Genomic DNA, 121,896 nt, shown 5'->3' with positions numbered 1-121,896 from the left:
AAAGCTTTCTTATTAATATCTGGAATTTCAAAGGATATCCTGATATAATGTCCAAGGCTTCATGTTGAGAAAATGGCAAAGTTGTTTGTTTTTTTTTTTTCCTAAAACCAGTATCGGTTGATTCTGTAAGTAAACATGTGTTCCTTTTGCTGCAGTGATATAATTCTCTGTATCTACTTTGCTTTTAAGGAAAAGAGTTTTTAACCCCATCATGATAATAATGATACACAATGCCTGATCAGGACAAAAAGTTGAAGAGCACAGAAAAAGCACTAAAAACAAAAGCCTTCTGGGATCTCTATGAGGTGTAGTATCTGATGTTTTACTTTGAACTTCAGTGGGACTCGTGTGGAATTTACACTGGCTGCCAAAGCAGAATGCTTCAATTTGAAGTGCAGTATAAACATGACAACTGTTACTCTGGTCACAAAGTTTATTTACACCTATGTTGACTTAAGGCATTCTGGAGAAGCTGTGAATTCTTCTGTACGCAAAAGTGGACACCAGGCAACGCTAGAAAACTTTATTTTCTGTCAGTAGCATTGTTGCTTGTTGACCTTTTTTACACTTATGGAAATACTTTTATGTAACTATTAACACACACTGTTGTGGTTTTTTCCTAGGGATTATTCTGATCTAAAAAGGATTCAGTCTCTCTTAAGTGTTCAGTCAAGGAACTAACAGGTATTTTTCAATAACTGTTATTAAATGTGCTTTAGAATTATAATTAATGGTGATTATGGTTTCTGGCATATGCCTAGAACATTAAGTACTATAGTGAATAAAACATGTTAGCAAAATCTTGAATAGAAGATGTCTTTCATCTTGTCTCTTTTTTCTTGGCAATATTAGACCTTCCATGTGGCACAAATCACATTTAGAATGGGTAAAAGAACAAAACTGATCCATTTCCCATTCTACTATACCATATTTTTTATTTTAACAGGAAAAAATTAAAATTGCTTTATTTTGTATCTTGAGCAGGTTTTATCCAGCTATTGTTGCATATATTAAAGTAGCATAGCAGATTTTTTTTCCTCTGTGCACTTTCACAATGTCACACGAAGGTACGCTTAAAGATGTGTGAGTAACAGCATGGGGGAGAGTGGTACAGAATATAAAATAAGATCGGCATTTTAACCTTAAACAATTTGTCTTTGAAGAATAACACCTCAGCTAAAAATATCCAGGGCTTAAATACCAACTTACAGGAGAAAGTCAAATCTCCTTCACCTCAGCTCACTTAGTAAAGCTTGTATTTGCCATTTGAAGCAAAGAAAACCAACACATGATTTTGGGTGTGAGTCTTTGGAATCACAGAACATTTTCTCCCTTTCAATTCTGTAAAAAGATATGACAGAATGACTAAAGGATTCATCCATGTGAGGTAGGAGTTATGCACTTTCTACCTGGTTAGAGGCCTGGAATTGCTTCTGAGCAGAAAGCTGAAACATGTGAGTTGTACAACCTAAAAAGAATGTGAAGGCTGTGCAGTTGTGGAGTTGGGACAGGTAAGAAACACAGATAACGAGCATGTGTTGCAGATTTTGTCAAGCTTTGATATCATAAATTTAAAAAGATGTCCTTCTTCACCTTTTACTTACCTCTCAGTACTTGTTTTTCAGTCTTGCTTTGCATCCGTTTTCCTCCACGTCAGTGTTGTTTTCCAGAGGAGGTGTGTGTATTCTAGAATGGCAAGTTGTAGGTCCAAAGTTCAAGTCAGAACTTGAGAAAATGTACTTTGGCATGATAATATTCTCAGAAAACTTAAATTGCAGCATTTGGCTCATGACTACTATCCCTTCCCTCTTTAGCTTCCAGCTATGTATATTGAAAGTGGTCAAACCACTGTGACAAGAACTTGGCAAAATGTCAAAGGCGATGAACAGCAGTCCAATGGTCAATGCCAAGAATCAACAGAAGCTGTTGAGCTTGAGAAATTTAGGTAAAAATAATTTAAAGCTGATGATGACACTCTCATATCCCTGAACGAGAGATACCTTTATGTATCTAAGGGTATTGAAGGCATTTGTATTTTTACAAATGTACTATTTACTTGTACTTTTCATGTTAATCCAGAATTTGAGATGAGAATTACGTACTTCTAATTTTTAAACCTGTTTATGTTCCTGCTTTTGTAAGTTTCAACCTTTCCCACTCAGCAGAGTATACTAGTGAGAGTTAATAAACTCATTTAAAATGTGATCTTTTCTTTATTTGGAAAAGTTATACCATTCTGATAGTCCCAAATTATGCATGAGACAGACTGTTAATGTCTGGCAATCTGAAATAGTTTTATTCTGTGGTAACTGCTGGTATGACATTTCTTAGTTTTTGTTGCTAATGTTAAGTTGTAGCAGAGCAAAACTGTCTTGTGGCAAGTTAATTTGTAATTCACCATTTTTCTTTTTTTCTTTCTTTTAAGTGTGACCTACAAGAATGAGAGAAATTTTAGCAAGCATCCCAAGCATCAGCTGTTTCAAGATATCTTTACAACTTTAGTTAAGGACAGACTTACCTGCAGATCAGTATATGAAACACATTCATAACCAAGAAGGCAGGCTACTTTCTTGCCTTCCATGAAGAAGCAAGATGCATGGATAATATCCCATATTGCTACAACACACCTTTCTGTGGGAATTACCAGCAGCACTTGTGGTTGTTTTAATTAACCACTTGTGTATTGGCTTTGAGGAGCCATGCCCAGGTTAGTGGGACAGAAGAACACAGGACTGGGTATATGACAAAACTTGACCAAAATTCTAACTGCTATGTTTTCTTGATCATTCATCTGTATATGATGTCTGTAATCTGTGATTTGCTTCTCTAATTTATTGTAATGATTCTGTTTGTATTTTATGGTCTGCTCCCTTTATGGTGAAAGGCCTGTGGTTTCCATAAAATTCAGATGAGTTGATGCCACTTGTTTGTGTTTATTTGTATTTCTGTGTATGACAGGTTTGGAAAGGGTAATACCTTTTCTTATGCTGCTCTCATTTATGTGAGGAATAAGTACAGGAGCTTACAAAAATAGAGGGGGCAGAGAAAGATATTTTCAGGGGAAAAAAAGTATTTTCCAGGATTTTTTTACTATACTCCTTTGCAGTTTATTGTATTTTCCTTTTTAAAGCCCAAATACATTTTCTAAAAAATGTACCACCTTAAGTGGTACAGAAGTTTAAAGATGGAATGCTAGAGCATTTAAAGGTATTAATATATTACTACTACAGGAATCTAAAAACACCACATGGTCTGCTTAGACCTTTATTCACAACCAGCTGGGGAACTAGGGGTGTCTTCTTTGATTATCTAAATGACAGTGAGTTTAAAACAGATTATTTAAGTGATTTTTAAATCTCGTACCTCTTTTTCACATGTGAACTCAGTATTCACCAGTGGGAAGTCAGTGGCTCAGCTTCATTTGCCAGAAATCCAAGAACAGCTTACACTGTGATTTCCCAAGTTCTGTTTATACATTGTGACATACTTGGCCTATATTTTGGTTTTCTTTGGGGTTCTTTGTGATAGTGATATGGCAAAACAAGCCTCTTGTATTAAGAATGAAAGCACCCAGGCAAGGTTGGTGAAACCAGCATAAATTAGTAGATATGTAGATAAGCTGGATATACCCTGGTGTGTCTAGTAATGTGTGTTGTAAATGTAACTGTAGTCGAAGGGGCTCTCAAATGTTAATCAGGCTCAGGGAGTGACTATCGACCATGGTTATATCTTCAGGCCACTTTAAAATCTGACCTACAAATTTTGCACGCAGGTATATGGTTGCTGTTTTCTTTCCATGAAAGTTTTGTGCTGTTCTGAAGCAGCCAATTATGGACTCATAATGATAAATGGTATTACTAGGGCAGAATATTGGCATAAAAGGGCTGAGAGTTTGTTAGCATCTATTTGTAAAACATTTATTTTTATGGAATTATTTTTAGCTGTTGGCGTCATTCCCAACTGCAAATGATGAAATGGGAAGAGAACTGCTATGACCCATACACTTTTTCTGTTTCCAAGAAACCTATCCAAACAAATTTTTCCTCTCAGTTAAAACAGCAACAAAAAATGCATGGCAAAGATGTCTAATTTTAGGTTTATTTTAAATAGGGAAATGGGGATATATACTTTCAACAGGCAATGGAAATAGTGATTCCATTACTGGTGTTTTATGCGGGATTACTGCCCCTGGACACTTTCTGCAAATCTGATTTGTATTTTCTGCCATGTCTTATGCTGGTGAATCATGTGGAGAAATATAAAGGAGGAAGTTCTATATCAAAATACAATCCTATTTCAAGAACATTTGAACTAAATAACAATTTATTTCTAGCATAATACAATTTGAGTTTTTAAAAGCCAGGATAGATTATGATAATTCAAAAGAATATTTTAAATATAGCTATTTTTACTTCTGTAGCACCCATATTTTTGCATAAGTGTATTTTGTGCACTGAAGTTTGCTCTGTGGTTTCTCATTTACTTTGCTCTTTTGGGCCTCAATTCAACAACTAAAAGTTTATATCAAAGCACAGTTAGTTTGTTCTTATAGATGAGCTTGTACTTTCCCTCATCCAATGATAATAAAAAGTCCAATGATAATATGTGATGGCTGGTAATGCTCATATAATGTAATAAATTTATTTATAGCTGCCACTGTGTTTCAGTATAAATGGTATTAAAAGTTCTATGGTATAGTATGTCGAACAGTTGTTGTAGCTCACTAATCATCTAGTCAATTGATCCTGAATCAAACTGTTTTATTTAAGTATTTAAACACTTTTAAAATTGCATTTGGTTTATGTTTTGAATATTTAATTTACAGGCAATGGGTTATTCAAGCTCCGTGCATGCATTTTCTTAGATCTTATTAATCTGCCTGAGATTATTAATAAGACATCCATGATACCAGGTCAGTATGTCAAAATGTTTCTTGCTTGGATAAGGGGATGCTTGTAAGTGTCACGTGTACGGTTGTGTTGGTGCTTGTGTATAAAAACATTTGTTCTTATGAATGCACACATACATGTGTGTATCTATATTTCTGTATGTGAGGATGGGAATTGCAAACAAACTGATTTCAAGGGTGGTTTTAAACCATTACTGTATTACTTGCTCAATTTCTGTTGTTCCTTATGTCGTGTCTGTTGTTGCTGACCCTAACAAGGAAACTGTAAATCTCCATAACAGATGGCTCGGTCATTGCTCTGAGCCCTAGACTTGGTATTTGACTTTATCATAAAGATATGTAAAATTCCCATAATGTATTTACTAAAGGAAACTGAAAGCTCCAGTTTAAGAACCTTTAACATTCCACCTCTGTGCTTTTATTTATCTACTTATTATAAGTAATTCTGACCTTTTTTTTTTTTTTTTTTTAATTTTCCTGTAGAAAATGCTCCACAGCCTGGGCGGAATTGAAAATCTAGGTCAGGTAGAATTCCTCATAGTACCTTTGTCCATTATGTTGCCTGTCAGTTTATTATGATTAAAATGCTATATACTGTAAAAAGCAGTGTACAGATATTCTTTGTTTATGGAAAGAAGTGAGTCTGTTTCTCTGCTTTCACATGAGAAGTTGGTGTGTGTTTTTTCACTAGTTTTCAAAACAACTGTCCTATAATCTAGGTGCATTCATCTAGAATTTCTAGTTAGGAGACTTAAGAAATGCCTCATGAAGTGGGAGAAGAATTAGAAAAGTCAACGCAATTGGTTCAGTCAAAAGAAATTGTAGACTTTTGAAGGGAGATGAGCAAAATCACCCTGCACTGTAGCAAATGACTTTTCAAAGGGAGAAGCATACTGATAATTTCTTTTTAAAATGTTGAAACAGGTTTAAACCTTGTGGCTGCACTACTATTGCATTACAGAATTTTTTTTCATGAAACAGATGCACCACCTACAGGCTCTCCCTGTGAAGAGCAGTCTAGGTTTATGAAGTCTGCAAACTTTTTTGCCTTAATGGTATCCTTTATTTTTCCTCCCCTTCTTGTAGTGTATGGAAACAGTAGCAAATGGTTATCTTAATTACAGAGAAGAGCAGCACAATGTAGACAAGTTGGTCAACATGACATGTAGGTGCAGTAGCTGATAACAGAAATCATAAGGCTACCCACAACTTTTTGTGTGAGGCTTAAAATGTTTAAAGTACTTCAGGTTGTCATTAAGTAAGACAGTAGTATATTTACTGTAGGCATCATCACATGAGTAAAAGCTAAAATTCCTGTAGAAGGGAGCAGCTTGTTTTTCTACATAAGTAATATTTCTTTAAGAAATTAGTATCTTTTTATGCATTGAAATAAAAGAGTAAATCGTGCTAGTTATGGTTCAAAGAAGTTATACAAAGAAGTTATCTGACTAAAAATAAAAATAAAAATATTAGTGAGAAGAGTCATTTTGTGTGTCTTCCTTTGTTCCATAGATATTTTCCAAAAGCTTGCTGCTGTTAGAAATCAAAGAGAATAAGTTATAACAAGTGGAGCACATAAAGCAAGTGCTTTATAAAATTGTTAATTTTATTTAATTAGCTACTTAATAAAATAGCGCATGCTTTACAGATTTGACCTAGGTGGGAAAAAATTCCTTACCTTGTCAGTCTTGTAAGGTAAGATAATCTCTGTGTTTTACAGATGTATTAATAGTATCATAAAAAGAAGTTCTTCTCTGTAAGTTAATTGGTCTGATGTATGATTATTGGCTGTTTGAGATAAACAGATTGTAAACATTTGGACTAAACATTTGTTCTATAAAAAGTAGTGCTCCTGTATACACTGTCCTGAGCTACACCTTACTGTGATTCAAATAGTTTTATATATTTTTAAAATGTAAATATATTTTAAAATTTTCTTGCACAAATTTCTGCTGTGGTTTTTCACTTGTAAAGTGTTCTGTGTCTAAATATTCTGTGTCAACCCAGACATCCCTTGCTATATATTACCATCAGTCTAAGAATCTGTACTTGACTATTGCTGGTTTGTGGCTAAACTCAGATACAGTTGAGATCAAAATCAGTATAACTAGGGTTTCATGATTCTATCATGCTGCAGAAAAACAAAGGCAATTGTGATCATATAGTAGCAGACAACCTATTTTTAGAGAATCTAGACAAATACAGAGTTTACTTAGATGTTAATCATGAACAGAAATACAGACAGGGCCTTAAATTACTGTGCTGTTTAAATATAAGCTGAATATTAACTTTTACTTCAGGAGGCCTGAGTTAGTGTTCTGAAGTGTTACACAAAACCAAATTTTTACACTGGTGTAATAGAGACATTTTAGCAGTCAAAGAGATACTAATTGTAGTTTGAGAAGAAACATCCTTGCTTGTCCTACTGGGTGTATTCTAAGATTTTAGGTGTATATTTAAGTGTACTTTAAATGTACCTAAGACTTTTAACATATTGTGTAAGGACTTGGTACCTGAATTTTTACTTTTCATTAAATATTTCTATATGTTTCTGAGTTGTAAAATAAAGTAATATACTTTATATTTACACACAATCACACATTTACTTACCTTTTTTCATTTTTTTTTCCAGACCTTAGTAAATTTATTATCTGCCAGAGACAGTTATGTGTTTTTTGGTGCCCTCCTTGCTCTGACTAGCTTAGTAGAATGGTAGGTTCAACTTAATGTGCCATAAATAACAAAAGCTTTTTAATGTTTTCTCTTGACAGAATATTAAAACTGCTCTTTATGAGGAAAACTTAAATGTTCTTAATTTTATATTGAAGCAATAGAAACTAAATAGAAACTTTGGTCCTTGCAGCAGACTTCTTGTTCATGTGGGTGGGTCTGCAATACTGGAATCACAGAATCTGTTTTTTTAATCCTCATGCAGGATTCTTGAATTCCTATTGACTTCCTGCATATAAAAATCTTCTGTCCTCAGCTTAATATAACAGTGCCTCACAATAATCAGGTAGAATATTGTTCAGTGTAGTAAATAATAAAGTCATACAGTCAAATCCATGTAAATGTGCCCTCTTCTCATTAATTAGTGGTAAATAAAGATTAAAAGAGAAAAGAGGAGCAAAAAGGGGAGACAGAGCAACTTTCATCTATAATGGTATTATAGAAGAAAAACTGCTGTTATTGATTTGCTGTCTCCCAGACTTCCCAAAACTCTGATTCAGTTTAATTTGTTTTTAATATCTATGTTAATTTAAATGATGTTATGCATACATTTTCAACTTCCATTTAACTTTCTTCACTGAATGGAATGTAGGATTTTGTGTTACATTTGGACTGGGCAAGAAAGAGTTTGAGCTATATTACAAATCTTCATAGAAATTGTGGTTGTTTTTAAAAATGCACTCCATTTGCTTAATTATCAGTAAGACACAAAATATAGTTGTCTTTACTTTTATGCATTCAAATTTACTTTTTTTTGTACTGGGAGAACTGGAAAATTGTTGCACTGTTACTATTGATCCAGCATATATTTGTGGCTTTAAGTGCTTGTGTGCACAAGTTGATCTTATTACTTAAGACTTGGGGGAAAAATAATTCATCCAATGCACAAAGAAGGAGTCTAAAGAGCAATATGTGTTTTTCATATAATTTCATCTGATTTAAATGTCAGGAATAATCAATTTGTAGTCCAGAATGTAGGGAGGAGATAAGTGTGATTGTTGAGAACTTGCTGGTGATATTACTTGAATATGATTTTCTAACAGGTGAGACTTTTTGTGTGGATTAATTGTGTTAAAATAAATTTTGACCTTTTTTATTTAAGGATGCATGTATTTAGAGGAATTAGAAAATGTGGCACTTGAATATACCCAAGGTCAAATTCTGAAACCTGAGTTTTTTCAGTCACATCCTGATATAGCAAAATCTTTTCCAGCAGTTTCATTGTAATCCATCTTCTCTCTCTCCACTGTTGGCCTCCAGTTGCAAATGAGTTACAATGTTATCATAAAATGATTGCAATCACTTTTCTTGATCCATCTCTTCCTTGCTCCTGGCAGACCTGAGTGGTTAGATGGGAAAGCATGCTGGGCCCTGACAGTTCCTGGGATGCTCAATATGAATGAGTGAAATTGCAGGACCTAGAGCTGCTGTAGTCTATGCCAGAGGCTGAGTCAGATCCCACATCCTCTTCATCAGAAAATCATCAATGTTCCTTCAATTGTTTAATCATCTCAGCTAAGACTGCTAGCAAAGCATTACTGAATTTCAGTGAGAAACAGAAAGACTTTCAAATTTGATAATACATCACTTATCACCTTTAAAATTCTGAAGAGGTTTTTAAAATTTCATGCTTAACTATTTCACACATATAAGTGACCTTATATGTGACTAAGAATAGACAAAATTAATATATGAAAAGGTTTTCTTTAGTTTCTGTATTTGAAAATTCTGGGTTATATGTAAATCAGAAGTTAGATGTAAAAGTTAGAATTTGAATGTAGACAAGAAGATGATGAAGTTCAATGCCAGTTAAGGATAATTTTAAATTCAGATGTGAATCTAAATTCCCATGTTTCATTAAACACAAATGGAGCTTTTTTGCTTAAAGTGGAAATGGATATCCTTAACCATATTTTCTATGTGAAGTCCACCTTCATTGCATTTAATGAAAGTCTTAAATAAACCTTTTAAGTTATATCTCCAATCACTTTCTAAATATAATATTCAAATTATACTAGAGAAGAATGATGCATTTTTGTGTTATCTGTGGAACTAGGCTATTTGAGTTCCACAGATGGACTTTACAAATTCATGCAGTCAGTGCTACTTGTACTACTAATGTCATTAATAAGAAGATGGTAGCACAGATGGCTGCAGCCCACTTGGCCACCTCCCATCCTAGCTGGGGATGCCTGGTTGACTTTAACTGGGTTGCAGTGACTTTAAGTTGTTTTCTTTAACTGTTTTTTTTTTTTTTTAATAGGAAATCTCTGCTCGTTTTTAAACTTCCTGTGGCTTTTCCCCCTTTTCTACCTGACATCACAAAGTAATGATGGAGTTATTGAAATTTCTTACTGATTTTTTTTTTTTGGTTCACAACAGAGTTGCTATGACTCCTTTGTGCAGAGTCATGAGTCAAAAAGTAAATAAAAATGAATGAAGGAGTTCCAGTCTTGCTCAGTTTGCTCCATTCTGATCACATCAGACTTCTATGGAGTATAGTTTGGATTCTGGTACAGGTTTGTGAAGATCCTGAGACTAGTGTGGAAATTTGGATCTGGGGTAGAATCAAGCAGCTCCTTCATATGTTACAGGAGCAGGTTTTCAGTCCTCAGCATTGTGGCAATTGTACAAGACTGTTTGTTCTTTTGAGATATATTTGACCAAGCCCTGTTTTATCAAAGAGCATCTTTGGCTTTTTCAGCTGTATGTGATGCCAGCAAAATTTAAAAGACTATTTAGAACATAATGAATAAGCAATATTTCTCCAGCCTTTTGTATTTCATTGTTATCCTAAGGTGTTTTTCATATTTTTAATGTATAAACTAAATAATGAATAAGTGATAAATATGGCATTACTGTCTGTTTAGTTTTCCAATTAATCAGACACCTATTTAGTGAGCTAGAATTGTGGATATAATTGATGAACATGGTAAAGGAATTTTCTGTTTAATGGCTTGTTTGCTTTTTCGAAGTGTATTAGCTAATTTAGTGAAAACATACAAATTTTCAGAACTTTGGGAATGGTTAACAAAGACATATTAAGCCATTTTTAACACTGCAACTTGATTTTTTTTTATTTTTTTTTTTTTTTTTTTGTTTTGTTTTGCTTTTTCTTTCAGGGAAAGAAATCTTGTATCTGATTCTTGTATCAAGCTCTTCAGTTGGAAGTTTATCTAGTGCAAATGCAGCAGGGAGAATCCAGTATCTTCATTTGTCAGATGGGCTGAGTCCTGATGAGATACAAGAAAATACTTTCTCACTTCAAGCAGGTAGGTTTATAAGGTCTAATACTCTGTTATGTCTTTACATACACTTGTGCAAAAGGATTTAAATACTACAAATTTGTAAATAATTATACCTGCTTTAGGGAGTAGGAGCATCAAATGGATTTGTTTATTTCCAAATGAGTGATACCAGGACTTATTTTCAAAAAGTATACTTTTGTTAGAAGGAAGCAAAGCATAAAGTATTAAGAATCTGGGAATCATATGTATTTCTTCACCTGTAAAAAGAGTGACAAAAAAGTTATTTATTTATTTAGTTAGTTAGTTAGTTTTGTGTTTAGCATGAAATTATTTGATCATATTTTTCTTCACTATTTAAATTTTCTATGAAATATCAATATGAATCAAATTATTTCAAAGTGGTATGTTAATGACTTGTATTCAGGTGAGGATTCATTTGTAGTTATGGAGCAAATTCCTTTCGGAGGAGATTTCTCAATAAAGTCAAATGGCCCTAAATGTTACTTCTGGATTTTTATTCTAGCTAATTGTGCTGCAATTACTGAACTAGTGGTCAATGAGACTAAGGCTTACCAGGTTATACAGGTAGGAAGATTTTATTCAGTAAAGTAAGGCATTATAGTTTATAATTTCACTTAATTGTTGTTCTTTGTTGTCATAATTTAAGAGATTGGAAATATGCCTGTCTATAACTTTAGTACTTTTGTTTCTTTATCATTTTACACACAGAGACACAGACACAAAGGTTATCAACATAGGTGTCTGGAAGAATAAACAGCTTTATTCAGACAAGGTTCATTTTGGCATCTCTTACCATGCTTTTGTCATATTCAAAATAGGATAGTAAATAAAAGTAATCACAGTATAAACTGGGAAATGCAAATTCTGAATTTATTGATGTTTATTACAAAAAAACTATGCAGCTGAAAATTGACATGTTGCTGTTTCACAAACTTTTTCTCTTTTTGTAAGAGTGTGGAGAGAACTTCCTGGCATTCTGTCTCCAGGGATAAACCATTCTTAAAATCCCTGGCTGTATTTCAGACCTGGTCAAAGATATAAATATTAAGGGCATTAATATCAGCTAAAAGCTGTAGCCAGCTGTTAAACTATAAATGTTAAATCAAAACCTTCAAGTTAGCTTAAAACCCAACTAGAAGTATTCCTGGAGGAACCAAGAGAACAAGAACCTTAAATATGAACAGGAAAGAAGTGTGTGAATATTTCAAAACCATTGGTTAAGAGAAAATAAAGGAAAGTAAGTCTAGAAAAAAAATATTATTTTTCCCCACTAGAATTGACAATAAACTGTACTGATTTAGACAACTTTTGTCTAAACAATATAATGATTTGTTTTATGCTGAGACTGATTTCAGTAAAATAAAATATCACTTGTTTAAATTAAATGGTTTTAACAGAGAGGTTTTCTGCATTGCCCCAGCAGTGCATGGTGACTGTTGTGTCAGTAAATCACTTAAAAATTGATGGTACAATGTGCAGAGCTGGAAAAGGTGTTTCAAACTTAACTTCTTCTGCTCATTATGTTAAAAGACACAGACCTCTCCATTTGTTTAAATGCCAGCCAACATCCCCCTCTCAAATCAGGACATAGCCTCAAGCATGTTCATTTTAACTGGAGTCCCAGCCTCCAATACCACTAGAGTAATTTTAAATCCTACTTCTTTCTTTTTGCTAATATAACTTTGAGAGTTGCATAGTGAGCAAGGTGAAGCAACTCACTTGGGTTAAAAACAGAGGAAAAAGGTGTGCAGCTTTTTCAGTTATGTGCCAAGGAGGTCAATCTGAGTAACCTGTAAAGGTTTATATCATTGCTGTCAAAGGACTCTTGGGAACTTTTGCTTCTGCTGTAGCTGCTCTCTACCTGTCTGTCTGTCCTTGTCACAGCCTTGGCAACAGTCTGCAGTAATTCTGGTAGCAGACAGAATGTGTTTGACTCAATGGTTCTACTGCACAGCCCAAAACCTAAGCTTAACCATGGTCTAAGCTTAATTCTGTCTTCCTGATCAGAAGAAGAAAACATCAGGAACTGCAGAAGGGCCTCTGCAGAGCTGATACATATTCCCTTCAAGTCTGGTAAAGAGGAGAGTAGCGTCCATCAGGGACCTTGTCAAGTAACTGGGAGCAGTACTCCAACTAAATCTGCCAGTGCCCACCTATCAGACATACCAAGTGGATAGAATAGTGGAGGATACATGGTTGCATGAAAATGGAAGCTGAATTCAGTATGGTTTTCACAAAATTCTGCAGGTGTGGACAGACATCTCAAGCTATTGCTTTTGGTGTTTCTCCAATTTATTTTCATTAAGACTTGAATTTTGTTCCTGACAATTCAAAATATGGTGCCACATGATGACAGGAGATCTATTGCTGCAATTTCCTTCACCTATAGAGATAGAAGCATTTCTTCTTTATCTGTTCACAGGCTCTCTTTGTGGTATCAGTTTAAATGTAACAATGATTTAATTCTTATACATGTTTAAGCTTATATTTTAGGTGTGCAATAGGATGTTGAGAACATGTCCATTGCTATTAGCTTCTGATTTATCTGAACATTGATTTTTATTTGTGGTTTGCATGCAAAGGGGCATTATTAATGCTGACCTCTTTCTGTTTCCAGGCAAATGCAATATATACAATAGCAAAGCTAATTTTATCAAAGAAATGAATGCTGAAAAAGCCAGTTTATTACAGGTAACTCCCTTTATTATCATTGTACAATGAAAGCCCCAACAGTCCCTGAGAATTTTTTTATGGATTAAAGTTTATTTTGAAGTACAGTAGAAAAAAATCATATTTAAAGGGGAACCCTTACACCAAAACAATAGCCCAGGAACTGAAAGTTAAATAGAGACTCAATTTCTGTTCTGATTTACTTTGTTTCTGGCACCTCATATAGTGTAAAGGAAAGTCAATATTTTTCTTGTGATAATCTTTCTTCTACTTTTTCAGGCTGTCTAGCATCAGACCTTTATAGAGCCTTGATCTTCATTGAAACTTGCCCTAGACTTGACACTCTACTAATATCTGTTTATTTCTGGAGCATTTTTCTGTGGATGTTAAATAATATACATGAAGGCAGTGTATAAAATAGAGAAAAATTTAAGTGTAGAATAAATATAGGCCAAATAAGCATAGAATGCCTCTTGGTTTTGCATGTCATTATCCCTGTAAATGTACTGGTTAGAGTCAGCTTAGGCTAAAGGTCATCAGTAGTAATTAATTACCTGGTAGCTTTTCTCAGGCTCTGTGCAGTGGTGAGTGTTTCTCTAAGATATGGGAATGTAGTGCTCAGGGGTTCAGGGATTGTGGATTCTCTGTATTTTCCACCTCTGTCAAGGTCAGGATTGAAGGCACTTGAGACAGTATTTCATGTTCAGACTCAGGTATTTATTATTTTTTATCACTGTAACAGCCTCACAACCATGAGTCCTGCAGCCTTTCATTAGAAGGCACAAAATGGCTAACTATCTCTTGTTCCAATGTCTTTTAAGACTAAACTATCCAATTAAGAAATGACATCTAGATTATTTTCCTTTTTAACCCAATAACTGATCCCTCAAAGCCCTCAATGTGGACTTTTCTGTCCAATTACAAAATACCACCCAAACCCATGAAGAAGAAGGTGAAGAAGAACAACCTGCCTCCACCCTAAAATCTCCATCTTGCTTCATATTTATTACCATATTTTAAAACCTCAAACTTTAAGTTTTCCACCCTGTGATATTGCACACTTCTAACCAACTACACACCTGTAATCTAGTGCTGTTAATCAAATTTGGAAGTCTTCTCCACAGCCTCAGGTCAAATGCAGTGCTCTCTAGCAAGTCTGTGCCTTTAAGCACAGAAAGTTTAAAATTCTCTGCATCCAGGATTCCAACAAGGGATGAGCACAGCTGCTGCTGCTCTAGTTGGCAAAGTCCTTAGCACAGCTGAATGCATTCATGATCCTGCCTCTCACGTGGTCTTTGTTCTGACAGAGCCCCTAAAATGTGTATATAGCTACTCCACTAGCTAATCAGGTAGATGTGCTTGGATAGCAAAGAAAGGCATTTCCACCAAAAAAAAAAAAAAAAAAAAAAAAAAAAAAAAAAAAAAAAAAAAAAAAAATCATTTTAGTGTCATCTTTCTCAGCACAGTTCTTCTAGATTAGAATTGGAGGGCAGATTCAGTACAGTGGGTGCCTTTCTACTGCAAGGAGATTTTATAGTACCCTTCATCTTAAGGATGAGATAAATACAAACCTTCCTGGTGGGTAAGTATATGGAACTAACATGTAGTCTAACAAACTGGAGCATATGCTCAGCATAGTTGCCTCACACAACTGTAAGGAGCTTAATTTATGCCCACTAAGGTTTTTAGATTCCAGCAGAATATGTTGGAAATAACTTACAAGAGCTACCAAGCAGCTGTAGTTGGGTTGAACATGAAGCTGTATGAATTAATAATGGACTTAATGATCACATATGAAAACTAAGTCTGTTTTGGACAAGAAGTTTATGAAACCTTGTTCAGCTTCTCATACTGCTACCTGCATTGCCTTTGAAAAATGTTACTGGTATGAAATAGAGTTGCAGGTATGAGAACATCCTTTTTGAGTTTCACAGATATTTTTCTTAGAATATTTGCAGTGCTTGTGCGGTTTCTCTACTGCCCCATTGTGTGTGTTTTCAATGATGAAATTTTCATCTTCCTTCTGCCATGCTACCTTAGTGATCATAATTCATGACTGTCTTTGTTTGCTCAGCTATAAATCTGCTATATCATTGAGTCTTGACAAATACAGCTAAAGATGAGTTGCATCAAAGCATACATATTAGCCACCTGTCAGTAGCTGTTTTAAAGGTAAGTAAAAACCTTAAACCTTCATAGTTTTAACAAGTTGTATTCTTAGCACAAGAAAGGCATGAAATATTTTAAATTCATTTATTTGTCATGTAATTTATGACTAGGAGGATGTATTGAAGCAAATTGCTGAAAGTACTGAGAACATGAATCAGAATAAGGAACCCACAAATCATGTAGGCAATGATGCAATTTTAGAGTACCTTGGCAGTGGAGCTTTTGGAAGTGTATATAAGGCCAACCTTTCTTTTGCTATTATTTTACAGACTTGAGGAGAAGCTTCATGGAGAGGGTCTAATACCTGTTCTAGGCACAACTGTCTTTTGAATTTTAGTTGGAAAATGTAGGTGCAAAAAGACCTTTGTGGATCTGAGCTTGTTGTTAGTGTTTGCTGTGATTTTGTTTGTTCTATGTTGTACTTTTATGATTGACCAGAGTATCTCTTAGGTTTCCTACCTTATTTTCTCTTAATTCCTTTCCACTAGCAGCATTTGTCTATTGCAAAGGCTAATCAATCTATGTAAAAACACAAAAATTCAAGCATTTTTCATCTGAAAGGCAACACTGGGCACAGATAATATTGCTTCAAATACTGTGCAAGTTCAGAAGTGTACTGCTAACCTGTACTGTTGGATTGTAGTTCTTCTACTAATCACATCATACACAAAAAAAAGCAATGATTACATATTCTGTGAGAAAATTTTGGACTCTGATAACTATTCTGGTAGCCATAATACCATTCTTCCTGTTCCCATCCTATATTTATTGTGCAAAGCTTTACCTTGGTTATAGGTCAGAAAGCATAATGGACAACATCTCCTGGCAATGAAAGAAGTCAATTTACACAATCCAGCATTTGGAAAGGACAAAAATGACAGAGATAGCAGTGTAAAAATATTGTCTCTGATTTAACCATCATCAAAGGGCAGGTGTTTCTCATGAACTCTAGTTTGATATGCTGGCATTCTGAATTACTGACTGTGAGTTCTCATGTGGGAAGCTGTCTGGTGGAAAAGGAGACCTGGGGATGCTGGTTGGCAGCTGCCTGAACATGAGCCAGCAGTGTGCCCAAGAAGGCCAAAGACATCCTGGCCTGTATCAGCACAGTGTGGCCAGCAGGACCAGGGCAGCGATTGTCCCCCTGTGCTCGGCACTGCTGAGGTAGCACCTAAAATCTTGTCTTTAGTTCTGAGCCTCTCTCTACAAGAGGGGCATTGAGGTTTTTGAGCTGGTCCAGAGAAGGGGAGTGGGGCTGGTGGAGGGTCTGGAGCACAAGTCCTATGAGCAGTGGTTGAGGGAGCTGGGGGTGTTTAGCCAGGAATAGTACCCTAGTTTCCTGCTGATTACTCTAGTAATGTGCAACATTTCTCTGCATTTGGGGTAACAGTGAAGGAAGGTGCACTGGAGCTCCTAGACAAGTTTGTGGAATCTTTGTTATATCCTTCCTTCCTACGTGTAGCTAAATATTTTAAGTACTGTGCCGTCAGTTAATTTATTCTTAGCATCTGCATTTCTTTCCTCATTGTAGCTTTATCATCCAAATGTTGTATGGTATTACAGAACCTTCTTGGAAAGTGAGTATAAATGCACAGAATTATCACATTGTACATAATGAAGAAATAGAAATATATAATAAAATGATTTACAGGTTGGCAGGAGCATGTCAAATTTGAGCAATAATCTTTCTTCCAGAGCTGCTACAAGTTCAAACAGGCCTATATTCCTTTAAAATTGAAAAAAAAAAAAAAAGAGAAATAGTTTTTGTATTTGTTTATCTATTAGTAAAACTAGATGCTATGTAAACATGTAGCAAGCATCATTATTCTCCTCTAAAGATCCAAAGTGTACAATTGAAATGCTAAATAGGGAGAAAACTATGGTGAGTAGTAGAGTGAATGATACAGATTTCCAGCCATATTGTTTTAATTTTCTTTTCGATAAAGAATTACCTACATACACCTGCCTGCTGAGTGATTATCAGGCAGGGGTTTCCTTATAGTTCCTGACATAAATTGAGGAAAAACAAAACCAAAAAAGAGTGGAATGAGATGAAGGTGTATCTATCTGTACAAATACAATTTTTAAAGACTAAAAAATAACAGCTTTTAAAATACATTTTAACCTCAAATACTCTATTTAAAAATTATTTCTTTATAAATACAGTATTCTATTAATTTCTTTTGAGATGGCAGGTTGTATATAGTGATGGATCTCATGGAGGGGGTGCCATTGGGAGACCAGTTTCACTATTTCAAGGAAAAGCAACAACAGTTTACAGAAGACAGAATATGGCATTTATTTATCTGAGTAAGGGCGTCCATTCTTTTTGCCAGGATTTTCCTACCTGTAATTAGTAGCACCATGTTTTTAGGCTAAAAAATGATGAAGTAATGCTTATTACATCAATCACTAATACATAGCTGTGAATTTAATATGTCTTTATTTAGGTTGTAGTTAAGAATCTTTGTGAGGCTCTTTCTGTTTGTTTTTAAGCTTTGTCTAGCTCTTCGTTATTTGCATAAAGAGAAAAGGATTGTTCATTGAGATCTCACTGTGAACAATATCATGTTGGAGGATAAAGACAAACCTACAATTATTAAGTAGAACTGCTTTGCTTGGAGACAATTTCTCAAGATGTACCTGAGAAGCATTTCTTTACTGAAACTCTGAGAAGGTTTCAGATTCCTGCGTGTTGGTTATCATTCTTAGAAGCTAGGAAATTATTGCATTATTATACTGTTGTGTGAAATCATTGAATCACAGAATGTACTGGATTGAAAAGGATCTTAAATATAATCTATTTTCAACACCCCCCCCCCCGCAGGGGGGCCTTTCTCTAGACCAGATTGCTCACAGTCTCATCCATCTTGACCTTAAACACTCCCAGGGATGAATGACCTGTTCCAGTACCTCACCACCCTCACAGTAAAGATTTTTTTCCTAATATCTTATCTAAACCTACCCTTTTCCACTTTGAAACCATTGCCCCTTTTCCAGTCACTATGTGTTGTTATTAAAAGTCCTTCTCCATCTTTTTCAGGGGCTCCCTTCAGGTACTGGAAAGCCACTATTAGTTCACCCTAGAGCCTTCTCTTCTCCAGGCTGAATAAACCAAATTCTCTCAGGCTCCCCCTAACAGGAGAGGTGCTCCATCCCTCTGATCATCTTGTTGGTAATTCTCTGGACTCACTCCATGAGGTTGATGACCTTCCTGTGCTGGGACCCCAGAGCTGGATGTGGCACTCCAGGTGGAGTCTCACCAGAGGGAAGCAGAGGGGCAGAATCCCCTTCCTCACCCTGCTGCCCATGCTGCTTTGGACACAGCCCAGGAGCCATTTGGCTTTCTGTGCTGTGAGTGCCCATGGCTGGGTCATGTCCTCTCATCCACCAGCACCCCTGAGTCCTTCTCTTCAGGGCTGCTCTCCATCTGTTCATTCCCAGCCTCTGTTGGTACCAGGGGCTGCCCTGACCCAGGTGCAGCACCTTGCTCTTGGTCTTGTTAAACTGAGTGAGATTCCCATGGGCCATTTCTTGAGCTTATCCAGGTCTCTCTGGATGGCATCCCATCCTCCAGGTGTGCCAACTGCACCCCTCAGCTTGGTGTCATCTGCAATTTATTTAGACTGATCCCTCCATTTATGTCATTAATGTATATATTTAATAACACTGGTCCCAGTATGGATCCCTGAGGGACGCTATTTGTCACTGGTGTCCATTGGGACTTTGAGCCATTGATCACTACCCTCTGGATGAAAGCATCCAATCAATTTCTTATCCATTTAGCAGTCCACTCATTAATTACTGTTTTGGGAAACCATGCCAAAGGCTTTTCAGAACTCTTGATGAATGACATTTGTTGTCCTTCCATTGTCTACTGATGTAGTCAGTCGCTCATAGAAGGTCACTATGGTCAGGAAGGACTTGTCCTTGTTGAAGCCATGCTGACCATCTCAAATCACCTCCCTCTCCTACATGAGCCTTAGCATAGGTTCTAGGAGGACCTGTTCCATGACCTTCCCAAGCATAGAAGTAAAATAATTGCTGATGCAAATATTGTGTCATCAGCCATGGCTATATTTTTTGCAGCTATGGATGGTAAATATGATAGAGATGATTTAGCCTTGAAATATTTAAACTATAGTTATGCTTCAAGGCCTGTTTTTATCTAAATTAGCAAGAATATTGAAATAACTAGATTAGAGAACAAGTGCTAATGAACACATAAAGTGTAACAGCTGTCTGTTCCATTCCAATTCTGCCATGAAATTGCAGTGAGGTGCTTTTTGTATAAGTCTGTAGTAGTGAATATTCTTGAGTAATGCTTCTGTAATCACCACAGGGTGGAGGAAGGAACCTAGACAGATTCCAAGACAGACTTTGAAACCAATATGTGTGTCAGCAGTACAAAGCATGGCATAGTTTTAGTCTTTGAGCAAATTAACACAACCTGGTACACAGAGCAAGCCTTCCAGGAAATTCAGATCCTGTAGTTTTTAAAGTTCTCAAAGAACTACTGCATGTTTTCTTGCTGCTCATGACACTGAAGAAAACAATTTGAATGCTGCAGAATTGTTGTGAGAAGTCTTTATGCAAAATTCCATCTCTCTTCTTTAAATATAACAGTAAATTGAAGACACACACGCACACCCATCCACAAAACACTCAGCTATAAATAGTTAGCAACTGTTGTTTCATAGTAAATATTTTTACCTCATGATCTACATATTTAAATTTATTCATTATGAAATTGTATGCGCTAAACCCCCTCGGATTTTTAGTAATGATGCAGTTTTGAAAGAATGTGATTTAATGGTGCAATTGTCCTTGAGTGATGAAAATAAATATTCAAAATATTATTTTAAAGTATCATGTAATTGTATTTTATATCAACTACTGCCACTGAGGGGCACTCTTGTCTCAACAACCTTTCCTTATCCTTAGTCCATTCTAAATATGGAGAAGTCTAAATGTACTTTCAAGTATAAACTCATAATTGCCCTTGAAAAGCATTTATATTTCTGTCAAAGATTTACAGGAGTTCAGGAAAATTGGAAGAACAGAAACTTATTTGGATCATTTCTACAGCAATTAGTTCAAAACTATTTCAGTATTTAAACAAACACTCACTTTATTTAGTCCTACAGCTACTACATGTGTAGTACCCAGTGAATTTTTGGGGAGAGCTGAAGAACTTTTATCTATTGTTTCTGAATTTCATTAAGCCTTGCTTTTTTACGACCTTAATGAAATTAAGATGAATTTACTTTCTCTCTGATGATGGTTAATATGTACTGTATAGATGCATGCTGCGGTATTGTTGTAACTCAGTCTGTGTATGCCAAAGACTGGAGCATTTGTGATCTTAATGATTATGTCTCACCATAGCTGAGGATAAATGTACTGTCCATTTAGTACATTTCAAGTGCTCTTGGTGAAAGTTTGCCCTGCTTTTGTTTGGGATAGAGTTAATTCTCGTTCTTGTAGCTGGTACAGTGCTGTGTTTTGAATTTAGGATGACAGTAATGTTGATAACGCGGAGGTTTTAGTTGTTGCTGAGGCCTGTATACTCTAAATCAAGGACTTTTCAGTTTTCCATGCTCTGCCAGCGAGGAGCTGCACAATGAGCTGGGGCCGGGGAGTACATCCAGAATGGCTGCCTGGAACTAGCCCCAGGAATATTCCATACCATTGGGGTAATTTGGCCAGGAGGTGCCAATGGCCACTCATGGACTGGCTGGGCATCTTTCAGCAGGTGATAAGCAACTGCAGTGACCATCATTTTTTTTTCTTGAGTTTTATTCTGCCCCACATTCTTTTAATTACAATTGCTACTAATAATAGCAATTATATGTATATAATTTTATATTATATAAATTATAATACTATAATACTGAAATATTATAATATTTTATTTTGTTTCAGTCATCAAACTGTTTTTACATTGACCCATGAGTTTTATTTCCTTTTTTTGTGATTCTCGTTCTCAGTGGGGAAGGTGAGAAATTGAATGTGTGGTACTTGGTTGTTGGCTGGGGCTAAACCATGACAAAGTTACAACAAAATGTCAGATGAATGTGAAGCATATGCTAAAATGCTGAGAAATCTCTGAATTTAATTTTTCCTGTCAGCTTTTTCAAAAGAGAAGGTCTGCTCTAAGGTCTACTAAAAACGTTGCTTCTGTGTTTACAAGCTCCATGCTCATCCAAAATAGAGAGAATTCAATTTTCTTTCAAATCTGAAAACTGACCCAAACTTGCCTTGATCTTACTAGAGTAGTAAACTGCCTGTGAAGCAGTGTTGTGTGACTGTAAGTGGGATATGGCTGAAATTATTTTGCTTTATAAAAGAATCTTATAATACTGCTCTATTTTCTTTTCCTCAATCAGTCCTTCTGGAAATAGTAACTCTTGTTAATCTCTTGCTATAAGAATCTGCAGGCTGACAGTATAATAGAGGCAAATCATTTGTCTGTAACTAATGTTCTTAAAAATATTGTCTTTAGAGATGTGCCTTTGTTTCAGACTCTTATGGTGTATTTTGATTAAAAAAAACTAGTGAAGTGATCAATATAATGGAGAAAGACCTTTTAGAGATTCAGACTTTAATTCTGCAACAGCCACACCAATGAACTGCTTTAAGAAAATTCTTGGACTCACAGATAGGCATTTTGTACCTTCTATATGAGAATGGGAACACTCATATTCCAAATCCCTTGAAGATCTCTTACACAGTTTCTTCTTTTATGTTGGTTGAAAAGGATAGGAGTGCATAGAGTGGGAGACACTCCCACCTTGCTGTCAGAGTGGAAAACAATAAACCTGCTAAATAATTATGCTTATTTGTCCTGAATTCATGGAGAAATGTTCTACAGGTGGCACTTGTAGAACAATTCCAGCAGAACTTGGTAGGCAGGGACTTATGGTGAAAGAAAACAAGAATTCATACAAAGAAATCTGCAGCTGGCCTGGCACAATGCAAGATTAAATTTGAGGGACCTCTTCTAGGGATGGACTCTGAATATCATGTGTATAGGTCTTATTGAAAAAGAAACACCTGAGATAATACCTCACTCTCTGATAAGACCTTACCTGAAGCACTGTGTCCAGCTCTTGGGTCCTCAGCACAAGAAGGTCATGGACCTGTTGGAGTCAATCCAGAGGAAGGTTATGAAGAGGATTGTGATGGTTTTGCGTGGGAGATCTGAAACTGACGAACCAAAACCACTGCACTGATTGGAGGAGTGGAGCACCTCCCCTATGAGGAAAGGTTGGAAGCGTTGAGATTGTTCAGCCTGGAGAAAAAAAAGCTCTGGGGAGACCTTAGTGCACCTTTCTGAACATAAAGGGGACTGTAAGAGAGCCGGAGAAGGACTTTTTACAAGGGCCTGTAGTTGCAGGACAAGGGGGTATGGCTTCAAACTGAAGAGAGTAGACTTAGATTAAATATGAGGAAGAAATTATTTATGGGGGCAGGGGGGTGGTGGGGCTCTGGAATCAGAGAAGTTCTGGATGCCTTGTCCCTAGAAGTATTCAAGGTAAAGTTAGATGGGTCTCTGAGCAGCCTGGTGTAGTGAAAGATGTCCTAGCCCATGGCAGGGAGCTTGGAACTAGATAATCGTAACATCCCTTCCTACCCAAGCCATTCTACAATAATATTCTGAAGAATTTTTGAATATTTATAGTCACACTGTGTTTTCTTTTTCTTAAGTAATGTGTGTGGTTAGATACTTTCTTTATTCAGATCTTTCTTTATTGTTTTGTTTTTGAACTTATGCAAGACAGAAATGAAAGTTCTAAGCCCAGGAGGTGCTTCATTCTAATGTGAAAATGGTATAACTTTTTTGTATTTCCCAGGACATCTTTTACACATGTCAATTAAACTTGAATTATCCTAATCTTTTTCAGGCTCTATAAAGTTATGTTTTGTTGCAAATGTAAACAGACGTTTACAATCTGATCCCAGCTGGCTGTTTCTGACTGTAGAGAACTTTAAGCATGTTGTTGTTTTGTAGTCTCTAGAAGTGCCCACCTTACTCATTTTCTGTTTTATTTTTGACATAAATTTCATAGGAAGGGGTCCATAACTGCCATCTCTTATTCTGGTACAGCATTTAATCATAATTGATTGAACTACCAATGCTATGAAAATATAAATATTAAATCATGCCAACCTGCAATTTTGTAAGACATCTCAGTCTAAATTGATAGAAAAATACAACCAAAACTGTACATCTCTGGTCAGACTGAAAGTCTCATGTATTGTGTCAGACCCACACAAAAAAAGGTGGAATTTTAGGTGCAGCCTGGTTGAAAGTTGTTTTGTTATAGGGTTTTTGAGATTGATTGAGCCAATATTATCAGTGGCTTTCCTTTTAATCTGCCCAGCCTTTTTATATAAGACATTGAGAAGTTACAGTTCTAAATTGAAAATGTGTATCTGCTTTTATTGCAGCTATATTTTACTGCAGCTGTATTTTGGTTCTAGCACAGTGTATTTCTGTCTATACTCCATAGCTGCATCTGTTTGTAGGACAAAACAGAAGACTCTGTAGATCATCACTTTTCCTCAGTGTCATTTAGCTGCAGAAAGGTTTGCACCTTGATGGTCAGAGGGCTGTGTGGAATCACTTTCAGACACCTTTCAGAGCTGATATCAAGGAGAATTGTGAAGGGTACCCTACTCTGTTTTAGGAAGCATGTTCTGTTTAATGTTTAGTTCACATGATAAAATAGCAGTTGGAAAGATCTGTATGGGTCTGAACCTAGGATTATATAGCAGCAGAATGCTTGTTTTGAGACAACTCACCTGTTGGATAAACTTCTAATCATAACAGGCAGCCATGGAGTGTTAGAATGGTTAAATGAATGTGACTTGGAAAGTTCAGAGAGTTGCTGGGTGCTGGAAGAAAGCTCCCTGTTAGTTGTATAATTCAGAATATTTGCTTGAGTGCCTTGTATAAAACACTTACTGGCTCTGGATTGTGTTCCATGCCCAGAGAAGCAGTGGCCATGAGATAAAGTGGACATAATCAGTGTCTGTTGTATGTTAGTCACTGCTCAGATTCTCTTGAATCAGTCAGTGCTATTTTTTTAGCAGATTACACGGCTCATTTAACTAATATTCATAATCAGAATTGCTACCCTTCACACTGAGGTTCAAGGAAGTCCTTGTAGTACTTTATTTTTAAAGTTATTTTCATAATAGGCTAAGTGGAATCTTCTACTTTTTTATATTCACGTTGTAAATCAAACATTCTGGAAATCATTGGTGGATTAATACCATGATCACATCTCTCCACAAATCTCAGTTCTAGATGTGGATCAGTGCTTAGGTTCCTAGTGCAGGAGTTACAAGCTTCACAAATCTAGCAGTAGATTGTTTACAAAGCATTAATAAAAGCACACAGAAAGAAGAATGATAGAATAGCTAAAAGATTTATTTGGGAATGAGAAGTTAATTCTGTTCACATTCTACTAATGGGTAAAAGTAGAATAAGTATGTACTGTTGTTGATTAAATTGCAAATTATCTTGATTTTAGCATCTGTTTTTATAGAAAATGAAGTTATAAATTTATACTCCAAATCGCTGTACCTCAGTAAGTTGCTTACAAATCTGCTTGATAAAAATACCAAACTTGCTGAAGAGAAGCAAAGGGTTTTTCTCTCATCCTGAACCCTTCTGGGTAGAAGAAGAAAACTGTTCAGTGGATACACAGCAAAAATCTGATGTGAGCAGGTCTGAAGTCCACAGATGGGGTGGATTTGATGTTCTTTTTTGCTCTGCTTTTGGAGAGCAAAAAAGAACATCAAATCTATTTTGTATTTGATTTTAGGAGAAATTAATGGCATTTTCAAATGGGGTTCAGATATAAATTAAGGCAAGAAACTTGCAGATATTAAATCAGAGTTGTTAAGTTGTATCTGGATAATTTTTGTCTTGTTTATATTGCAGAAGATAAATTTAGGTGAGAATTTTGGGAAATAAAACAGCAAATGAAAATCCAGATTCTCTTAATAAAAAGAGTAATAAAAAACACATTGCAGGTATCGAAAATGCTCATTGGAAGAGACTGCTAAGATTTGGAAAGTTTTTGTAATTTGGCCATCATGAAAACTGCAGAGACCATTAAGTAGGAGATTAAGATACTAGCTAAGTAAACCTAGTCCTATTTTCATAGTTCTGTCTTTCCTTCATGCCCTCTTCCACAGATTTTTAATCTTTTTTGAAACCACCTTGCTTCATTATGACTTATTCTGCAACTCTAAACATAGTGTAAACAAGTGAAAAAAGTAAAGAGTGTGATCAGAATCCAAAGGATTATGACTACATCATATTATTTTAACTTTTCTTCCTGTTTGAGGATTGTCTTGTATAGTTGTTTGACTATTTTTAAACAAATTTTAAAAAATTAAAATAAAACTAATTAATAGGGGTCACCTTCCTATTTTGTCATACCTTCATTTAATGATACATGAGACAGGCCTGTCACAGTTCTTAGAAGTTATTTTATTTGTTTGTTAGTCATTGTAGGAACTTTTGGCATCACATACCAAATAATCATGGAATATTAAAAGTTTTAGACCAATTTATTTATTAAGACAAATGCTTATATTAAAAGAAGCAATGTCACTAGTTTGATGTAGTTCAACAGTTGGCAGTTCTTTTTCATTTGAATCTCTATTATAGGCTTGAAAAAGCTAAGAAAAAAAAATTTATGCTTAATGTAAAGCAGATTGTCCTGGGCTTTACATTCCTTAGCTCTGGCAGCACCAGTTTTATGTAGGAGTTTCTTGCTGGTATCAACAAAGTTTAGCTGATTTTGGAAAAAGTAATTGCCACTGAAAGGGTTTTATCCCTCCATTTCTGAGGACTTGAGCTTAAAATGAAGAGAATATACATACTCCATCTGGCTGATTTTCCCCTTGCTTTCTTTCTTTTCTCCATAATCACTCATGTTGTATTAAAATAAACTACTTTTTTTTCAGAACTGAGATGTTCAGCTGCCTTCTTTCTTTTACTAAATCTCTCAACGGGATCTGAATTTATGAATTGTTGTAGTGTCTCAATACTCTTCCTTCATCAAATATTATTTGAGGAATTCTGAAGGAAGGAATTTAGAAGTATTAAGCCCAATTAATACAGGGAAGTATCAATACTGCAAAAAACCCTGGTCCTGTGGGGATTGATATTTCTTGTAGTGAGCTGCCTGAGGACTGCCTTAACTCAAGGGAAAAGGGAGGCTTCTTGGTTATCCTGTTAATTTAGCATTCTTTCTACTTACATTTTCCAAGCACTGCAGAGCTAGTCCTTCTTTGGACATTTTGTTCAAAGAAAAATGATCTGTGGCTTGAGCATCTAGATTTGGCTTTCTTATCAAGGGCCCTTTCTGAATTCAAGAACTGCTCCTTTTCAGACCCTGAAGGCTTGCACTGAGCAAGAACCAAGAGAAACTAATTTTTCTTACCTGTATTTCTTCTCATCTCCAGCTTCTTTTGATGGGTAGTAACACTTTGAAATAAAATTTTTATGAATTGTGTCAGAGTGAAAGCAATTGGAATAGGCATGCTATGGGCTGTGTCCAAGTAGAACAGAAGTTCTTAGAATATTTTAAACATTGTGATTTGTTACTTACAACAAAAATCTTCTGAAGTAGCATTGCAATACAAAAATTATTAACAGGATTTATGAAGTACAATAATGTTTTCTGCTCTTTGTGCTTGGACTTAATGAAGTGTGATGTATCTTAACTGCATTGTTGTGTGGAGGCAGCAGTAGAATATTGAATTGGAAAAAACAAACTTGAACTGTTTGCATGGAACTTTGATTAAAAATATAATCTCTAAAGAGTGTGTGTGCCATTTTGTCAAAGACTACCTGATAATTACACAAGGCACTTTATTAACATAATTACATGATCATCTAAATCTACAGCTTTTTTCACAAGCTAAGGTTAAGATTCACTATTATTTCTTTCCAAATTTCATTTTTGAACATGAACTACCAAGCTATTAGACCCCCCGTCCCCATGCTCCTTTGAAATTAAATTTCTTGGAAAGTCCACCCTTCCCAATCGTCGTAATTTCAAGGAAAGAAAACTAATTACCATAGATTTAGATTATTAGAGATTAATATGAGATCACTGCTTATTAGATACATAGCATTGTCATACAGTTTATTGAAATATATTAATAGAAACCTGAAACTGGTCATATAGTTTACACTGAAACCATCAGAAGTGTGCTTATGCTATTTTTAAAGCAGATAGGCCTAATTCAAATGTAAGTTTCTGGTGAATGTGGAGATAAAAAGATATTATAGTCCAGTTCTGTGAAAAGTAAAAGATCCCAAACCTCCCTTCTACCTTCCCCCAGCTTTTCAGCTGTTGTGACTGAGCACTGATTGTCATCAATCAGTGGAGGTGGTGGCTATTGAGATGTGAATCTTTTTCTTCCTTTGTTTTTATTATTGTAGCTGACTTTGGTCTTTCAAAGTGAAGGCAAGAAATCTGCAAACTTGCATAAGTAGTGGTATCCTATAATATAGGTAATCCTATAGGTATTTATATAGATATATATAAATAGGTATATCTATCTATCTATCTAGGTGTTTATATATTACCTATAGGTAATCCTATTATCCTATAATAATAGGTATAATAATCCTATATTTGTGGTAAGTACTCCTGCATGTAACTTTTAGTCCAGTGACGTCCTTCTTCATGGTTACTCTTGGAGCAGACAGGGAAGTTGCAAAGGAATTAGGAGCAAGGTGCAAGTCACTAGCTGCTCTGCAATAGTTGGTTGCCTCCCTATTTTGATGTTGCCTGTTCTTAACACTTGGTGGTTACTGTGGGTTAAGTTGGTGCAAAAATGAATGAGCTGTAGTAATGTAGTAACTTATCTATAAGGGTATTCTATATATAAATGAATAAGGAAATGTGTGTTTAAATTATAAAAAGGTGTATGTAAACAGTATCAATTACCACCACCACATGTGAAGGCCTTACACCTGTGAGAATGTTTGGCCTGCAGGCTGTGATAACTGATTAAAAGGTCCACGCCATGAGGGGAGCTGCTGGTTGTTCCTCTGAATTAAGAGTCAAGAACTCAGGCATTTGGCAATTGAACATAATTCATTTTGCCATTTTTGAAATTGTTGCTTGTGAATTCCTAGTGCCAGAATGATAATGATTGACACTTATTCCCTAGAAATCCCTAAATCCTAAAATGGCTTCAAGAGTGAGACCTTGTAATATGTTAAATATTCAAGTCACATACCTTGGAAGACATGCTTATAGATCTTAGTGAGCAAAGGTAAGGGGATTGCAAGGCTGCCTTAATTGCTTTTCCAAATATTCCTGAAGCATTGCACAATCTCTGAGTGACATTGGATCTGTGAGTGATAGTTGGGGTATATAAAGTGTAGTAAGAGTTTGGTGTAACTAGTTATGTGCCATCTTTTTTTCAGCTTCTCTGAAATAATTAATTTGTTTTGTTCACTTACAGCTGGGAAGAGAAACTGTTGATGAGAATTTATTCTGCTCTTTTAAACATCAGTTTAAAAATAGAGGTGTCAGAGGTGTCAAAACCATGCTGCCATGGCCCTCAGGCATACTGAATTGTAATTTTTCTTATCCCATCTACATTTATTTCTTCTTTTTCCTCTGTTAGATGCCTAATTTGTTTTCACTGATATCTTTTGGGTTTTTAATATTTTGCAGGAATTTTTTGTTTGAGAGTAGTGTTCTGTATATTTAAATACTTTTTAAAATATAATTTTTGCTTATACTATGTTTATTATTATTCTTATACCCTGTCTTTGTACATGGAAGTTCATATCAGAGCTAGAACTTTGGCATATCTTTTTCTACCTCTTTGTCCAGTTATTTGGATGCAGGATTGAGGATAAAATGTCCCTTACAGGTTGCAGTCTCTCAAGTGGTCTTTTGGGACATTACTTGTCAGTTCTACTCCACAGGCAAATCATGGAAGCAGTGATCCTTGTCTGTCTGCAGTCAGGAAAGAGAACAAGGATAGAGTACAGATGTCTTCGTATTTAAAATATATGCTTGAGTAATATTTAAAATGACAGGCTAAGATATTAGTCCTTCCAATGTCATAATAATTTAAGAGTGCTAAAGAGGCTTTGCAAACAGCACCATGCACTGGAGGCCACCTTCAAGGTGCTTGGTTAGTTCTGGGTGTGACAGTGGGCTTTTTGAAATGGAAGCCTGTTCACAAGGAATAAGATGAACTGACAGAGTATTTTAGCACAAGTCTTGAAGGAGAAATCAGACCCTATAGATTTAAGCAGTGCTTGGACTAGACTTTTTAATGGTGCTTTTTCGTATGATTTAAGTAGATGTTAAAGGCTATTAAGAAAATAAAAAAGTGCCTACCTATCAATGCACAAAAAAACCCGCCAAACCAAAAAGAGAAAGAGAAATGTGAGGTTGTTTTCATCTTAGAATGGCAGAAATAGCTTTCTTCTGAATTGACAGGTAATAGTTTTGAGTAGTTTGAGATGCAACCCACCCTTCTTTGAGCAGACAATACAGTGCAAAAACAAGACAATAAATATCAAAAGTAGCATTTGATGCTTATTGTTTAAATTTGACTAAGCAATATTATGCAAAATGGTTCAGATAAAAACACATCACTGTATGTACCAAACATGTTTGTATTTGGGCTTGGCTGAATCTATTTGGTAATGCAATTTTTTGAACCTTGTGTCATCATAAAATAACTGCAGACACTGTTTTTTGTTTAGAGAGGGGCTTATATAATTATGCTTTGTAATTGTGATGGTTTTTAATTTTACTTCATACTAGGTTGCATTCTGCTATCACACTAATTAAATTCCTTTTAATTGGTTATCTCCCTGAACTAAAAAATCCAGCAATGTGTGTGTTTAGAATACCAAATGTATTAAACGGATGTGTTTACACTTAATACATTAAAAGTTGAGGAAAAGACTGCTTTAGGGAATTGGTAATGAATCCTGAAGTCTTTTCCCAGCTCATAAGTCACTAGAAACAATCTGCTCCAAGTTAGTGGTGACAGTCTTTATTATTGTGCTGTCTTAAAGGCCTTCCCAGAAGAGACACAGCAATTGTCCATGGTTATAGAGAATGATGTTTCCTTTCAATTATACCTTCCATTTGTTTGTTTCAAAAAAAGGATTGTGATTTAGGAAGAGAGGATATATTGCCAGCAGATCAAGAGATGTATGTAATTGTATATGTATAGAGACAATTTAGATGAACTCTGGGAAATTAACTTAATTTTGAGATTGGATGGAATCGAGAGTCCCATTATAATTGCTTGAGAACTTGACTGATCTTTAAAAGCTGTTGAGAAACTATGGAGCAGATCCCTTAGGTGTCATTAAGAAGCAGGCAAGAAAGTTCTACCTTAGTTGGGGAGCTAACTTGATCTTTCTGAAACAAAATTGTTTTCAAATGTTAGAAAACTGATGCACAGAACAATGTTGTTTATTTAGCTTTTTGTGCCAGTGTTGGGGAGTTTTCTTGCTCTGGTATTTTGAGGAAACTCCCATTTCAGTGGTAATTGGAGATATTATTTTTACTCCCTCATCTTCTCTGCTGTGGAGGAGAAAATATTCCTTGATCTTCATTTATGTTTATGGACTACACACTGGGTCTGTGTACTGTATTATGTTAACCAGATTTCTTTTCTAGTACTGGTCACTGCTTCTCTTTATAACCATATCTTGTGAGAGCATTGCATAAATCAATAGTCTGGTATGATTTCTCATGAAGAGACCTGCAGTAGCTGCATTGCTTATTATGGTGGCATAATATTTTCACTTAAAGCATTTTTGTTTTGGGAAAGGTAATTTAAGATGAGGGAGTGTGTTGTATTTTCAGAAATACTTTATTTTTAGCCTTTATGATGCTATATGGTCAAACTGATTATGAGATTTCCCAGCAGTACTTTATTCCTCCAAAAACAGAATCTGAAATATTTCACTAATTTCAAGCATGTTTGAGTGTTTAGCTTCTTTCAATGTTTGTGAAAATTTGGTGATGGATATCAAATAGTGAAACAATTCAGTATATGCTGTTGTGTGACAGCAGTTTGGTATGTTTAGACAATCCAGAGAATAGGAAACTGAAGGTATTGTGTAATGGTGAGAGGAAACAGAAAACTAGTGGAAAATTGGTCTTGTGCTAGTTTTACCATTCATGGAACAGATGGCTCCTGGAGGGGATTTGTTGATTTGAATAGAAAGGTAACAAAAGTTAAATAATCCTTTCAGTACATCAATACTGATTTTTTTACCAGAGGATCTTCTGAAAGTTGTTTAATACAAGTGTTCACTCTGAGAATGAAAGATAGCAATGAAATACAATTGTGAAAATTTGGTTGTAGTGTAGACATAAGTTTATAATACTGTGTATCAGCAAAAAGTCCAGCCCAATTAGAGATGGAATCCACAGGGAGAATATAGGTTGGACAGACAGGCAGCGCTGTCCCTGTGTGTAACCCACGGGACAGCTCTGTTTAGAACATTATGTTTCATTGTGAGCACCTGGTGACTAAAAAGACACCTGGATAATCCCCAAGGAAGAACATTATAAGTACTTGACAGAGACTGCCTTACAAAAAGATGTTCAAATGATTTAATTTTATATAGTTTTTATTAAATAAGAAGTTTGTCTAGTTTACTGTCACCTGACATTTGAAATATACTTAATACCATGTTGTGTGTGAGATAGCATTATACTTGGGAGTAAAACTGAAATTATGTGAAACAAAGTAAGAAAGCATGAAGATATCTGTATTTATCTCCAGAAAAATGTTCCAGTGGCAATTATACAATTCTCACCATAAGAGATAACTTAAAACTAGACAGGAGAGTTGGAGGAAAAAAAAAATCTTGGACTAAAAGACAACCAGCCACACTATAAGTAACATGGACTAGTCCATATTATGTATTTTTCCTATCCTGAGTAGAGTTGTACTCACAAGGGCTTCTAAGTAGCTTAAAGTCACAGCACAAGTTGTTTACATGAAAGGGAATGTGAAAACAGTTTTCTGTACTTCTTTTCTATCAAGTGAATGGTGCTGATCCAGCTTCTAAAGAGTTACTTTAATGCTGAGGGGTGGGATGTAGCATCCATAATACATTATAAATCAACTATGTACTGCTCAGAAATAGTTATTTCTGTAAAACTTATACAAGTTGTACAGCAATTATTTTCATCTATAATAATCATTATATTATTATCTCTTTGGAAGAGATAATAATGATAATGAACGAATACTTTCAATAGAATAAGATTAGTCATTTAATCAGACTAATTTATCATCTTCTAAATGTCTTTTAGTCCAATGTTACTGGCATTTGTTTGCTGAAATTCTTCTTTCATTTTTATTTTAAGTAATGTTAAATGAGCTACATTAAGATAAACTATGTTCTTATGGCATCTGAACTGTAGGACTTAGAATAGTTTTGGTGAGTTTATTTCTAAATAAACTTTTCCATTCTATTCTATATGCAAGTTTTTAGCTGTATTAGTACCTTAGCAAATCCTTACTATTTCTAAATCTTACTATTTCTTGTTCTTCTTTACGTTGCTGCTCAGTATATAGTGTGCTGTTTGAATTTCTTGTGCCACTATGTGTCATCTTGCTGTCTTGGATGTTTCCTAAAGAGCCTCTTTGCTATTTTACCATTTCTTTGATGGTCAGTTAAAGCTGTTTGCTCTTTTCATTTGGGTCTTGGGGTTGAGTTTCTTGTGTGGCCTTGGTTCAGTTGCTTGCTTTTTCATAGAAGCCAGATTTCAAAGCTCTATCAAGGATTGTTCAAACTTAGTCTTTCCTTGGTTTGTTCTATGTATTCCAACTGAAAGAGTTTGAATTTAAATACCGCATGGTTTCAGACAGACTCATATGTCTGCATTTGCTATTTATTCTGCTGAAGAAAGCTGTTTTCCTGGGTTACTGCCCAGTATCTCTCTAGGTTCTCCACAATTTAATCTACACAAGCAGGGGTAAATGATTTTATGACTAGAGAGATAGTACAGTGTTACTAACTATGTGATCCCACTTGCAGACAACTAGTCTGTGTATTTTTATGGAGAGCAATGTGCCAAGTTATTAAATTGGGAGAAGAGGATATGTAAATGTAATTTGTGGGTAGGTTTTGTTGATTATTATTTACAAATTAATGTGTATGTTGATTCTCTTTCTACTTCCTATCTCAAGGAGAATTTATAAAAGCTTTAGTTTATCCTGAAAAGGATTTTTAGAGAGAATTTGGAGAAGAAAGCTGTGGAATTAAATGTTTTTCTCATTGGAGGATCATGTGACAGTTCCATTTGGATGTCTTGTCTTATTTTGCTTCTGATCTATTACTCAAGGATGCCCATTGCTGGGGTTTGGTAGTGAGCTGAACAGAATGAAGTGATGTCTCAAATCTCTTCCTTCTCTTTACTCTTTGCTCACTTTCCCATGTAACCTTACTTTTTCAGTAAGTGAGGTAGGAAACAATACATTTTAATAAAAAATACAATAAAATATTTATAGATTATTGTGTTATAAGCCTGTGTGTTTATTTAATCTATTGACTTTTGTCATGGTTGTTGGGGGCATCTGGATCAACAGATCCAGTTTTTATTTAGATTGGAGAATTTTAAATTCTATGCAAAAGAAAACAATGAAGTCCCCATCTTGTTAGGTAAAATTTTCATCTGTCTGCTTTTTTTCCTGGTTGTTTTTATTTTTCCATTTCAACCATACTGAATGTGATTGCTAGACAGAAGAGTTGTTATTAGTTAATTATATTGTGTATTAGTTTCCAGCAAATCCAAATACTTGCAAAGTCATCTAATTCATACCTTACTGTGAGACACAAGTTACTGTCAGAAACAAGTCTCTATGTGGCTGGGATTCATCTTGCTTATATGCAGCAATTTAAAAGCTGGGCATCTTACTCAAGTCAAGCAGCTAGATTACTGAAAGTAATGGAAAAAAAATGGGCATTCTGATAATGAATTTCATCCCATCCACCTTAAACAGTTATGTTTAGTTGATGAGATGAATCAACCAACTGATGTGTCTATCTCTCTTCATTTGCTACAGAGGGATCTTAGCATAAATCTCTTAGAGGAGTTTAAAGTTAGGTGAAATTGACACCTTCTTTGAAATCAGTTATCAAAGATCTTGGTTTATTTTAGAGTTGTTGTAGAATAGGATTTGCTACTGCTTGTGTTGTCTTTTTGCAGATACTTACTTTTCCATGTCTCCCTCAAAAATGTAAATATTCATGCAATTTCTTGATAAGCTTTGTTATCCAGCTTTTAATCATGATAAAAGCACTGAATGAAGTTTATTCCAAAAGGCATGTATCTCAAAAAGCAAAATCCTTTACAATTTTTTAACTGTTCAGATTTCTGTTCCATAGATAAAAGGGAAAAAAAAAATTTTCTTGCACTGCTATACAGTTACAGACTTATGGCAATTCCTGAAATATTTTACAGGAAATTGGGATATTAATTCACTAAAAAACATCTCTAGTTGGAAGGAAACTCTTCTTAGAAGAATCTGCAGATGCATGTTAGGAGTACCTTTATAGAATATGAGTGGTTCAGGTTTTTATATGTATGGATAGCATTTGCCACAGCTTACAGTTTGTCTATAGCATTTCTTTTAAAACTGACAGCTTGACAATTTGATAGGTATTTTTGTAAAAAATGGTATAACATCCCATGGGTGGACCATGCAGTGATGCTTAGTTTTGATAATATAAATAACAAATCATATCAAAAGGAAATTTTGGTTTTTTTAAGTTTCAGAATGCAGCTTATAGTTCCTTGTGTTGTTTTATACTTCATCTTGTTCCATGATGTGTCTGAAGGAATAACAGATATAAATTACAACTTTAATGTGTTTTTCTGTTTTAAGCCTCCCAGCAGTTCTGTATGTAATACTGGAACAATAAATTACAAATTAATGGTACTGTGATTTCTTCTTGTAACTTAGTCAAAGATGCATATAATACTCTTGAAAATTCAGAAGCAAAAAAATGTTGAAACAGCTGTGCACATTTTGAGTTTAATTAGATAAGTGTATTTTTATCCCAGTGTGAAAGGTGGTACTTTGTGACATTCTTTAGTAACAGTAATACAACTGAAGAAAGAATTGGCTTGATGTAAACATGAACTTTTCAAATAGAGGCTGCAAGGCTTTTAAAATTGTCCTTGACACAATTTTTTTTTTTAAATGAAGGCCTAGAGAGAATAGTATTTTTCCACACTGACTCCCAGCAAGTTTTTTCTCCATATCAACAGATACAGTATATAGAGGAGAAGGCCAAATTCAAACAGAATTGTATCTTTATGGGACATTTTCCCAATATGCCTATGCACCCTATCCTGATGAAGGGTAAAACACATTGCCAATAGATTTGTGTCATGATTTAACCCCTGGCCATCAAGCAAGCCCATGCAGCCACCAGTTGGACTGGGGAGAGAATCAGGAGCGTGAAAGCTGAAAAACTCATGGGTTGAAATAAAGGCAGTTTAATAGGGAAAGCAAAAGCTGTGCATGCAAGCAAAGCGAAGCAAGGATTTCACTGCTTCCCATGGGCAGGCAGGTGTTCAGCCATCCCCAGGAGAGCAGGGCCCCATCACATGTAACAGTTATTTGGGCAGACAACTGTTGTCATTCCAAATGTCCCCCGTTCCTCCTCCTGTATATACAAAGAATGATGTCATATAGTCTGGAATATCCCTTTGGTCACTTTGGGTCACCTGTCCCATTCTGTCTCTTTCCAGCCTCCCATGCACTCCCAATTTCCTTTCCAGCATGGCAGTACAAAAAGCAGAAGGGGCCTTGGCTGTGTGTAAGCCCTGCTCAGCAGTAACAAACACATTTCCCTATTTACCATGACTGTGTTCAGCACAAACCCAAAACACAGCCCCATTCCAGCCACTGTGAAGAAAGTTAAATCTACATCAGCCCAAACCAGCACATTGTGTAACTTTTTAATAAGTGTATAGAAGTGCTTAAGTTGAGGGTAAATGCACATCACAGCCCATGAAACTCTGATATTTGTGATCTACTTGTAATAGATACCTAAATGTTGAGACATGGGCCTTTGGATTATGTTAAGAGTTCTCCCAATTTTTATAGCCAATTTAGCTCAATAGTACTGTACTCTTTAAGTGCTCCCAAGCCTCTTCGTTTCTGAAATGAAACATTCTGTCTGGAAAATTGTAGAGATCCAAAATACATCTTTGAGCAGTAGTACTGTGTATATATGCATACACACATATGTGCATGTACATATATATGCATATATATACTGAGACACACAAGGACATGCACATACACATATATGTAAAAATCAGTGAGAATGTTCACAGTTGTAGAGACTTTAGTTTACAGAGTGTAAAGCAGATTCTATCATGTTTGGTTTTGTGTTTGTTTTTTTTTTTGGCGGGGGGGGGAGGGTTGTGTTTTATTTTCTTTGTTTTGTCTTTGTGGGTTTTTTGTTGAATTTGTTGTTCCACAATGCCAAATTAAACATAGATTGGATTAGCAACACTGTTTCTGGCATAGCCACATATTCAGAAAGTTGCCATATTGATGTCTCTCATGCTTTCAACCTATGACATTTTACATAATGAGAATTCTTTTCTTGTTCTACCTGCTATTGATACTTAAGCCAATGTGTCCTAGCAAGTGGTGTCCTAGCAAGTAAGCAATTGCCATACCTGGGAGTTGTTGGAGGGTGTTGTTTTCTGTGTATTCAGACATGGGAACATTTAGAAATGGATGTCCCTTGGAAACATAATCAGGAAATATATGTGAAATATATCCTTTGGTTTTAAAGATAGTTTTAAGAAGACACTTGTGTAATGAGCTGCATTGCTCTATGAAATTCAGAAAGGTCTGATATTTAGCATTTGTTTTCTCTAGCACTAGAAGTTCAGATGTGTAAAAACAGTGAAAGTGTAAAGTTGCCACAAAAAACCAGGTCTGTCTGCCAGAGATGTACACTCTTGCAGAAAAGGTACAGAGTTCAAAGATGGGAGAATGTGTAGTAGTTGAATATAACTTGCTAGTCTTCTGAGTATGAAAACAAGTCCTGACAATAATATTCTTCTGTTCCTTTCACCAGCTTTTTATCTAGGCTTTATGCCCAGAAAGAGGAACTGGTAATAGATATGCTGAAGTTTTTTATCCATTTTCTTGTACGTTTATATTTTGATTGACTTAATTTTTCTTAGTAAAGGTAAAAGAGAGTTTCAGTTCAGCATTATGAGCTAAGGGTAAAACTGAAAGCTGTGTTTCAGTGAAAGCTGATTTTATATTTCTAAAGCTGACTCTTTGGCAGTTCTACTTAGTATCTCTCTTCTGCAGGAAAAAACCTCCCAAACTTCTGCCAGTACCAGTTGTTTCTGAGGCTGTGATATAAACGGTGTCAATGAAACGATTCAAGGCAAAAAAAATCCAATTGTGACAACAACCACCCAACCTAAACCAGCCATACTCCAGGGCAAACACAAGCATTTAGGTAAACATATAATGTTCAACTAGATTAGAGAACTGAGCTGGCTTAAAAATATTTTAGGTCTTTGATGTGTAAAGCAGCTGTAGAAGTACTTGTGCTGGCACAGGAGAGCAGACCCTGGTGGAAGAGAGTAACTGGAAACAGCAGAAGCAAAACACCATCTTGGCTTTCAGTATCTTTTGAATATACAGCCTAAACAACTTACCCCACATGAGGCTGTTGTGATCTTCACAGTTTCATATGTGGTATAAATTTTTGATGGAGGAAAAAAGTAGTTACAAGTGCCTCTTTGCACTTAGGAATTGGGAAGAGGGCCTTGTGCTCTGAACATGCTTTTGCCTTGGGTATTTCATGATTTAGGTATGAAGAAGGTGTTTGTTTGTTTGGTTTTGTTTAACGATGCAATATGATTAAACAACAATAGAATAAACCTTTAAAAATGTCATTTGATTTATATTCATATGTGGCAAGGGTGAATTAGAAGTGAGTTGGTGGCAGTTTTTCATGTATTCTGGAACAATGTCTTATTACAGTGCTAGGGACCATAAGTTATTTTTCAAATTTAGTATGTTTGGCATTGCTAAACAATGTTGTAAAAAGTTGGCATGCACAAAAGCTTGAAGGTTTGTAAATTCAAAGATATGAATCTGTTGCTGAATGTTAACTGGATGTCCATATCTTTATTTTCAAAAATATAGAATAAGCAACCCAAGAAAGTAAATTGTGAAACTTCTTGATTATTTCAAACAGAGAGGTAGTGAATTGTGTTGAAAGGAAGCAGTAAGTTAGTGAGTTTTCTAAATTGTTGATCGACAGCAGTGTAACTGAAATTTACACTGGTTTATTACTAGGATCTTGTTTTTACATATTTCTCAATGTTCATTAACATTTGAGATTGAGACAGACTACACAAATTTACACCTATTTGCATTGAAAAGCGTCCTTCCACATCAAACCAGGTGGTTTTTTTGAAGATATTAGTGAAAATAGAAGGCAGGCATTATGCAGTTATTAGTGGCCTGTCACTGACTGTGGATTGCTTTTGCCTCTCTATAGAAGAAATTATATGAATATAGCAGGGTTTTCTGGGCAGAGGCAGGCAATGGTTGGACTAGGAAATGAAACTGTTGAGATTACACTGATGAGAGAGCAATTATACACATGAAAGTGGTCTCTCTTTGCTGACTTCACCCATTTTAAAATTACATTCCCCACCTGGTGGCGCGAGGATTTATCACAATGTATAATTGCCATCTGAAGATAGCAAATTTCTTCCCTACCCCTGTACATTTTAAAACTTGGTGGAACTGATGAATAAGTGATGAATTTTTCTCTAAGTGTCAGTAGAAGTTTAGGATGTCTGCAAAAATGTCTTTTGTGAATAAGAAATTATATGTATTTTTTTTTCCCAAAAAATATTTAACATAATTTGTATGGAGAAAAATGGTAGCAAGTTAGACAACAACATAATAAATTATTATAGACTTCCTTGACCATACTTTTTCCATTTCAAAATAGAAAACTGTGAAGGTAAAATTTTAACTAGTGATTGAAAATCCTGTTCCTGCTTCATCACTCAAGGGATAGACAGACTATCCCCAAAAGGCTTGTGTTGAATTCTTTATGTGGGTGAGAAATGCAAATAGCTTTCAGCATTATTCACAGGACCTCTTTATTCAAACTGTCAGTTTTGTGGCTCCTGTTTCTTCTTCCATTGGTTTTAGTGGTAATTATGAAGCTATCGTAATGAATGTGTATCTGTAGCTTGCAGCAAACTATCCAGAGAAAAATTGTGATATGCAGCAACTGCTTTTCTATTTTTCATTTTGGGATTGTGCTGGTGGTGTTTCTTTGTTGTTTTTTTTCCTTTTTCTTGCATTATTCCTCTCTCTTTCTGTGACTCAGAGAACTGATTCTAGAGTAAATGTAGGGTTTTTTTTGCAGTGGTCTCTGAATACTCACATATTATCCTGCAGTAGTTTGGTAAAATGGGTTAGTAAAAACCTAGAAATGCTGTCCAAATACAAGCATTTTCTCATTTGTTGCACTGCACAATTCGTGGTCTTGGATCTTTTCTGAGAAAATAGACATAAATTGAAAGAGATTCTAACTTGATATATGCAAATTTTTTTTCTTACTTGTAACAGTCAAATATGGAAATGAGAGGTTGTGTAGTCTTTACCTCTGAAGATTTTCAAGGCACTACTGGATAAATCCCTGTTTATCTGGGCCAGGGAGCAGCAGGTTTCATTTTTATGATATTCATTTTAATTGTGGCAGTCATAGGTACAAAGATTGTGAAAATCCTTTTCTCTGCTTTGCTTTGGTGAGTCCTGCCAGCAAGTAGTAAGGCTATCCATTGCAAGTGAGTATTATTATATTGCTATTTTAACAAGGATATCGACTTACCTGAAGTAAATAGAAGCTGCAGAGATCTTTTAGCATTTGGGACTAAAGGAAACAAAACCCCCCCATTGATCAGTGTATGGCAAGCTTGTCTACTGTCTCTCCTACTGTCCTGTCTCCAACAGTGGGAAAAAACCCAATATTCTTAGGTAAGGAAGAATGGGATAAGCATATTGGATTCTTTGCTACTTTCCAGTTATTTTCAGGTTGGATTGTTTCCTGAAATAGTTATGGTTTCTAGGCATGAGTGTTTGTATAGCTAATACCTACTACTGGAATCCTCCATCAAAGTTTAAGTAATGAATTGGAGTTATGTTAAAGACTAAAGGCAATAACTGTCATTGTTGAAATCCTCAGCACTGGCAGATGATTCTTTGTTTTCCTTTCACTATATCCACCACCTTCTCTGTGAGTCAGTCTTGAAGGATCACTGCTGTTTTCATGAATTCCTAACTGTCCAGTTGAAACCAAGTCTCATTTAAAAGTGCCCCTCCTACTTCAGAATGCCACATACCAGTGTGTTCCCACACCTGTTGGAAGCACCAGTGAACACTGCACCAAGATAAGTCATGAGTGGCTCTTTGAAGTTCTGTGCAGCTTGGGAAATCTTCACTGGCAGTGTCCCATGTAAAGTCAGCCTGAAAGTATTGATAATGTTCTTTAGAAGCTTTAGAGGTTCTAGAAAATTAATGCTGTTTTGAAAACATCATTCCCTCATCTCCTCTTTTCCTTCCTCTCCAAATTTAGGACTTCTTTTTTAATTTTGGCACTTCTGTCCACTAATAACTAATGTGGACAGAAGCTAATCTAATGAAGATAGTAATCTTTCAAATGTAGCAGACTGGGATACAGTCTGTTTAAATCTCTGTTAAAAGAGCTCTTAAAGAAAAGCAATGGTAAAATAACATCACTAAGCAAAATTATACATGAAAGCTTGATGGCAAAACTATCTCCAAGGCCACGTAGATGTTATTTGATTAAATGTGTTAATGTGTTTGATGTTTTGCAAGTAGCGCTATACTGACAAGATTTGGTTATTATTGTTTCTTTTTTAAAAAAACCTCCTAATTATAAGTGTGCTGTAGTATGGGAAACATGTATTTAAAATAGCTGCTTAATTTTGTGAAAAGGAGTTCAGAAGGAAAACCAGCTATTTGGATTAAGCAGTGGCTCATTTTGAGGCCATGGTCACAGATGATTCTATTATTAAGAATAAAAGCAGTGCTAGTATGTTGACCTTTCTAAGAAACAATTATAAAATTGTCTGTTAAAGGATGCTGAGAATTTGGATGGTTATTCTGTGGATATAATTCTGTCTTTCATTTAAAAGAATTTAGTCTTTTATTTGCTATGGACATTTGTTTAGTGAAGGACTCTCTTATACTTAATGTAATGATGCTGGAGTAAGCTTTTTCAGCTTGAATATGTAAGTTGGAAATCACCAGTGATTTGCAAACTTAGATGAAAATTATCTTGAGCTATTAGATGAAAAATATCTTAGAGCTATTATCTTGAATATGTTAGCTGCAAGAATTACATGCTGCCACTTCTAGTAGCTATGGCTAATAGCATCAGCACTGCTGCTTAGTGGCAGTAAGCTCAGCCCTTGGAGCAATGGAAATTAAAATCTTCATAATCTCTTAGGGGCTCCCCCTTTCTGTATTCTGTTTTAAATGCATTTTATGATGTAGACATCTGTTTGCTAAAAATTTAATTAGTACTGCTATCTGATTTCAGTCAATTGAGTTATCTTCAGCTAAAAGTTAAAGGATGAGTACTGCCTTTACAAATAATAATAAAAAAGTCATACTAATGCTTATATTCTCAGTGTTTGTGAGTAAGACTGGTTCCACATATTCTTTCTGGTCTTGACCAAGCAGAGACAGTTTATAGACATTTGTCATCTGAATTAGGCAAACCAAATGTACTCCCACCACGCTCCTGTTGGTGGGTGGCAGTGTACAGGAACAAGAACTGGGTACTTTCTCTGCTTGGCATCCCTGCCACTGGGGATCCAAAACGTGCAAATTGACTGCAGAACTGTTTTGCTAATCAGCTACTGTACCCCACCCACATTTCTAACTAGCAGATGGTGAGGCAAGCCTGTAGAACATGGTGATGGATTTTACTACATCCCTTGAAAAGTAAATAAATAATATTTGAAAATCCTAGATAAAAATCTAAATTACAGAACAAATTAGCTACAAAAGCATAGCATCATATAAGTAGGGGATTTATATTTTCTGTAAAAGTTTCATGGACACATTAAATAAACATTGCTTCAGTAATTTAAAGTACTTCTTAAGCAGGAGACAGTATTTTTTAAGGTGTTGGTCATCCTAATGTTCTCAATATCTGAGATTTCTGACTAAGACATTTGTTCTGGAAGAAAAGATCAAACACTATTCTGCTACAAGTCATTTTGATTAAAAAAAAAGAGGGATTAGATAAGCATTTAGAACAAGAAATCTTTCAGCATGAATAAACAGAACAAATGACTTAATTAACTTTCAGCTACTGTGCTTTTGTGTGAAACCATGCTAAAACTATAACCCTGTCAGCACTGTATTCTTTCTATGATTTCCAAATCATAGTATGATTTTTCCATGTCACCAGCTGATGGGCTGCTGTTTGCTCTGGACATCAGGCAAGATTTTTCTCTGGAAAAATCTTCAGGAATCAAGATGCTGTAGGCCAGGACATGGTTGCCTCTGTTTCTCTCTCAATTGTATTCAGCTTATTCTTTCTGTGGCTGCTACACAGCTTTTTCCATAGTTACTTAAATTTGGCTTGAATAATCTCAGTTTGGTATTTTAATTAAATTAATAATGTAAAATAATCATTTTTAAGTTGATCTTTCTGTGGATGAAAATTATCCATAGAACAAAGACTAAAATTGAATTCAGATTTTTTTTCTGATTAGGAGCATGCTTAGAACTTAACTAAGATAGGGGCTTTGCCTTATTGAGCTCACCATCTCTATGATAAGTCGCAGTATTAATGTTTGCTAGTAGACACTTTTAATACACAAAAAGGAAATTTTCACAAAGACATCTAATGAATTAGTGGCCCAGACAGTGTGATTACAGAAATACTGTTATGTCCTAAAACAACATTCAATACCCACTCTGTAATTATGTAACAGCAGCAGCAAGATTCAAAGAAAATTGCTTATTAGATTTGACCCAAGAATCTGTATCTTGCTTGATAATTTCATCAGGAGAGTGTGACCTGTCAGTCCCTCTCACTTCCCTGCACTGTGACCTCTCTTCTGACTTTCTATGGTAAAGTTCACGTAATTAATCTTATCTTTTGTCTAGGGACCTCATCCCATATATTTTCAAAATCTGCATTTTGTATATAACAGCAGGATATCCTCCAGCATCATTAATTGAATTTACACAGTACCTCTGAGCACCAAAATAAGGCATTTTACCAAAGATATCAGTACTATAATTATGAAGAAAAAGTGGCTCCAAATTCTAAGCTGAAGGAAAAAGGTAAACAAGTTGGATTTCAAATTAATTTTACAGATGAAAGAAGTCAAGTATTTTTCTATATCTCTGAATGAAAAAAGAATCAAACACATTCTGTGATATGATCTTTACTTACTGCTAAGACTTGAACTCCAACACAGAACACACCTATTAGTGTAAATTGTTATCATCCAGGTTCATGAGAAGCACTGCACTGAGGAAGTTAAACAAAGGAAATAAATTCTGTTTTGTACTGCATCAAAATAAAATTACTGCCTTCTTCCATTTTCTTTAAAAGTAACTTTACAATGTTTTATTGTATTATCATTTGGCTGCCTGCTGAGTGTGCATGTTACATCCTCACAAGGAATGCATTACAGTAGTTTTAAGAGGATGAAAATGATACAATGAGTCAAGTTCATTTACTTACATTAATAGCAAAACTATACCAATTATCATTCGAAATAGCGTAGTTGTAGTCAATCTTTCTGATATCTGAATTATGAGATGAGATGCCATATTATCTGTTCTCTAGTCTGTTTTATTGAAATGTCATCATTGTAGACTTGTTCTAAATGCTGTAGTTCATGTCCAGTAAGTCCAAAGACAATATGAGTGGAAAGGAGAAGTGAACAAAATGTAAACCCCTGGTCTTGTGAGAAAAAGTGCAGCAGAAGTTGAAAATCTATTAATTGTACTTCCCCTTAAAGAATTTGGCTGGTGAATGACACATATGCAACATTTTGAATGTAATTGTGTGTGTAATCATGTTGTAGTGAGTAACTAAATATTGGGTGAGTTGGGGGTTTTTGTTTGTTTGTTTGTTTTTTGTTTGGTTGTTTTTTTTTTAAGAAAATAAGCCTACTTCTAGGGGAATTAATAAAACACTTGTGGCTTGCATTGCTTTCTCCCTAGTCCTGAACTTGTAAAGGGTGAGCTGTATGGAGGGAAGGCTGATGTCTGGGCTGCAGGATGCATCCTTGAACAGATGGCCACTCTGAGCCCACCAGTTTACAGCACCAATATGCCCTCCTTGGCAACTGAGGTATCCACATTTTCCAGATCAACCTCCCAGTTATTTCTGCATGTGTTGTCATGATCCAAGAGAATTTATATTTAAGTTTATTGACACATAAACTGCTCTCAGCTCTAATGTGTGTGGCTTGTGAACAAGCACAAGTGTTTATCATTGCATGAATTGCTGTCTTACCATTCTAATTGCAAAAATTGCTTGTAAATGTTCAATATTGTAGCACTTTAACCTACAGTAAGTACACTGATGTGGATACCTGACTGAAAGAGACAGTCTGCATCTAAGTTGTTCTGCAAGTTAGAGCTGGTGATGTAATGCTCGTCAGATAGTTTCAAGGGACAACACTTACCATACTGGATGCTGAAATAAATACTGGAGTATTTTTCTTCAACAAACTGTAGATTTTTTTTTTATTTTGCAGATAGTAGGGGCTGTGTATGAACCTGTGCCAGAAGGACTGTACTCTAAAAATGTCTCATTTACCATTAAGAGGTAATTACTCATTTTATTTCAACATCCTGCTCTAAAGATGTTTTTGTTTTGTATGCTTCCAGCAGAGATAATGTGACAGTTTGCAGACTTAAGCAACTGCCAATATTTGTCTCTGAATAGGAAATATCTTTGGATTTAAAGAAAAACAGAGCTATCTCCTTACACCAATAATAACATGTAAAATATAGCTGCACACATGCAACTGGAAAACTCATACCAGTATAATCAGGGCATTCATTTAGCCAGTATAGCCTTTATATTCAGTACTGAAATTTACATTTAAAGGTATCAGTGCTGTACTTAATTTCCTGCACATCATTTTTTTCCCAATAAAAATCCATAATTTGAGTAATTTTCAAATGCAGACTGTGGTCAAGGAAATAACCCCATCAGAATATGTTATTTATAGATCACTGTATGATCATGTTCATAGTTTTTTCTGTTTATTTGACTGATAGAAATATATTTTTCATTACCTTATAATTCTGTTTGCACAGCAGCAGAGGTAACAAAGCAATAGAGGAAAAGATGAGCCTGTACTTGCTACACTTGCTCATCACAAATTTCTTAGCTATGTTTATATCTTCCTGGAGATAATGTAATGTGTAAGGCAAAGTATAGAGTGAATTAGAGATTTAGTTAGCTCCCTTGATTTTTCCATTTTAGAAAAAAAACCAAAACACTTAGTACAAAAATGCTTATACTTTTTCATTCAGATATTAAATTCTGTCTCTAAAAAGTATGTTACAAAAAGGGTTTATGTAAGGTTATAAACTAAGGTTTTTATAGTATGTTTTAGCGTACAGAAAGGTTTCTGTTACTTAAAGACCTTGTGGATAAAGGACAACAATGGAGAGTACAGAAGCTAATAGAACTAAATTTAAGCTTAAGTGTTTCTGAAATGAATTTTAATGAAAATATTAAAATCTTAACATTACGCAAGAATTTTTCTACATATTTTACTAACAATGTGAGGCATAAAGTTTTTCTGTTATGGTTAATTTTTGGGGGGTTATTGTTTTTAATAGTATCTCTTACTATGGGTTAAATCTTAAATGATTTGTTATGTTTAGGTTTTTTCTTATGCTTTGTGAGCTATTTAGAAAAAATAAGAATATTAAAGAAAAGCAGTAATAATGAGATTTTAGTCATATAGATGAGGAAACATTAACAGATAAGATGTTATTTTCAAATGACTAAAACAGAACACGTTTCAAAGATGAATATTGGAAGTAAAAAAATAATTTCTTGATAATGATTTGAAGAAATATCGAAAGCTTCTTGTTGCAGCTCTAAATTTTCATTTAGTGTTATCATTACTATTCTTTAGTATTGTTATTAAAATAGGCAATTAAAATAGTTTTATCGCTTTAAGCTTCTAAAGAAAGTATGGCTATGGATTCTGTTCTGGAATCATAGCCATAAAATTCCTTCAGAGTTGAACATCAACCTACTTGGTGTTTAGTCATAAATAATTTTTAGATGCATGGGAAATGGATATAGGACTTATTAAAAATCTCTTCCAGCTCCCATTGGTCTTGGAACTTTTGCCAGTTTCAGTGAATTAAAATAAAAAATCAAAAGAAAACCCTAAGCCAAAGTATTTTTTAAGGGTGAAAACTTGCACCTCTTTAAAATAAATACAAAATTTAAAGTAAAAAATATTTTTAAAGTTATGAAAATTAGTGAAATTAATCAACACATTTAAGCAAATTCAAACAAAAATATTAAAATCAAGAAGTTCAAGCATTGTAAAGCATTTTCAAAAGTGCTACTATGCGTGTCAGTTGTGTTTTACTTAGAAAGAACTGCTGTACAAATCAAAAGTTGTATGACATTTTCTTTGAAGAAGAGTATTGGGTTATATGTTTGTGTTAGCAGGTCAATGGTGCTGTGCAAGTAAATCGTAGTAAATTACAAGATTCATTGGAGTTAACAGATTTAAGACACTTTTTAGTACATGCATGACTGTCCCTAGCAGCTTTCCTGTCCTACATTGCATACACTGCAGAAAATATTTTGGGGATTTAAAAATAGACCTAATAATACATTATTACCATTACTAAACAGCTACCTAGGGTGCCTTTAACATAGGCCTGTTAAAGTATTTTAGGTTGGAAGGGACCCCTGGAAGAGTCCAGTCCATCCTGCTCAATGCAGATACAATTAGATCTGGTTGCTCACTGCTCAGGGTTTTGTCTGTGTCAGTTTTGTATTGAAGGATGGAGATTCCACAACTTCTCTGGGCCCTCTGTAGTGTTTGTCTGCCTTTGTGATTAAAAGTAATAGTAATAATAATAATAAATTTTGCATCTATCCAGACTTCCCTGTGGTTTAACTTATGTCTCTTGGCTCTTGCTCTAACACGGTGCACCCCTGAGAAGGATCTGGCCATGCCTTCCCATTATGCAGGTAGCAATCAGATCTGAGAATAGGTGATCCAGGTCCCTCTGACAACTGCCCTGCCCATGTATCCCTGCAATTAATTCATTGTTCACAAACCTTTGGAAAATGCACTCTCTCCCATGATCTAGGTCATTAATAAAGACATTAAATAGTGCCAACCCAATCCCCCAAGGCTGACTCCATCTCTCCCATCCCAGGAGAAGGCCCCAGGCACTCCTGAGTGTGTCTGGGAGTGCACAGCCACAGTTCCCAGTAGCAGTTCAGTTTGGGTCAGTGTTAAGGATAATTGTTCCAGCTGATGCTGGAGGCTGTGCTGTGGTGTGGCAGCACCAAAGCTGCCCAGCATCAAACTGTCCCAGGCAGGATGAGGGAGCAGTGCTGGCTGGCATAACTCCATAAATGCCAGGGCAGAAATTCAGTGGTGGAAAAGAAACAAGTAAATAGAGAATGTTTTTCCTGTAGCTGCTTGACTCCTGATGGAGAGGCACGTCCAGACATGGTAGAAGTCAGCTCACTTCTGCCTCATGTGATGATGAAATATCTGGAGTTTTTATCCACCTCTCATCTCATGCTGGAAAAGAAACTGGATTGGGAGAGGAGACAAACCCAGTGGTACTTCATGGAGGCTAATTGAAATGCAGTAACTTATCACCATCAACTTCCCATTTTATCACAAGTAAGTACATGTATTAGCTTTACTTTTTGTTATTGTTATTTGCCATATCTGAGAAAATAAGGTGCAGCAAAGCAGAAAATGAATCAAAATTAAAAGACACATCCTTCTGTAACATTTTTTCCATGCAGGCTCTTTAATTTATTTTTAACAAGGTATTCATTAATTTTTTTTTGGACATTCTTATGCAGGAAAAATGACAGTATCTTAAAACCCAATGTCATTCTGTGTTGGAAAATGTCCTTGTTATGGAGGTTCTTACCTCCAAGTTTTTGATAATACCTGATAACATTTAATTATTATGTGAGTGGTTTGTGACTAGGAGAATATACACTTGATTACGGTGGAACAAGTTGATAATCTTGTGTATGATTCATAAACAATGACACCTAGAAAATGGAACCTACAAGAATAAAATTTTTAATTACAGATGGCAAAATACAGACCAGTGGTGCTGATAAGGTACTTGTTCATGTTTTCTAACTCTCTGATACAGTTCTGCAGAAATACTTACAGTTCTTCCATTTGCTTCAGGCTGTGTTTTAAGCATCCTTCATGAAAAACATTGGTAGTTTATCTACCATATATAATCTCAGAGAATTCATTTAAAAAATACAAGGACAATGCTTTTGTGTAGCAAAATTGCCCTTTGAAAATTGTTATAATAATTCCAGTATAAAGTTATAGTTTACACAGACACTCTTGTCTGTTCAGATATTGCATCTCTCAGATTCCTTTTGTCAGGGCTCAGTAGCTTATATAAAGAACCTCTGTGTAGGAAAATGGTTTTTTAGAACACTTGGTACCAAACACTCTAGTCTTCACCTTCCAAAAATAAGTAACTTGTATCAATAGTTAATATTTTTTCAGGAGTTTTTTTACCTATCAGTCTAAGATAATTATTTATATTGCACCATTTTTTTCAATAAAAAAGAATGCCAAAACCTGCCAGCAAACTGTAACAAACCAGTTTAAATGTAAGAAGTATTGCCTTTTAAATGTAAGAAGTATTGGTTTGAAAGAAAGATACAGAGTGGGATTTGTAACTTAAAATACTATAAGCAACTTTTCCCATGTGTTTTTCATTTAAATTTTCTTAACCTACAGATTTGGAAGCTTGTTGTATGCCAGTATCTTTTGTATCTTGATATAGTCATTCTCTTGCATAACTGCGATGAAATTTGCAAAAAAATGTGCTACAGATGTAAAGATGCTAGATTTAGGATTTTGATGCCGTTATTGTGTCTTTGAGAAAAGAATGCCCTACCCAGATATTTGTGAGATATGATAGAATGGATAGTTTTACACAGAAGTTAGAATAGTTTTGTTTTGTATCAATACTTGGAAAATACACCTATCTACAAAACTGCCTGTGTATTTTAGGCAATAATGGCTAGTTTTCTCAAGGAGGAAACACTGAAGTTCTAGTTCCAATTGATATTTTTTTATGCATATTAAAAGAACAAGAGATTCTGACAAAGATCCAGAACACTGAAGAAATGGAGGGGAATATGGCTTAGTAATGAGTCCTAATGTTGCAAATTGTTGTAAATAAGAATAAATCAGGCTAGGATCTTTCAAATTTCAGAGGCATGTTACACGGCTTAGAGACAGAAAGAGCCATGTTGTTTCTTTCTTCCTGGTATTTAGGAAAACTTTATAAAGTTGAAGGGTTTCTAATAAGGAGAATAATTATTCCTGAAAAGTGTGCCTGTTGAAAAAAAAAAGGCAATGTTCTGACTAAAAGCGCTTGGAAGAATTTCAAGCAGCTGCTCCTGAAATAAAAGCTCTGTGAGATGTAGATGGCCTAATTTATCTTAGTCAAGTCCCCAGCAAGTCCACACCCAAGTAATTTGTCATTTTTCCATGGTGTCAGAGAATTTGGTGTTTCTGCCATGTAGTTCAATGTTTTGTTGGAGCCAGCTAGCTTATATGCTTTCTCTACTGAAATGTACTTATGGCCTCCTTTTTCATCCCAGTTGTGTTACATTGTGAATGTTTCTGAAATTAGGACTGTACTCTCTGTCCTTGCATATGGAACTGAAGAACAGAGATATTTTGGAGCCAGAGTGGAATTTGTTTTATGAGTAGTTTAAAACTACAGTTCGGTAGCTGGTAAACAGGCAGCTGAAAGGCAGGTCAGTCAGTTAGTTACCTTGTGTGGTAAATATACCATAAAATCCATTCTTGAAAATAATCCCACTAAAAAGAATCGTCATCAGCTCCTCACACAAATTCTTATATTTCCTAGTTTTCCCCAGAAACTATTTATGTTAGAGCAGAAACAGATACAGGAGTGGCAGGTGTTTGATAGAGTTTGTGTGTTCAGTTCTGAAAGGTTAAGGTTGCTGACAACATGTGCTACAGAAGATCCAAACAATTAAGTATAATGGCAATAATTCTTTCTTATTAACATTAATAATTCATGTTGCACCTTTCATTTCAAGGTGATCAATACTATATTTTCATGCTCTGGGTAGGAAGAGGTGGAAAGGAAAAAGGTAGTTTGTATAAGGTCCAAACAGACCAGTAGCAAATTTGAATTTTCTGTGTTCCAAGGCAAGTATAAGTCTCAAAACAGTAGTTGATCTAGCTAATGAATTGTCTTTCTAATATTTTCCTTTGAAGAGATGAATGTATAGCCAAACAATGATTTGATTGCCTTTTGAAGTATATAGGTTTGAAAAATGGATTTTGTCTGTTTAGAAAACAGTGAAAATAAGTCACTTTTATTACTTTGGAAACATGTGTTTCATTACATGGGCATCATCCATTATTGTTTCATTTACTGTATATATCCTAAAAGGTTTTCAACTTTTCTCTCATTGCCACATTTTTTTAATGTAAAATATGTAAAATATACATATACCTAAAACAATATAGAATGATGAATATTCTGTTCAGTCCTGTCTTTTGAATGTGGTAGAGGAAAGTATAAGTTTTATAATTGGAGTCCATCAGCTAGAAATATATGACAAAATATGAGCCATTTGTACCTTCTACTGCTCTGAGAATATATTAAAAATGGGCAGATATGGTAGACATTCCACAACAACTTCCTTTTCTCAGTTTCTGTAGTTCTGATCTATGCATAAAGCACATATATTCTGTCACTTTCTTTCTCCGTGCCTCTCTGTGTTCTTTGGGAGTTTATACTTATTTTCATTTTTGTATCAATGATGTCACTAGAATACACATTTCATTTTAAAATTCACATATGCAAATCTGTGTATTCAGATCGAGTTCCCAATTACTCAGAGTAATGGGGATGATGCTTAGATAGTGGGAAAAGTAGGTTCAGCATTTTTTTCTGATCTATGGAGTGTCTCCCCATTCCATGTTAGTTGGGGCTAATAGGGAGTCAGAATTCATTAACTGTGCTTGGTTTGAGCAGGTTCATTTAGGTTGCCCTTAGCTGAGTGCTTTGTCCTAGTGTTCAAATCTTGAGAATGCCCATTAGCAAGGCTGCTCTCTGCATTTTCCTGTTTTCACACTTGGACTGGTCTTTGCCTAACCCAGCATTGTGGCATATAGACCACAGTGACGCATCTTCTATCTAGACAGGATTTTTAGCTGCAGGTCAGCACTGCCCTCCCAGGCTAGGTCTGTAGGTATCGAGGTGCTGTGCTACTGGACTAGGTTGGTGCAGACAGAAAACATACTCTGATTATTCCTCTTGCAGGCAGCTTGGCTACAGCCCATGCTAGGCAGTCTGCCTATCTCTCCTGCAGAGGCTCTTCAACTATTTGTTGGCTGAAAATAGTAAATGAAGCAGTGTAGCTGTTTTCAAACTATATGTAAATGACTAAATTTAAACTAAAGAACCTGACCAAACCTGAAATAGCTGATGCAGTTTCCTGACCTTTATCTCTGACATAAACCTTCATACTCCACATCGAGATGAGTATGAGTTGATTGTATTTTGTATTTTTGAGGATCATAGCTATATGAAGGACCAAGAAACACAACATAATTTAACTGGTTTTTCACCCAGTCATTTTTCTCCATGTCCAAATTCAGTTCTGCTCTGCTGGCAATTGTTGTGCTAATAATCGTGTCAGTTTCTAAGCATCACCACATGCATTGCAAAGTAGTACTTAATTAGCAATTCGATTTGAATTAATCAAGTTTTTTTGTTAACTCAGAAAAAGACATAAAGATTGGATTAATGTTCATTTTAATTTCCTTTGTGTTTAGAAATAGATTTTGTGCCATTCAGTGCATAAAAGATTTTCTTTCTTAAAACTGTGTCTGTGTGCAGCAGTTGTTTTGGTGTTGGTTAAAGCAATGAGTATGCTTGGGTTTAAAACACTTGGCATGCAACAGGTTATTAATATTTCAGAAATAGAGTCAATATAGAACATTAAAATATTTTTGTTAAAATTATCACTAAAACTTGTTAAATTTTTATAAAATAAAAATGTGGATGATCATGACCATGCACTGCTGCATACATATCCTTTGGAAATGAGCGAGGACTCAGGAATGTCATGAAGACTTCCACAAATTGTTTTCTAATTCTTCCACCTTTCAATCCATTGTAACACCATTCTGTTCTGCTAATTAAGTAGCAGGTACTAGAACTTATGCCTAAATTTTAAAAATGTTGGTGTGATTAAAAGAAAGGAACCTGTTAAAATTTATACTATTTAACTTTGGAGAATAAAGTGACAGTACAAGAACTGTTTTGAATGTATAATTTTTTAAGAGTTGCTGAATGTTTGTTAGTGCATCAAAGCTTTTTAATAGAATTGCAGAATGTAAGGGAGGAAGAGTTGTCAAAGATTATCTTGTCCACTTCCAAGCCTTAGAATTCACTCCTGACAGGTCTTTGACCAGTCAGTCTTAAAAATGTCATGTTATAGAAACAGTTTGGAAACAGCAGAGATGCAAATACTGTCTTTACAGTAAACAGTCATATGTGTGATTAAGTATTTTTTTTTTCATATGAAGATAACATCTGCATTTAGTCTGATGCTTGCAGAAAATCTTGGTCTTTGCTTGAAAGGGTTTATACTTCATGTATGTCTGGTTTCCAGGAGACATTAGATTGACCTATGCCTGTGCACCTATGGGATGTATATGGCACTTGGAATTTTCAGACCCAATCTGAAGTGTCATATAAGGGCTCTGATAGCACTGAGTCCAGAATATCCCCAAAAGCTGTTTGCTGTGTGCATTCAAACCTGTTACACAGTGAAATATGAACACATATTTCTCTCTACAGGATCCCAGATAGATGCAATAGTTAAACACTTAATTACTGAAAATTTCCTCCCCACAGTGGAAATATGTAAAAGTTATATATGGTTTTTCTCTTATGTTGTATCCCCCAGGTTTTTTTTTCTTTTTTTTTTTTAATTTTATTTGAGCTGAATAATAAAAAAAGTGGAGACAGAGAAGGAAAGAAATGAGAATAATCAGAAGTCTACAGAACATGACTTAAGAAGTAAGATTGACATGATTTTAAGTATAGTGATCAAAATTGGACCTAATTACTCCAACTGAGAATCTTCTTGATACAAAGTAGAAAGAATACAAAATTTTCAGAATCAAACTCTTTTTATATATCCCAGTATGATGTCTACCTTTCCAGAACAGCGTGGTATTGTAGTATAATCAGTTTCTGATCCAGTGAACTCCCGATGTCTTTTACTGCAGAGCTTCTGTCACCAGTCCTTCTCTAGTCTGTGCAGTTGTATGTCTTCTTGCTCACAGAACTTTGCATTTTCCCTACTTAAACTTCATCAGTTCTTTTAGTTTGTCCAGTTTCTCAAACTTCCTTTGACACCCACTGTCACTTTGAGTGGCGCAGCTCTGTGTATGATGTATGTGCTGCAGTGTGATATACGATGTGAATGGATCACAGTCCGGCACTGCTAATAGGCACTCTGTCTATCCATTATGCAGATTGTCACTGTAATTCAGTGACAACATTCACTGCTTTTGGAACAAGGTCAAAAAGGAGCCTGATAAATTGTGCTCACTACCCATTTTCAGTTTAGCAAACACTCAAAGTAGTTACCAGGTTGAGTACAGTTTTTATGGTCAATTATTCAGCCAACTGGTCATGATTTTGTCTAGCTCACACTTCCTAGCTTTCTTCTAGGACCTTATGAAAAACATTGTCAAAAACCTTGCTAAAACCCACATATGTAACATCTACTTCTTATTCCTAATGCACAGGAGCTGTTACTGTCTTACTGAAAAAGATATATTAGTTTAGCCTGGTTTTTCCCCTGCCAATTTCATGTTATATATTACTTTTTTATTGGTAGTTTGCCAGTGGAAATAGGTTGTAGTTTGTTCTTGGTTTTGTTTTTATTTTTTTTAAATAGAAATTCAATTGACTAGCATAATGCTGTAATTGTAAATGTCTCTAATAAAGAAGATTAATTAAATGTTGTTTGCAAATGCCACTAGAGAGCTCTATATTTCATGAAGACAGAAAAGTTAATTATTCTGCACAGCAGTATAACAAAACAGAGCTAAATAAAAGATCAGTATCTTTATTTTATTTCAACCTACTTTTTTTTCCCCTAATAGCTTTTAGATTCCTGTTGGAAGTCAAAAGCAGCAATTCAGGTTTCACTTTTCCAAAAACAAAGTATATCTCAATTTTAGTATTGATAGTTACCAATGAAGAGATAGGGCAAGTATACAGGATCTGAATGAATACATAAGTTTTCTTCACAGCTGGGACACAAATTTCCAGAGATGATTTTGCTCAGTAATAATAGTAGATGAATGCTGGAAAAAAATATTAGTTGGTTCATAATTTGAACACTTTTTTTGTGGGAGACTTTCTTCCTAGCTTTCCTTTTCAGCTGTGTTCTTTATACAAGAAGGCAGAATTGGTTTCAACAATAATCTGATGAATGGGGAAACTGAGGCACTAGTTTATAAGGAAAATGTGAAAATACACTGTATCAGCTGATGGAGCCTCCAGAGAGAGTTGTAAAATACTGGACTCTAGAATCAAGTGTAGGTATGAGCACAGTTCAAATGAATAAATATCAACTTAATTCCTTTTTCAATGTTTGGGATATTTTGAATATTCCAGTTTCATAGACAGATAAGCATCTGTCTTTCTCCTTATCTGAAAGAAGCTTCTCTGAGACTTCACGGCATATGAAAATGATTGTTTCAATGTGTTGGCATACACTTTTCTCCATGAACTTACAAAAAAATTGTTATTTATAACCTTATATCCTTATGTAGGTCATTTTGGTCCCTCTGCTATGGTGAGCAAAAGTGACACTGAACTTGCCTTCCATCCTCTTCTAGTCAGGGTACTTTTGTTCTTCTAAATCAGCTAGTGTCTTACTAAAAAGAGAAAAAGCAGTACATAATATCACTTTTAAATTTATTACCAATTTTCTAAGTGGAGCAAAATATATCACAGCAAATTTATTTATTATTCTCAGATTAGTAATTAAATACTATGGTTTTCTATATTCAAGTGCTATGTAAATGGACCAGATTTTTTTTCTAGACAGGTTATAGCTTTACAGTTTGTATAACTGCTTTAACACTGTAGGATATGTTCCACTGATATTTTAAGAGTTTCTATAGTAGGTTTGTCCATTATTTTCAGGTTGAGGTCTATGGAATTCCATTCAGACATTTTGAACAGGTTTCCTTTCTTAAGGGACAGTGAGATCTGGCACCAGTTGATATCAGATGTCTTTTTGATCTTTTTCCCCCCCTCAGTTCCACCTGATTTACAAGTTATTGTTAACAATTAGTCTTTTGAGTATGAGGTTCAATACTGAAAATGTTGAAAGGAGATTTGAGTTTGAAATGTCCATGCAGTTTGACCCTTCTCTGTCTTTGCTTTGATTCCTTTGATGTGGAGCAGGTGAACTGTTTCTCTTCAGTAACTATGCACTGGCTGTTCAGGGCACAAGAAGTGTGTTCATGTGTGCCAGGACTGGAGTCCTCTCTTAAAGTCAGCTTGAGAGTCATCGTTAGTGGTTTTCATGCCGTGCTACACTGCAGTCACTGCTATTGTGGCATCTTGGACATAACTGCAGCCCAGTACTGAAGTATAAAATTACCTTTTTCCACCTGAATTTAAAGAGAAAACCTTAACAAGCCATCTCTTGGCTTGTTATAGATATGGGACTAGAACAAAGGATGGGAAGGTAGTTGAAGCAGATCATTATGTAGACAGTGGTATGTATAGTGAATGCTCCGAGATACAGTGAAGTTTCTGAGGAGAAAGTTTCTAGTGCATTCACTCTGCTGTGTCCTAATAAAGTCAAAATACTTAATGGGAAAACCTTTGAATGACAGTTGTCTTAGATACAAGACAAATTGCCTTATGCAAAGTCGGTAAGAATATAGGTATTTAGGAATGTATTATCTTCTGAAATGACTTTAATATTAAATAAACTAATTTCTTTAATCTGCTATAAATATATAATTTATCTTCTGTCCACCTTTATCATGCTTTACTTTGACAGGATGGAGTAAAAAGAAATATGAATTTTTTTACACACAAGAGAAATAACAGAAATAATATGCGAAGATTTGGAAAAATAGGAGATCATAAAAAGTCTTCCTTCAAAATATGTTGCATTAAAATAGAAGCAATAGCAGGGACTGGAGAATTCTATTCATTCTGTAAAAGTGATAAACTTTTACATCGACAAATCGACAGCTGCAGGAGCAGAATTTTATATACATCAAATAACAAACAAGATGCGGCACTTAAATGTTACAAGGAAATAATTTGTATTCAGTGTTTTGATTTTTGTAGCTCTGCTTGATAATGCCAGCAGCGTTTGGTCATTTCAGCCTTTGTGTCTCTCTGGCATCACATCTGTATTGGTTTGGCACAGCCTGGCTTTAGGTAGCAGGGAGTCACAAAGATGGATCCTGTGGGAAGCTGCTGGAAGCTTCCAGCATGTCCAGCAGAGCCAATGGCTGATGGCTGTGAAAATGGACATGATGCTGGCAAAAGCTGAGCCAATGAGAGAGGCTGGTAACTCCTCTGTGATGACATTTTTAAAAAGAAAATCAAAATAAAGTTACAGGTTTTGTTTCTAGTCAGAGAAGAGGAGGAGGTGAGAATACGTGAGGGAAACAACATAGAGACACCAAAGTCAGTGGAGAAGGAGGGGAGGGCAGGAGGTGCTCCAGGTGCCAGAGCTGCGATTCCTCTGCAGGCCCTGGTGATGACCATGGTGAAGCAGCTGTGCCTCTGCAGCCCATGGGGATCCAGAGGGGATGCAGAGATTCACCTGCAGCCCATGGGGGAGTGGGTGGATGCCTGGAGGAGGCTGTGATCTAGTGAAGACCTGGTGGAGAGGGAGGGCCCTGGCTTCCAGGCTGGAGCAGCCTGTCCTTGGAGAACTGCACCCCGTGAAGAGAGACTCACACTGCAGCAGTTTTGGGAGGACTGTGTGCCCGTGGGAAGGACTCATGTTTGCAGCAGGTGCAGAAGGCTGCTGCTCATGAGAGTGGCCCCACGATGGAGAAGTTCATGGAGAGCTGTCTCCAGTGGGAGGGACCCCATGACCTCACAGGGGAAGGACTCCTCTCACAGAGCAGCAGAAGAAAATCCCAGTGATTAACTGACCAAAACCCCCATGCCCTGTCTCCCTGCACTGTTGGTGGGAAGGAGGGAGGGGCTGGGGGGGGAACAGTGTTTTAAAGGCTTATTTTACCTCTCATTATCCTCCTCTGATCCTGTTAGTAATAAACTTCATTTTGCTACTGAAGTTGGGCCTGATTTGCCCTTGAAATATTTCTCCTGGTCCTTATTTCACTCACAACATAATTTCAAGTTCACTTCATATTTTACTACTCTCTTGACTGTTATGCAGGTTTTGCATTATCCAGAACTGGACTGCTCTTCGTTATCTAAGATGGAAGAGACCAAATCTCCCAGTGCTTGTCCTTGGGAACCTACTACCTTTGTCCAGTCTGTTCTTTTTCCTTTGGTCAGTATTTGCTTCTGCTCTGGCATTTGTTTCATTTTTCTCACTTTCAGTGGTTGTTGTGAAAAGACTGTCACCAAGAAGAAATAAATTGTTTAGTTTAAGAGTTTGAAAGTCTTGCTCTAAATTTAGAATCAGTAACTGAACCAGATACTGTGCAGTCCTGGACTAACAGCTAAGTCTAGTTCTGTTTGTGCATGTACAAGTGACACTTCAATTTTTGGTTTTTCTAGTAAGTGTTGAAAAAGGACAATATCTAACATTGCCTTTTTGTTCTTTCTTGTCAGAAAAAAAGATGAGAAGTTGAGTCTACGTCATAGCAGCAGTGGAGCAGCCAGTTGCAAAAGTGAATTTTCAAAAAATACTGACCTTCCAGTTGACAGTTGTCAGTCTGCACATGGAAAAGATGAGGAAAGAACATATGAAGCAGTCCTGGTAGAGGATGACTGGACTATGGAGAAAGGTAGATGTCAGCAAAAGAAGCATCAGGTGCTATCATGCTGGTCAGAGGTGGGTTAAAAATCTCTTTGTTTTCATTTGTATGTGCAGGTATTTTCTCTGAATGACAATGAGATAGACATAGTGGACAATTCAAGCAGCTCCAGTTCAAGTAATTTGGAAGAGTCTGCTGTTGGTAAGATTCTTCAAGAATGAAATGTACAAAACTTTCTAACAGTGAAGCAGTTGTTTAGTCCAATATATGAGGCTATTTCATGATTTGTCACAAGTTCACAATCTGTTGTTACCTAAGTGAAGAAAATCACTGTGCCTCTGTGACAGCCATGTCCAGTTTCATACATTTGGTACCACCAGGACTTTGTGTAGCTTGTCCCCATATTTTGCAGTAGCAACTATAAAAACTGGAATATTATTGAGCTTCTTGAGAAGGAAGGTGGTTTTTAATTTAAACATAAGATGACTAATATTGATATGAAACAGATGGAAGAGTGTGAAGAAGAAAGTTGAAAGAGGCAAGCTTTAGCTGTCTGGAAGAATCGACTGAATGGAACTGAAGGAATGTGCAGATTTAATTAGGACAGAATTATGTGGCAAAACACAGCATTAATTCTGCTTATAGTTATTTATGGTAATCAAATTGGAAAACACCAGCTGTGTTGTGTGCAGTAACAGTTTTTTGGGATTATATTTCCAATTTGAAAATTAAAAAAAAAAATCAACTCGAAATATACTAGCACTAACCACTATGAGTTTACTTGCTAGATCGTGAGCTACCATGACCTACCTATTAAATGCAGTGGGATTCTGATTAGTGAAATGAAAGGGCATTTTATACCAGAGAAAAAAGAGGTGGGTGTTAGAGTTAAGCAAAATTTAAGGTTTCCATTAATAAAATATGGGGATGATTTAGATGTACTTTTAAAAGGTGAAGGGAATGTAGTTGTCTGAAGATTAGAAAATATTATTGCTGCAAATGTCCCAGGCTTCAAAAAACCTAGAATAACATTATTTGCTTGTAATCCTATTTGGTAGCTGGATTTTATTTCGTATTTTGGCCCAGATACTGAAGAGCTCGGATGAGCTCTTTTTACAGAAGCCATTAGTGCAGGGCAAATAATGATGTGGTAATTCTACTTAAAATCCATTAAAATGATTTGCTAATTGTAACTGGATAGCCTGCCATTCTGAAAGCTGGAGGACCTGTGGCTAGCCAGCCCTGAGATTATTGTCAAAATTTTCTTTAAAAATAATAATTTTAGAGAACACTTTTTTTGTGGCCCCATTCTTGTGCTAAGGGAGTAACGGGAGAAGGTTGCAGGATAGAGGGAAGCTGTGAATAACTGTGGGAAGGGGCTGCATAAAATGAAGCCCTTGAGAAAAAGCAGCTTCCAGGGACAAAGTTCTGTTCTGTGTTCATACTGAAGAATAACACATTGTGTATCTCACAGGAATGTAATTCTTTGTGGGCTAGTTCAGCACTGTGCACAGAAATTTGAAGCCTTTCTGTAGTTTGTAACTCACCACACCCAAAGCATTAGTGGTAATGATTTCCTTGTAATTTTTCTTTGTTAAGATTTTGACTTTAACAAAATACAGCTTTTCCTAATATTTGAATGTTCCATGCCATATTGCCATAGTTTTAATTAAATATTTTAAGTGGAAAGATCCCCACAGTTCTTATCAGTCCCAGTAGCTTTAATCAGCATTTCTAGAAGTCATCCATTTTTCTCCTGGCATAGAGTCTAATTATTATATAGATGCTTCAGGATTGCTTTTTCAGGAAAATAACGGCAGTCTTACATTCTTAGATCAGCTGTAGTTTCTACTTCATGTTGAAGTCAGTGTTATAGATCAGTTGTAATTAATGCTGGAAAATGTCTCTCCTTTTCAGGGGTAAAGAAAAGATAACTTAAAAAAATATATAAATTCAGGATAATTGGGTATTGCTTGAGAAATGTTCCATTCATTAATAGTAAGTGGGTAACAGAGTTTGAATTATCAGCCATGGTATGTCAAGCATGTCAGCATTACAGGGGAAAATGTGGCCAACTTTGATCTAGCTAAATTGGAAATTTCTAAAATGAAGATGAGAGTTTTAATTTCAGGTATATTGATGAGGATCGTGAAAGGATTTGTCTAATTGTGCTGTCATCACATCATTCTCAGAGAAAACGTGATCATTCTAATTTGAAACTAGGGTGGTATTTTGCAAAAAGGTGTGATATGCTGAGCTGTTCAGTAGCACAGACACTGGTATGGATTTGTCAGTAATAGGGGGAAGCTTTTTTATAGTCCCATATTGTCATAATATTTTTAATGACTTTGCATACTCAGTGTTTTTCAATTATGCTTTAAAAAAAGAATTATTCTTCTTAGTACAGAATGTATAGACAATGTATTTCTACAAGACCAGCTCCTTTAACAAGATTGCCAAGTGCAGGGTGTGTAGATTCTGGAATAGTTGCTCCTGGTACTTGAAATGATTAATCCTACAGGAACAAGATTCTGCACATTTCAGAAGCATAGAGGCAGCAGTGACAGATGCATTTTTCTTTTCCTGAAGTAATTATAATTTCAAATTATGAAGATTGACAGAGGATAGGGACATACTGAGTCAAAAAGCTGTGAAGAATGATGGGATGGTAACAGTTTATTAGTTGCACTTTCTTTCTTAGTTGAAAATTACAAGGTTCCCAACTTTACCTTAGCTTAGTCATATTAAACGTTTTTTTGCATTTGGTTTACAGTGTAAACATACCTTTGCTTCTGTTGGTAAAACCAAATAGCAGGAAAATATGTGATATGTATTAATGCATAGTAGTCCAGTAGAGCCAGCGTGTCAGTTGGGTGAGAGTTGAAAAATTTACTTTTTGTCTGGGAATGCTCTTTTGGACAATATTTTTTGTTTCTCTTAATTGTGTTCATTTTCATCACAACCAGGACATTGTCCTATATACATTAAACAACAATTCTGTGTAAAACCTGCTATTAGAAAACCCTGGTCTAAGGCTTTATGTACTCCTAACCTTCCTCACAATATAGAGGCAGCATGCAATAGATTCTTTTCAGAATTGCTCAGCCTTTTCAAGAGATTAGGAAGTCTCAAAACACAGTCCTGTTGTACAGCTGTATCTTGTTTAAAAGTTTTTCTCTTACCTCATAATTTCATTTATGCTTCCACTATTTGGAGGAATCCCTGCACTTTTATATCTTGTGACCAATAAGCAAAGACACTGATATTCAGGATTCCTTTCCTGTAATAGGATTAAAAGTTACCATGTAATGAAGATATCACAGATCTACCTGAACAATATTCTAGTGATGTAACTCTAAAAGGGTCTCCTATATCCTTCTTTGAGAAATGCAACTGGTTTACACATTGACAGGACTCGAGTATTGTATCCAGTATCCAGTTGAATAATTGAGGATTTCTAGAACTAGGATACTCTCAAATAGGAACTCTGTGTGTTTTATGTAGCAAGTGATTTGGCTCATCACTTAGGTCATGAGTTTAGGTCATCACTCCAAATTTAACTACTTTTGAGGATAACAACAAACACATTATGAGAGAAATCCCCATTCACTAATATAATTTGTTTTCTGGAGCCTGTGATTTGGGCTACATTGCAGGCAGTTACCTTATATCTTAAAAATTCTGTGCTCACAAAGATGAGCCTTTTTTTTTTTAAATTCAGACCAGTTGTATTTAATGGATTTGGTGACTTGACAAGACATTTCTTCTTTAAATAAGATGACTAGATAGTAAGTTTTGGAATAAGATTGTCTGACATCTGCTATATATGGTTTTCTGGTTTGTGAGGATAAAGTTTAGGGATTTTCTTGAAAATTATTATTGCACCAAGAAATCTATCATTTGAGCAATGGGTGTCTGTGAAGAACTTGGGAGACCTTAGTGTTTTGTAGGCTTGTTTTTCATTATTTGTCTAAGATTTAGATTTCTCTTGAGAACTGAGACTAATGGGATTTTGTTGAAGACATCAGCCAAGACCTGGTTTTCCTATATGATGCTTGAGTTAAGTTTGAAGTATGTTTATGTCAACTTCTGTTGCTGTTCATGGAATCACTGCTAGCAAGAAAAAAACTTAGTTATTTGCTCTGCAACACAGCTTAATTAACCTGGTTGGGATTGCCCATTCCTGTGTATAGTGATTTGAAGGGCAGTTTACTAAGAGTATTTTGAACGAATAAAGGTAATTTCACCTTACTCCTGAAAAGATCATTGAGCTGCCATTCAAAAACCACTCCCTTTGCTGCCACTTCTTTCAAGGAGATGTACTGAAGGTCTCTGCTAATACAAAATTTTAATCCAATTTTCCTGCCAGTCTGATCAAACTTGGAAAGGTTTTCAGAGGTTTTGTTTTTTAGATACCATTGAAGTGGAAGTTAAAAGCAAAGCAAAAGTTACCATCTTCTCAGGTTTTTCTGATCTCATATCATGTTACCAGCTCTTCCCTTGCAACTACCTGTTTAGGTGCCTGCAAGAGCAGAACACGAAACTTCATATTAAAATGTATTTGTATGATTTTTACTGATGTTGATACATGTTAAGAAGTTAAAGTCTTAGAAGTTGCTCTAATTACATCAGCTGCTAAAGACCAAAGTAGCAGTCAGAGAAATTATTTATGCCTCATTTAATACCTTTTTTAATGTCCTCAAGGAATCTGCATAGAGCTATTCAGAACAGGGAGGCTGATGGGTATTAAAAGCTTTGGCTTTTGTGTGTCTTTCACATTCTAAGAAGAATGGGGACAAAACAGGAAAGAGATGGAGGGTTTGTATTTCATTTTCCTTGAGATTGTCTTGAATGAAAAATGCCCTCTTGCAAGGTGTTTGAACAGAACATATTGCCTTGCTCTTCCTGTCCATGTCAAAGGAGTAGCCATGGTAAAAGGAAATATGGCCCAGGAAACCCTGAGCTGAACAGCAGGATACACTATGTGCTCCATGACTTACATGAGTCACCTTGCTGCACATCTGTGCTGTTCCTTACTCCCTGACTGGCTTTGTACGATTAGCATAACTCATACACAGAAGACCAGGGATTATGAATAAAGTCATTTGTGTACCTTGAATGTGTGGGTACACATGTGAGTGTGTTTATTACAATGATTTTTACATGTTTGAGTCTCATTGTGTTTAGTTATTAAGTAAATTATTTTCCTGTGTTTTCATACTTAGTAACATAATGAGATTCCTCTCTCAGGTCTAGCTGCTCAGTGGGTCTCTAGCACAATAATAAGCAATAAATATAGGCCTGAAGGGTGTTTGCTATTGTTTAGTGATGTTCATCATCTTTGGGGTTTTGTTTTTTAGCATTAATAAGTATTTTCCTAACTTTAGCATATGAATCAGAAAATATTGCACCTCTGCTGTGTACAGTCAGTGGTGATACAGACTCTTTGGTGTGAAATATCATGCACTTGTAAATACACTCATATGATGGCAGATTAGCAAGTCAGATGTGGTGAGTCATCAAACTGATCAAACAAATTTGGATATGAACTCTCTACTGATAAGAGACCCATTATTTGAAACAGCCAAAGGGTGAAATATTTCAAACCCAATTTTGTATATGAATACTTGAAAAGGGGGTTGTTTTTTATAAAATTCTAGCAAACATCTGTGTTCACTCTTAGCTTTCAAGACAAGTGGTTTTAGTTACAGATTTTCTTGCACGTATTCACACAATGTATTATGGTATTTGCTGTGACAGAGAGAGTCTGAGGTTGCAACTCAAAATCCTTACCCCAAGCAACATGACTCACATTCACTCAGAGTTTCTACTTTTGTATTTGTGTTATTTTGTCTGTGTCCTAAGCAGGTAAAATATCTGTTCCTTGAATAGGCACAATAATATTTTTCATTTCCTTCACTTTGTAGGCTGTGGGCATTCTCTTTTTCTATTTTTCTGTCTCATTAACAAAGTTAATTGAAGAACTTCTGCTTCTATGAGGGCCTAGTTTGTTTGCTCTTATGTAATTTAGCTGCTCTTATCAAATAGTCTTTTGTGCTAACTAACACAGAATTTTGGTGTCTGTTTTGCTAAGCAAAGTATCAGCAAAGATTAAAATGTTGTTTCTTTCTTGTTTCTTTCTCATTCATTCTCTCTGTCTCTGTGTCTCCTTTTTAGGGAGACAGATTTGGCCTAAAGATGTATAATTTCTTTTGGTTTTAAAGTGAATTCAGTTTGACAGATGAAAGCCTCCTTCAGAATTTTTTTAAATTTAGAGGATCTCAGAAAAGTAGGAAAATATTTCAGAGTCCAACACAAAAGTACGTTTGAACATGAAAAGATCTAAGATTCTCAAAAATATGTTTGCTCTACAGTTGCTCAAGAACTAATATAACTGCTATAACAAGACCAACAATGGGAAAACTAGTTTAAGTTTGACATAAAATCTTTTTTTTTCTTATCTGCTGTTTGAGTGATTAGATGCCTCTGTTCTTGTTTAGAGATAATGTTTATGATGTTACTAGTGTGGGAAAAAAATCTCATGTAGACAAAGATGCAGGCCTTGTATTAAAATACATTAATTGTATGTGAAAATTGTAAGAATGTCCTAATCTTGCTACTCACACACTCATTTAGCAGAATTATCTTTTCAGTAAATGTACACTCAATCAAAATGAGGTACCAGGGTGGTCTCAAATTACCATCCAAATTACCATCAAAAGAATGGTTTTACAGGAATGATTTAAGATAAATGATTAAGACTAATATTTGCTTTAAGACAATGCTTTCCAAGTGCATGAATAATAGATGTCATCAAACATTAGCTTTCCTTCTACACATTTTTTGGCAGTATGCAATAAATGATTTAAATGTTTACATTCAGTTTCATTGCTGATTAGATGTTGGCCCAATAACTGGTCATGCTGCTGTCTTCAAGCCCTTGACTTCAGTAGGATTATTTTAAAAGCAAGGTATTGCCTGTGTTATTGCATATAGATAGCCACCAAATGGAATGGTGGCAGTAAATATCTGGTGAACCTCTAAGAACATGGGCAAATATTCTATCTCCATATCCAGAGTAGAGACAATGTTGTGACTATAGTGGTAGCAGTACCTGTAACAATTTAATGCAAATCCTCATGCATATTCTGTGGACATCTAGTCAGCCTGTGTTGTTACTTTCTGTAACAATTTTCTGACATAATTTATTAAAATATTGTCAGGCTGAGATTTTTTTTATGATGCAAGCAAATTTTTGATACATCAAACAGCAACTTAATAGTCAAGTGGGGGTTTGGAGTTTGTTTCATGCTGTTTTTTAGAAGTTATTTTGACACCATGTCTGGGAATAGAAGATATTAACATGTATGTTATACATTTCTTTTAAACAGAAAATAATATTTATGTGTTTGTTTCAGGTAAATTAAACAAAGTTTTAGTGTTTCTGAAAGACAGGCTCAGATAAGGTATGTGTAATTTATTATTTAAATATAATTGATCATTTTTGCTATCAGTTCCAGTTGGTTGTTTCACAGTGGAACAGTTCCTCAAGTTCCTTGTGAAACATGTCCTTGGTTCCTTTACAACTTCATTTTCCCTCAGCCTAGGACACCAATTCTGCTTGACAATATGTTAGACGGTGTTTGCACACAAAAACTTTTCATAATAGATAGTTTTAACTATGGACCTTGCTATTGAAACTTAAACTGACATCAGGTGATCAGCCAAATTCCGGTTTTATATTTTTAAGCAGATGCTTTTCCATAGAAAATGGTGCTTGTGTATTTGATAGTTTAGATTATGTAGTAGAGTTTAGAGATAGTTTAGAGTATGTAGCTGTAGTAGTCTAGAGTAGTATCTTGTCCCTTTGAAATCATCTGGACTTTCTGTATAAGCATAAAAACCCATTTCTTGCATTTTGGAGGCCTCATTTGTTCAAAAAGGAAACAAACAGAAGCAGAATACGTCATGTCATCCCTCTTCTAAAGATCTTCCTTTTTCTTCTGTTTCTTCAGTAATACATCAAACACATTCTTGACCATTATTTTTCTGATCACTTTGGCACCACCCTTATTCAGAAATGCTGTCAATTGTTTCTTCATTTCTGCTTTTCTTCTATATCTGGAAAAAACCTCTCAAAATCACTCCTGGCAGCATCTGTCTCCCAAACATTTTTTTCATTTTACCTTTGACTTAGCTAGGTAAGTATTTATAATGATCGCATTGATTCTTTTGCTGTGTTTCTCCACAGACCCTGTTTGAGTCAAGTGCAATATTTTATTTTTGCTTTCAGAATGGTTCTTAGCATAACACCCATCCAGTCTGCTATTTATCCCTTCCTAACCTTACATCTTCTGCAGTCCTGTTACAGCGTCCCCATGCTTGAGCGTTGAAGAAAGCACATTTTCTTTCTCTTTGTAGAAACTCATTACTATACAAATCTCTGCCCCTCACATAATAATCAGCAAAACTATTTCCTTGTCTTGATTTGTAACTACTCCTTGAAACAGTGGTTTTCCCTACTGCCACAAATATAGATAAAAATTCGGGCTATCACGGCTGCCATCCATCAGGACGTCATGTTTGTTCTTTCGGTTCCCTGGTGTCTGTGCCCATTTGTTATTGCTTATCTCAGCTAGTGAGATCTGCAGGCTGGGAAAGTATTTGTCTAGAGTTTAGAGAAGGATCTAGCATTCATACATGTAGACCTGTATTTCTGACTTTGAGATATTGCTTTCCTGGTGATGTAATACCAATTTTTTCCCCATTTTACTAGTACTGACCAAGGCAAGAAATTTTTATTTAGTAGAAGTCATTCTATTTTGGGCATGCAGAGTAAACCAGTTTTTAAAAATGGACAGTTGTAAGCTAGTGAATTTGGACAGATTTCCTTTAGGTGAAACATGAGAAGGAGTCAAGGAATACTGCTGTTTTCTGTACAATCATTGATGCCAAACACAATTAAAATTTTTTTCTTTTTTTAAAAAAATGATAGATTATGTTGACAGTTCTGGATCAAGACTGCAATCAGGTAATCTTGTGCTCACAAAAAATTCAAACTTTAACTTACATTAAACCTAATGATTTTCAAGTTTTTGAACATTATTACATTATTCTCCCATTGCATATAGAATGTTTCCTCTTTTATTTCTTCCTCTTTATTTCCTATTGATTTGCTTTTAAGAGTACCTTCACTCACCCACAGGCCCCACACTAAGAAAGTCAAGTGTTTGTTCATGATGAGATGGCAATTTCATAGTCTACCAGTTGTAGCTCTTTACAATGTGAAACATCATGGTTTTATTTATAATTGTATTTTTAAATGTTAGAAAAAGAGATAATTACATTTTACATACAAATATGTTATCTGAAATATCATTAAGGTACTTCTTAAGAGTATGAATTCCAATAGTGAATCAGTAAGATCTCATATTAATTGTCATTATCTCAGCTAAACTTCTGCAGGATGAAATGGGAAATTCTCCTGTAAAATGAATATTTCATACAGCCCTTGCAAATTATCATGTATTTATGCATCATGATTGATGAAACAAATTTTCCATTTGAAGTACTTTTACTGAGAAACTTCACACCCTGTAAGTGGCTAAGCTGTGATTTCAGAATGCATATTGTCTGAGTTAAATAATTTTTAAAATAAAATTATTTTGATCAGTTAGGATATTGATCTTCACAAAAAAGTGCTTGTTGTCTGTACTAAGTTCTATTTTACAGCTTTTAATGTAAAAACTGTATTAAGAATTTTAATTATGCAGTACAAATCCAAATTTGATGTCAACCTTCTGTAGTTTCAGTGCTGTTTTCTAAAGGGTGCTATGTAATAACAATTCAGTTTAAACATAATGTCTGTGTGCTATAATGACCTACAGAAAAATACTTTAGCCTTTGTTGATATTTTCAGTTCTGTGAGTAAATTGAGTAAATCCGTTATCTTTTGTCAGTGATGTTTTCCTTTTGGATAAAAGTCTTAAAAGCTTTGGTCAAGTCTTCAGCAGCCTATTCACACATGTACCCTCATCTTCCAAATAATGCTTCTTAATTTAAAAAAAAACCAACAAAATCAAACAAACAAGGAACTTGGAGTGGTCCAGTGTGTGGACTTCATGGGAACTCCTAAAGTCTTTGAAGCACACAGATACTACAAATAGACATTAAATCTGGTCCTCATAGACTTTTAAGTCAAATTGTTGCTGTCATCCTAGAAAAGAGAAAGAGCTGAATAACAGAGAAATCCAATATCCATAAGCTGAATAACAGAGAAATCCAAATTATGTCCTTCTTGGCCTTTGCTGTTTGCTGTTATCATTCCAAATATATTTCTATTCAGAAAAAAAAAAAATTAAGACCTACAAAAGAAAAGTCCCTGATTTATTTACTTTTGGTTTATAATACAAACCATTGACAGGAAAAGAGGAGACAAATACCACAGAAGAGGGAGCAGTGAAAAAGGGAACATGTCAAAGAGGTAAGGGTTTTGTGAGCGTCCTTAACATAACTGAAGATTTTAAGGCTATAATGGCAAGACCACACTGGATTCTTTTGGGCCTTGATTATAACAGTATTGAAACAGTTGGTAGAGAGGTGAAAATGAAGCAGAAAAACTGAATCAAAATTGTTCTTCACGCGGCATGTATTTTTAGATTATTATAGCATGGCTTCCACTGTCACCTTGATCAGAACCAATGTAAGTAAATTCTTCTTTAAGTGACTCAGAGGAAATGCAAAGCTTCTTTTTGTCTTACTGACTATTAAGAGAAGACCTAGGGAAAATATGTCAAACTGAATTTCACTTGGCTTTCTCAAGACATTTGCCAAGTCAGTGCAACAAAAAAAACCATAAATATCAATGATGTTGTCTTCCTGAGCCTACTAGAAATGTGTATCCCTGTGGTAGAGAAGGATGTTTATCTGTATTGCTTTATTTCTGTGAGAGCATAGTTCAGATCTGGATGGTCTTTAGACACTAATATTTGTGAATATCTTTCTTCTTATTGAAGTAGCCAGCACAGAAATTCTTCAGCAAAAAAGTGGTAGTAGTTCTGTTGTGGACTAGTTAATGTTGGTATTTGGATTTCATCACCCTCTCAGTAGAATTTTTAATCTTGACATAAGATCACATTGGGAAATAAAAAGAAAACTTTCTGTGGTTGTAAATTTATACATCAGACTTGATGATCCTCAGGGTGTTTCTGTGAGAGTAAATGTTAGAATATCTAAATTAGTCTCTGAAGTGTGGTTTAGAGAAAATTGTTTTTAGGAGAGGTCCAGTGCTGCTGGCTGAAGTTCAATACTTTGGCCAAAGCTCTTTGCTTAGCTCCCTGGTCTAATGGTCAACTTGGAAAGATTATTTTGTGAACTAATGTTCTTCTGTGATCCACTATGTGTTTTATAGTGGAAGCCTGCTGATAAACTTTTATTGAATGTCTGGGCCTGACAATGTGCATGACTTCAATACACAAGATTAAAAATCCTAAACAATAGATTTACCTCATTGAAATAATCCACGTCAGACATATTATTATAATGCTTAGGGTAGAATGAAAAGAAATTCAATAACATCAAAATATATGAAAAAATATATTTTGTTAGTCTATGTAAAAAATCAGTTAAGAAAATTATGTTTGTCATATATTTATCCTTTTGAATAAACGTGACAAAATTTTAACAGTTGTTGAGGTACTTTAATACTGCTTCTGTCATGGAGTAATTTGGTGATTCAGAGAAAGGGATTTTCTTTTGAAACACATTGTCACTTATATTGTCTAAATTTTTAACATTTTAGATTATCCTTTTTTTGTTCCCAGAATTATTGGAAAAGCAAGTCAAACATTTCAACTTGGTATTTACAGCTGTGAGTTTTAAACATTGTATGCTATTCATGTGCAAAGGCAACAAAATGAGCTGCCCTCCTGATTTTTCTCTTGCCATCTACAGCATTGGCAGGAATTGATGTATCACAAGGAAAGGTGCATCAGATCAGTGACCCTGTTCAGCAGATTCTTTTTCAGCTGCACAAAATTATCTTCAGCACTAAAGTATGCATTACTGTTGCTTCTGACATTCTGTACTTTTTAGTCATTTGCTGTTGCCAAAATGATGTTACTGCAAAGTGCTGCTAATTTAGTTACTGTTCTTTAAAAACAACAGAACTTGACATTTTTGCAGATGGCAGGATGCTTTAAAAATATATCATTAAAATAAAGACTAACTTTGAATATTAGTATGTGGAGAATGGCAATAATTGAGTCATATAAAAAAAAAGCTGTAGCTCACCTCAGAAAAATGGATTGTACAGTAAAGTATTTTTACAACATTCTGTCATACCAGCAGTATGACTGCTTAAGGTGACAATATCATATACTGACACGGAGAGTTAATAAAATGCTTTCTTCTGTAGTAATAGTTTTGATTATTTTAAGTTGTATTTTAATCATCAGTACATAGTAATGCTCTCTTGGGAGTTTTAGTGCAATAGATTAAATCCTGAACATGTTAACTTTTTGAAATGTCAGATATTTTTCAAATTTAAGACTTATTTTAAAATTAAGTTCAACTGTTTCACAGTGAGAGGGAGTTGAAATTATTTCATTTTGATTCCAAAACCAAAATGTAGCAGAGCTGATACAAAATCTGCCTTGAGTTCTCACATAAAAAATGTGATTGGAACCTCTTTATTCTGCAGAAAGATGGCTACCATGCAGCTATTTGAAACATTTGCTATTATTAGAGAAACAGCTTTTTATTTTCCAAAATGAAGTTTACATTTGGGACGTGGTGTTTATCACCTCAGGGCTTTTGAGATTTATCAGCCAAATTTGTTTGGTTTTGTTTAGAACAGAATAACATAACAGAACTTGAGTGTGCTTTACATGTCTATCTTCTGTTTTCTTTTTTTTTCTTTTTATTGTCAAGCTTATCAAAACATGTAATACAAGAATTAAATTATCAGAGACAAAAGAAACAAACATTATTTAAAACAATTGGAAATTATATCTTTCTATCAAGAGAAATGAGGCAGTTCAGTTTTTACATCATATTTTAGGAGCATGTCCAAGGTATTCATTAGTTCTATCCTATCCTTTCTGTAGAAGGAGGTTTTCTCAAGTGGCTTACTACTTAATATGAGTTATTGTAATGTGGATGCTCAAGAACTGAGAACTAACAGCAGCTCAAAAACTGGCTCAGAATTGACCACTGAAGCAGTAGCAACAGCTTTTCTCTGATTTCAGAGATACCAGAAGCCAGACCTGTACTTGTTTACTATGTTCCACTGCCTCCCTTGCACTTGTTTATATTTTTACAAATCTGAGGTCGAGTATTTTTTATAATACACAGCTGTTTTCTCAAACTGTTACATATTCCAGTTGACAGTTCTAAACTGAAGTTTGCAAGGAAGAGTTCTTGCCTGTTAGTTCTTGGCTGCCAGCAGCCTTCCCTGTTTCCATGGGAACAAGAATCAGAGTGATCTCTGGAAAACAATGTAAGAGAAAGCTTTTTAAAAAGCATTATGTAAATCCTTGGCTTTTTTTTTTTTTAACTGATCTGACAACTGATTTGATTAAAACAAAAGCTAAAATTGAACACTAGTGCCTGAGGCAACTCCAAGGTTCTCAAGCACTGGACTTGTTCTTTACCATTTCTGCTTCAGAATATCCCAGTATCCCCATGGTACATTAACTACACACTGCAGTGGTATGTAATCCATAGAATAGGTTGTCAGCCTTTCCTAGGGCATCATTTTTTTACTCTCTCATACGCTAAGGAACATTCAACTTCTGACTTAAAGCATATGTATAAGGCATTATCTGCATGAGAAAAGAGTAGTGTCTGTCTGTGAGAAAAAAAAAAAAATCTCTGCATGCCAGCAGCTGTCTGGAGAAGTCTTTTGTGCTTAGCATGTGACATTGATCCCTGGTTTGTTAGAGAAAATCAGGACTCCTGTGAGGCCAATAAAACCATTCTGGATTTATAGCTGTCTAAGAGCAGTAATTTGTTCCAGTGGGATAAATGTCTCTATAATGTCTGCTATGGCAGTGTTTGAATGTGAATCATTAGGGGTCAACCCCTCCCTAAGTAGTCAAAAAGCTTCCTCAATTCAGTTGAGTGGTACTTCATGAATTTACATCAATGAAATTATTATAAAGTGTGTACGAAATGGGAGAAAATCATAGTTTTTCAAACAGTGTCTGCAGGTATAAACAACTATGCAGAAGCAACAGAGAAGATTAACTCAAAAGGGTAGTAACAGACCAAAGAATTGTTGTCATACTGGGTTGATGTCATTGCAGTTACCAACAGCTGAAACTGTACATTTGCTGTTGGAACATAAAAATTATTTTAAAGGAAAAAATATTTTAAAGTCTTTATTGAAGACTTTAAGTACATTATTTGTGGGGGTTTTGTTTGGGTCTTTGTTGTTTTTCTAAATATAGGTGAAAGACATGTTCTTTTTCAACCAAAAGGATACGGGAAAAAAAATATATATAAAAGCAGTTATGCTTCATAAACAAGTGAAAGGTAAATTACCCCCCTCAGGAAGCTTAGAGCAAAAGGGGTGCTCTGAATTGTATTAAGACCCTTGAGGACATTAAAAGAGGCCATTGAAGTCATTCTATGCACATTCAAGGAAGGTCTAAGCTTCTTCATTAATTTCAGATGGAGAGATTCATTATAGCCAACATGAAATCTAAGGCAATGTTCTATGTGCTTCATCTGTAGAAAAATGTCCCAAATACTGACACTTGTATCAGGGAGGCAAATCTGGTATTACCAGTGTTAGGCTAATAATGATGGTTACCTTCAAGACTATAGGAACTGAGTTATGTGGTAAACTAAGCCTAACAGAATGGACAAACAAAGGAGCCTTATTATAATATGTCACTAAATCAAGTCTTATGCTGTTGTTTATCATCATGTCATTAGATATTGATGTTTCTTTTTGCCAGGTAGCTACATTTCTCAGTAATGGCACTTCTGAATGGGTCCTTTTCATGGCAGGTGTAACTGAATGGTGAAAGTGCATTTCTTTGTCTCATGTAGCTTCCTCCAGCTTTGCAGTGCAACTTGGAAAGGAGAATCGTTGAGAGAGTCAAGAAATCCCTCTTCAGTCAGAAGAGCAATCCTTGTAAACTGGAAACAAAAATCAAAAAGGTGTGGTACACCATTTACTACTTGTGGTCAAGTTTGTCTCTCTTTCCATTCAATCATGCTATTGAAATTAGTATCACAAAAATGTAAGTGTAAGAGTCCATTTTCAAAAGGAAATATTTTAAATACTCTCCAGCTATCCTATATTTGGAAAATATGGAGTCTCCTTAAGTAAGAAGTTTTTGCAGGATGGTTTCAGGTTTGTATCTTGTCATTAGAACTCTTTTCTGCTAGCTCCTAAGACACAAAACCAGATTTCATCTCATCAGAGCTCAAAAATGCAAGAGGAAGGGTAACATACCTAGAGATTATATAAGCTCTTAATTTATGCAAGCTCCGCTTGATTTGTTAATAGTTCCCTAATATTTTTCATATTTTGGACTGTATTCCTACTTAAACCATTAATCTTAAGAGAGCAGTTTCCCAGAGTACCTTAAATATAACATACCTTGTCTTGCTGTTGCACAGTGTGTCAGCAGCATTTTAGTGTCATCAGTTTAAAAGTACTGCAGATTTGTAAGAATAGCCTGACTGGAAAAGCATTCTTGCTTTTTTTCCAGTGATATGCTGGATGCTTTCCAACAGAGAAAGATCTAATGACTAATATCAGAATTTCTAAATGTTCCTTCAGAATCTCCTGAGAGGACTGAAATCAGCAAAGGATTTGAACTTTCTTCCTTGGCATCTGTGTACTGTGGGATACTGAAGCTAAGATATTTCATTTATGAATTGATGATAAAGTAGTTATTAGATTCATTATTGTACCTAAAATTTGATTACTAAGGTGACTTATTATCATTCACATAGTTCTCCCTCTGCAACTTAATTTGATTATCACCTACTTCCACTGAATTATGGAATCTTCTGTGTAATTGTTTGCTGTGAAACAGACTGATCCCAAATTCTGGATCCTTCCTTTGCTTTTGTAATAATTAATCTGAGGTGCTAAAACTTCCTGGAGGGTGGCACATTGGTAGTACATTAGATGCTTCTAAGGATGCTTCTAAAGATGCATAAGGATGCTTCTTTCTGAGCTATTAGTTTCATGCTGTCCTGTTAAGTTGGAATTTGTGTTAAACACTCCTGTATTTCAGCCATAATATTAAATCTAAGAAATACCTGCTCATTGTGTATTGAGTTGATGTTTTCAGAAACAAATCCCCAAAAATATGGTAAGAAAAAGGAAGTGTTTATTATAAAATTAACTTAATTTTCAGGTGTTCAGAAAGGAAGGAAATTATTTGTAAATGTAAAATTGTGTTAGCTTCAAAACTATTTGACTTAAACCTGTAGAAAAGGAAATAAATACTTTATTTAAAAAGTAAATGGTAGTAAATTGAAAATGCTTGAAACATTGAATAAAATTCTGGGCATTCTACCTTGAAGGAAATAACATTTGGATATCATTTGGAGGTAATGGGAGGAACCTAAATAGAGAAAAGAATGATGTTGAATTCTTACAGCAAATGTTGTTATGAGGTTTTACAATTTCTGGAAATAAAATTTTAAAATAATGGGGTTTTAATTGCATCAAGTTAGAAAACCTAATAAGAATTACAGACAAAAAGATTCCTCCACTAATCAGTGGTGGGGTAAAGGTCTTCCAACAACAGAGATTCTTCTGTTTCTATAACTGTAAAAGTTATCATGCTGCAGAAATGCGTAACTGAGATTTCTCTCCCATACACAAAGGTGGTCCTGTTAGAGTTGTTACCTTGTTACCTGTAGATATTTTCAAAACTAGATGCTTTTAAGTTTAATGTCAGTATCATTGCTCATATAATCAAGTAGCTGAACTGACTTTCAGATTTCAAAAGTGCTGTAATTCCTCTAATGGGAATTAAACCACTTGAATATCAGCTAACAATTTCACTTGAAGCCACAGTTTTAAAAACCAGAGTCATAAGCTGCTTCCCTCATAGGTTCAAGAGAACACACTTTCCTTTTATCTTCACACAAATGTGTAGTTTGTGACATTTTTTCAGATAATCTGAAAAATTCAGTGTTTTATACTAAGTGCAGCTTGCAATGTTCAGTGTTTCTGGAGAGAAAAAGGTAGAATGTTCATAATCACGTTCACCACTTTTCATTAATCTCAAAAGTGCTGAAATTTCTTTTGACTTCTGATTGCACTGGGAAACATAAGTGTAAACTGCCTCCCAGAAGTCTGAAGTTTTGGCAAATGAGAAGGACGTACTTTTCAGGTGTCTTTACTTTTTTGGTCTCTTTTCTTTTTCCCTAGATGCTGCTGAATTGATTGAAACCAATATCTTCACAACAGATTGGCATGGGGTACATCTTTCTTCAGGTGGAAATATGTTGCTTCCAGATGGTAGAAAAGGTAAACAAAGCATCATAATCTTCTGTAGTGGCATGTATTTTTCTAATAAAATGTATGGTATCAAAGCAGAAGGAATTGCTACTCTAAGATCAGTCTTTAAAGACAATAAAGTTATGTTGACCATACTGATTTTCTAGTGGGGGTTGTTTGTTTTTAGTTTGGGGTTCTTGGTTGGTTGGGTTTTGTTTTGTTCAATTCCTGGTAAGATATACAGTTCAGCACTGCTGGAACTTTCTAATGATTGAAGAGAGTACACTTTGAAATTATAAAGAAATATCACCGATAAAAATAGGTCATGATTCATCCATGAAAATTAATAGAAACGTTTGTAACTGAAAATGTCATACTAAGGACTTACCTGCCCTTGTGTATGATTTTTAAATCAACTATGTTTAAGCCCTTATGTTGTTCTTTTGTCATGTTTGAAACAGTTGTAATTGGTTGATTTAATTACATAGCTAGATCAAACCATACGAACTTGAGGAGGGAAAAATACACACATACATACATACATATATATACATATACATACTTTAGAAAATATATCTGTATGTGTTTAAATTCTGCTTTGGACTAGTGATTCTCAGCTAGACAAATCATAAACACCATGGAAAATCAAACCTGCCAGCTGTGGTGTCACCCAGGGTGGGGAACTACAATTCCTGGTTCAGAGACGTTTTTCATCATGTGTTTTTTTGTGCAATGGACATAAGGGAAATGTGCTGCCTGTATTTTGGTAATTGTGCCGTTTGCATTCTTCTAACTACAGAAAAAACTGTGTTGCAATCCATGGACTAGAGGATACAGTAACATTAAAATCTGTGGTGCCAGAAGGAAGAGTGAGAAACTCTAGTTTTGATGGTCTTTGTGTTGAAAATAGCCTGTCTGTTCCACAGCTTACTGCGAAAACCAGAATTAATACTAGATGTCAAGGGTGACATTGGAGTAGGAAATGAGTCCCTAACAATCACTTTAAATATGAGCATTATTTTGTTCCTGGAGACAATAATGCAATTTTTTGAGGTGCTCATTATCTGTAATTTTTGAATCTCTTAACCTGCAGACAATACTTTTGTCCTCACAAATTACTGCTGGCTGTGTGCCCTTTCCACCATAAATTTCCACTGTACATGGAAAAAAATAAGAAAATTGCATTTCTGAGTTCTGTTACATTAAGTAAGTCTTTAAATTATTTTTCATTGGTTAGAATATTTCCATAACGTGTGTGCGCCAAATGTTCCTATCATGCCATAAAATGACCTCACTTTTTCAGGGGTCATTGTGCTCAGTGGGAGTTACTGATCATGAAGCATCTGGCTTGTCATTGTGTTTGAAGTGGAATTGCTAAGAAACTGATAAGGGAGCACAGATTCCAAATTCAGTAGTATGACATTACTTGCCTTTTACTTGAAGGCATTCTTGGCACTTCTGGCATGGCAGAAGGGATGACATATGAGCAGTTGCAGGTAAGCTGTATATTTACCTATATGTATTCATTTATTACTCTTAATGAACATAATTCACTGAAATTAAGTTCTTTTGTGTTGTACACTCTAATTGAAGAGGTTCTAGAGGAAAGTGGTTATTACAGTTTCCCTTCTTACAGGTCAGTCTAGTCAATTTAAAAAGAAAAGGTTAATTATGAAGTGCTAAACCCAAATGTATCATCTTCCTGTTTATGTGACTGCAATTCACTTTAAACTTGGTGCAGTATGTGGTTTATTATAATACATGAATGCATGGACTGGAAGAAATGTATGTGGGATATATTAGTTAATCTAAGCAGCTTTTTTTGGCCACATCTGTTTTCTTCATTCAGATGAAAGAGTTGTACAAGTCTGGCAGCAATTTCCTCACATTTTTTCCCACATAAACTCACATCTGAACAAAAGGTTAATTACATAGAAGAATATTTTATTTTAACACTCTGCCATTACAGGGTTTAAAGGACAAAGCTGATATCTTTAGCAAAATATTGGAGTACAGCGCAAAAGCCAGTATAAGTGTTTACTAGCACAAAAGTGCAGGGGATAAAAACAAATGTGGTGGTCTTTGAAACTAGGCAAATGCTTTGTCCTCAAGATGGTATATCTTTTCCTGCAGGAAAATTTTGACACAAGAAATAAAATATATTAACTATATAATTTTTCATGTTTTTCACCTGATATCCTATTATTTGTCATCTCAAATATTCTTTAATGCAAAAGAAACATTAACTACTTCAATTAAGTAAGTCTGTTCTTGTCTTTACATTAATCACCATTTTAAAGTCTGGGAGACTGCAGTTAGGTTTTCTAAAATAAACAACTAAACAAACATAAACCCTCCCAGCCCCTTGCCCTCCCTAGTATAAGTATTAAGAGATTTTAAGAATGGTTCCTGGTGCCTCAGCAGTATTTTTCAGTTATTTTTTATTTTTGCAAGGTTTTTGGTATGATTCAAACTCAAAAAAATTTCTGATGGTAGTCTATAGGCTACTCATTAAACTGGTATTTCAGCTGCCAGCTCAAAGTATTGAAAATCATGATTCAACATTCCCAAAATAAAATAACAGTTTAATCTTTAAACCTTCAGGGTGTGCTTGAATTATGTTTACAGATTATTTTTTACCCATGAGGTCTAACAAACTTCTTCACGAATGTTTTCAAGTATTTTAAAATTTTGTCCTCATGAAAATCTCCCAGAATTTGATGCTTAGAAAAAGCATTGCACAACTTATGGAAAAAAAAAAAAAAAGAAAAGGAAAAGACATCAAGGTCTGCCAAGTCCTGTTATAAATATACAAATGTGTTGTGGTTTTATAGGCATTTATCTCAAAGAATAGTAAAAAGTGTGTAATTAACTGTAACAAAGGAGGTGAATATGCTGAATATGGACTTCAGTATTTTTTTTACAAGAACTACTAGAGAGATAAGGTATCTATTAAAGGAAATCAGAATGATAGAGTATCTCATTTTGGAAGGACATGTAAGGATTGAGTCCAACTCCCTGCTCCTCACAGGACTTTCTAACACTAAGCCATATGACCAAGAGCTTCATCCAGATACTCCTTGAGCTCGGACTCCTTGAACTCAGACAGGCTTGGTGCTGTGATCGCTTGCCTGGGGAGACAGTTCCAGTGAGGAACCTTTTCCTCATGGCCAGTCTGAACTTCCCTTAGCACAACTTCATTTCATTCCCTTGTGTCCTATTACTGTAAATGTAACTGCTGAAATGTAGAGCATACTTCAAGGTTGCAGGCAGAAATGCTGATACTTTCAACATATGAGTGCCACAAAAATGCACATGGGATTAACAGTGGTGAAATAATTAACTGTCTTTTTTTTCTGATTTATTCAGAACTTTTTTTCTCCTCTGCTGGAATTCCTTAGAGAGTAGCTGTTCTGCAGAAAACTAACTTAAGATTCTAAATCTTTAAAAATGTTATTTTAAGGGAGGCATAAAGAGTTGTCCTTCATAGCTACATGGGATGACAGCATAGTATAAGGAATTCTTCTTGATCCTGCAGAAGGAAATGGGTGAAAGAGTAAGCAGTACATTTCAACACATATGTAAGCTCTGGAGAAGGCCAGGGATATTCATCCTTAATCCCACTGGTTGATGTGCTATGTCTTTGATTTTCACAGGAGCACAGCAAGATTGGAAAGCACATTTTGTTTTCCCTGAGTCACACAATTTCTTTAGCAGCACTTCGAGTATGTTATCCACAGTCAGTGCTGATCTGTGTTTTCTTCGTGGGATTTGTAGCAAAGAAAAAATTGATTTTGGAGTGAATTTTGGAGGAATGGAGTGAAATCTCCTCACAGGTGTGAATCTCCTTAGAAGCTAAGATGCATGTTGTCTAGATTTTGTTGGGGTTTTTTAATTGCTTAGATTTGTTAATGGCATGCACAAAATTGCTATTGCAGATTTTGCCTGACTCCATTGCATGTGTGTCACTACAGCATGTCCTGGCTTTAGCTGGCAGGTACAAGACAGGTGTACTGCAACCCTATTGTTGGTCTGTCACCAGCAACTTGTTTGTTCAATATGTTTTTTGTGGTGGATTGACTGTGGCTGAATGCCAGGTACCCACTACAGCTGCTCTGTCACTCCTCTCCACAACTGGGTGGGGGAGAGAAAATATAACAGAAGGTTCATGCATTGAGATAAGGACAGGGAGAGACATCACTCACCAATTCCTGTCACAGGCAGAACAGACTCGACTTGGGGATATTAGCTGAATTTATTACCCATCAGAATCAGAGCAGGATAATGAGAAGCAAAACAAATCTTTAAAATCTCCCCACTCCTCTCTCTCCTTCCTGGCTTTATCTGCTCCCCAAAAGGGTGCAGAGAGACAGGGAATGGGGTCTGTTCATTACAGAATACAGTCTGTTCATCACAGGTTGTTCCTGCCACTGTTCAGGGAGAGGAGTCCTTCCCCTGCTCACTGTGGGGCTGCTCCCACAGGAGACAGTTCTCCACAAACTCCTCCAGCCTGAGTGCTTCCCATGGGAGATACAGTTCTTCACAAACTGCTCCAACATGGATCACTTTTCCAGGGGGCACAGTCCTTCAAGAACAGCCTGCTCCAGTGTGGGTCCCCCACAGCATCACCAGTCCTTCCAGGAAACCTGCTTCAGTGTGGGCTCCTCTCTCCATGGGTCTGCAGATCCCTGCCAGGAGCCTGTTACAGCATAGGCCTGCCATGGGCTCACAGCCTTCTCTCAGGCATCCACCTCTCCAGTCTGGGTCTCCTCCATGGGCTGCAGGGGGATCTCTGCACTCCCATGGACCTCCATGGGCTGCTCCATGGACCTCCCATGGACCTCCACAGCTGTCTCACCATGGTCTGCAGGGGAATCTCAGCCCTGGCATAAAGCAGCTCCTGCCCCTCCTTCTCCACTGACCTTGGTGTCTGCAGAATTGTTGTTCTCACATTCCTCTCACCCTTCTCTGAGCACAACTAAATCTGAACAATAGCTTTTTTTTTATTTGAATCTGTTATCACAGGGGAATTATCACCATCTCTGATTGGCTCAGCCTTGGCCAGCAGCAGTTCTGGGGCCAGCGGGCATTGGCTCTGTCAGACCTGGGGGAAGCTTCTGGCAGCTTCTCACAGAAGCCACTCCTGTAGCTCTCCACTACCAAAACCTGTCCATGCAAACCCAATTTGAATACTATCATTTGCTGTGATGCATAATTATGTTTGGTTCCCCTGTCACTATTATGCTAATTGTTTCCCAGACAAGGTTCTGCTCCCAAATAACTTTTATTCTTTCCTCCAGAAAACTGACAGACCAGGCTTTAGCCTTGGCTGTCAAAAACATGTCTATATTTCCAGAGAACTTGCTATATTTTCTGAAGTGTGTTCTGCTCAGTGCTATTCAGAGCCTTCAGAACTTAAGAACTTAATTTTTATTTTTTGCTGCTCACACTCTGTCCAAAAAGCCAGAGTCCAGTTTTGATAGCTGTCCAGTATTAAATGATTCATTTGGTTAGCAGACAGAATCATTAGGTTTCACCTCAAACTCTCCAAACAACATGAGCAAGCTAGAAGAACAAATCAGTTTCCTGAGCTGCACTGCAAGTCACTTATCAGTGTCCACCATTACCTGGTTTTATTCCATCACACAGTAATTGGTTTGCAGCCCTCACAGCAACATCCCGTCAGCCGTTCTTGCCTAAAGCTGATTTGAGCCTGGCTCTACTTCCTCTCTTATACATACACTGAGACATTTCAGAAGTAACTGCAAATTTTCCAGCAGAACCTCAAGCCATCTTGTAGCTTTCCTGCCATCCCCTTCTTAGAAAAATGTTCACAGAGGAGCTTTAGAAAAAAGTACTTACAGTAATGAATATCTGTATGTTACTTGCTTTAGCAACATATAGGGCAATGCTATTTTTAAATTTACTTATGTTACATTAAAAGCTTTTAGTTTAGACTGGGTTTTAAATTTTCTAAGTTGTAATGATGCAGCATGTGCGGGTCTTTCCCAGTGGAAACAGAATGACAGTGCTTCTAGCAGGAAACAAATTGCCTTCCCTTCAGCTCATAATATGGTTCTAGCTTGTCCAGTAGAAATGAGAAAGGAAAGGAATTTCAAGGGCTCAAAAGTCCTTAGAAGGCACATCATAATTCCACAAACTTGATTTGAGAAATTTCAAATGTTTAAAAATGTTTTTCGTTTTAGGGCCAAATTTCCTCACGTTTTCTGACCAAGTTGACATTGACATTATCCATTACGTATATTGTAAGGCTACAAGGTGAATCTTGGTTTAGAACAAAGAACTGGGATGTGTGCTATGGCTAAAAGCGTGGTTAAATGCAGAATATTTAGCTAGATAACATAATAATTTAATCTTCTACCTCCACGTGTGTGGAACATGCTTTATAGAGAAAATTCTGAAAATATGTTGTATTTATTTTCTGGTTTAGGGAGAATTTATATGCATTGTCTTTCTCTCCCATCACTGTTGCCCCTTGCTGTGGCCTTCTAAAATTCCAAGATGAGAAAATGGGAAACCAAACCTTAAGTGAGGTGATGACATGAAAATTGTAGTAGGACAAATGAACTGTATAAAGAGTTAAAAATAATTCAAGCAACTTGATTGGGTGACAAGAAACATGAATTCTTTAGAAACTGACAGCTTCATAAGAATAATGTCATGCTGCTTTTTTTACCCTATTTTCATTATAGTAGTAATTACTATCTCAATACCAGTCATTTCATGGGGATTAATGACCAGCTGAGGATAATGACCCTCAGCTTTATGTTGAATAATCAACTTGTGCCCATTTATCACTAATCTCCTGAAATTACTCAGCACTCCAATTGTATTACTTATTTGTAAAGAAATTTGGTAAACATGCATAAAAGGACCCTGTAATGTTTCCAAATTATTCTGCTCACATCCATTGTGCCACTCTCTCTTTTCCACCTTCTGATTTAAAATTATTCTGCACAAGAGGCAAGCTCCTTGTTTATGAGGCTATTTATGAATAAGGTAGTGAATACCAGTTTCAAAATTTCATGCTGCTTTTTTATATTAAAGTACACATGTAATACCCAAATTCATGCAGAAATCTATTTTTTAATAAATTGCTTGAAGAGACCTAATCCAAGCAGAAACTCAGTTATAAGAAAAAATGCAGTGGTCAGAGACAGGAGATGTGTTCAGCTGAGTGCTGTAGCTCTGTTGTGGTTTCACTCCCATGGGCAGCCTCAGCACCACACAACCACTCGTGCACTCCCCTGCAGTAGGACAGCTGAGAGAATTGGAAGAATAAAAGTGAAAAAGCTCTTGCCTTGAGATAAAGATAGTTTACTAGGTAAAGCAGAATCTGCACCTGGAAGCAATACAAAAGAAAGAATTCATTCTCTGCTTCCCAACAGCAGGCAGGTTTAGCCATTTCCAGGAAAGCAAGGCTCCATCACGTCTCACAATTACTTGGGAAGACAAGTGCCATAAATCCAAATATACCACCCTGCCCTTCCTTCCTCTTTCCTCCAGCTTTTAGTGCAGAACATGATGCCACATGATGTGGGGAACATCCCTTTGGTCAGTTAGGGTTAAAGGGAACATCCCTTTGGTCACTTAGGGTCAGCTGTCCTGGCTGTGTCCCTTCCCAGCTTCTTGTGCACTCCCAGCCTAAGCAGGTGGGGTGGTGAGAGATGCAAAAGTGGCCCTGGTGCTGTGTAAGTGTTGTTCAGCAATAACTAACACACTGGTATGTTGTCAAGGCCATTTTCAGCACAAATCCGAAACATAGCAGCATGCAAATTACTGTGAAGAAATTTAACTCTAACCCAGCCAAAAGCATTCAAGCTCAAATGACCATGTCTGTTTGTGAGGAATGCTTCAACATTTGTTTTGCAGGAAGAAAAATGGTTGCAGTGCAAGTAAGACTAGAAGGAAACAGGCTTGTCACAAAATTTCTTAATTTTCTTCAGTGAAATTTATTCCATTGTTATTAAAATTTTAGAAATGGAGAAGCAACTAATTTTGTCGTTAGAGCTATTTCATGAAGAGCATGTCAAGTCTGGCTCTAATGATAGCTATACATTTTTAACTACTCAAAGAATATCTCAAGGTATTATCCCCAGAAGGATTATATAGCTCAGGAATGACAGCAAATTTCGAACTGTGACTGTTTGAGGCAGCTCTCATTTGTATTTGGTTTCTGGTCCATAATTTGAAAATAGAAATGCATTAGTGGAGCTTTTGCTGCCTTCAAATTTTTACTGTGTTAATTAAGTATTCTTCAACATAACGTACCACTTTAATTCTGTTAGATGGCCAACGGATTCCATTTGTACTTCGTTTAGTTAATGTTTTGTTAATGTTCTAGAACATACCGAGCTAGGGAATAGATGACAGTACACAGCTCCAACACTCCTGGAATCTAAAGCAGATTTTTGACTTGGTGATACCTAGGTGATTTAAGACATTCTGCTCCTTTTTATTCTCGCCTGGAACCATTTTCACTAATGCTGCCAGGTATCTGTTAATTGTTTTCTTCTTCCAAATGGTTCTGCGTGTAGGTTCCTAGCTCTCACACATACAACAGATTGTTTTGGCCAGCAAGTCATACCAGCATTCTGCTGAATTGTCCTTCTCTCCAAGGAGGTAAAAAAGTTTGCCAAAGCACAGAAGTACTTTTATACTACTACTACTATTATTATTATTATTATTATTATTATTATTATTATTATTATTATTATTATTATTATTATTATTATTATTATTATTATTATATTACTATCATCATCATCATCATCACTACTAAGCATTCGTGGCTGCAAGAGTTTCATTTAGCCCCCTGCAGTTCTGATGGCTGCCAGCTGAGGGTCGGTGTGGCGCTGGAAGTTTCCAGTCCTATTTCCACAGACCAGCATTCACTTCACCTTTTGAGTCAGTTGTCCTTCCACTAAGAGGCAGTATTGGCCTATCTTTCCTAAGTCACACATCCTACAGAAATTAAAAGCAACATGAAAACCAGGTGTAGCAATTGATCCTAGCTTTAATTTCATCCAACTCCTGGGGTTAGACAGCAACTAATATCTGTCACACTGAAGAATACAGAGAGTTCAAATGGCAAAAATTTGGCCATGAGATGGATTAAAAGACACTTGCTGGACAGGGTTCACTGCTGCACATGGTGATTGTCACAGTATGCCTTTTCACACTTGCTGGAGAGATAATTTTAACCAAATTGTTCCAGCTGCACAGATATAGGCTGCATTCAGAAGATATATGTCCAGGCTTCATGGTAATGGTAGAAATTTACAGAAATGATGACTTATAAACTAGGAAAAATGTATGCTTTGGATTCTAGGGTATTACAGCTCTTCATGTCAAAATCAAATGATCAGGTGTGAAAAATGTATTGCTAACTCTATTTTTAGAGAATTGCAGAAATGTTCTGGTTATTTCATGGGTAACCAGTAAGCTAATAACAAAGAGTATTTGAATTTTTTTTTCCTGGTATTACAGTGCCGTAACAAGACATTTTTCTCACATTGGTTAGTAAGTCAGTCTTTTAATTTTTTTTTAAATTTATTTGAGGCTTGTTTTTACTGTGAGTCAGAATGATAAGGATTGTGGAAGAAACTGTTTATTGCTTTTTAGCAACTAGTCAGCATCAAGACTGCTAGACTTGGCTCATCTTCACAGTGCTAGGTATAAAAGATGGATAACCTGGCTGTTATTCATGACATTGTGTGGTGTAGAACAGAGAAGTGATCCATCTGGTGCAAGTACCAGAATAATCTGATCACGTGGTAGGACTGTCATTGATGCAAAACCTCTTCCCTCACTCAAGCTGAGGATTATCTTTAGCAATAAGGTCTGTGGAAAGGTGCATTTCACCTCTTGTTGGAAAAAATGAAAGAGCATCTGGCTTGAATTTAGGCTGACTGGTAGGTACCAAGTCATTGATACTGTTAGTGATGGATAGACAAAATTAAGTGGTCTCCTGGCACTAGGAATGCCTGAAGTCCACAGTGCCTGTAGAAAAAGTGCATGTTTATGAAGCTGTCTGTCAGCATTTGGACTGTGGGAATGACTGTTTTCAACAGCAGGCAGATGGCTCTGGTCCCTTGAAGAGATCACATGCCCTGAGTGCTCAGACATTCTTCTATGAGCTCTCCACCTTTGAGTGGAAGCATCTGTCATCACAGACTCGTTTGGCCGAGATAAAATGGGCTTGCTCTTGCAGTTCTGAAGCAGGTCTTTCTGCCAGTTTGATGAAAAGATTTAAGAACAACTACTGTGCATCAGAGATGTCTGCATGGTGGAAATTGTGCATAGAGCACAGATAAACTCTGTCAAAGAACATCAAATAAGAAGGCACCTTCCTACTTAAGCTGGTTCAGAAAGCTCAGTATAGTCTAAAATCATTCTTGTGCAAGCATTCTTATACAGCTACTGTGAACTGAACACTTCAGTTGAAGTAAAGAGGAAGGTTTTTGGGTTTGCTCTTTTTTTGGTTGCTTTGTGTTTTTTGGCGAGGGGGGGGTGTGTAGGGGTTTCTTTTGTTGTTGGTTTGGCTTGGTTGGTTTTATAGGCTTTAATGGTTTGGTCCAGCTGGTCAGTTTAGCTGCTAAGAATGTAATATCCTTCCATGTCATAGCAAGATGATGTTTAAAGGCATTTTGGGAACTCTTAGACTAAATAAAAGACAATCTGAAAATTTGGGAAGAAATGGAAGTTGAAATTGACCTCAGTGTTCAGAAATCAGGGCCATACAAAGATAAATTATTTTTTACCTGTTTCAAGATCTCCTTAATAACTATGGCTAGAGGAGGAATTGCAGAGTTACATAGGTGGGTGTTTTGATATAAGGGTGCAAGACAGAACAAAAGCTATTCCAGGATGTCAGCATAGCACTAACAGACACAATGTTCCTCCAAGTACTGTAGTTGTGTCTTTTGTTTTTGGGTACTCCCTTTTTACTAGCAGAACATCCATTTACTGGTAAGGGAAAGTCAAATATTCATGTTTCTGACATGGTATTCCATAAACATAATTTTTAGGTCTCATCATAGTATCAACTCCAGTTTTGAAAGTTAATTTGACAGCTTTTACTAAGACAAATCATGGGAAAATTATATAAAAAGAAGGAATAACTGTTTTTCTTACTGTGACATTGTATCTGTAAACCCTCTCAATCTTCTGAGCTTTCCATGTTTTCGTGGAGTCTTACAGTTCTAGAAATCTGTTCTGTGGAAGGATCTGAAAAATTTTAGCCTTTACAGCACTAAATGAAGGCATTTGGCCTACCTTGCTTGCCCATGTTAAAAACATTCTAGTGTTGTTTTCTTGATTAACTTGTGTGCTACAGCAAGGATTAGCCAGAAAAGTACTTTTTTATTTGGTTTTGTTTTTGTTTTTGCTCACAGGTATGAATTTCGTCCTTCACTTAACAAATCTGTCCCAGTGTCATAATTTCAAAAAAACCCACAGTAGTAGGTGTATGCTTAACATTAGGCTTTGTAGAGTACTGAAATATCTGAAATAGTGTCAGGTCAAGTCTAGACATCAGAACAGAAAGTGAGGCTGTCTCATCATCTTAAGGTAATGCCTGGGCAAAGAACTGATAAGGAAAAACTGATGAGATAGAAGGTAGGAAATGAGAATACATCTAGTGCAGAGCCAAGAACAACAGGGGATGGAATGCAGGAACTTTGAGAAGGAGATTGGTATGGGCAGAAGGAAGAACTGCCTATAGCTGGGACTGACCCAGGGAAGAGAGAAGGGTTTGCAGCTGGGGCAGATGGTAGACACATAGAACAGCAGTCAGGCTCAAAAGCTCAAACAAAAGGGAATCCAGGGAGAAAGTATTACAGCCTTTAAATAATTAAAAGGGCCTTAGAAGAGATTTTTTTTTACCAGGCTTGTAGCAATCAAAAAGGGGCAACAGTTTTAAACTTAAAGCAGTAGATTTAGATTGGACATAAGGAAGAAGTTATCTGTGGTGACAATGGTGAGACACTGGAACAGGTTGCCCAGAGAAGTTGTGAATGCCCTATCTCTGGAAGTGTTCAAGTTCAGGTTGGATGGAGTTTTGAGAATCTAACAATAGTCTTTCCTGCCCATGGCAAGAGCATTGGCCTACATGAACTTTAAAGGCCTTTTTGAGTCACAACTATTCTGTGACTCTAATTTTTGCACAGATATGGTGCCCCATAAAGGATTATGTTATCCACATAGTAGGCTAAGTGGAAGTTTGCTGTCAGCCTTTACTCCACATGTTTTGTTTTTCCTTAAGTGCACTTGACTTTACAACTTTAATAACAATCTTTCAGCTTAGGGATTTCTATCTACCTTTGTTGAAGTGTGCAAGCAAAGCTATAAACTATTTTTCATATTTTTCCTTTCCTCATTCCTGCAATACTTTGATATCCTTCAGTACTTCAGTAATCAAAATAACACTGCTTCCCGAGGGACCACATGAGCAGAGGAATGTTTGCACTTTATGTATCTGAGTTATATAAATTGTAAACAAGTAGTCTGGGAAAATTTCAGAAGAGGTCTTACACTTGTGTTGGAGACTGATAGAGTTTTGAGACAAAACCAAAACAACCAGTTTTACTTTTTCACAGCATTGATTATGAGAAATCTTTACATCATATTTTCATAGAATAATTGTAACAATATAATGCCTCTTGATTATGAGACAAGTTTCACCAATATAAAGCTGACAGATGCAGCTCCATCATTTTCTGTGCTAATTTTCCATGTAGCAAGCTAAAGTGAAATTAGAAAAGGAGAAATAAGTGATGTTATAGACTTGCTTTCAACTAGTTCTCCATAGTGCTGAAGTTTCTGGATATGTTACATCAGCAACATAAGTTAAAGCTGTCCCACAAATACATTATGTTGCATTCAGGCTTCATTGATTATCTGTGGGAGACCTTTGCACCATGCTGTTCTAATTCTATTTGTGTGCTGTGGAGACTAGTCCATAAATTTTGAGTCAGAGGATCATTAGACAAAGTAATTCCCTGTGTGTAGCCTAAATGATAGAGTTTTATCCAGAGATTTCTGCATCAAACTGTTGTAAACTATGAACTAAAACCATTTCATTTGATAGACTTTTGAGGTTCCTTGGCTTCTACATCATGCTCATACATCAGCTTTCTGCTGGTAGCACAAAGATTGATCTCATGCCTGGTGAGTGTGAATAGTGGGAAATTCTTACTTCCAACTACCTATCAATTTTTTTCCCCCCAGGTATCTCTACTATCCTGAAGGGAACAAAGAACTATTCAGCAAAAGAAGAGAATGTGTGGTTCTAAACAGAGGGTTTGGAATTGTTCCTAATGAAATCAACCTGCTTGTACTTCAGCAGAGGCTGATTACCAAAGGGTCAAGCTTTGCTCATTGAATTGCATACCAATGTGGAACAGCTTCAAGCTTTGTTTACAGCATAAGCACTTTACAAGAAGCATTGTGAAAAATGCTTCTAGGTTTATACATTAGGAAAAAAGCACAATTCTCAATAGTACATATTTTCTATTTTTAGAAATTTTTTTTTGAAGCTGTTGCATAGTCAGGTTTTCTGGAATGATGGTTTGGTAGCCTTATTTATATTCATGTATGCCTTCTGTGTAAAGAAGAAAAGCTTTGTAATATGACCAGACAGAAAATACATGTAGATTCACTGTGTCAGAATTAGAAACAGATTAAATAGCATCACTATGATTTTAATATTTAGAAGGAGCTTCACTTCTTGCATTTGGATAGTAGCAAATTCTAATGCTGATGTGACGTGTTAATAGTCACTATTTGCAACTGACACAGCTTCTGAAATCATTGTTACTTTAAAACCAGCTGGTTTTATTGCTATTTCTGTCTTCATATTATATGTCTGTAGCCACACATTATATAGATCTATGTACATAAAATGCATCATGTATATCTCTATACATTTTATATACACAGTCATTTTACTCTGTAACAGGCTTAAGTAAATTAAATACATTTTTTGCTGCTAATGAAAAGTACTTAAGGACACTTCCAGAATTTCAATTTTTATTCACTGTGTTGAATGTAGATTAAAATGTCTCACTCCAGTAGCAGAGAAGCTATGGTTTTGTCCACAGTTTAGTAAGGAATTCTTGCTAAGTGCAAAGGCTTTTCCCTGCAGTTGCTACTGTGGTAACCATAACTGTTTCAAATAACCAGGATGCAGCACTTGGTGATTATTGTTGTTGAAAATTGTTAGCTTTATAGCAATCACACGATTACTCGTAAGTAATTTGATACAGATGTATGTTGTGTACATTTTTCTTTATTTTTCCCCCAGTGGTTCATTTGTAACTTTAAATAGCTAATTGGCATTCATTTTGTAACAATTTAAATGTATAATTTTATCTTTGTAACTTCAATGCCCTGAATTTTGAAGCAGTGAAAAGGGGCCCAGTAGATAATGTAAAAAACCCCAGAACAATAGTAATTAAACTGATCCTTTTTTCACATACATATTATGTTGAAAATCATCAGGCATTGCCTTTGCATCTATACAATGGTGCAATATTGATGGTAAAGGTCTGCTAAGGGTCAAGGCATATCATTGCTAAGGTGTCACCAGCAGGTAGCTGTGGATTCCACAGGTAGCTACAGTTTGCACCATGAATCAGCATAGATGATGCATTTCCTGCAATGGTGCCACTCAAAATCAATTTCTATTCTAGTTCAGAGTGTTAGTTTTGCTTTGCTAGAATGAAGAAAGGGAGTGCAGTATGGTTAAATCTGATGGATTATAAAGCAAATCCACATTGTGTATGACTGCCAGTGGAATGGATTGCATGGTTATTTTATCCAAAATTCTTCATTTAAAATCAACCTTGGTATGTTCTACTCAAATTGTGTATGAATTCTAATAATAATTTTCCACTGAAATAGCATGTAACACTCTACACTTAAAGTAACCTATTCTAAGATAATTTTTTCAGAAATTTTTATAATTCTAAACTGCCAATGTGCACTGAACACCCTAGAAATATTTTGACTTTATTTCATGTGTGTTTTGAAGTATCATTGTTTATATTTTGTCTGGATTTGTATGATGTTAATTTATAATTTATAGTGTTATTTTTATTGTTTTAATAGTATATAATTAATTAGTGTTACTGCTTTTTTTGTTAAAATGTATTTTTAGTGCTTTTAACTTTGAAGCAAATTTTGTGCCTGTTTTTGTGGCAGTGAGAAGTGGAATACTAGGTTGTGGCCAGCAGAGGGTCAGACTTCTCTCCAGTAACTCCAAGAAAACTCCAAGTGGATTGGTGGCATGTGCAACCACCAAGGCTTTGATATAAAGCAGGAAATCAGTGATCTTTTCTGTTTCTTTCCCAGTTTTCCATGGGATTATTTTTCCCTCCCTGGTTGCAACAGAACAGACATACTGACTGTGATAGGAAAGAGCTGATTGATGCATTTTGCATGTAGGGCAGCCAGTGGCTACAGAAGATCCATTATCTAAGCTGTTAAATGGTTTATGGCATGAGTACATAGATGGCCTCCACTGATACCAGCTTCCACTGTGTTTCCCACTGTATGAAAGGTAGCAAGAGCCAGTTCTGACATGAACGATTTCTGTATGGCTAAATTCTGTGTAGATAACATGGGTAAAGCATATTTAGGGAAACACAGAAACCAAAACTAAGTTGCTCAATATCATTCAGCAAATCATTAGCAAAGTTGAGAATGGAACTGATATCTCCTGGGTTCCAGTCCAGTTCATAACTGTATCCTTCATGGTGCAGAGCTCTTTTTTTTCTCATGTTTGACATCTTTAATGTAACCTGTGCAAAAATCTGCGAAACAGTTACAGCTGTACCTACTATTTAGCTAATTGAGAAAGATTCTGCAAAGTGTGGTACTAACCATGTTGAAAAACTGTACTGAACTACAGGTAACTTTAGGTAATTTGTGAGTTAATCATAACTCTGACTTATGCAAGCTTTTCTTTAAGTTTGCTTGGCTGCAGTGGAGTACCTGAGATTATGTAGTGTTCTGTTTTCTATTATTCATGCACTCACTTTCTACAGTCATCTGGTTACAAATACTTTCTCAGGAGAATGTACTGTGTCTGTATTCTGTAGCCTGATTTACATATGTTGTGCTCTGTCTGAATCATTTCCCAGTCTCCTTTCATATCCATCTGAATAATCAGATGTTGACATTGGACCAAAACATGAGTTATATTCCTATTTACAGGCACAAAATAATGTGTTTAAAGACTCTTTCTTACTGTCATTGTAACTTTGTGGGATTAGTGCCTGGTTATTGGTATTTCACATCAAGAAATTTGACTAGTTAAGGAATTTTTTGATTTATATTCATTAAAGAAGAAAGGCCAACAAATTTCCATGCTGTAAACAGGAAAGCTTCTAACAGTGACTTCTCCAAACTGAATAATAGACACAATTTTAGCATGTATGAATTCTGCCCTACTTTTGGGAAGAACCAAGCAATTCTGAATGACTGCATTTCAGGAGATGTGAAAAGAGGAAGCCACTTGAGAATATTTGGGTTTGACTGTATGAATTCACCATGCACTTGAATTAAAAAACTTCTCAGCTGAAGGTTCCATCATTCAATTTGTCTAGACAGATAACAGCAATTGGAAACAAAGGTCTTCTAATTAATTTTGTTTCGTGACTTGAAGGAAGCTAAATTGTATGAATACTCTGTATTCAACTGTTCTCAACAGGAGACAGTGAGAACCGTGATGAGAAAACTAGTAATTTAAAAATATTTAACATATGAGTCCTCAAATTTCCTACCAAACTAAAACTTATTTCTATGAAAGCTTTATGTCCATAATTGAACCCATTGTCTACTGCTGTATTTTGACCTATGTTTCTAATTTCCATCAGTCAGGACATGTTCCCTTAAACTGTAATTGGATTAACTCAGTTATACTGACTTAAACTGTAATTGGATTTACTCAGTTTTGCTCCAAATTTAGGCTTGGTGTAGCTTCATTACTGTCTTTTGTCTGCCTCCATCTCCATTGGTGCAATGTAAGCAAATACAGATTATTTTTAGTGGAGAGTTTGCTTAGCAATAGAATCTGTAGTCAGTTACAGTCCAAATCTTTATAGACAATGAAGACACACATCTCTTTATATACATATGTGTATATATAAATTATAGAAATATAGATGTAATTTTTTAAAGTTAATGTAGTTGAAGTCTTAGCAATCTAATTAAAGAATCATTATTAGTCTAGATCTCCTGCAGAAGAAAGAAAGAATTATAATGCAGTTGAATTGCTTTACAAACACTTTTTAGCTTCTCCCCATTTGGGGCAGTTATGCTCACCCTTACAGTGCTCCTTAGTGTCCCAGGGTCAGTGGTTTGGTTCTGGTGGGGTTGTCAGCAGTTGTAGTCCTGTCCTAGGAAGAACAGGATGTTCATATTGATGGCTCCATCTTCCTCACCCTTGGATCCACCCTTCAGGATCATTTTTCTACATTTGCTAACACACTTTTACTCCTTTGCCTTTTCTTTGTTGGTTTGCAGCTCCATGAGACGTCTGGATTTATAATGTGTGGTGCATTTTACATGTACTGGATACTGTTTCTCTGTTCTCTTAGATACCTCTAACCCCAGTTTTGTCCAGGCCTGCATTTTGTTGCTGATCATGGCTGATTTATAGTTACCAGTGCCAAGTCTGTGCCTCATCCTTACCATCCCATAGCTGAATTCCTCTACACCACATCCTGTGTTTTAAGGCACAGCCCCCTTAAGGACTCTGCTGTCTCACCTGGCCCTTGTCTCTTCATGCTACATCCTTATGTTAGTCTTGTAAGTATCTCAGTATACATTGAGTAACCACTTTTTACAGCTCTCTGCATAAAACTATCCTTGTTCAAAGAGAAATCAAAGTAAAACAATTAGAGGTATTGAACTGGTCAGTTGAAGGAATCACAAACACAGCTGTTCCAATTGAAACAAAGATATATTCAGACAAAGCACAGCTGACAAGCCTCAGGACTTGTGAAGCCTTGCAAATTAAGTGTTTATGGCCTGTTGGTGGTAGTGGTACTGCTGTATTACAGACCTCTAAGATTGCAGCTTCCAAAGCTTTTAAAAATGCACTGACTCTTGTTCCTGTACCCCGTGTACTGCTCTTAATGCCTTCAAAAGGTACAAGTCATTAACACCATGGCAATATTCCCATGTGTCAGAAAAGAAGGAAGATCTTGTTGCTGAAGTCTGCTGTCTGTGATCTGTCTGTTGTGTGATCAGCAATACTCATTTAAAGAGGACTAATGTTTCCACGCTTGCCAAAATGGCGAATTGCAGTTGCCAAGCGTGTGACCGTGTGGCTAAGAGTGGCCAAACAGCCACCCTTTGGAGCAGAAAGCAGTGCTGCTGCAGGGTAAAAAGGAATGGATGAAAACAGGAGGTGCACCTCACCAGACAGAAAATGAGTCTCTTTGCCAAAGACATGGTTTGAATACAGAGGACTCACTGCCTGTGCATCTGGTGCAGCCTATGCTGCAGTGCTGGTGGATGGAATAGACCACTGACTTTGTGAACTGAGCAGAACATGCTCTGTGGTGTTCCAGCAGTCTGTGGGGATCTTGGATCCTTGATGGCAGGGCTCCATGAGGAATAGTTTGATTATTACTGATTGTAGCCACTGGAAAGATCATGACTATGAGGGTATGCTATTGGAGGGTGGCATGTCAGACAATTTGCTCTTTGAGCTTGCTTATAACTTTCTTATTTCTGCTACCTGGTCCTCAGACAGCATAGGGATGGAGTTGTTCCACAAAATACTTTCTTGAGTTTCTGCCACAGTGTAATACATATAGATTCTACAAATACATGCATGAAAGAATTGAAACAGTAGCCATTGAAACAATGTTTATTGACATTATTTAGAAAGATTTTTTTAAAATTGTTTTAATTAGCAGTATTTGGAATCAAAGTTTTGCCTTTCTTTAGCATGATCATGGTGATTAATTCTTTACCTTTTCTTAGGTAGGTCATGATGCACTGGAATTATACAAGATGATTTATGTTAGCAGAACATGTTAGTTTGATGTAGTGGGTCTGACACTCTGGCCCACAGCTGATGACACAGCATACACCTGAAGGGATGTGGATCCACTGTCAATTGCGATCCTTTGTAATCCAGTTGGAGCCAAGGAAAATAGACTGTGAAAATAGACACAGACCAATGTTTCACCTGTTGGCAGTGTTGGTAGGAATGATCCTCTCCTGGAGACCTGTAGGAACCAGTGGGAGCACAGTAAACCCCAGAGACTTCTGTCAACCTCTACAATGCAATCGGTTAGTCCTAAATTATGTTGTGCTGTATGGATCATTTCTGCAATTAGTTTTATATTGCAGAGAGTAGGCATTATTAAATGAATGAGTGAGGTGTAGCACTCTGTAACTACAGACAGCTATTTTTAAAGATGTCTTCAATGGGGCCTAAATTAAGGTTGACCTATTTGTCATCCTCACTTCTTTGAGACAGACATTTACCATGCTCCTTTGCATACAGTTTGAATACCCTCTCTGAATAAGAAAGCCTGGCAGTCAATTAGAGCTTTGCCTTGAGTGACCTGCCCACTGACTTTCAGAAAGATTAAATGATGATGCAATACAGTGATATTTTATTGAAAAATAATTATAGAATGGATGGAAATAGATGTTCCTGACATGAAGGAGTAATGGACAAGGAAAAATATCATGTTCCAGTTAATCAACAGTGAACTAACGTCTCCTACTCCTGTTCTCAGTAAGAAGTTACTGCTGCGAGACATTCTAGTGAAAATCAGCGATAAATCCATTTTTTTACCAATAGGAAACTCACTTTGTGTTCAGATTTTACTAGGTGAAACTGAGTGTACTTGATAGAGCAAAAGTTTGGAACAACTGTTTAAAAGGTTGAGTAAATTCAAAAAAAGGTATTAATTGAGCACTATTCTGCTGAAATCACTATACATTGTGGAGTATTTGAATATCTGATCAGGCTACTTCTCTGCAATTTCCTTTATTGAGACATGAGATTTTCCATACTGACAAAATAAGTATTATAAGTATTCCTAAGAATGAGTCTCCTCGTTCATGCATTTTCTGAACCGTGTGACCTTTGCATTGGTGCACCTAGCACTGAGGTCACACAGAGAATCAGGATATATTGCTATAGAACCTGGGGATCAGCTAATCCCCAGGAGGTATTATAAGGGAGATATTCTTGCAGATTTTTCTTACCAATGTAACATAGAAAAACAGGTAATATTGCTGAAATATAGAGCTATAACAGCAGACAAACACCCACCACACTGATACTATCCTAATGAGTGCTCAGGGAAGACTTTGTTGAAGCTGCCACTGTAGAGGCTTTTGGGAAGCTGACTGTGCCCTAATTGCAGGAAGCCTGAAAAGTATGTATAGCATCTAATCAAATTGAATTTTCTTAGAATGAGTAGCAGGAAAAAGATAATCCCCACATAATCAAAGCTATGCTCATATTTTTAACCTAACTTTTTATCACCTTCTGTTTCAATTGCTTCTTGCATTCCTGCTTGTTTTTGTGAGCCTGTGAAGAGAAGATAGGATACTTATATGTGGGAGAGAGATTAATTTCCTCAGGCTATTTTTCAAGATTTGTTATTTGATTTTGTGTATTCCTCTGTAGCTGCACTGTTCTTTTGTATACCTCAGAAAGATCTAGAAGATATTCTTAGTTCTTCAGCCAAGCATTTTTGGCAACAAGCTTCATCTTTTTGTTTAAAAATGAAGAGGGTTACCCATCTTTTTTGAAGTGTGATTGTTACCCCTCTCTTGTCTCATTTCTATTTTTCAAGACTGCACATTGCAAATGTTCACTGTTTACTGTTTCAAAGAGACAAGCTGAATGCACTGCATTCAAATAAACTTAAAAATAAAATATTGAAGGGTATCCTAAAACATGTTTCAACATAATCTGTAAAAGAAAGCCCAGTGAAATTTTGTACTGTAATTCTGTAATCATCACTGCAGCACATACTGCTGTTTTTTTCCTAAAGCAAATTATATCCATCCTCTTCACTAAAATGTGTTAAGTGCTTGACAGTAATTATTCTACATGTTTCCTTCATTAGCAAGTAAAATATTAAGTCTTAAATACCCTTAATGGTAGGGATTGACGTCCTGTAGCTTTGACTCATTTGTATATTTTTAAAAAGCCTTCAGATTTCTTGGTGTTTCAGTATTAGTCTTTCATATCTGAGTAGGTTTTTATCAATTTTTTCCCATTCAGTTTTAGAGGAAGGTGAAAAGTTATTACTGTGTGTCACTGGGGCAAAGTAGATGGAGGAGGAGGAAAGAATTGTGGGAAATATTTTGAAATTTCATTATTACAGTGGAGAGCTTTGTTTAGATGAGAAAAGGCTGCTGTATTTTTTGTAATGTATCAGAGAATATAGTGATAATTTGCATTCCTGTACAGCTTTCCATTTAAGGCTCTGAAGTGCTTTATAGACATCAATTAACTAAATCTTTTAGCACCCAAACTAGGTAAAGATTAAGATCCTCATCTTACAGATGCAAAAGTTATGCAGGGACAGATGAGCTAGCAATAGCTTTATTCTTTTACCCATAAATCAGCTCTAGTGGAAGGTTTTGTTGAGTGAAACAACACATGTCACAATTGAGAACAGCAAGTTCTTGAGAATTGTTGAAGACCTATTTCACTTCAGGATGTAAGATCAAAGTTTCCTGAAATTTTGACTTGTAATTTAGCAATTACATCCTCTTTGTTTTCTTAAAAAGAAGATCTTAATCTTCTTATTATGTTACATCTAAGAATATTATTATTATTGTTCAGAAAAATAAGCTTTTCTATGTGCTCCTGGAGAGATCAAACCCAATTTCTGTGAGCTTGGCTCACTGTCTGGTCCTGCTACTTAGGCCGCAGTTAATAATTTATTTAAAAAATAAAATCTGGAAGCAGAAATGTAGTGATATAAAGATGCCTTTTCACCTCATTCCTAGTTGCTGTTGATGCAACTGATTGCATGGATGTCCTAGTACTGCCACTAGCAAACTGGGAAAAAGCCAAACACCAAAGGGCAGAAACTAGAGTGGTGGAGGAGGATGTGCAGATTCATTTTTGCAAAGGACTCAAGTTGAACATGAGCCAGCAATGTGCCTTGTGGCACAGAAGGTGAATGGGATACTGAGCTGCATTCTGGGCAGTTTTGACAGCAGGTCAAGGAAGGTGATCCTTCCCCTCTGCTCAGCACTATGGAGGCCATACCTGGAGTGCTGTGTCCAGTGCAGACACTGTGCTTGGGAGACATGGACACTCTGGAGAGAGGCAGACAAAGATGATGAAAGGACAGGAGCATCTCACATAGGACAAAAGGCCGAGGGAGCTCTACACATGTAGAAGAGGAGGCTGAGGAGGGTCTTATCAAAGTGCATAAACATCTGAAGGGAAGGTGCCAAGAGGACAGAGCCAGGCTCTTTTCAGTGGTGCCCAGTGTCAGGACCAACGGCAGTGGGCACAGAGATGAAAACCAGGAGTCTCTGCCTGACCACATTTTCACTGTGAGGGTGACCGAACACTGACACAGATTTTCCAGGGAAGTTGTGGATTCTCCATTCTTGGAGCTATTCAGAAATCTTCTGGACATGGTCTTGAGTACTGAGCTCTCTAGGTGGCCCTTCCTGAGCAAGGTGTTGGGCCACATGACCTGCAGACATCCCATTCACCCTCAACCATTCTGTATTTCTGCAAATACCCATTATTTTATCGGTTTCTCTGTATTCTTGGGATCTGCAGAACCCAGAAGTTTAGAACTGGTCTGCAAAAGTCAGTTTTTAATCACTGCTGTGGATGTCAGATTTTCTAGTTCTAATCACAGATTGTTCTATACACAATAGTCATGAAAGATTAAGAGAAAACTGCAGGCTGGCATTGGGATAGTTTTTTTGAATGTGGAAATTCTAAGTGCTCCTATGTGATAGTCTTACTTGATGGTACTGAACACACATGGAATTACTTCCTTTTTGAGTTTTTCAGTGGTAAAAGGGAAATGGTACAGTACACTATTGAATAAAATAGATAAAAGATATATAAATGATGAAATGTGCTATTTAAGAGGATTGTCTAACAACAGTCATTAAATCAGTCTTTTTTTCCTTAGCTTGTTATAGTCTAAAAAATGGCCTGTAAAGGATATTAGGAATGTTGAAAAAAACCTACAAAATGTAAAATCAAGAATTATGGCATAATTTGGTTTTATTTTGCTCATAATATATTGCATGAAACTGAAAATAAACTGACAAATAAAGGAGCATGGAATTGATAACATATCAGGGGACTGAGAAAAATTGCTCACAACCTTCTAAAGCAATGACCCCAAAATGAACATTTTCTCATAATTAATTTTATTTATTAGATAAGAGAATTTATTTATTAGATCGGGGGAAAATAGTAAAGCAAGGTGTATCTCTGTATCAAGGATTTTCAATGTATTAGTAACATATTTTTTATTAATACCGCTTCCTTTTGTATTGCTTTCATGACTTGTTTTTCTTTTTTTTTGTGTGTGTGTGTGTGTGTGTATTTCTCAGAATCTCAGAGATGGCATTAGGGCCACTTGGAAACGTTCAGCTTTAGTGATCCTGTAGAAATGTGCTCTCTGCAGGGAGTGTGGGATTGCCACACAAGTATGTGGACTTCCTGTCTTCCAGCTGAGCTTCTTGGAAAATGACACCCATTGAAACACAGCACTGCCTAGCTTTTTTCAATAGATGAATTTTATGTTATTTGATCAGTTTCTCTGTATCCTTGGGATTAGTAAACTCATGTGAGGATTGTTTTTTTCTTACTATGCAGTAAAACCATATATTTTGCATGATGCCTGGAACAGGCTAGTAAAATTTGATCTTTGTGTAGCTTCAATCTCTTACCTTGGAAATTCCCAACTACTGGAGTATAGTGCCCTCCTTCACAGACACACATCTCCTTCCTTATTTAGGTGCACTTTGTTTACTCAAACTTTTTATACCATCATTTCAGAGCTGTGTAGTCAAAACCTTTCTGTGTAATTCTTCTTTCTAAATATTTGGGATGCTTATTTGTTCACTTCTTTCTTATAGAAAATATGTTGCTGTTTCAAAAAATGCTTATTTTGTTCTCTGTTACTTGGAAAGTTGTAGATGCTCCAAGGTGCCATCAGATGTTCTCCAAAAGCTACTGACAGTCATACTTACTAAAATATTAAAATTCTTATTCACAAAACTTAAGGGTGTAACTAAGGTTTTTTTAGAACACAATGAGGCATGAAATGTTATTTATGCCTTCTAAAAAAGTATATTAGGTATACAAATGCTAACTCTCCAGTTGCTTTGTATATAATTTTGCTTGCTAATACTGACAGAAATGTCTTGGCTTTCTATAAGTTTCCATTTGCTTGTTAGCGTGCTCCTCAGGTCCAAATGTAATAATTTCTTATAAACATATTTAGACTTCTGTTTTTCCTTTTTGATTATAGACAGTGTCATTTGCTTCCTGACTGTTTGACTTTTTATTTAATATGCATTAGCTTGAAACATTCCATGAAAAATGTGTTGAATGTGAATTTTAATATATTTCAGTGGCTTAATAGATATTAATAGAGCAATAATACAGTTGCAGACACAGACCAGATTACAGCTTGTAAATTACAGCCAGTGTACTGAGGGCAAACACTATTAGGAAAACATAATTTGAACATTAAAGAGATTGTGTTTGTAATCAGGACATCTGCCAAAACCATACCCAAAATGTAGAGGTCCTCTAGCACACTTCTTTTGTGGCTTGCATCTGTACAACCTGATGTCTTCATCTGCCCAATTGAATTAAGTATTCTAAAGTACAGCCAGAAGGATAATTGCTACAGGAATACCAGATACAGATACAGCAACTTAAGTGGTGGTAATGTTTGCAAAATGTGGTCTGCGGACAGGCTTGGATGTGGAACTCTTTATCCACATTAGCCGATGGAGTGATTCCTGTCCCATGTGGGGCCTCTTGATTTTCTAATCAAGAGAACTGGGTCGTTGCTTTGCTATTTTCAGTCTCTTCCTGAAACTACATTGGCGTGTATCAATCACCTGGATAAGAACAGATTTGAGCTTAGTGTTGCTTGAAGAGGAAAGTGATCTTCCTAGCTGGAGACTGACTGTGGCTGAAAATCAGAAGGAGAATCATTTGCATTTTATATTTTTCCAAGGTTTCTGACAGTTTGCCTGCTTTGAGATTTCTGTTAAGCAAAGCAATCAGATCTTCCCAGGTGTTTCACTGGTCCCTGTATGAAAAGTTGTCATTTTCCCAACCCTGTCAACATCTCCAAACACTTAAGAAAAACCCCAGACCTGGGAGCTAATTCCATGTTGCTGAAGAATTTTGAAAAATTATTCTGGAAAGAAGGGGTGAAACTTGAAATGCAAGATTATTTTGCATTGGACAAGGTGCCTGAAAAGTGATGAAAAACAAGGTATTTTGCATCTGTTCCACCCTTGGTTTGTGTAATGCAACAGATTGGCATCAGTTCTGTTGGTAGATTTTGACATGATATCTATCAGTGGGGAACAATTTCTTTGAACTCCAAAGAAATTGCTTCATAGGAGCTGGAATTTCAGATTATTAACAGGTCATAGACGGTAAATGACAAGCACCACTTCTATAAAGATCCATTTTCAAAGAAGTGACTGAGAACAGAAAGGCTAATTAGAAAGCTATGGATCAGTCATCTAGCTAGAACATCATCACAAGCTCAACAGCTGTTTCATGTCTAGCTCTGCAAGTCATCAGGGACTTAGCCACTGATTTTCTTGGCAAACTGCTGAAATTCTTGAGTTTGCTCTCTACGTGAGTCAAACTCTAATAATGTATTGGTTTATTTGTGTGAATCTTGCCTCTGTCCATGTAACATCTTTCTACAGTGGCTCTTAGGCACCTCCTGCTGTGTTTCCCCCATCTATTTTATATTTTGTTGCTGTTGCTCTCTAACACTGGCTGTTGTAGCAAGCTTGCAATCATTTTCACCAAAAGTGGACTGGCTGCTCAGCTCTCTTACAAGGGCCCCACAGGCTTACCACAAACCAGGTCTTCCCCACCTTGAGGAGTAAAGGGCAAGACCATTTTCAAGTTGTGTGATACTGATGGACTTCAGCATTTCCAAAGAACCTTCCCCTTTTTTGGCAATGACCCTTTTAAAACTAGTTTTACAAATTTATGTTGTGCCGAAGAGCCGTCCAGGACCTTTCGGCCCAAAGTATTCATAACTCCACATTTTACTTGATTGACAACATGAAGGCATTTAAATAACCAGTTGCCAAATATTCTTGCCTGACAGTAGTCTTGATCACAGGTAGAAGGGGACAGGAGAGGAAGTGCCACAGTGTTATTTCAGTGTCAGGGTGTTTTCTGTAGATGTTCTGCTGTATTTTACCTTTGGGCTTTGTTTCAGGCTCCCACCCTAGTTTCATGCTATTCAACCTATTCATGAACCCAGTTTTTAAAGCTTATATAGAGATCATGGCAGCTTACCAGAGTGTGAAGCTGTCACTCCATCCATGCTCTGGCTCTGTTATAGAGACAGCTCTTCATTGTGCTGTACACACACCGTGACCAGAGCAGAAATGCTAGTGATGCATTGAAGCTGAATGTTTGATTTGGAAGTGACAAAAGAAGGGTTCTCTGTTGTTCAGGCACTGCAAAAAAGGGGAAGATTTTGTATCCTCTGGGGTGCTGGACAAAGAGCATCATATTTGCTTTTACCCTACCTCACCAGGTGCTACCCAGGAGACTCAGAGGCCAGAACAGCAGACCTGAACAAGATCTTCTTCTGATGCCTGGAGCCTCCAGGTTGTCAGGCTCCATTCCCAGGCCTTAGTTACCATGCATTAGTTATCACCCATACACTTTCCTATATGCTGGAAGGACCAGTATCCCTACAGAAAATAATATGCCTTGAATCACTTTAAGGCTTTGCAGCCCTTTCAGGCTCCCCTACATTATTATTTGTGTGTGAAGCTAACTCATGCAGTAAATTAGGCAACTGTTGATTAAATTAGAGTGACCTAAAGGAAAAAAAAAAAAACAAAACCAGAAGCTAAGGAAACATTCTTAAAGGAAGTGTTTTTAATGGCTCAAAATCTTCAAACTGCTGCAGAGCATAGCTGAAAAATCAATTTGGAGTTTCATTTGTTTCTGTTCTCAGAAATTACACAGATTTGGCAGTTGTGCTCCAACATTAATGATTTAAGGGACTTAACCTTGCTTTATGAATAGAATTCAATCCAGCCCTAAGGCAATTACTGCAATAGGCATCTGCATGACATGCCTTAAAACTCTATATACATTGCAAAAATGTGGTGAGGGGTGGGGTTTGTAGGGGTACAACAAAGTCAGACGGAATTCCTAATGGCACAACTGCATGCTAATCTTTATCTAAACATAAAGATCATATAGTGCAGGACAAGATGTTGGTAATATTTGTCTCACACTAAGAAGGCACCATGTCAGGTAATGCAGGAGAAATAAGTATTCTTGAAGCAATCAGACTGAGAGTGTTGGTGCCCCATAAAGTGCTGCCTAAAAGTAAGTGAATTTTCTGTAAACAGTGGTGGAAATTGACGACTGCTATTATTCAGGTAAGTTTTTGATGTAGTAAGAATAAACAAACTCTGGAAGACCTGGACCAAAATCAAGGGGTTTAAACATAAAATACTGACAGATCCATTCCTCATCTTATCAGCTATTGTTCTCCCAAAATTTTAGAAAAGTGATGTTCTTGATTAATATAAAATGATAAAATGGTACAAAACTACCCCAGATTTGGTAATCTTGTTTGTATGGGTAAAGAACAGAAGAAATATGCCAACTTTTTGTTCTCGCTGCCATCTAACAGATTCTGCAGGAATTTTTCCTGTCTGTTCGTGCAAATCTGCTCTGGATCCTTCTCATTTCCTTCCCATTTATTCTTATAGGAAGTGTTAGATATTGTCTTTTGTAACAGAAGTGTTGGACTGAGATGGTGCTATCTTTCTAACATTCCCCTGAAATATTTATCTGCTGGCTGTCTGAATTGTAGCTTGTCTTCACATTTGATTAGTGAATGCTTGTCACTTAAAAAGGCAGAGTAAGATGGAAAGAAGCGAAAAGTTTCAACAGGAATGGTAAAATAGAAGCATCTGTAGACTGTTTTCTGATCTTTAACTCATGGGACCATTTCTCAAACTTTTTCACAAATTTTTTAATCAGTGTTTCACATATTCATACTGCTCATTTTAAAGAAGGCCTTCTATCTGCATATAGTTACATTGGAAGAAAACTCTGGATTACTTGCATGTGTTGACTCTCATTAATGCAGAATAGGAGTCCCTGATCTCTTGTAGATCAAAGTATCTGGAAAATAATAGCTTTAAGAATATCCATTTTCATAAAAGCAATGAAATATATAATTATATCCTGCAGCTCATTTACTACTGCAATTGGTGCAAGACATATTTTCCTCTCTTTCTTTCTCTTAGCTAATAGGATCATTAGAATAACTGAAAATAAGGCAGGAAAGGATTTTGGGATTGGTTCTTTTGCCCCAGGGTAGGATCAGTTAGACTTGTTAAACTTCTCACAGATGATTGTGTGTAACTAATTATTATTTTTACTTTTTTTTTTTTGCAAGTTTCAAAGGTCATTTCAGCCATTTACCAGTCTCTAAATGAGCAAAACCTCAGTAGTTCTGAGACAGAGAAAGAACCAATAGACCTGCTACCTTTATAATTTGTATTTGCTGTCTAGCCTGAGTTGAACTGGTGTTGGTAATTAATGGACTAATGGTTTTGGTAATTCACTTGACAGCCAGCAGTTTTGCTCTGTGCTTAGGTAGACTCAGGCTGCTGTGTTGGGGGGTTACTGAATTGCTGCTGACTGTTGCTACTTAATATTTGCAATTACACTGGATTTTGACAAAATCTGTGAGGTGACATATGACCAAGAAAGACACATTGAAAAAAAATCTCACAAAATTTAAAATCTGTCCAGGTGCCCCAGGCCACTCTTTCACAATTGTTAACATTAAGAGTTTTTTTTGTGGTCTAAGTTCAGCTTTTTCATTTTAAAGTCCAGTTTCGATTCCTTATTTGTTATCCTTTTCTTTTTAATGAATACTGTTTTCTCTTTGAAAAGCCTTTTATACTCTCTTTCTGTGTTCTTCTGGGTCATCTTTGGGCTGAAAAGTTTATTTTTTTCTTAGAACCCACTGTCTGAGAATAAGAATGTATTTAAAATCTTCCTTTCCTTACGAGTTTTGCCATTGGTTTCTATGGAAAAAAGAAGTACAGAATACTACCAAACTATTATATTTTGGTTATTAATTAGCCCTTGAAATTGATTTTTAACATTAAATAGTTTTTTTAAAAAAACCCTCCTTACACATCCTTGTAGAAATTGTCATGAAATTCTCCCTTTTTTAAATTACGTATCAGAAACTTATGTAGAGACATAAGTTTCTGATATGTAATTAAAAAAAGGGAGAAAGTTAATGGTCATAATCTTTAGTTTCTGAAGTAATCTTAGCCTGTCTGTTTCACTTTGCTTTCAGGCTAGATCTTGCTTTCAGAATTGTGATCTGCTGTAATGACATGATGCCTCAGCTGTACACACTCTGTTGTACCTGGCTGGTGCACTTGTCTCTTTTCATTAGCAGATTGTTTCTAGATAGTCTGACACAGAGTTATTGTTTAGTTTCACAAGCATCATTTCAACACAGGTGCAGGTAATTATGGCTTCACGACTTTAGATAGTGCTGCTAATGTCCTCTAATTATAATAGCTACAGCAATATGTTAGTTGGCCTTGCACATTGTGTTCTGGTATGGTTGGATTGCTCACAAACTGTAAGGGTGATTCTAAAAACTTTTAAACAAGGTTAACAATCTTTTTAAGGTTTAAAAATGTAAAACTGTTTTGTATGTGAATTCTAACACAGGGTGATGTTTAACACCAAAATATGTGCTCACTGCTTCTGTTCTGTAGTAAACTGGTGCACAGTTCAGAGGCAGCTTATGCAGCTGCAGAACCTGTTTAACTGATGGACTGTTGGGTACAAATCATCTTTAAATTGATTAGGCCATGGTCATTACAGTGAAAAAGAGCATTACCATATGATCAGTGCTTTCCACAACCCAGCAATCTAAATGAAGATCAAAGCTCAGGAAACTAAAAGCCTATGAAAAGCGAGATGAAATGCAATGTGCCATGTAAAATATTTGAAAACTCTTTTGTCAAATGATTATTGATGAAATAATAACATCAGAGCCGGAATTCATCACACAAAATCAGTTTTAAGTAGTCATGGGAAAGTATCTTACTGTCACAAGGTGAAACTACAACTATGGTTGATATAGGGAGTGGGCTACAGATTTAAACACCAATAAAATGAGGATGATCAATGGTATACAAAAACTTAGTAAATATGGGAAAACATATTGCAAACCAGCTAAGCATCAAGAATGGGAAAATAATTAGATATTACAGGGAATGGCATAGGCCAGCACTAGCACAGGAGCTTGAGATAAAGGGTAAGTGAGAAATGGAAAAATAAATCAGAGGAGTAAGAACAAGGTAAGGCAGAGTAAATGGGAACGTTGCAAAAAGCAATGGTATGAAACTTGGCATAGAATTGTGAACTGTGGAAGTTCACAATTATATTGTATATAATCAATGTACATTCCTTGGCATCACATAATCAATTAAAGTACACAGATTATCAGTTGCTTTTACTATTTACTCTCATTTATCAACCAATCTAAGATTGGTTTTCAGTAGTTTCATGGGTTTTTTCATTTGTTTTGGTGTGATCTAGATCACACCAACTGAGCAATTAAGCTTTTAAGTTTTTACTGTGAATCAGAAAATTGTTCACTTATGTTAGAAAATGCTATATACACTCCAAAATATGAAGTAGTGTGAGTCCTGTCCCTGTAGGTCCTCAGAGGTGTCAGAACCCAAACCAAAAAAGGACTGGATTTCATCTGGTTTGAAGGTACTTCTGTTTCTATTATATTTTTTTAATATTTTTTTTCTGATTTCCTGGAAAGAACTTAGATTTATTGGTCTTACCCATGGAAATGTTTCAATGAATTGTCATGAGATTTCCTTTCCTCCTGATAATATGTCTGATTTCAGTGAGGGTTTGCATCTCTCAGTTAATAGCTCACTTCCTTCAGGACTCTTCAGAGCAACCTGAGTTTGGTGCATTTTTTTATGCTGCTTCTACTGATTTGTTCTAAGACATTTCTACTATTTCTTCAGTTTGACCCAGCTCTCCTAATTGCCCCTGCAAAGCACTGTGTGGTTAAAGATATCTAAACAAGCTCACCAGTGCAAAGCATTCATCTGTACCCCTGCAAGTGTGCGTTGTTGCACCCCTATGACCCCAAATTCTCCTGTTTCTCATGCTCTTGAGTTCTAGCCAGTAGCAGGTTGCAGCTGTTCTATCATGTTCTATACTTCTAATGTGCCAGTACTAAATGCTGTGTTTTGGCATGGATGTGATTTGCTCTCTTGGAGATTTTTTAAAATAATCACAATAATTTAATAATCAAGACTCTCTTGGAGTCTTTTTTTAATAATTGTGATCCCTACATCAGTATTATTTTGATCCAATAGTGTACTCAGGAAACAGTCAAGCATTGCCTCTCCTTTTCTGGGTGTTAGCTGTTCCAAGAAAATATAGTTTAAGTGGTGTAAAATTGTTTCTTATGTGCTGTTCTGACATTTACTCCATATGTAGAAAGGTAAAACTCCTCTACACTCACACCCTTTTCCCAGCAGCTCCTCTGGATAGTTAGGAAAGTAATAATAAAAATAACAATAGCAACAAAAATAGTAATCCTTTTCAATTTGGACATTCAAAATTCAGCCTTCAATGTTTCTTATTGACACTATTAATTTTTGTGTCCTATTTGACTATTGGCTTTCTCTAATATGTAAATACTCCTTCATGCATATCCCTACTACTATATCAGTCCTATATAATTAGTTCTCCTTCAGTATTATCATGCATCACATATTGGACTTTTCACCAACTTTTTGAGCTATGGTATTATCACATAGAACTAAGCATTTAAGACCACCACCTTAGTTTTAGGCTCTTGAAAAGTATTTGAAAGGATGATCTTGAACTGATAATTTCTTTTTACAGACCTGCTTAACAAGTTTTACTTTTTTTATTTTGGCACTGTAATTCACTGTTTTCTGTTAGATGTTTATCAACTTTTATGCTAAACTTTATTTGAAAGTGTTTTCTTTAGTTTAATGACTTAATCCCTTAAATATCTTTTAACATATTATGTTGTTCTCCTTCACATCTGTTGGCTTTTTTTAGTCTTAAAAAGCTGTTCTGTGTTGATTTTAATTTCAGTTGTGAACAAATTCTTTTTGTTGTGCAGCGAGACATTTCTTTCTTTGTAGGCTCATCTACTCCAAGCTTTCCCAAGTCATAATAAATTAAACCCACTCTGTCTATTATTGTTTTCTGTATTATGCCTTGAATAACTCCATGGGACCTGCCTTCCTTATCTTGTCCTAGTCAAGACACAAGAAGCACCTCAGAAAATTGCTCTCAGAGAGATCAAAGGCTTGAACTGCCTTGTAGTAGTTTTGCTTTTTGCCTTGAGCGACTCTTGCATCTGCTTCCTTCTCAGTGCACTGTAATCCCTTCCCACAGTCCAAAAGCTTATAATTTTATTGTTCTCTACCCTGATTGTAGTTCCTGTTGCATCTGAGTTTGCCACATTTGTTTACTTATTTTTAGCTTGTTCCAGCATACCCTTAGCATAATATGCATGGGCACAAAAGCTTATGGTAGGGTGTTTTCCACCTGTGATTTTTATGTAAAAATGATACTTTGCTGTCTGTCCAACTTTGGGATATGAGCCAACAACGGAGATACCATCCATTGACTTAGTTGTGTTTATTGCTCCCATAATAATTCATTGATTACATGTTTTTTTTTCCTTCCAGGTCAGTTGCCAACCAAATGAATTTAGTTCACCAGGAAGATGGTAACATATAGAAAGTGGATAAATAGAAAGATCAAGAAAATCTTTGGGGGAGTGTGAGAAAGCTTTAGAAGATTGTGACAACTGAGGTCTGAGACCCAGGAGTCAGCTGGCAATACCGAGAGTCAAGCTAGGCAGACAAGCTCAGATTCAGGGGTCATCTTAGCACAAATGAAATGATTTCTTATGGCTGCTTAAGTGAAGCTTCTGTTAAAGCCTTGGCAACAGCCCAAAGTAAGTCTGTGTTGAAGAGATTTAACTGCAGTTGGAACAAATAAACCTTATGCAACAACTGAGTCAGTGCTGAGGAAGGTGTGTGTTTTTCACTTGTGTATACAAGAAAGAAGGGAAAAATCTCTCATCTTTTGCACATCCAGGAAAAGCATTCAGGATGTAAATACCCTGTTGTTTGTCTTGAATTTCACTTGCAGTGCTGCATCACAGGGCTTCTGTATGGTAAAAGCATGCTTAAGAAGTTTGCGATTGCTTTCCTGAGATCATGAACTCTGAACCTGCAAGTTTTGCTTGCCAGGAGGCAAACTAGTTTGCCAGTTAAAATCCCTCTGACACATGGTGTGTTTCTGCCAGTGTTCTTCAGGCAAGCATTCTCTTGCATTGTGAGGTCTGTGCAATAGAGATAAGCCCAGGCTCACACTCCTGACCAAGCCTGCAATCCAGACTGCATCTCAGTCTGGAAGCTTGAATGTAACAGTAGTTTACATCTACTGACCCTTGCAATAGCCAAAAAGATTTATGTTTCTTCAGGACAAGTAAGGTCAATGGTTCATTTTCCTGGCTTTTCTTCTGGGAGTCACTGACCATAAGAGGCATCTGTTCACAGCAAAGCTTAACTTGCACATGTGACCTTTCTGACCACTATCAGAATGTCACTGCCACTGGTCAGTGCCGCTGGTGCTTTGTTTCTGAGTGTTTTGTTGTGAACTGGTTATTGAACTTTTCCTGCCACTGCCAAGAGATCTGTGCTCGTGAAACTTGTGACACAGATGGATATCTGTCACCTGTGCACTGGGGAAACATTGAGCCCAGCAGGCCATGAGGGATCAGAGTGCTCAAATGTGCTGTGACAGCTGTATAGGGTGATGGCTGTGGCCCTGTGCTCTGGCTGACAGGATGAGGAGCTCTGCAGTATGTAAGGGATTTTTCTGCCTTCACAAACAAAACCCTGAGACACAATCTTTGTACTGCCTTGGGACTTAAAACACTTGAGTTTCAATTCTTTGTCTGTCCTTTTATTAGTGTTAACATAAAGCAGTATCATTAATGTGGCTTGCATTTCATGTGTGTACATGGCATCACCTTGCCAAGACCCACAAGTAAGTTTTATAGCAACAGCTAAGTATTTCATTTTTGAAATCTGAAGAACTTCTAGTGAAATTAATCACAGCATAGCCTTCTAAATTTGATATAATTCAATATTAATCAGATTTAATATGCAAGAGGATGAATCAAGGCATTGCTAATAGGATACAGAATCTTTAGACTCCCATCTGAAAATCAGTGCTACATAGAGATTAGTGAGGTGGTTTCTGAGAATTGAATCTGACAATATCTTTGCAGTGTCTCTGGCAATACCTGGAGTGGATACATTCTGCAGTTCACTCCACTAAGTCTTCATTATTCATATTCAGCAACTGGTGTGAAAACCCTGCATGAAAATCAGGGCACAAGTTGGGATGGTGCACCCAACTATGCAGGGGAACAAGTGAAATGCTGAACCTCAGAGCACTTTGCAGGGGGCATAGGTTAGTCTGTGACTGTAGATAAGACATCTCCAAATTAGCTCAGGAGCTCAGCAGGTGGTTGCAAGAATGGTTGCACTGACATGTCATCTTTGTTGCTGATCACAGTTTGTAGAGCCCTGGGCAGATGGGAACTTCGCAGAAATTTTTGCACTTCTTCCATGGATGAAAGGAGGTTCCCTTGGGCATCAGCTTAATGACTTCTGTAGACATTCCAATGGTTTTGGAAACAACCAAGAATAGTATGTAGAAAGATAGCAAAGGAGTGAAAAATAAGGTTCTTGTCAGTGAATATATTTTTACTATTTTGGTTTCTACAGGTATTCAGCCACCACTACAGTACCTAAATAACTTCCAGCAATATCTTAACATGTGCAATTAGTCAGGAGTGGCTTTTCCTTCTTTCATATTCTTTTCAACTTGAAACCTCAGGACATATTTCTTTTAAGAAAAAAATTGGTATGTGGTTTGTGAAAAAGTGTACATATTTTTTTTCTTTAATATCATTATATAGACATGAATGTGTAGATATAAAATACTACATCTCTCTATTACAAAAACTATATGGTACAGGTTACTCTATTTTATATATATTTATATATTGCCTTTTTGGAGCCAATAATGAGGAGATTATGCAGATTTTGAGAAGGAGATTCCATTTAAGGTAGTGCTTAAATGCAATGGAAAATTTGATATATGGAGCAAAGACAGCACCGAAGCAAATGTCTGCTTATCTTCATGGCCAGTATGTCAGCTGAGGCTGCAGGCTGGATATTTGTTGAAAGAAAGCAGAAAAATTATGCTTTGCTTCTGAGATAGGAATGCTTCAAGACTTTTGAAGAGTACAAAAGAATTACAGCTTTGCATTAATGTTGTACTGAAGCCAGTGAAAGAGAGGTGCTCTCTAACTGTTGTAGCACAGCCATGAAGTATCTTTTCCATAGTGTTCTCCTAAAGAAACTGATTGCTTGTGGCTTGGATGGATGTGCACTTTGCTGGATAAAAACTACTGATTGAGCCCAGAGAGTGGTGGTGAACTGAGTTATATCCAGTTGGCAGCAGGTCACAAGTCATGTTCCCAGGGATCAGTGTTGGGGCCAGGCCTGTTTAATTTCTTTATAAATGATCTGGATGAGGGGATCGAGTGCCCCCTCAGTCAGTTTGCAGATGACACTAAGTTGGGCAGGAGTGCTGATCTGCTGGAGGGTAAGGAGGCTCTACAGAGGGATCTGGGCAGGCTGGAACGAGGGGAAAAGGCCAGTTGTGTGAGGTTCAACAAGGTGAAATGCTGGGTCCTGCACTTGGGTAACAACAACCCCACTGAACACTGCAGGCTTGGGGAAGAGCAGCTGGAAACCTGCCTGATGGGAAAGGATCTGGGGGTGCTGCTTGACATCCAGCTGAACATGAGCCAGTGTGTGTCCAGGTGGCCAAGCAGGCCCATGGCATCCTGGCTTGTATCAGAAAGAGTGTGGCCAGCAGGACCAGGGCAGTGAGTGTCACCCTGTGCTCGGCACTGGTGAGGCCACACTTTGAGTGCTATGTCTGGTTCTGGGCCACTCACTTCAAAAAGGACATTGAGGTGCTGGAGCAGGTCCAGAGAAGGTCAACGGAGCTGATGAAGGGTCTGGAGCACAAGTCCTGTGAGGAACATCTGAGGGAGTAGGGGGTGTTTAGCCTGGAGAAAGAGAGGCTCAGGGGGGTTCTTATCACTCTCTACAGCTGCCTGAAAGGAGGTTGTAGCCAGGCGGGGGTTGGCCCCTTCTCCTGGTAACAAGCAACAGGATGAGAGGAAAGAGTCCAAGTTGTATCAGGGGAGGTTTAGATTAGACATTAAGAAAATGTTTTCATTAAAAGGGTTGCCAAGCTTTGAAACAGGGTGCCCAGGAAATGGTTGAGTCACCATCCCTGGAGGTATTTAAAAGACTTGTAGATGTGACACTAAGGGAGATGGTTTAGTGGTGGACTTGGCAATGTTGGGATAACAGTTGGACTCATTAGTCTAAAAAGACTTATCCAACCTAAGTGTTGGCTCTGTGATTCTGTTATGTACCTGGATACCTAACTTCTTTCATGGATGTTTGTTTAGGATGTAAATGGAAAAACAAAGAATGACTAATCCTTTGGGGTTTCAGTATGTGTATGCTTTGCGTGTCTGTGCCTAACAGAGGCAATACTAGGAAAAAAACCCAAAACTTCAAGGGTTGGAAAATGGCCAAGCAGGATGAGGACACTTGTCAACTGCTTGTGATATGTGGAGGGGACATCTCCTGCAGTATCCTAGAAGACCTACTAGTCTTCTCTATCTGTGTGTACTTTTCTATGTGCTCTATTTCATACAACAAATGCCCAGTGTAACAGGAATTCAATCCCAGCTATCTCCAATTCTATTAAAAACTCTCGTTGTAGAAGACTGGAGCCGAGAATGGATTCTAAGGGCACAAATCAACATCTGCTTTTATGTCCTCTTTCTTAAAATCTTCTTTCAAAGAAGTCAGAATTGTATTTGACACACGAAGGAGTATTTCTCTTCTTTCCCAATGCCCTCCTCTGCCAGCAAAACCATAGTGTAAGTACCAGAGTGTGGGTGAATTTGCACAGCTAACACCTTTGAAAAGATGTTGGGTGGTTTCCCACCAACATCTTGTTTTCTTCTACACTTAAACTTTGAAGGTAAGATATGGGTATTTATCTCACCTCTCTTTTGGGCCCTTAAGAAAAGATGAGAGGATAGATTTTTGTACAATCTGATCCTCAGATGAGCCTGATAGGCTCAGCTGCCAGAGTCACTGGTTATTAGTCACTGTCTTAAGTAAGTCACCTATTGAGGTAGAATGTGTAGAATTGCCCAATTTCACAGTTTACTGAAGTTCTTACTTTGCTTGTTTACATAGTCCATCTAGACCTTGTTGTGGAAGAAAGCCTGAAAATGTGAAACAAACAGATAAATTAGAAAATATAGATGAATTAGAAAATATATCTATATAAACAGATAAATTAATAAAAATATATCTATATAACAGATAAATTAAAAAAATATATTTTTAATTCAAAATAGTTTCAAGCAAAAAAATTCTGCCTTGCCGAAGGGCCTGATCCATTGGCTTTGCATACTTCAAGAGTGTCACACTGAATGTAGATACAGATACATGACTTGAAAACTTTATGTGAAAACCCTTGTAATAGTGACATGGCCAAGATGGTTCTGTAGCTGCATGTGGCCTATGGTGCCAGGTTTATATCATACAAACATAAGGAGACTGAGCTGACATGGAATTCTTGAACTAAAGTTGTTTTTGTGGATGTGGAATCAGGGAAGGAAACAGGCTGCGAAAATATTCTTTCCAAGCTGGCCAAGAGAGTCACCCATTGGGTCTGAGATACTTGGATGTGTCCTGGGAGGATTTTTAAATATATGAAGGGTTTGACATGTAATTGAAAGAGGAAAAAGACAAGTCATCTCTCATCAGAAAATATGCTTTCTCCATGTTGCCTAACTTCTCCTTTTGGCAATGCATATTCTCACTGCTTCAATTTGCATTTCAGTAATGTTTCTGTCCCTGTATAGAAACACTTCTCGGGCGAAGCTGGAAGCTGCTTTTGATAATAGTCTGCAAGCTTTGTGATTTTTATTTGGGAAGAGGCCAAAGGTAATGATGATTCTGCTGTGGTAAGAGCCAGTTTCTAGGGAGATGAAAAACCTCAGTCTCCAGTGAATGATCAGCCCAGTTTTTGTTCAGATGTCTGCTCCACTTGTCCAGCTCCTGGAGGAGAGCAGACAGGCAAAATCCTTATTTCTTTGCTTAGCAGGAAGGGCAGGAAGGTGCAGAAGCATCCCAGTAGCTGTACTCCCTTGTGCCTCTCCCACCTCATGTCACCCTGCAGGAACATCAATGTTTGGTCAATTTTTACAATGCTAAGACTTGAAAGGGACAAGTATGGATCACAAAGCAGGAACTGAAGGTATGAAACCTGGGAAAAAGGTGGTGGTCAGGCTCTTTTTGCCTGGAAATTACTTGGAATGAGAATAAGGCTCCCTAGAAAAGGCTGGAAGTAAGCAACTGCCACTCCTATCTTCAAGGAAAAAAAAAAAATCTGAAGCACTACAGACTGGTCAGTGTTACCCTGATCCCTGGTAGCATGAGGGCATGAATAACTGTGAAAACTGTTTCCAGGCATTTGAAAGACAAAGAGGTGATTAGGAAAGTAAACATGGATTTATAAAGGAGAAATTCTACCTGGCCCAAACTGATAGTCTTCCATGGTGAGCTGACTGGCTTGTGGATGAGGGAAAAGCAACACTGGTTTTTATTTTGACTTTAGCAAGGCTTTTGACATTGTTCCCTAACATCCTTAAGGCAAAATGGTGATGGATAGTTGAGGTAATCAGACAGAACAGCGGATTGGGAACTGGCTGTACCAATGGGCTCAGAGGGCAGCTGTGGCACAAAGTCCAGCTGGAAGCTGGTCACTAGTGGAGTATTCTAAGGGTCAAAATTGGATCCAGAACTGTTTAAAACTTCACTAATTACCTGAGGGATGTGACAAAGTATAGACCCTCAGCAAATTTGCAAATTTGCTGATGATAGACCAGAGGGATGTGTTCCTACTCAGAAGAATTTCAACAGGCTGGGGAAACAGACAGGAACCTCATGAAGTTCTACAAAGGTAAGAGCAAAGTCTTGCATCTGGAGATGGGTAATACCATGCATCAGCTGTGTTGGGGGCTGACTGGCTGAAAAGCAAGTTTGCAGAAAGGGGCCTTGGGGTTCTGTTGGACACCAAGTTAAATATGAGCCAGTTATGTGTCCCTGTAGCAAAGGAGACCAACAATAACCTGAGCTGCTGTAGGAGGAGTTTTGGCAGCAGGTAGAGGGAGGTGGCTCTTCCCTTTTACTTGGCACTGGTGAAACACATCTCCAGTGATTTGTCCAGGTCTGGGCTCCCCTGTACAAGAGAGAAATTGACATACTGGGGAGTAAGAAAGGGGAGTAAGAAAGGTCGAGTCAGACTCTTCTCAGTGATGACAAGAAAAAGACACGAGAGACAATGGGCAAAAATCAAAATGCAGAGAAATTCCACTCAATTCTAAGGGGAAAAAGATTTTTATGGTTAACTGCAGACTGGAACGAGGTTGGGCAGAGGGGCCATCTTTGGTGATAGTCAAAACTCAGCACAATATCCTGTGCAACCTGTTCTAGTGACTGCATTGACCTAGATGACATCTGTAGATGTTTTCTTCCCACCTCTCTACCATTTCTGTGATCTTTTCAATCAATGTGGAGTCAGCTGTCCCAACTGTCAAAGAAAAGTCTGAAAATCCCATACAAAAACATCTTGCTATTTCAATGCCAGTGATATTTTTTGTGTGAGGGTAACTCATATTTTTTTAACCTTTGGGGTTGTCACTAAAAACTAAGTATAGATGTGCTTTGATGATGAAGCCTGGCAACTCAGAAATGGTTTCTTTTCTTCAAGTATAAATAAAGATAGAACCTTACCAACTGTTTAGCTGGCTGTTGAAACTCCTTAGTTTCTGGGAGTGTCTGTACACATGAGAATATTTTTCTTGAGGGATCCACTAAATGCCTGAACTTCTAGGACATTTAAACCCTGGTGAATGTACCTAAAGAAAAAACAGCTTTCACTTTACCCATGCAAGATGGGGCTGTAAATAGACTATTGCTCTGTTGGAAATTAATCTTGCTATCAGTTTTTGGCAGTTTTCATAAAATCACAACTCCATGTTGCTGGTTTCTTATGAAGAAAGTACGGAGAATGACACAGAAATTGCCCCTAGATGACCATATCAACTGCACTAAATGCATGTCCATGATGGACAGTGCTTTGCTTTGAGTGTTTAGGCTGTGCTTCTGTCCTCAGGCAGGACAGTATAGCAGACCTCAGAACCAGTCCTCTCATGAGCTGTATTTCCCAGAAGGTACCTAAACCTTGTTCTTAATTATGCGTTTTGGCAGCAGGAGCACAATTTCCAGTGAATTCAACACAGATCAGCACAACATATTTTAAAACCTCCTAAGGCAATTAGAATTGTATTAAGGTTGTAAAATCCATTGCCAGGACACAGGAGCTAAAGAAAATGCCAGCAGCAGGAACAGGTTGTGACAATGGTGACATGTGACATCTTTTCTTCCTGCTGTCACTCCTTGTGTCCCTGACTACTAGCATCTCAATTATTTAGTGTCACATGCCAAATACTGATAGAAGTGTTGCAAGAAACTGTGGAGGTAAAGTTTGGAATCCTCATTATAACAAGAATGATTAGGCAAGCTTTCTGTATTTTTGCCTGCAGCATTATTTGTCTTGAACAATGTCTGCCATCTTTCCTTTTGGTGATGCTCTCATTGTTTGATTAGGCATTGAAACCCACTGGTTACAGCAAATAATGTGGAAAAGCTCCTAGATATGTGCCAGTCTTCATTTCGCTATGAGTAATGAGTAGTCAGGAAGTCAAAATGTTTGTTTGGTTGTTTTTTCCTGCTTCTCAAAGAGTCTGTTTCATTGGATTCTGATTCATGTTTCGAAGTTTGGAGCCAAGAATAAATCAAGAAGAAAGATCATAACTGGAGGGATGCCAATCCATCTACAGGTAATTTGTCTACTCTGTGAAAAAAGGTGTTTATGGTCATGACTAGTAATGGCATTCTTAGTGGTCTTTTCCACTTGAACAGACAATTTAATTAATTTACAGTATTCTGAACCCAAGTAAGTGGTGGATATCTCATGAGTAAACCATGCTTTAGTGTTTTCTGAGGCACCATATCATGTCAGAGCAGGATTTAGCCATGTTCTGAGAAAGTGTCCCATTTAGAAAAGGGTGAATTTGTACATGATTATTCTGCTCTCAGGGATCTCACCTAAACTTTAGGCTACGTAGATCAGTGGCCTTGAGAAACTTTATCTTCTTTGATTCACCAGAAGGATGATATTGCCTCCCTACAGACCTGCAAAACCCTTTTGATTCTACTCCCACCCTTTAAAACCTCCACTGTTCCTCAAGTTCTTTTTTTTCCCAACATAATCCTTAACATAGAAACTCTCTCTTCATTTACATACTCCACCCAAAGGCCTTTGTGCTCTCCTTTCTAGCCCATCACTTTTTAAGCAGCTGTCATTAAGTTAAATTTACATACACCCCATCATTCATAGCTCCTTAACTTGCAGCATGTATTTGCAGCAGCAGATGGAAGTAGGAAGAAAAATCACCTGTGCTGCCAGGTTTCATTTCCCAAGGCAGAGAGTGGCTATAGATCAGGAAGTAATAAGGAGATTTAATAGGAGAATGCACGCTAACTTTGCCGTGTGGTGGAGGATGCTTGAACATCTCTAAATAAGCTGTACCTCTTGAGTTCTGGTCCATGATCAGCCCCAGGGACAGCTTCCTTTGTTGCTCTGTGTTGGTCAGCTCCCATGGGCAGTTTGTGCAGGACTGGGGATGCCCATTAGCCAGAGACAACACTGAAATGGACATGAAGACAATCTCTGCCTTTCTGCAGTGGACAGTCTTGCCCCTCAAAATTTAAAAAGAGTTTTTCTTAAAATCTGTGAAGAGAAGTATTCCATATACCACAAAATTCCTGGTTTCTGCTTCAGTGATGGATGCACCTTGCTCCACAATTAATGCCCGTTGTCATTCCTTTGGAATTACAAAGCTTCCCTGATCCAGTCTTCTCTGGATTCCTGTTTGTGAATAGGTGACATGGGTGCTTAGTGGGGAGGGAGAGCCCTCCCTGACATAGCACAGAGTTCACTGGCTGGATGTGATTAAAAACCTGACTTAACACATGGGTATTTGGGGGCCAGGCTGCCTAGAGAATCCTGCTCCCTGACATTCCCTTACAATCTTGTGCTGCTCCTGCCTTTGTGTCAGCACACCTGATCACACAGCTGGCTGGAGAACAGTTTTGGGCTGGATTCTTTCCATGCCCTGGGTCTCTGACAACCTTGTTAGCAGTTGTGTCAGCAGCACAGGGATATGACCATACTGCTGGAGATAAAGGTTGACCTGGCCTTTAATAGGCAAAAACAGAGCCAAGGAGACCATTGTGAGTACCCAGAACATTGTGAGAGTTGAAAAGTCTTTTGGCAGAAGGAAAGTGACACTGGCAGTTTGAGCTATGCATACAGGGTATCCATACACATGGTAAGAAACAGTGAATTTGGAAATGTAGAACATGGAAAACCTACACTGTCAATGGAATTTATGGCTCCCTTCAAAGCCAGGCATGGGGTCCAGCCAGTCCACATGTACTACTTCCCAAAACCAGTACTGACTGCTTCAGTACCTGGCCAGAGTAAGAGCTACATATATGCAAATGTTTGTAGCAACTGTGCTTACTAATGTCCAAATTGTGGCAGTATTCACTGAATGAAGATATGTCACACTATGCATCAAGGCACATGAGATTGTTGGACAGAGAGAGGTTTTACCTCTCATCCAGCCAAGAAATTGCTGACAGGCCAGTCAAGTACAACAAATAGTAATTGTTCCCTTAAAGAAACATCTCCTTTTCCTTCCTCTGTTTTAATCCTCCTCTTGTTATCTGTTGGGTGAGACAGAATGAAATTAATTTGATAGGCATTTGGAAGCAGGGTGAAATATGGATGGAGCTGGAGAACCTCAAAAGAGAGGCTGGCTGAAAAAACTGTTAAGGTTAACATGCTTCAAGAGGAAGATGATTTAAAGTGAGTCAGGAATACCAACAGTCAACCTTTCAGATGTGATCAGAATAGTGGCAAACTTTTCTTTCATTTCTTCACTTTTATTTTTTATAAAGTTTTGAAAGTGGGTTGTTTATTTTGTAGACTGAAAATAAATCATCTTGGAAATAAAATGTGTTTCACTTTACCATGCTTTCAAGGTGATTTTAAGCTAACTGATTAACACAAGGTATTTGTTATCCACAGGTGAGGTCAATCTTTAAGTCAAAGCCCTGGAATGCCTGAAGAAACACCCAGCTCCCTTATATATCTCTCCAGGGTCAGGTACCTGCCACCAGCTAGGGCAGGTTGGCACAGAACCATGTGAGCCTGTTGAAGGGCTGACACTGGAACAGCTGGGTCTGGGAGAAGTGTCATCTTGGATGAGGTGTAGCTAGGAAGGCTGCCCAGCATGTGGCAGGTCAGCAAAAAGTGCCTCCATCCCCTTTCCCTGGGCAATGTGAAACACTCTGTTGTGTCACTACATCCTAGACATCCATCCCACAGCTCTAGCAGGTGGTGTGCCAGTGCAGAGCAATGCCAGGAGACTTCTCTTGGTAATGTGGGTGAAAGTGGAAGTAACACTGCCCTGCAGAGCAGAGCTGGCAGCTGGAATGAGTGAGAGCAGTTTTAGCCTCCTAGGACAGGCAGCAGTGCTTAGTTCTGCCTTCCCTGATGCCTTCTTTGCTGACTTAATGTCTTCAACATCTGATAAAGTGTGAAGAGAATTAGATTATTTCTCACTCTTGCACATTGGGGCATTTTAAGAGTAAGTCATTACTCAGGCACATATCTGTAGTTTGCAGTTTTGCTGTCCCCAGTGTCAAGCAGTTGTTCACTGCCTGCTTGTAACATCCCCAGTGAAGGAGCAAGAAGATTGAGGGTTTGCTGAGAGGACACTGAGAAAAATCAGAGTATTTCCAAATGTAGAAGAGAACTTGACCAAGTGTCAAACACATTGGCCCAGGAAGTTGGTTTTAGATGAGTCGGTGGTGTTTGCTGAAGGAGTCCTGCTGAAGTTCCAGAAGTTTTCTCAGGATTTGATCTAACAATAGATCCCTGATGAGGGCCATGGTAGAAACTTGATTTCCAGATGCCTTACCATGTCTATAAATTAGGCCATTAGCCTGCTACTCCCAATTTCCTCCTGCCATTTGTAAGTAGCGCAGAACTACAGGGTCTAATGTAATATGATATGGAATGTTTTGAAGCAGATTTAAATGGAAAATGAAGTGATGGTCCTGCGTGTAAGGGCTGATGTAATAGAAAAAAAAAAGTATTCTTCTTGCCTAATGAATTTACTGGAAATATATTACCAATTATGCTCAGCTCTCTCTGCTAAAAGCCACCAAATAACAGATGTGGTTATTTAAAGAGCTGCCAGCACAGGGCAGAGGGAGGAAAGAAAGGAATGGAAAATAAGAGCCACCTTCGATGCATTAAAAAGTGGAAATAAAGAGAAGGCTGTTACTGACACAGACTGACTGCTGGAGAAACCATGTTTCAAATATCATCTTTACATAGGTGACTCTCCAGGCAGGTCCTTCATGACCTCAGTTAGCAGTTCACTAACACTGAAAAGGTAAAAAGGTATCTGAAACTCTGGTATTCTGTTGTTGGGATCCTCCACATCAAAACCATTAAACGAAAATGAGTTTGGAATTTGCTTTATTTCTTTTCAAACA

General features: G+C 36.6%; 1 protein-coding gene across 1 annotated transcript; it reads left to right on the top strand.

Moving 5' to 3' along the window:
- The first annotated feature begins 230 nt into the window (after positions 1-230).
- Positions 231-81,787, top strand: NEK10 (NIMA related kinase 10). Its single transcript, XM_077175367.1, is given in 42 exon segments — positions 231-275; positions 277-305; positions 624-684; positions 1,815-1,945; positions 2,426-2,521; positions 4,823-4,865; positions 4,868-4,912; positions 5,393-5,434; positions 5,996-6,074; positions 6,422-6,489; positions 7,542-7,621; positions 8,606-8,688; positions 10,013-10,235; positions 10,762-10,792; positions 10,794-10,911; positions 11,411-11,472; positions 13,526-13,559; positions 13,562-13,599; positions 15,858-15,986; positions 16,543-16,639; positions 16,642-16,679; positions 17,279-17,324; positions 17,936-18,057; positions 18,244-18,350; positions 45,094-45,223; positions 45,633-45,703; positions 48,572-48,785; positions 56,745-56,751; positions 59,025-59,218; positions 59,279-59,359; positions 66,450-66,454; positions 66,581-66,628; positions 67,414-67,424; positions 67,456-67,459; positions 68,171-68,193; positions 71,115-71,215; positions 74,220-74,332; positions 76,350-76,357; positions 76,570-76,668; positions 78,082-78,136; positions 78,221-78,274; positions 81,664-81,787. Coding segments are annotated over 42 exon segments (3,189 nt in total).
- Positions 81,788-121,896: the final 40,109 nt, after the last annotated feature.

The sequence above is a fragment of the Agelaius phoeniceus genome, chromosome 1 (assembly GCF_051311805.1).
Source record: "Agelaius phoeniceus isolate bAgePho1 chromosome 1, bAgePho1.hap1, whole genome shotgun sequence".
Lineage (NCBI taxonomy): Eukaryota > Metazoa > Chordata > Aves > Passeriformes > Icteridae > Agelaius > Agelaius phoeniceus.
This window is presented reverse-complemented; position numbering and strand designations above follow the sequence as displayed.